General features: G+C 43.8%; 1 pseudogene; it reads left to right on the top strand.

Moving 5' to 3' along the window:
* The first annotated feature begins 81,439 nt into the window (after positions 1-81,439).
* Positions 81,440-82,256, top strand: LOC147732701 (uncharacterized; annotated as a pseudogene).
* Positions 82,257-144,179: the final 61,923 nt, after the last annotated feature.

The raw sequence follows: 144,179 nt of genomic DNA, 5'->3' as shown, positions 1-144,179 counted from the left end.
TCCGGTTCGCGTACTTTTCGCGTAACGGAACTTTGCGCACGGAAAGCTGATTGGCTCTTCGGTGTCTGTCAACATTCTAAACAGTCCGGTGCAGCCGCCATCTTGTCTCTCGGTAGGATCGAGAGACAAGAGGAGGCCAAAACAAAGAGGGAAATTTCCATAAGGGGGCATAGTAGATCCTCCCTGACCCCCTAGGTTTTATGTGGTGTTTTTAAAAGGGCCCAGCAGGGTCCAAAAAAATATATAATTTCTTTTTTTCGCGATGAGCGTCTAGTACGCGAACCGGAAAGCGTTCTGGGCAGCGTACTATAAGGATAATAGAATGATACACTTTTCAAAGACTGTATGTTAATTGTTTGTTTTTTTTTCTTGTTTTTTTTTGTTTTCTTTATTTTTAAAGTTATTTTTGTTATTTTCATTGTTTTTCATAATTTATTAAACTTTCTAACATTTCAGTGTCTGAAATGTCATTATTTTCATGAAATATTGTTTGCAATCTGTGAGGTTGTAAAATGTCCTCATTTGCAAGGAGGGCATCTACTGCTTGGACACATTGCAGCAGTTCATTATCCAAGCTTTGATCCATAAATTCTATGTCAATTTGTTCAATCAATTCCTGGCTGCTCTCTTGCAGGTCCATTTCAAAAGAAACTTGGTTTTCGCCTTCCATTTTGCCTGAAATTTGGATTAAAAAAATATATATTAGTAGAGATAGGGCACTGTTGGGATTAATTTTAGATAGGCAGTTTTTATTAGTGAATTTATCTTTTGGCAGTGTATAGTATCAGAGTGGAAATAGGACTATAAAAAAGTGTATGTGATTTAACCAAGACAAGCCTAACTTCATTCATAACTATAACAGAGAAGTCTATCTAAATACATTACTACTACAGAGGGATAGTGTATATCTAGCAGAAAAATTCTATTATATTAAGTTATAGTGCACAATATATTTCGTTTTTAAAAATTATATCTTACCTTCACAAAGAAGTTGAAGTTTTTGGAAGCTATTAAAAGGTGTTGTACAACAAGAAGTAGTAGTCAAAATGGCTGTGTTTTCTTCTCTTCCTTTATATATATTCAAGTATATAACCAATCAAATGTCAGGTAATAAAATTAGAAAATGAAAGTAACATTTTCATTGGTTGTCAATTCCAACAGTTCAGATGTGTTTTGTGAAGTAATTTACCTCACGGTATTTGGAGAGGTCTAAAGGCTAAATGGCTAAATGAAATTTCAATCAAATTTGTGAGAAAGAAAGGGATTGTTATGTAGTATGAGCTAATTTATATTTGGTGAGAGTGTCTCTAGTCGTTTTTCTGTAAATTACTTTCCCACCTTTTTTTTGGACCGCTTCCCGGATAGCGGTCCGGTCCGCGTACTTGGAGCGTAACGGGAGTCCACCATTTTGTGTTTCGGTCGAATCAAGGTATAAAATGGAGGGTAAATAATGTTCTGAATGGGTAGAAGGGGGCATGGTACAAGTATTTTGCCCCCCTACGTTTTCTGAGGGTGGCTGAGGAGGACTATATTTGCGAAGAGAAAACTTTTTTTTTGAAATTTTGCGCGGTTAGCTTCCAGTTCGCGTACCGGATAGCGCTCTTTAAGCGTAGTTTGTTGAAAATTACAGAAAAAAGTTAGAAAAAAAATAATAAAAGTGTGTGATCAGATGAAGGGTAGCTCTGAGAAGAGCTTTTGGGTTTATGGTACATTTAGGTACTTATAAGTAGGTACCAATGCACAGTCTTAAATTCAGAATGAAAATTCTGTTGCCCTCATCTGAGAAGTGAACTCCATCTCCTCTGTAGATATCTTGCATGTAGTAACGCAAGTTATTGTTGTACAGAGAGCCCATTCCATGGTCTCTCATGAAAGCTGACACAGATTTGTTTACATGCTTCCTCGCTTTCTCAATTTGTGGACAAAATTGGTTGGACCACCTCCATTTCTGTCTTTGGCATATATTGGAATATACCAAGGCAGTTTGAGGAAAAAGTGCCATTAATTGCTCAAAGGTGTCCTTTAAAAGCATTTCCAGACCTACCCCTGTCAAAGTGCCCAAATCATTACCTCCACAGTGCACTATTAACAGGTCAGGTTTTGGCAAATGCATAAAGGTTTTCACCAATGGTATCAATTGGTGACATTTTAATCCTCTTTGGCCCAACCACTTAATTTCCACATCTTGTAAATTGAGGTTAGGTAAATTTCTGTTCTCAGCATACCTTTGAGCCCAGTGGATGTAACTATGTCCAACAATCCAGACGTTAAACATGGTGGGTGAAGGTTGTGCTGCAGTCAGATGAAGTGTGGTAATGAAAGGGCAGTTGAAACAGTGGGAGTTTGTAAAGAAAAAAAACTGTGGATTTCCAATGCTAATGAATCATTAGCAGTGATTGGTGCATTTCCATTTCTGAAAAGAGAAAGTTAGGGTGCATGGATGTGTTCTTTGAAAGATGTAATTTGAATGGTCAAGGAAGAAACATTTTATGAAAGATTGCACTGGATACGCAGGTGCACTGAGAGTTCAGAGTTCAATTGAAACATTGTTGTGTGAATTTGCAAACATGAGAGGTCTTCCAGGAGGTGGTTGCTATGGAAACAAGGCAGAGAGGGCAGAGGGGGGAAGGGTTTCCTGTGTTTGCTACTTCTCTCCTTCCTTTCTCTATTACTTAATTTTTCTACTCCTTCCAGTATTTTTCTCAGTCCCTCTCTTCTCATCCTTCTTCATTATTATTCACTAATTCTGTCTCTATTAATGTTACTGTTTCTGAATGATCTCCAAAAATTTTTAAAACAAGAACAGTAAGTATAAGGATAGGAAAAGACATTTATGTTACAAGAAAGACAACTATAGGAAGTAAACAGAAAAAACTGTTACTCGCAATCCACTGCTGATGATCTCACTGACCATGTCAAAAATTATGTAATATATGACATGATCAGAAGTGAATTGCGGGTAACAGTATCTTTTCTTTACTCCCTATAGCTGTCTTTTTTGTAACATAACTGTCTGTTTCCTTTCCTTATACTTACTATTCCTTTTTTTAAAAAAAAAAATTTTTGGTACGCTCAAAGTACGCGTACCGGAGTGCGAACTGGGAGCGAACTAATAGAAATAGAGCTTGGCAGAGTTCAAAGAATTCTACCAATTTTTTTAATAATGGGGAGGTAGTTCTGAAAAGAACTGTTTTTTTTTGTTTTTGTTGTTTTAAATTTTTTTTTATTAGTTTTCTGAACATTTTTTATATTTTTTTGTTTTTTTCTGAACATTTTGTATTTTTTTTTATTTTTGGGGGGGAGGGGGGAAACAAAAATGATTCATCGAAGACGGCTCAACAGGAGCAACAAAAAAAAAAGAATTTACTTTTTGGGGCGTTTTGGGCACACATGATTGGTGATGGCTCTCATTATAAGGGTAATGCTACTTTCGCGGTAGCAAAGTGTCTGGTTGCACCACACACAGACTTGCTTCACTTCTCCCATGTTGATCTGGATGTTCGGGATCACCTCCCTCGCCTCCGGTCCCGATACCTCCTGAACAACAAATCTTCTTGCCATTTGTGGGGGATTTTGTTGTTGGTCTCGAAGCTGGGCATTACTGTAGTTGTTAGGGTGCCACCGACTCATGTGCCTGTGCATTGTATGATTCCCATAGCTGTACTTTTTGTCTGTGCCCCTTGAAAGACGATAGCCACAAATACGACAAAATACGTATCTAGCATTAACTTTCTTTTGGTCAGCAGGAAATTAAAAAAATTGCCAGATATAATTTTCTTTCCTATTATATCTTCTGGGCTCCTCTGGCAAAAACTCTTGATTTTCTTCCTCTTCTTCCTCTTCTTGATTTTCCTCCTCTTCTATAATTAGTGAAGCAGGTGGTCCTTTCTTCCCATGAGGAGGTGGAGGAGGTGGTGGGGGCACACTGGCTGAAGCAACCATTGAAGCCATTGCTGATGAATCAAAAAGGGTCTTTCTCTCACCAAGTTGAAAGTCAGAGTGAGGAAAGAAGGAGGGGTTTTCATCATTTGGGAGAAGGAAAAATTCTAAACCAATGAAAAGTGTTAATTTTATATCACATGACCAAGTATTACATCATTAGGAAACCAAAAGTGAAATGAACCAATGAAAAGTGTTATTTTCGAGTCACATGACCTGCTGTGTTTACGTTTCGCGCTTTGCTCCGCTTTCCGGTCCACTTCCGGGTACGCTAACTTGGCGCGTCCAATGACGTATTACGCGATAACGCAAAACGTCATGCAAACGTAACAGTTACGCTAAAGGAACGTTGACCGGTTCGTGTACTAAGCCGCGGCTTTAAATTGAGCTAACGGGAAGCAGACCGGTTCGCGGACTGGGAGCGGAACAAAAAAAAATGTTTTAAAAAAATTGTCTAAAGAACATGAAAAATATATTTCAAGATTTAAAGAACAATACATTGTACAGCTACAGATATTAGCTTTTAAAAAACCATTGAAATTCAATGAAAAAACCATAGGTTATAGTCCATATATAGTTAGGAATTTGCATTTACAAAACCTTGAAAATTCACTGAAAAAAAAATTGGTTATAGACCATATATAGTTAGGGATTAGCATTTACAAAACCTTAATTTACTCGCACAAAACCATAGAAATTCCATATATAGTTAGAAGCGCTAACTATATATCGCGCACACGCAATCCACTGCTGATGATGTCACATATTACATCATTCATGACATGGTCAGTGACATCACTGATGACATCACTGATGACATCTCAAATGACATCACTGATGACATCACTGATGACAACATCCAGTGACTGTATGTTTCTGTAAAGTTAAAATATGTCTTATATATTGAAGAATGAGTGGATGTGTAAGTGTCTGGATGAAGGATTTAGTAGGTGCATGACTGACTGTATGAGTGAGTGATTAAATGTGTCTCACTGAGTGCATGGGTTAGTGACTAAACTGTCTTAATTTGTGCATCATTATGTCTGTTGTTCTGTAAACTGTTGCATGTGTTGATAAGTAGCTATATGAGTAACTATATGGGTTATTGATTGGTTGCCCAAGTATTTGTATGGGAGACTGAGTGTGTGTGTGGGTGGCTGGGAGGTGTATGACTCTGTGCATAGATGTGTGAGCAGTTGATTCACTAGATGTATGGTTTCAAAAGTGCATGTGGAAACAGCTGTATGGGCGGTTGACTGTGTGCATGAGTGTATTGGTGAGTGAATGGATATCTCAGTGCTACATGTCAAAGTAAGTACATATGTAAAACACAGTACATGTGAGAGTTGACATATATAAATAACTGTGCATAAGAGCCAGTGAATGTGTGAGTGGCTGTATGGATCATTGTGAACTTGTATCAGGGATTGTATAAGAGAGTAAATATGTGTTAGTATATGTTTGAATAAGTAAAGTTTGTATAACTGTATAGTTGAGGAAATGGAGGTGTGATTGATTCTTTGCATGACTGACTAGGTGTGTGAGTAACTCCATGGATGAGTGACAGTCTGTGAGTGTCTGTTTACACTGATTGTATCTAAGGTTATATTAGAGTCTGAAGAGGTTCATCGTATTATCACATGAATGATTTCATCAGTGATGTGATCAGTAATGTCAAATGAGATGTCAACAGTGATGTCATTTGAGATGGCATCAGTGATGTCATCAGTGATGTCATTTGAGATGTCATCAGTGATGTCATCAGTGATGTCACTGACCATGTCATGAATGATGTAATATGTGACATCATCAGCAGTGGATTGCGTGTGCGCGATATATAGTTAGCGCTTCTAACTATATATGGAATTTCTATGGTTTTGTGAGAGTAAATTAAGGTTTTGTAAATGCTAATCCCTAACTATATATGGTCTATAACCAATGGTTTTTTCAGTGAATATATATATATATATATATATATATATATATATATATATATATATATATATATATATATATATATATTCACTGAAAAAAACATTGGTTATAGACCATATATAGTTAGGGATTAGCATTTACAAAACCTTAATTATATATATATATATATATTAATTACCTACTGGCGGTCGCCAGTAGGTATATATAGTTAAGATTTTTTTCCTATGGGATTTCTGACAATTCTATGTCAAATAACTTTGGCGTTTGTGGACGGAATTGGCTGATATTTTCAGGAAAATGGCTCATTTTGTTTCTGAGCAGCCCCCAAAAATTTGGGGGGGTTTTGTCAAGGGGGGGTCGAGAAAAAAGGGGGGTCCCAAAACGCGTTTTTCCCATTCATTTTTCCATAGGGCGGTTGGAATCACTTTTAGCTCGAACGGCTGAATGGATTTATATGAAACTTGGCAAAATTGTAGATTTGGTTTGCCCGACGTGCCTTTGCTATGTCTCAATATATGTGCTCCAGTGGATTTTGAGAAATTAACATTTGAAAAAACAGATATATCTGTGACAGTGTCCCGGTTAGCGCCCCGGTTCGCGTACCTGACGCGTAACGGAACTTCGCGAGGAGAAGCGGATTGGCTCCCCGGTGACTGTCAACATTCTAAACAGTCCGGAGCGGCCGCCATCTTGTGTCTCGGTAGGATCGAGACACAAGAGGTGGAAAAAACAAAGTGGGAAATGAGCATAAGGGGGCAGAGTACATCCTCCCTGACCCCCTAGATTTGATGAGGGGGCTTTAAAAGGGCCCCGCGGGGCAAAAAAAAAAAATTATTATCGTTTTTTTTTGCGGGGGGAGCGCCCGGTATGCGCACCGGGAAGCGGTCCGGGGAGCGTAATATACGGAAAAAAGAATGAAAGAATGTTCAAATATTGTATGTTTATTGATTGTTCGTTTTGTTGTATTTTTTTTATTTTTTTTTATTTAAGTACCAACATGTAGGTACCAATGCAGTCTAAAAATAAATATACACCGTTTTCTTTGGAGATACCTTGCATGTTGTTTCAGAAGTTATTGTGGTATATGGAATTCATAGCATAGTCTGTGAGGAAAGCAGAAAGAACATGGAGGCAGGAGATGATAAAGAGATGTTAAATACACATTGGAGATAATATAGTGGGAGAAAGGAAGTAACTATGAGCAAACTTACTATGTAACACAAAAAAAGTGGCACAGTATATTTTAAGTCTCAGTTTTTATTTTATCTTTTTGGGTACTATTTCATAATTTTCATATTAAAAAGAATAATGTCTCAAACTATTTTAACTTTTAAAATTTTAATTTATTGTTCTGATTTTTCATAATCTAAGAGAATTTGTAGCATTAAATCATCAGGAATGTCCTCCTTTTCATTCCAAGAATTACATTCAAATTCTTCAGCACATTTAATTAATTCTTCGTCTAATGTGTCATCCAAAAAGTCAATTTCTTCATTTTCTTCCTTTGGATTGTTTTCAATCTTAATTTGAAAGGAAATATTATTTTCTTTCTGTTGTGCTTCCATTTTTTTGCTGTAAATTGCATTAAAAAAATATATCAGTGGAGATAGGGCACTGTTGGGTTTAAGTTCACACAGGTGCTTGTGAGTTGTTAACAGTGAAGTAATCTTTGGGCAGTGCATGGTTTCAGGCAGGAAGCAAAACTATTAAAAAGTGCCTGTGATGAAGCCTAAGTAAATTCATAATTATACCACAGAAGCCTAACTCAATCAATAATTTAAATAATTAAGTCTTTCTCAATGACTAACTCTTATAGAGGGACAGTATGTAACTATCTGAAAACGTTTTCCTTATTTCATTTAAAGTGCATAACATAGTTCTCCTTTCAAATTTTTAAAATTATATCTTACCTTTGAAAAAGAAGTTAAAGTTCACAGTCAAAATGCTCTTGAAATGTACTTCAGGAAGCAGTAGTCAAAATGGCTGTGTTTCTCTCTCTTTCTTTATATATATTCAGGTACATAACTAATCAAATGTCATGAAATAATAGTAGAAAATGAAAGTAACATTTTAATTGGTTGTCAATTCTAACACTTCATATGTGTTTCTGTCATGTAATTTACCTCAGGATATTTAGTCAGTCCTACAGCATAATTTTCTCAATGGAATTACATCAAATTTGGGTAAATGGTAGGGACTGCTATGTAGTAGGGCCTATTCTATATTTGATGAAAGTGTCTTAAGTGGTTTTTCTGTAAATTACTTTCCCACCTTTTTTTAGCAAGCGCTCACCGGTGCCGCACCGGTACGCGAACCGGCAGCGTTACGGGAGTCCTCCATTTTGTGTATCAGTAGAATTGAGACACAAGATGGAGGGTAAACAATGTTCGGAATGAGTAGAAGGGGGCACATAAGTCACTTAGTGACCCTCTAGGTTTTCTGAGGGGGGCTTAGGACGCTCCTATAGGCAAAAAAAATAATAATAATAATAATTTTCGCGGAGGAGCGCCCGGTACGCGCACCGGTAAGCGAACCGGGGAGCGTACTTTGATGAAAAATAGTGAAAAAGTTAGAAAAAGATTAACGTTTAGAATGATCAGAGGTAGGGTAGCTCTGAAAAGAGCTATTGGGTTCTGTGGCTGATTTAGGTACCTACAATTAGGTTCCAATACACAGTTTTAAATTCAGGAGGAATATTCTATTCCCCTCATCTGAGAAGTGGACACCATCTCCTCTGTAGATGTCTTGCATGTTGTAATGCAAGTTATTGTTGTACATTGAACCCATTCTAAAGTCTCTCATGTAAGCAGAAAAAGATTTATTCACATGTTTCCGTGCTTTCTCAAATTGTGGACAAAATTGGTTGGACCAGTTCCATTTCTGTCTTTGGCATATATTGGAATATACCAAGGCAGTTTGGGGAAAAAGTGTCATCAATTGATGAAAGGTGTCCTTTAAAAGCATTTCCAGACCAACCCCAGTCATAGTGCCCAAATCATTTCCACCACAGTGCACTATGAAGAGGTCAGGGTTTGGCAGATGCATAAAACAATTATAATTAAAACATATAAATTATATTTTTCCTTTAAAAGAAGAATACATTTTACAGCTTTTGATATTTGCTATTAAAAAACCATTAAAATTCACTGAAAAAACCATAGGTTATAGACCATGTATAGTTAGGAATTAGCATTTACAAAACCTTGAAAATTCACTGAAAAAACCATAGGTTATAGACCATATATAGTTAGGGATTAGCATTTACAAAACCTTATTTTACTCACACAAAACCATTGAAATTCGCATATATAGTTGGTTGCACTAACTATGTATCGCGCACCCGCAATCCACTGCTGATGATGTCACATATTACATCATTCATGACATGGTCAGTGACATCACTGATGACATCACTGATGACAACTCAAATGACATCACTGACAACATCACAGATGACATCATTCATGTGTTAATACGATGAACCTCTACAGACTCTGATATAACCTTAGATACACTCAGTGAAAACAGACACTCACAGATTGTCACTCATCCATGGAGTTACTCATACACTTAGACAGTCATGCAAAGAATCAATCACACCTCCATTTCCTCAACTATACAGTTATACACACCTTACTTATTCAAACATATTTTAACACATATTTACTCTCTTATACAATCACTGATACACGTTTTCAATGATCCATGCAGCCACTCACACATTCACTAGCTCTTATATACAGTAATTTATATATGTCAACTCTCGCATGTACTGTGTTTTACATATGTACTTACTTTGACATGTAGCACTGAGAAACCAATCACTCACCAATACACTCATGCACACAGTCAACTACCCCTAGAGCTGTTTCCATATGCAGTTTTGAACCCATACATCTAGTGAATCAACTGCTCACACATCTTTGCACATAGTCACACACCTCCCAGCCACCCACACACACACTCACTCTCCCATACAAATACTTGGGCAACCAATCAATAACCCATATAGTTACTCATATAGCTACTGATTAACACATGCAGCAGTTTACAGAACAACAGATATAATGATGCACAAATTAAGACAGTTTAGTCACTAACCCATGCACTCAGTGAGACACATTTAATCACTCTCTCATACAGTCAGTCATGCACCTACTAAATCCTTCATCCAGACACTCATACATCCACTCATTCTTCAATATGTAAGACATATTTTAACTTTACAGAAACATACAGTCACTGGATGTTGTCATCAGTGATGTCATTTGAGTTGTCATCAGTGATGTCATCAGTGATGTCACTGACCATGTCATGAATGATGTAATATGTGACATCATCAGCAGTGGATTGCGGGTGCGCGATATATAGTTAGTGCAACTAACTATATATGCGAATTTCAATGGTTTTGTGTGAGTAAAATAAGGTTTTGTAAATGCTAATCCCTAACTATATATGGTCTATAACCTATGGTTTTTTCAGTGAATTTTCAAGGTTTTGTAAATGCTAATTCCTAACTATATATGGTCTATAACCTATGTTTTTTTCAGTGAATATATATATATATTTACTTCAAAAACTCAAAGGTTAAAGTGAAGTTATAGTTAGATAACAATTTCAGTAACAATGTAATGTTTTAAACTCAAAAACCATTGTGTTTCACCAGTTAGTTATCTCTAGTAACTATAAATTGTGCCAAAAGGTAAATATAACCTGTGCACCAACCATGAAGAGTCTTCTCATCAATTATGTAATTTCAAATGTTGCAGCCGTATTTTCAAGGATGCTATAGAGCATTTCACTAGTGATGTAATATGCAGGATAATCAGATGCGCATGAAAAGGATGCGAGTTATGACTTTAGGACAGAAGTTATATTTTCTAGAGATACATATAACTGGTGCATTTTAGTGTATTTTTTTATGTTACATTGTCACTGAAATTTTCATAAAAATATAACGTCACTTTAACCTATGGTTTTTTCAGTGAATTTCTAGTTTTGCTTTTGATTAACGTAATATTTTATTACCACACCACACATTAAGCCAACCCCCGCTGTGCACAACCTTTGTCTGTGCACATGGGTGTGGGGCAGTTGGCCGCAGGACATGGCATGCAGCCAGACCCCATAGTGAGTCAACCTCCTGTGCAAGATGTGAGGTTGGCCGCATGGCCTAGCCTGCGAGCAGCCAATCCTATACCACGCACAGCCTGCTGCAGCACCAAAATAGAACAAGTAAGCCAATTTGCTTTATTAATGAGTGAGTATATCAATATATATAAAACAGATCTATCATCTTTCTCCAAAAAACACCAATTTCTTTAATCAAATGTATATTTCAATAACTCACACAATGCAATGTTTATTTAATATTGATTATTATAAAATGTTAAATAAAATTTTAATGAAAACATAACTGCAACTCTTTACTTCTGCATAGTTTTTATAAGAGCATTTTATATAAGTTGTTTTAATAGCACAAGGGGCATTAGGAGGTGAGCGCTTCTGGCTTCCTCTGGTTACTGTTACTACGGTGACTCGTAACTTCGACTGAGGGCACTGTGCACTGCTGATATCTTACCTGTAGGCAGGCGCAGGGGCAGAGACATCACGCAGAAGGGCTTGGCTCGTTTCCTCCTTCCCGCCTCGTTCTGACGCCGGTGACTAGCACCATTCGAGCAGAGGGCGGGGAAGGTCAGAGCAAGTCACTTCCGGCAAGGACGGGCAGCGCTCTAGTGTTGCTGATGCTGGGGGGAGATAAAAAGCGGATGCCTACCCGGCAGCGCAGCGGACGAGCACAGCGGGCGCGCCGAAGTCGCGCTTAAGTCAAGCCCGTCTGCGATCGTTTGCGGGCCAGGGCCAGATCCCATGTCCCACCGGGTGGTCTTTTACAATGGAGCAGAATGGAGTTGATGTCTCTCCGCACTGTCACCTCTAGGTCTGCATAGTATGAGGGTGGAGGAGAACGCAGGCTGCAAGCACTGCCCTTTTTCTTATATCTTGGAAAGGGTTGCGGAAAATGAGCACCACGACCTGGTCTTCGGCCTGCTGAATGTTCGCTTTCTGCGGAAATACAAGTAAGATCTGTACGACCTACTCACTGAAAAGCACTGGGATCTTGTGTTTCTCACAGAGACCTGGCTTGATGAGGGTTCAGCCCCTGATGTCTTAGAGTCGTTACCTGAAGGCTACACTATGCTAAGGCAGGTTAGACCCACCGGTAGAGGAGGGGGTATAGCTATTGTAGCCAAGCAATGCTTACGGTGCCAGCTAGATTATTCACCTATTCCGGACAGCGAGGCGGGTAGCTTTACCATTAAGGTAAATGACAGCTACACGATGAAGGGTCTTTTGATCTACAGACCCCCGGGCCCCATGGCCGGGTTCGTTGAGGCTGCGCTGTGCAGGGATGAGTTCCTGGTACTGGGGGACCTTAATATACACTTGGAGAATTCCACAGACAAAGCGGCGATGGACTTCTGCCAAGTATTGGGGGCCCTTCAGTTAAAACAGATAGTAAGAGGCCCCACCCACCAGCATGGTCACCTGCTGGACCCTATATTTGCCAACTGGGGGGAAGTTGTTGCCCTGACCCCGATTCCTATTCCTTGGTCGGACCATTATCTGGTACCCTTTACCATACGTATCCCAGGGTCTAGATAACCAGAGCCAGCGATCATGTACCACTCAAGGCGGAGAAGGGCCACTTTCTCCCAGGCTAAGTTTAGTGCGGCATTGACCAGAGGGGGAAACCCGGGGGGGGGAAATGTGGAAACAGCTAATGTCAACCTTTGCAAGCGTATTACAGAGGCACTTGACTGTACGGCCCCACTCTCCCTTGCAAAATTGGGGGGTCGTGCTCAAAAAACGGCCCGTGGCATAGTAACGAGCTCCGAGTCGCTAAAACTGCAATGAAGCGGGCTGAAAGGCAATGGCGGGGGGCATTTGCCGCCGCTGATGCCAAGGAGGCTTACCTAATTGAGAGAAGCGCTTATCATGGGTTAATTAGGAAAACCAAAGCTGCACACTATGCTACTAGGATTATGAATGCGGGGAACGCCACAAAAGAACTGTTTTTAGTATATAAAACTCTTTTAGGGGGGATGCCCTCCACAACGCCAGAAGATTGCTCAGTGGAGTCCTGCAACAGGATTGCAGACTACTTTGCTGATAAAGTGGCTAAAATGTACTCGGCCTTCCCTAGCCATCCCACTGCAGGATCTGCGTTCGTAGAGTCTGCTAGGGAATGGGGGAACGACACATGTTAACCAACTTCGTTACCCCACCCCGCGGGATTCTCTTGCAGATTTTTGGGTCTGTCAAATCGGGTTCCCCTCGGGACCCCACTACGCCTAAACGATTAGTCGACAGCCTGCCAGTGTTGGAACCATATATTAGACATCTCTTGGATGTCTCTTTCAGGACCAAGACTGTGCCCAGAGACTGGAAACAGGCGGTGGTGCTACCGCTCCAAAAGAAGCCAAACATTAGCTTCGAAAAATTGGAGAACCTCCGGACAATTTCCCTGTTACCTTACATGGCTAAAGTGGCAGAGAAAACGGTAAACATTAAACTGATGGATTTCGTGGAAGAGGCTACCCTCCTACACGAGACCCAGTTTGGTTTCCGTCCCCGCCACTCGACTTATTTCTATTTCTATTTCTATTTAAAATTATTTATACAGGGCACGTACACCAGCGGTTTCATGGCGCTAAACTGACAGAGAGCTGGACATACGGACGGAAGCTAAGTGGGGACAGGAGAGAAAAGTAGAATATTAGTTAAAAAATGTAGAGAAAAGATGTGCCTTAAGCTGTTTCCGGAACAGTAGGTACGAGGTTGAGGCTCTGAGCTCCAAAGGTAGTGAGTTCCAGAAGATCGGAGCAAGGGTCGCAAATTTAGAGCCTCCCCATTTCTTTCTCCGGAACCGTGGGACCGTAAGAAGGGATTGGGTAGAAGACCGCAGTTCCCTAGCGGGAACATAGGGAATAATCTCAGATGAGATGAAAGCAGGAGCCGTGCCCAGTCGTGCCTGAAAAGTGATAGAGGCAAGCTTGAACTGGACACGGGCACAGACAGGAAGCCAGTGTAGGGACTTTAGGAGGGGGGTGGTATGGTGAGATTTAGGAAGTTTGAACATCAGGCGCGCCGCCTGGTTTTGGATCTGCTGCAATCGCCGAAGACTATATGCAGGAATGCCTGCATATAGGGGGTTGCCGTAATCCAGGCGGGACACGACCATGGCGAGGGTAATCAGTTTTAGTGCATCAGATGAGAAAAAACGGGACACCTTGCGTATTGTACGCAGTGCCAGAAAGGAAGAGGAAACCACAGAGCTGACCTGGGAATGAAGGGTGAGTTGGGAATTGAGCTTAATGCCAAGAGTTTTGACTGAGGTAGAGGGGGCAGGTGGGGGACCAAGGGAAGGGGGCCAGAAGATGGGGGACCAGGGGCTGGATGAACCACCCGTCAACACCAGCTCAGTTTTGTCTGGGTTGAGTTTAAGATGATTGTGGTTCATCCAGTCACGGATGTGAATCATGATCGTTTGAAAATTAAGGGCAGAGTCGGGGGAGGAAGAAAGTTTAAAGACAAGCTGGAGGTCGTCCGCATAATTAAATACGGCGACCTCCATTTGTTGCAGTGAAAAAATAAGAGGGGAAATGTATAGGTTAAATAAAAGGGGGGAGAGGGAGGAGCCTTGGGGGACCCCGCACTGAACGCTGCGGAAGTCCGCAGTGAAGTCACCCAGGCGGACAGCCTAGGTGCGGTCCCTCAGGAAGGAGGATAACCAGACCAACGCCGTGCCCCCGATCCCCGCCGCCCTGACACGGGAAAGCAAGATGGAATGGTCCACTGTGTCAAAAGGCCTGAGGTTGGCTGGTATCCATACCCTCCCTGAGGTTGTCAAGGACCGAAAGCACTACGGACTCCGTAGAGTGTGCGGGGCGAAACCCGGCCTGGCGGTGGGCAAGGACCCCATTCTTCTCCACGAAAGAACTCAAGGCGGAGGTAACATGGCGCTCGAGAACTTTTGCCAGAAACGGCAGGAGGGAGATGGGGCGAAAATTGGCTGGGACTGTGGGATCGGCGTCCGGTTTTTTCAATATAGGGACAATGACAGCGGATTTGAGTGAGTTAGGTACCACGCCCTGAGAAAGAGAGCTGTTAAGATCGTGGAGGGGAGGGTCAGGACAGCTGAGGAAGATGTGACGGAGAATATGGGCCGGGCAGGGATCTAGTGGGGAACCAGATTTGACGAGTGGGATTATAGCAGTCAGGGATTCTTTAGTAAGAGGTGGAAGGGCAGTGAGGTGTTCCTTGGGGGGAGGGCACTGAGGGTCCACAAAAGAGGGGGAAGGAAGGGGGATGTTAGCTTTTATAGTAGCGATTTTTTGAATAAAAAAGTAATTGAGGGAGTGACAAAGTTCCTGGGAAGGAGTGGGTTTGAGGGAGGTTCTATCCGAAAACGCCAAATTCTGGACGATCGAAAAGATTTCTTTCGATTTGTTTTCGGCTGCGAGAATTTTGGAGGAAAAATAGATGGTTTTTGCCTCCAAGATGTTTTTTTTGTATAGAGTCAAGATGTTAATGAACTCTAGTCGTAAAGAGGGGCAATAGTTTTTCCTCCAGGCTCGCTCCGCTCAACGAACCGCCAGTTTAGTGGCTTTTAGATCCTGATTAAACCACTGATTGGCATTCTTCTCTCGTTTGGTTGAGACTCGCTTCAGGGGGGCAATAGAGTCACAGCCTGCAGAGAGCCATTGACCAATGGCCGTGACCTGGGAATGAGTAGGCCGGTTTTCCAGGGAGGGAGGAGAAGTGGTAAGTAGGGAAACTAGACTATCCGGGTCCACTCGGCCCCATGCACGCACCCAGATGTTTTTTGGGAGTGAGGGCTTGACCTGGGGGTGGGTAGGGAGAGAGAAGGAAATCATGTGATGGTCAGACCAGGTGCAGGGCGAAACAGAGGGGGACTCTACTGGGCAGTTTAGAGACCAAATCTGGTCGAGAGTATGACCCTTGATGTGAGTGGGAGAGTGAATATGAGAAATGAAATTAAGAGAGTGAAGGGTGTCTGAAAATTCTTTAGAGGATGGACATTCGGCTGGGTCAGAGGGCCAAAAATTAAAATCACCCAAGAGCAAAATGGAAGAATTATTGACTGTGGCAGTGGCTAAAACTTCCAGAAAGTCCGGGAGAAACGATAAAGCGGATTGAGGGGGACGATAGATGAGTATACAGGTAAGAGGGGGCGTGATGGAGGTAGTACGGATGGCTAGATACTCCGTAGTGGCAATATCTGGTAAGGAGAGGGTTTGAAAGGGAAGGTCGGTTTGAGCAATGACCGCCACCCCGCCCCCAGCTCTGCCATTTAAACGATCTGCGCGAATGGCGTAATAAGGCGTTGGAAGAGTAGCCAGTAGGACAGGGAGGGAGTCATCGCAGAACCATGTTTCCGTTAAGAAAAGCAGGCAGGGGCATGGAGATCCAGTAATACCGAAAGCTCGTGGGCGTGGGCTACTGCAGACCTAGTGTTTAAATAGAGAGCCGTAAGGGCTCTAGGGGTAGCAGGAATGACACTACCTCTGGGAGGAGGGGAGGGGGCAGGTTGGGGGAGAGGGGTGGCGGAAGGGATGGGTGAAGAAAGGCCAAGAGACATAATGCGTGAGCGAGTGGAGGCAGGTAATGGGCAAGAGCCCTGGAGGCAACGTAGTTGGGAAGAGGAATAGCTGGTAGGGCGGGCAGAGTGGCGTGCCCCTAGCCCCGGCCGGTCGCGGACGAGCGCAGACGAGCTTGCCTTAAGCGCGACTTCGGCGCGCAATCGTCGCGCCCGCTGCGCTCGCCCGCTGCGCTCGTCCGCTGCGCTTCCTGCCAAGGCACATGATTTATGATGGGTGGAAGGGGCGTTGGAGGGGGTGTGGCCAACAGAGGTGGGCGTGTCTCGCGGCGCACCTCGCCCTCGAGAATGGCGACCAGGAAGTAGGGAATCGTTTACAGCATAGGATCGCTGTTCATGAAGTGCGAGGAAGAGCAAAAAGCTTGGTGAGTTTTTAAAATGCAGAGTATCACAACAAATTTTAAAAAAGCTTTTGCGCTCCCGGCTTCCGCCTCAGGAGTCGCTCGTCAGTATCAGTGTCGTGCCTTAGAGCTGCGCGCACTATTTATACCATTGGTGAGGGGGCGTGGCCAACAGAGGTGGGCGTGTCTCGCGGCGCACCTCGCCCTCGAGAATGGCGACCAGGAAGTAGGGAATCATTTACAGCATAGGATCGCTGTTCACGAAGTGCGAGGAAGAGCAAGAAGCTTGGTGAGTTTTTAAAATGCAGAGTATCACAACAAATTTTAAAAAAGCTTTTGCGCTCCCGGCTTCCGCCTCAGGAGTCGTTCGTCAATATCAGTGTCGCGCCTTAGAGCTGCGCGCACTATTTATACCATTGGTGAGGGGGCGTGGCCAACAGAGGTGGGCGTGTCTCGCGGCGCACCTCGCCCTCGAGAATGGAGACCAGGAAGTAGGGAATCGTTTACAGCATAGGATCGCTGTTCACGAAGTGTGAGGAAGAGCAAGAAGCTTGGTGAGTTTTTAAAATGCAGAGTATCACAACAAATTTAAAAAAAGCTTTTGCGCTCCCGGCTTCCGCCTCAGGAGTCGCTCGTCAATATCAGTGTCGCGCCTTAGAGCTGCGCGCACTATTTATACCATTGGTGAGGGGGCGTGGACAACAGAGGTGGGCGTGTCTCGCGGCGCACCTCGCCCTCGAGAATGGCGACCAGGAAGTAGGGAATCGTTTACAGCATAGGATCGCTGTTCACGAAGTGCGAGGAAGAGCAAGAAGCTTGGTGAGTTTTTAAAATGCAGAGTATCACAACAAATTTTAAAAAAGCTTTTGCGCTCCCGACTTAATCACCGCTATTGACGGCAGTGGAGACCTTAAATCAGGGGGGTGGATAAGGGCCAGACTATGGCTCTCATCCTACTGGATCTAAGTGCAGCATTCAACACTGTAGCTCATACCACCTTGCTACAGTGTCTGAATGATGGAGGAATAACAGGAGCTACACTTGCATGGATCCAGTCTTTCCTGACAGGGAGAGGCTTTCAGGTTCGCCAGGGAGACTGCTACTCTAGGGAGATTGGTTTGGGACAGGGCGTGCCCCAGGGATCGTCCCTGAGCCCAACCTTATTTAATCTTTATGTCTCCCCGGTGGCACGTATCGCTGAAGGTCATGGCCTGCGCATAGTGTCCTATGCCGATGACACGCAGCTGGTCATCTCCCTATCGCGCGTGCCCGGTCTTGCGGTGGACAGGTTCAGGGCCTGCTTGCAGGAACTGGCCACTTGGATGTCCATCAATTGTCTCAAATTAAACGGCAGCAAGACCGAGGTGCTCGTGGTGGGGGGGAGTCCGACTGCTTGGTCATCGGCATGGTGGCCATCCTGTCTAGGGGATGTCCCTACACCCTGCCAAGAAGCAAAAAACCTGGGAGTGTGGTTCGATGCAGAACTCTCTTTTGGACCTCAGATAGGCCGGGTGGTGGGGGTCTGCTTCAGCGTCCTGAAAAGCTTGCGGAAGGTTTTAGATCTCCTCCCTATGACAGCCCGCAGGACGCTGGTGCATGCCCTCATCACATCACGCCTGGATTACGGCAACCTGCTTTATCTAGGATCCACTGTGAAGGCTATTAACCACCTTCAGGTGCTGCAGAATGCAGCGGCTCGCCTGATCCTGAAATTCCCTAAGAGATCGTCGTCTAAGGCAGCCCTCCAGGCCCTTCATTGGCTCCCTGTAAGGAATAGGGTCGAATTTAAGACCCTCTGCACATGCCACCGCATTTTGGGAGGCAAAGCACCCACTCCACTGCGGGGCTTGATCACCCGGTATGTACCTACACGCGCTCTGCACTCTTCCTGCGCAGGGCTACTTCAGGTCCCAAGGATAAAAAAGGCACGCATGGGGGGCAGGTCCTTTAGGTATCTGGCCGCGAAAAGTTGGAACGCGTTGCCATTGGACCTTCGCATGGAGCCATCTGAACCTGGCTTCAGGAAGAAACTAAAAACCCACCTCTACACGCAGTAAGTCGGTCTGTCCTTGCAGCTGTGACTGTTGATTCCACTTACCACAGCGCGGGGACACGACTTCTGTGCGTAACCAGGCGCTATACAAACTTTCCTTATTATTATTATTAATGACATTTTATCGGTGAAAATTGTTGAAATTAATAGTCAGGGTCATATTTTATTTTGTTAAAGCAAATAACACAAACATGTCTCTCAGTCTTTCTTTTAACATTTTTCAACCTAGAAAATGCAATCATATGAACAACCACCAGAGGGTCTTTCACTATAGCTGAAGACCATAATGCTTCAGCTTTAAAGAAATCTAGTGAGTTCTCCTGGGGGTCATGGTTTCAATGACCCAAGAGACTTACTTTGTTTTTAATGGTACTGGGGGTCACCTTGATTCCCTGCAGCCCCCAATACCATAATAAAAGGCTTGGTGTGTGCCCCTCTATATTCTAAGGACACCACCAATCTCAAAACAATACAAAAATAAAACAAGTGAATGGCATTATGGGGTGGTCCTTCAAAGACTAGACTAGTGAGTATTAAATGAGCGGCCCTTGCCACCAATATATTACTCACTATAAATTTAAAAAAAGGTTACTGAGGGTGTCCCGGTGCCAACTGGGGCACCCATATAATATTTTTAGTGGGGGAGGGGGATGCCAACACAGGGGCCATAATTTATTAATAAGGGGAGGGAAGAGTGCAGCCTCATTCCCTGAGCTACTTGTGACCCGGGCCTTTAAAAAAATTGATGGGTGGGGTGCATGCACCATCCTTGAGCAACCAAGGACCTCAGGGATGCCATCCCCGGAGCCTTTTTCATTAAAATAATAAAAAGTTTACGTCCCCTAGGACCTTATCCACCGAGGTCTCTAGTGGGTCACCCACAGACTACTATATTGGTTGTAATGGCTACCTGCAACTTTTTTTTCTTCAGGTTGCAGTCAGCCAATCAGATTGCTTTTGTGTCTACAGCTGGAGCAAATTGGCCCAAGGGGAAAAAAGCCCCCCTGGGCCAATCAGAATTCTCTGTTTGGTAAAATTGGGGCTCAAACTCAACCATCCAGATATACAAATATTTATGATCTTTAATATCTCTAAACCTACTGAACAGATTTGCACCAAATCACAAAAAGCACACTTTCTTGACAAACATCTAGCTTCTTGTCAAATTTGTTGTAATTCTGTCCAGCAGTTTTTGTGGTAGTGCTTCTTTAAAAAGTGTTAGGAAAATGCATGCAGATTTTGTGTTTTAGGACCCCCTTATTTTTCTCAGCCCCCTGTTTACCAGATCACTACAAAACATTCCATTCCCAACCTAGGCTAAAAATAGAAACTTTTTGGTAAGTTTTGTAAAAATTCATCAAATGGTGCCAAACTTATTAGGAAAACAAAAAAGGTATTTCCTGTGGAAATGCTGAAATGACTATGACTACCCAGTGATTACCGTCACTGGGTAATATATATATTGCTTTGCCCCCAGCTACGCGAACCTTTTCGTGGGCTGGTGGGAGAAGCACGTGGCCTGGGGGGGTCCAACGAAAAGTGGCTGGATAACATCATGATCTGGTCGAGATATATAGACGACTTGTTTGTCGTTTGGCGGGGTGACGTCTCCTCGGCTGAGGAGTATGTGGCAAGGCTAAACGACAACGAGTTAAATCTCAAATTTACCAGCACAATGAGCAAGACATCAATATATTATCTCGACCTAGAGGTCTTTGTCAATGAGAAAACCCTGTGTACTAAGCTTTACCGCAAGCCTACGGCTGGCAACACCGTGTTACACGCGGCCAGCCACCACCCGAAGAGTATGGTGAGAAACATCCCCTTTGGAGAATTATTGCGCATCAAAAGGAATTGCTCAGATTCCAATGATTTCAGACAGGCGCAGGAAGGGGCGGTAATTAGATTCAGAGAAAGAGGGTACTCTAGATCATTACTCGATGAAACAACTAAACGAGTAGATATTATTGACAGAAAGGACCTCTTACAGGCTACCACCAGAAAGAAAACAGATGATGGTACCACTAGGATGATCACCAGTTATAACATGAGATCGAACGAACTGGTGCAAATATTCAATAAGAACTGGCACATCCTAGGCACAGATCTAACACTTAAGGGACTGATACCAGATAGACCACCTATTACTTACAGACGCTGCCAATCCTTAAGTGACCATCTTGTGAGAAGCCACTACACTGACCCCCCCAAGAGTATGAGACACAAGCCAATCAATGGTTTCTTTCCTTGCATGCATTGCAAGGCCTGCAAATTCAGCAAGAAAAGAACCAAATATGAAGGGAGGATGAACGACCCAAGGCCAATGAGAGAAATTAAGAAATTTCTGAACTGCAATTCAGAATTTGTAGTCTATTGCCTGGTATGCCCATGTAGGAAAAGATATATTGGCAGCACCATCAACCAAGCCAAAAAACGTATCCTGGAACATATGCGTGCCATCGCCAACAAGGACAAGAACTACCCGGTGGCACGCCATTTCGAGACCCACCATGATAGCAACAGGGATCTACTATCCTTCTATCTTATAGATCAACTTGATAGAAAGGAACGTGGTGGGGACAGGATAAGACTCCTTAGGGCAATGGAGTCCAGGTACATCATTGACCTCCAGAGTATGCAGCCGAAAGGGCTCAACAATGACGAAGAACTTTGGGTACACTTAGAATAAATTTAAAATCCACTCCCAGATTGGTTCAGGAAGAAAAAATCTGAATTGCAATAAGAACAAGTAAGACCTGTAATCTTAAACATGTATTTTTTGAGTCTGCAGCTCAAAAAACTGGTACTATGAATTGACAAATATGGATCCTGGCCCATACAGGGCTCCATAATGTGTGTTGATAAAACAAGGCATACACAGAAACCGTCCACTTAGCCCATTCAGGGCTATATACAATGTGTTAATCCAACAATCACATGAATACCAGAGAAATTTACATCTTCTGGAAATTGCCACAATGAATTCATGCTAAACAAGGTGGACACAAAGATAAAGTAAAACATTTCTTGCATGTGTGTGAATGAATGTTCACTGATAACTTGCCTTGACAATCAACTAAGTGTTTTTAATATTTTTATCATTATATGCACTTTCGCACGGGCACTTTTTCCAAATGTCATTTTACACCCCATGTTAACATGATGATACAATGCTATGAACGAATTGTATTATTGCACGTTTGAATATGGCCGCCAAAACCACCAAGGCGAGCAATAGTCCACTTTCTATGTTTGGGGAAGTGGTAGGGGATTTAATGACTGTGTACACAAAGAATGGCTGACACTGAAGAAGCCAAATCGGTGAAACGCGTATGTCAGGGGGGCAGGGGGGTCTGCCAATAAACCATTGTTGGTGAAAAAACAACAACTTGGAGTGCCGTCCTTTCTTGACCTTCGCAAGGACTACGGAGGTGTGTGCTAAATATATTTATATAGTCAAGACACAAATATGCGTCCCGATCTTAGATGTTCTAGGAATTGGAAAAGACTGTTTGTCTCTTTGAAGGACCTCGATCTCAAAAAGCCGTTATAAAATGGGAAAAATATGAAGGGTTGAAGTTAACAAACAGATGCTGTCTGTTGGCTCCTGCTGCTAGACACTGCGTTTTTGCACACATTTTAAAAACATACCGATTTTAGCTCGTTTTTGATTGTTTTTATTCCTCTGTGTCTGTGGGGAATATTTTGATTATTGGGAATTTTGGAGTGTGAGGGGAACTTGTGAAAACTATATGGAATAGAAATCTGGGCTGATGGGGCAGTCGAGACTTGATCTGGGGTGTGCTTGTCAGAAGACACTCCGGAGCCGCCATTTTTCCTCCAAGTGAGCAGTCTAGTTGCTCACTGGAGGCTTTAAAAGGGATGCTGCACTGCGCGTGGGACCCTTGAGAGGAGCAGATGCTGTCTGTTGGCTCCTGCTGCTAAACACTGCGTTTTTGCACACATTTTAAGAACATACCGATTTTAGCTCGTTTTTTATTGTTTTTATTCTTATGTATCTGTGGGGAATATTTTGATTATTGGGAATGTTGGAGTGTGAGGGGAACTTTTGAAAACTATAGAAATCTGGGCTGACGAGGCAGTCGAGATTTGATATGCGGTGTGCTTGTCAGAAGACACTCCAAAGGTGCGCCAAAGGCAAGCCTGTCTGCGCCCATCAGCGTCCCGGAGGCAGCCGGCTCTGGAAATGCTGCCCAATTATCAGGAGGAAAAGAAGGTAGGAGCGCATGTAGGATTACATACAGTCGCAACGTCCTTCTTCAAATTGGCAATCAGCATAGGTGCAACACTCCCATAAAATTGGGCGTCGATTTGGCACCTCTGAATTGTAGTGTTTGTAAGTGGAAGGCAGTCCCTAAAATAACCGCGGAGTGTGCTTATGTGAGGAATGATCCCACGCATCATACACATGCTATGCAAATAAATAAGTGGGGGGAATACCTCACAGCGGCCTTGATTATTGCAAGATCTATAAGGAAACACGAACTGCAACTCTATGACTCACTTTCTGAAGCGAAGGTGGATATTCTGTTTATTACAGAAACCTGGCTACATGAGGGATCTAATCCCACTCTGGCCAGTGCCATCCCTCCCGACTATAGAATAGTCAAGAAAGATAGACAGGGACAAAGTGGGGGGGAGTAGCTGTTGTTCATAAAATATGCCTCTCTTGTTCGTCCATCTCCATTACAGGCATGGAGGATGCCGAATCTCTTGGTTTCCATTTAGAGATTTCTGCTAACCAGTCGGTAGCAGGGGTGATCATCTATTGACCGCGGGGCGTACTGGACGCTTTTTGGATCCTGTCAGCCATGCTCTAGCACCCATTGCAACTAGGTACAGCCAATTTCTGGTTCTAGGAGACTTTAATATACATCTAGATCACAAGGAGGACCCGGAGACAAGGAAATTGTATGAGTCTCTGGAGATTTTCAGTTTGACCCCTTGTGTGACGTCCCCCACCCATGAAAAGGGCCATATTCTTGACCAGATTTTCGCTATGTGCTATATTGAACTTGATGACCCTATCCCAATGGTATGGTTTGACCATTTTATGTTGACTTTTAAATTAAAAATAGACCAAACGACTAAGTCGAAGCCTTTACCCCAGGCCATTGAGTATCGATCTTTTAAACAGATAACGCCGGATTCTTTGGCTGAAATACTGATCCTTCATACCATCCATGTGAAGGACTCCCTGGCGGAGGGTTCGCTTGCTTTGGAGAATTGGCTCAAAAACTTGGCACTACACCTCCCCCCCCCCCCCAAGGCGCGTATCGCGGACAAGGTGATAACTTCATCTCCGTGGTTTTCAGGGTCACTGAGATACAGCAAAAAGGCGTGTAAACATCTCGAACGATCATGGAGGAAAGATTTTAACCCCATAAAGAAAAATATATATAAACTGGCACTCAAAGAACATTACGCCAAAGTTCGGGAGGAGAAAAAGAGCTTTTTGACTAATAAAATCGAGTTAGCCAGAAATAGAAGCCATGAATTGTTTAAAATTGTGAAGGACTTTGTCTCCCCTAATGTCACTAAGAGCCCTTTTATTCCCTCGCACGAATGGATGAGTCAGGTGGCAAAACTTTTCTGTGCGAAAATAAAATTGATACAAGATTCATTTGTGAATCACACTAATAGATACCATGATATGTCGCCAGCACTGACTGTTGACGTAAAAGAGGAAATATTGACAGATTTTCCCCTATACATATGGAGACTTCTCTTAGTATTATGGAAGCTCTTAAATCGGGGTCACCATCTGATCCATGCCCCGCGAAAATAATGGCGTCAGTTGCGGAGGTTCTGAACCCTGCGGCGAATCAGGTTCTGAATATGTCTTTGTTAGAGGGCAGGGTCCCAGGGAGCTGGAAACAGGGTAAGATCCTCCCTCTCTTAAAGAAACCTTCAGCTGATCCCACAGTAGTAAGTAATTACAGGCCCATAACATTGCTTCATTTTTTTGCTAAAACATTGGAAAAATATGTGAATGTGGTCCTTACTGATTTTATTGAATCTACTAAGGCTCTTCATCCCAGTCAATCGGGTTTTAGAACCAACTACAGTACTGAAACCGCTTTACTGGAGATAACAGAAACTATTAGAGCCACTCTTGATAGAGGCGGTAAGGCAGTTCTGATACTGTTAGACCTCTCGGCAGCGTTTGTTACCATATCCCATGACAGGCTCTTACAGAGGCTGAGGGAATGCAGTATTGGAGGTACTGTTTTCAAGTGGTTCTCTTCCTTTCTCGAGGACCGTCGACAAACTGTGGTGACCTCCTTTCTCTGCGGATATTCCCCAACTGAACGTAGGGGTGCCTCAGGGATCAGGATTGAAACCTACTCTTTTTAATATCTATATGGCCCCTTTGGTACCCCTGGCGGAGGAATATGGAGCAAAAATTATAACCTACGCCGACGACTCACAGCTGCTGTTTACGGCTGAGAAAGATGAGCAGCTAAATGAGCATGCGATCCATTTATGCCTGACCAAGGTATTTGAGTGGTTGCTTCAGAACCAATTATCCTGCAATTCAGCCAAAACAGAAATCATGTTTTTTGGACCTAGGCCTGAAGATAAATGGCAAAATTGGTGGCCTCAGACTCAGCCACCTCCTGCTTTCCCAGTCATTATTGTCAAAAATCTGTGAGTCAGGCTGGGCTCACTTCTTTTCATGAAAGCGCAGGTACAATCTGTGGCAGGCACATGTTTCGGACTACTGAAGATGATGAGAAATTTCCTTCCTCTGCTTCCTCAGTCCCATAGGCAAACCATGGTCCAAGCCCTCATTCTATCTTGGCTGGATTACGCAAATGTTCTGTATTTGGGAATCCCTAATTACCTGCTAAGCCGTCTTCAGGTGGTCCAACATGCGGCAGCCAGAGCTATTATGCTGGTAGGATCTAGAACCCACATGACGTGCCACTTAAAAACTCTCCACTGACTACCAATGAAAAACAGGATACTCTTCAAGGCCCTGGAGCTGGCCTTTAAGGCCCTGCATAATAGTGGGGCCCAGTACATTCAAAAGAGGATCATACCTTATTTGCCGGTGAGGACACTCAGATCATCCACACAACATCTGCTGGTGATACCAACATTTTCTTTGGTCAGAAAGGGTGGTAGGTCATTTCAGGCGGTAGTCGGTATAATATGGAACTCCCTTCCTCTCAGTCTTAGACAGGAGCACAAGCTTCTTAAGTTTAGGCCCCAATTAAAAACCTTGTTGTTCCATCAATAATTTCAGATTTCTAGAGCAGTCCTTCCTCATCTTTTTTCTCTTAGGGGTTTTTTGTTGGTGCAACAGCACCAGGACACTCTTTGGAGTCGCCGTTGCGCTATATAAATATCCCCCATAACATAACATAACATAACATGTAGGATGAAGTTAATATGCTAAATTTCACTGGTTTGAGAGGAGCCCATTAACGTTGAATGCTGTGTTTTTAGTAAATGGTTCATATATAGGACTGCACAATTACTTTCACAAATCAACCCTAGCTTGCAGGATCATTGTTTTAGATGTACATCAAGTGTGGTTGCAAAGTGGTCATATATAATTGGTCTGTGCCCCCTTATTCAGGATTTTTGGACTGGAATTTCCAGTACTTGGAGAATGCCTGGCGGATGAGATTAGCCCCTTGTGATTTGTGAAATTGTTATACGTGGCAATGGCGGTGGCCAGATCTTTACTACTTCAAAAAAGGCGGACACTGTTGATTCACACAATAGGATAATGAATGCAAAAAATGAAACAGGTTCGAAGTAAGAAATGCATATATGCAATGCACAATGGCAGGATGAAGAAATTCAGCAATCTTTGAGGCTGGTTTATGTACGAAGCCTTGGGGTAGGCACTAAACTTGGATAAGCATTTTTTTCGCGTATCTGCTCATTTAGCTCTTATGCACTTTTTTGCCCACATGCATCATTGTTGGTATTTGTGATTCCTAAATTGCGAAAATTAAGGAATCGCAATTTAGAAATCGCAAATACCTATGCATTAAAAATTCGCATTTTTATTTGCGATTCCTTATTGTTCCTTATTTGCGATTCCCAAATTTGCGAATTGTAAATAAGGAATCCCTTTACATTGATTGCTATGGGCCTAGAGGCCCATAGGAATCAATTGGAAGGCATTCACATTTTCCGAATTTCAAATTGCGATTCGCAAAATGTGAATGCTATTTCACGGGTGCAGGGGGGGTCCAAAAAAACCCTCTCTGCACCCCTGAAATTTAACTGTAAGTGCAATTTACACACATACATGACCCAAGGACATGTGTGTGTGTAAATTAAAACTTTCAAATATGCAACTAGTGCATGTTTGAAAGTTTTCGGTAAATTAGCATGAAGTTCAACTTCATGCTAATTTACCCCTCCCAAATTGCGAATTCGCAATTTCAAACTAATCATGCTTTGTATTTATGAAATCGCAAAATTGCGATTTCTTAAATGCTATCGCAATTTAAGAAATCACAAATAAATTGTGATTTCTAAAATTGCGAAAAAGGCCAAAACCTTAATGCATCCCAAAAAAGGGATTTGCATTCGCAAACGGCCGATTTTTGCGATTCGCACCGTTTGTGAATGCAAAAACCCTTGATGCATGTGGGCATTTGTGGCTTAAATTTCCAAGGAAGCTGCTTAGATTTACTTATTGCATTTATTCTATGTGGAGTGTTTCATTTCTGGTTTCCCTCTCGGTTTTATATGCTCCTGGATGAATTATGGGACAAAATATATTTTATATTTGTATTCTGGTGTATAATTGCTTAACATTGATGTATTTTTATCACAATTTGGCGATCTCAATACAAAAAAATTAAAACACTCATATATGCGGAGAACCTTGCCTATACCTTTTCGACTTCAGGATATTTTTGCCACAATATTTCTGTGAACTGATATTTCGACCACACCATTCCTGTAGTACACCCTTTGCCGCACCATCTGCTGGGCAGACCAGCAGGATTTCCCTAAATCCCTTTACTTTGACAGAGACGGTGAAATCAGACAGACCCCTTTATGTTTAACTCTAAATTATACTACATCTGACAATGCATAATGTAAGACAGCAACCCAATAGGATATTTTGGCAAGCATGCTTATTAAATGTTGATGCTCTTTGATCTGCGTTATTTATGTATACGGATATCAAACTACTGTGGGAAAAATATTCATTTACATTCATCGCTTACAGTGTGACTTCAGATGCCTGGCTTGTGCAACCTTTTTGTTTGGGTAGCTGCCTGGTTTATGATTCTAGAGCAAAATGCCAGTTTTAGGGACACTATTGTTTGAGGTTGGCATTTATCCAACAACATTAAACATCATGATTAAAAGAACTCTATTTATTCCCCTGCAGCTATCTACGTTTTATGACCAAGCAGGCTTCGAATTCATATCATCTAATTAGAGGCAGCTTTGCAGCGGCATCTGCCTCGCGGCATTAAACAGTGATTGCCTGCAGCACACACAGCAGAGTAATTGAAGAACATAAGATGGGAAAAAGATAATGAAGGCACATGGTAGAGAGTTAATCCTTGTGTTTCCAAGAAACATTCATGCACTTAACATCTTTAAAGCATGTGCTCCGAGAAAATTTTTGTAAGTAAAATACCGATAAAAAAAAAAATATATATATATATATATATATATATATATATATATATATATATATATATATATATATATATATATATATATATATATATATATATGAAGAAAACGCCATTCTTTTCCGCAAATAAACCAAGAATAACGAGAGTGAGCCCAGATTTGGTGCTAAATTTCCGGTGATTTATTCAGTAATCACACCAGCCATCCGCCATAACGCGTTTCACCTCCCAAACGAGGCTTGATCACATGACTTTATATATATATATTTTATCTATATATTATGTATATCTATCTATCTATATATATATATATATATATATTTATATATATATATATATATATATATATATATATATATATATATATATATATATATATATATGTGTGTGTGTGTGTGTGTGTGTGTGTGTGTGTGTGTGTGTGTTTTCTTTGCTCTAATAGTCCCCATGTTTCATGAGAATGCTTAAAAGCATTGCAGCCACATCTCTCGTCCCCGTCCTAATAAGAAGAGGTGCAAACATTACCTGACAGAGAGGTATACCACTGCCATCGAAAAGGGGTTGAAGACAGGGGCGCCGCTCACATTGGTGCAGCATCTATGGCACCTAGGCCCAGAGGCCTGGGGGACCACTTACCCCTGATTATTGCTGTATTTCCCAGTTAAAACATAGGAGGGGGGGTGGGGGATTTCCTTCCTTGCATCAGGTATATGGACACAATGTTGGGCATCGTTTTTTGAGTGATCTGGGAAATGACATTAGCTCTGGGGTCTTGGTATTTGGCAAGAGACTCACTAGAAATAAGAAATGGAACATAAAGTCAGTACAAAAGGATCTCCCCCTAAGATACCAATATTTCCTGCAGTAGGTGTTTGGCAGAAATTCGAACGATTTACTACAGAAACTCTTGGAAGACCACAACCACGTTCTGCCTTTCAGCTGAAAGGCCATCAGTCTCAAAGAAGGATTTTCTCTTTTTATGTCCAATTCTGGGCTACAGAATGGTTTCGAAGAAAAGGGTAGACTGTAGGGCTGATCTACTGTGAGTTTCTGTCATGCTCACAACCCTCATCTTGCAGGTGTGTAGAGTCTCTTATAAACTGCAGTTGCACTATATAAACAGTTGGGGGAAGAGGCCTCAGACGAAGGGCATTATTATCGCTGTGCCATGCGCTGGAGGACCGGCAAGGCTGTGGTGATCCAGCTTGCCGGATTAGGAGTTTAATCCTGATTGGGCAGGGAGAGCTGCAGCGTGGTTACAGTGGAAGGCTGTTAGGCTCATAGGAGAGCTTAACATACAACCCACCGTCGTGACAAAACCTGCAGCACATTTCTGCGTCGTGCGGCATGCATGCCACACCGTGCAGGTACAGGGGTGTTGAAGATTGTGCACTGGCTGTTGAAGATTGCAATATTAAATTTGAACTGTTTAAAATATTTCAAGACAAAGGTGGTCATTATGATGGCGGGTGGATCGCCATCACAACATGATTTACCCCCAGCCATATTACCATGGGACGGGGTACCTCGCCGAGTACCGCGCCGGGTACCGCGCCGGACGGAAAGTCTGTCTGCCGCTTTTCTGCCGGTCAGCAATCATTACGATTGCTGGCTGGGCGGAGCTGGACCATGATATGGTGGCGGTGCCTGGAAGGCACCACCATCCATATCATGATGCCGGGTGGTTAAGGCCTTTCCATGGTGGCGAGGACACCATAGAAAGGCTGTCGGGAATTGCTTTGGGTGGTGGGGTGGTCTGCACTTGGGGGGTACCTACGCACAAGGTGCCATGCACAAGGTGAAGGCACAGCGCGGTGCCTGTCACGTTGTGCATGGCAATGCTCAACATGCAATTTTGGCATTGCAGCGGGTGCTGCTTACAGCAGCACTCGCCGCAATGTCAAGATAGCAGATTGCGGCCGCCAGGGTGGCAGTCACATCCTAATCAGTGGCGCGGGACCATCGCACGTCTGGACTAAAGTCCGCCCACCATCCTAATGGGCCCCATAGTTAGGGAAGAAGATGAAATCTCAGGTATCCATAATCTACTACACCCACAATGAAGCAAGCAAATTAATGGCTTTTTCACTTGCCTTCTTTACGATGGGCATGGCCTCTGTGCCTGTAATGGTCGAACTGTCTCAGATACTCTATCACAGTCCACTTTTAAGATTGACAGATTGTAAAGTTACTCAGATTACACCTTGTGTGCATGTAAATAGTTTTTATGCTGCTTTAGATTTTGATGTACAAACAAGGCCTAGGAGGGACCATAAACCTGTGTCACATGCAATATATTAACACACATTGTCTGTTGTTATTCCATCACTTTATAACCTTTGATACGATTTTAAAATAACCCAAGTATAGTCAAACAAGACCTGTTTATCTATATGACAGTGACTCCCCTTTCAGAGCTAATCTCGCCAGTGATACAGATGGACTCTTCCCACGTGAAGATGCACTAGTCAATGGATCAGAATCTTGCAGGTAATTGTCCAAAATGTGTAGGGAATGTGAATGGCCAAAAAGTATACGACATCTATGGCTTAAGAGGTATTGCATGGGAGTCAAGAAAGTTCCAATCAATAGCTTTATTTCAAGAGATGAAAGAGAAGCAAAAGTTAACTAGGAAATATTATAAGTTACTACTAAGATTTAATGAAGGGGCAGATAGAGACAAAACACTGGATCAATTTGCTGCCTGTATCCTGAAAATTGTGACAAATTGTCTTTCAAAGGATGTAGCATTCAGACCAGTGCAGACATACATAATACCTAAGAAATTGTTCCAGCATTTCAGTTCATTGTATGATGGTTGGAATCCGGGCCCTTCTGATGATGTGAAAAGTGATGTACTTAAGTTTATGATGGAGACTGTTCCTGAAAATTCTCTTGTCTATTTTTCGCCAGATGAAGCTTTAGTAGCAACTTTGTCTCAGAAAATGGGATAGCACCAGGCCCAGACATGTCGCAGCTGAACTCTGTAATATAAGATGTGGAGTTCATATATCCAAGTTTTCTCAAATCTGATAGAGCAATCATGCCTATTTCACAAGGGTGGCCTGGTGAGGAATGATTCCGATCCATTAAAAGGGTGATCTTTAAGAGGCTGAGACGTGTGCTTTTCTGGAGCATCACTGATTCTGTAACTGCTGTCTGTCTGTGTGAACAAATGAATGACATCTATGTTTAGTATGCGTTCAACTACCCACGAGAACCCTGATGCTTGAAATCTGGGCAAGAAATTAGGTAGAACATATCAATGCTGACTAAACACCGAGGAGGCTATTTGTGACTTGCTGCACTTCCCTGCATCTATGGAAAAGTCAGAAATGCGCTGTATTGATCCAATAGAGCACATTCCTGTCATTTTCCCATGAGCTGATGGCATTTTAGCAGCCTAGTGCCAATGCAGGCACTCTTGCACAATTGTGCAAGAGTGCCTCTGTTGTAGGCAGGATGGTTTTTGGAGTTTGTACAGGAAGGGGAACCATGCAGAATGCAGCACACATAGATCGAGGAAAACATTTGACGAAATAAAGATATTTCTCCTTGTTAGGCCTCTCCTGGGTAGGCGTATCTTTTTGGTGCATTCCCAGGTACTTGTAAATCTGGGTATGAGTGAAAATCCATGGATGTTGCATTGGAACACCTTCGCAATACCCATGGGGACGCCTTCATGGCACAGTGTAATGCAATGCAGTGATTTGCGCACTGTTACATTACTTGAGATTTATGAAACCATGCAGGGCCACTAAAGGTGGACTTGCGTGGCTTCCAAATTCGAATTTTTTCATTTGTGTTGCTCTCGCACCATATTGTGTGATGCAAGAGTGAGACAATGGCGCTCAGAAATATGCCCCCAACATTTTCACAGAAGGATAGGAATTCAATTTCGAACTTTAAAGCAAAAGGTTGGCAGTTCAATACCACAGGGATGAGTAGAGAACACTTTAAGTGCTTGTTGCGTGACACAGCAATGAGCTGGATGTTAGTCGATCTTAGGGAAAGGGCCAAAGAATAATGGGGCAATCTAGTTTGGATGAACAACAGTCCTTTATTATAAAATGCACAATGACTAAAGCACAGTCTTAGGGCCCGATTAGGAGTCTGGTCGTACTGGAGCGGGTCCAGTGGCGTCACTAGGGGGGTGCGGGGGTGCGGACCGCACCGGGTGTCACCCCATCTGGGGGTGACACCAATATAGTTACTGGCTGCTTTACTTAGCTGTCTGCCTGCCTGGCCAAGTGGCACTAGTGTGTTGCTTAGTGCACTGAAACTTGAAGCGCACGCCGCCACCGCAACCGCGCCACGCACGCACCACACCAGATGTATATGGAATGTGATGATCTGGTCACTGGTGGTGGTGCGATGCGGATGCGTGAGGCGCGGCGTACGTACCCAGCAGTTTGGTCCCAGGGCGGTCAATCTTAGCGCTACTACCAATGATGTCCCTGGGACGCCCCCGCGTGCTGTGCGCAGCGCACCTGCTGCTCTGACGCGTCACGGCGCGGTCACCCGCCCTCCAGGGAGTGGAGGCCTGAGTGTGTGCGCGGTGGTGACCGTGAAAGATTTCATCACATCTCAGAGATGACCATCTTCTCTGTGATATCGCGTCGCGATTCGCGAGCGCCGTCGTGGTCTCTCTCCCCTTCAAATTTGGGACGCCAGGGACGGTGAGAGAGAAATAATATATTTACATTTATTTATATGATACTGCATGGACAGGGAAGTAAGTAAAAAATGTGGCAGTGCAGTGGCACAGAAATGAACAAAATCAGATTCAGTGCACAGTACATGCTTTTTTTTTAACTGTAACTGGCTGCTGGCACAAGCCAAACGAAAACACGGCCCGGAAAGAAAGTATTTTTAGAAATTGTTGCACCGCTATAGCAGAGAACAACGAACTATGGGAAGGTAGAGGATTTGAAATCCTGGTCGAAGGAGAGGGAAATGCTCGGCGAAATGGCACCAAACCGAAAGTGAAACACACAATGCGCTATAAGTGCACCATGTATTCTATCGCCTGACCGCACCACCTATATCTTCCTTAATCTACCTATTGCTGGTTTTTGTTTAGATATCCTTTTTCTGGGCTTCTCTCGCAATAAAACGTATAAAAATAAAACATATTCCTCCAAAATATGTTCATTTTATTTGTCGAATGTAAGTATGAGTTTTCCAATACTGTATGCAAGCTCACTTGCAAACTGTTCCCCCCCCCCCCCCCTCAATGCTTTCTGTAAATAGCCCTACTTGCATCCTGCACGCGGCGCCCTCTTTTAAACTATAAATCCCCGTTCACCCCAGCCCGCCTTCCTTTTGCAATCCCACTGCACTTTGAAATTGCAGTGCAAAGTTGTTATGACGAGTAAAGCTACCTAACTCTGGGTCTCCCGTCCGCTCCCACACAACCGAAGCAGCACGGACAGCAGCAGTGCAAAACTCTGTATGGGAAACGCCTTCTCTACCACCCACACGCTGCCTCTTTTGTTTATTAAGTCGATTTTATACTCCCTAGTCTGTCAAAATGATTGGCGCCGCTCTCTCTTGTTCTAATACCGACATCAAGATCCCACAACTTATCACAGCAAACACACGCACTAAAATCTGGAATGGATGCAATTTAATAATGAAATGAAATAGTCCAGAAGAAGCAATCACGTACTGTTATGCAAGCATGCTTATTGTTGACGTTTTCTTGAGTCCACAGAGCATGGACTTCGGCTGCTGGATGTACTGTTTTGTGCAGGCCACGTCTGCCCTTTCTCCTCTGTGTACCCGCGCCGATTCATTGTTGGTTCTTGCATTAATAAGCTGCTTGCCCCACTTTTATTTTCATGTCTGATCTTTACTGTGAGCTGTATTTTATCCTGCTACTTGTTGAAACACGGTCAGTAGTGACATAGCTGCCAAGCTTTTTTAGATTGATATATGTGACATTTTTGTAATATCACCACATTCGTTTGCATCAGTTTTAAGGTCTTTTAGAGTTTTTTTCGTTACTCAAATGGGCCTTGTTTCTGATATTTTTGTTTCCCTGATCTACATTGCTTGATTTTTTTCATCGCAAGAAAGTGTCACTCCTAGTCGTTGAAATGTCACTCATAATTACATTGAAATTATGAAAATGTGACACATAGCAATCTGAAACATTGGCAGCTATGGGCCCTCTTCGGGCGGGTGCACCAGGCAGCTTTAAGTTCCTTCCTTGGGCAGTCAGCACGATAGGCCTGAACTGCGCGGTAATGGCATTTTGTTTGATTAATTGCTTTGATACTTGCACATCATTGCACAAGTGCCACCATTGCTTACGAACGTAACGTTTGTTCTGTTGTGTTTGAGTGACGTGTCCAATGTCCATTGCAGTATTATCCTTTTACCTGCGTTTGGTACTCCTTTGTAACATGCACACGTCACTTTTCTCTTGTTGTAACACACTGTTTCCTACCTCCTACATTTTATACTGCTGCAACAAGTCATCTGAATGTCCATTACTTACTGGACCCAGGTGTATACATGAAAGCAGCTGCAGTACAGGTTCGTTTCATCTTTTATTTTGGATTTAGAAAATATCATGACATGCATTCTACATAAGATATGATGTATAAGAAAGAGAAACGTTGCTGAACAACATTTTACAGTAAACCAGAACCATCTAAAATTAATGATAAAAGAAAACCGGTTCGATTATTTGACTCCTCATTCTTTGAGAAGGATAAAAACAAAGCAAAAAAAGAAGTGGAAAAGGACATATATCAAAAAGATATGCATGAATGAAAGATGATGAAATCTTTCGAGAAGAATAACAATTAAAAATTGACAATTCTAAGCAAAAACACTGAATTGTATTGCATTAGCATAACATGGCAGCGACCATGCAGCTTCCAAAAAGACGCAAGAAATGTTTTTCAGCAAGCAGCAGGGGCCTTCGTAAAATTCCCAACCAACACCTAGAGTTCTTGTGTCCTCATCTGTCCCCTCCAACCAAATGCCTTCTTGTTGAGTGATACAATGGTTTGTTTAAAGGATAGCGTAGTTGCTGTACCTTGGCATTTCTCTGTTAAGTGCATTACAGTTTACCAAAAATACACTTTGGCAGGTTATGCTCAGACGTGAGTCCCTTGCTCACTTTGCCACTGGATTCAAGCAAGTCGGGCTGAAGACGGCTGGAATGCCAGAAACTGGTCATCGGTAGCTTGTTTCGGGTCCAGGGAAGGCATGGCTTGGCAGTTCGGGCTGGACTGTTCCCATGAGGCACAGGGTCAGACTGATTTGCATATGGCAATGTCTGAACTGGGGTGGCAGAGTGGGCTAAAGAACGGTGATGGATTAAACCCAGATCTGTTGACTGGGTTTGAGTGTTTGATTGGTTCAGATGCTCCGTCCATAATCACCCCCTGTTGTACCTCTCTGGGTACACTGGCTGTGCCATTTCTCTTTTGGGTTTCTGGTCTGTTGGAGGTAAAATCGGCGTTATGGGGTTACCAGTTAGAAAATAGAGCATTCATGCTGCGCCTTTCAAGTGCCCACAAAGAAAAGAGAGGAACCAGATTTTAAAGTGAAAGAGACAGTCAATCACGAGATGAAAATATGGTTCTATGATTTCATCATATGCCGCAGTAAAGAGAAACTGTATGAACATATATATATTTGCCTTCTGTGTCCACTGGCGGACACGGAGCGGAGGAGGTCCATGCGGTAAGTCGTGAGGGGGTGACACCATGAGTTACCCGCACCGGGTGACACCAACCCTAGTGACGCCACTGAGCGGGTCGCCACACCAGCGCACCGCTCCAGGGCCACCAAATCTGTTGTCAGACCACCTGCCAGATTAGGGTTTTTTTTTCTGGTCCGGTGGGTGGTCCTTTGGATTTCCATGGGGGTGCCTATTAAAAAAGTGAATCAATGAGAACTCCAAAGTCTGTTCGAGCACGGTTGAACTGTAAAGTCCATGCCATGCTGGTACAGGGGTTGAATCTGCAAAGGGGGGCACCACATGTACCACCCTGCAGCCACCCGATGGCCCTGAGGCAACAGGAAGCTCTGTAGGCCCCCCTTTATTTCCTCACCGCCACAGTTTTCATGGCAGTGAGGAAACTCCAGATATGATTGGCTGTGCCACAGAAGCACCACCAAGCATATTGGAACCTCTGATAGCCATGCCACATCCAGGAATCACGGATCCCTGGCGGTTGCAGTGGTCTTGTGGAGGTTCGACTGCCGCACGCAAAATGCGGCCCTTGAACCGCCAGTGCAGCAGTTTCTGCCACTCCATGGAAAGCCGTATTTGTATTCAGGCCATTAAACAGGACGCGTTTTTGAACGTGTAACCAGTGTAGCTCCTTTAAATAAGATTATTTCTGGCAAATGAGAGGTATTTTAAGAACTACGATAACTGCAGAGTTTTGGATCTGTTGAATGTCCTAGATAGATTTGATTGTTGGAAGGCTAAGATAGAGCACATTGCCATTATCAATGTGCAATATATTGAAAGCACAAACCACTGCCTTCCATACAGTTATAGAAATAAGTGGACAAACCTTTTCTAACAGTTTCAGATGGGATTGATTTGTTAACAAAAGAGAGTGATGTATCCGTTTTGAAACCAGGAATTATAACCACAGCTTTAGGGATGGGAGTGGGGTCAACATTCACAAGCCACTAGTCGTAGGAACAGCGCACTGAGAAGTATATCTGTTTTGTCCTGATTTATTTTAAGTGAGTGACACCTTATCCAGTCTTCCATAACCCACATGCAACTAAAAAACCTTTGCCTGGAACAGGTGTAACAAAAAACTAGTGAGAATTTCATGGCCAGAGTAGACTGATGAGAACCACTCAAAGTAGTCAAACGATTTGCCTAGTTTTAAACCTTTCTAGACACCATTGAACCAAAATATCAGCAAGTATTATTGCTAAAGTTTAGAATTAACACTTTGCCTTTAGCATCAAAAAATAAATGTAAAGTAATTTTTTTAATAAATGTTAATCTTGACTCAATAAAATAAAAAAATGACAGCACCTGAACTCAAAGTGAATAAAATGTTTTTATTCAAATAATGTTATCAATATAACTTATAATATTATAATAAATATATCTTCATTCATGCAATTTTATCACTAGAATATATAAAATACATGTTTAACAAAAATTTTAAAAACGACCCTCCTCAGTAACATTTTCATTTTTTTTAATAGGTAGTGAACTTAGTTAAAACAGTAATGTATGTAATCAATTTAGAATAATTTTATATTTCTAATAATCTAAAAATTACATGTACTTTTAAATTCTGTGTATTATTACATTAAAGAATTACAAAATATATATATATAACTGTACTTGATATTTATCAATAATGCAAATATAAGAACATATTTAATTAATATAAGATGAATTCATAAAGATTTGATTTACTTTATGTAAAGTAATTGCTGTAGGGTGTTAGCCTCCATTGTTTTCTATGGATTGTTGTACCAGTGGTGGTTGGTCATGCATGATGCTTCATTTACTCCAAGGCTGCGCTAAAGTAAATGTAAGACTATTTTAACACCAATATGGCCGTAGTAATGTAAGAAGTACATTTTGTGAATTGCAATGGTCTTACTCATTTGTGGGAGGGTGTTTTATATTATCATGTACCTCCCAACCCAATAATTTAAACTGAACTCTATCCATTATTCATTAATTTTTCTACATTGTCCCACCACTAACATGACCCTTTTCACGTGTATTACAAAATAGTATACTTATTGGTGCGGAAATTGCCACTGCAGAAGAGCTTTTGACCAACAACAGATAGGTGAGAAGGGGTGATGATATCCAACTGGAGGTGCATGAATTGTATTTTGTACTACTTTGGGGTCAATTACGGACCTGGAACAAAATCATCCGTACGGTTTTCATCCAGAGCCATCGCCGTACGATTCGTACCCGTCTGTCCGAGTCTCGTAGAACGTTCCTTATTCCATCAATCCGTCCGAATCGTTGTGATTTGTACGTATTGCAAGGCTGAAACAGTGAACCGTACAACTCGTACACATGCCGTACGACTCGAGAAGTATAATCCGGACCAGGGTATGAGGACGCGATTCGTACGGTCCACGTCAGGTAAGGGCTATTTGTACGGAAAAGCACACAATCACTTACACACGGTACGGTGTGTACGCCCGATGATAGCAGGGGTACGGTGCGTACCCCTGCGATCTTGGGATGTACGCACCGTACCCCGGGATCGCAGGGTGTACGCACCGTACACCCAGCGAACAGGAGTACGGTGCGTACACCCCAAGATCGCGGGGTACGCACCGTACCCCTGCGATCATGGGGTGTATGCACCCTACCCGGGGGGGCCGTTCCGTACCTGTTTCGGGGCCAACTCTGCTTTTACGGCTGTTTTCAGATCCCTAGATAAAAGGGTCGTACGGTGCCTACCTGACACGAGTCGTACTTGCCGGGTCGGAAAAAGCAGCTGCGAACCGTACAGATGTTGCGTACAGCGGGTTCCGAGGGAGATTCATACGGGGATTTGATTCATACGGTCTCTGTACGATTTGTACAGAGTCCAGCTCCTGGTACGAATCGTACTTTGTCGTACGTATGGGGGACGTTGCAGGGTACGATTCGTACGGGAAAAACACTCCAAACGGCTATTCGGAGCGGTTTTTCCCGAATCGGAATCGACCCCTTTATGTGCTAAGAAAATGCAGCTTGTGAATCCTGCTACGAGATGCTGGGTGACATCTACCATTTGGGTTGTATGAAATAATATCAACCGCAAAAATTTCAAAATATTGGCAACTTAAAGTACAAAATTATCAAGTACCAATATATAATTATCGGACATTACAACATTACAATGGTAAATATATGTACTTCCTTACAATTAACATTATTTAATTTAAGACAAAAATGTCATAATTTTTTTAAACTGCAATATTCAAAGCAATACATATAATATAAAAGTATAATAAAGATTAATATTGTTGCAGTACTTACAAAATACATATACAAGTAAAACAAACGTCAAAAAATAATTGTTTGAATTAAATTATAAATTATATTAAATTAATTATACAAATAAAATGAATTCTCAAATATAAAATATATCACAAACTCATAATAAAGAGTATATGACACATGAAAATGTAATTATTCCATATTTTAAAAAATAAAAGTATATATTCCATTTATTTAACCATTATACCTAATATTTTAAAATATGTAAGGACCGCCAAACTCGACCGCTGGCCACCCACTAGATTACTAGTAATGTTGTGGTCTGGTGGGCGGTCCTTTGGCATTTCCTCGACGGTGCCTAATAAAAAGCACCTCAGCGGGAATGCCTAAGCCTGTTCCTGCATGGCATGAACTGTAAAGCCCATGCCATGCAAGAACTGTGGTAAACTGAGGTACAATGCATACAGAGGGGCACAACATGTGCCCCCTGCATGGGTTCACTGATAAAATATCGATGGTAAAAACATTGATGGTAAAAATATCGGAAAAAAGTACAAAAATATTGAATCAAAAATATAGACATTAAAAATATAGATGTACAAAATATTGGTTAAAAATATGAATAAAATAAAATAATATATACTACAAATATGAAATATTAATATTATCTTTAACAAAATATAAAAATCTAAACACACAAACTCAATATTTTATACATATACATATATTTACTTTAAAATAATGTATTAACTATTATCTTTACTTGATTTTTCAACTTTTGAATGAAATAAAAATAAAATATATACATATGTCAATAATAAAAAAAATTATATAATTAATTAAAACAATAAACTATTAAAACAAAATGAAAATGTAAATTTCGCAACACAATAAATACAACAGTAGGGAAAATGTTGCACAGCCATCATCATCCTCTCAGACCTATCAGCAGAATTTGACACTGTGAATCATACGGTGTTGGTACGGTAGCTGAAGGCATTGGGGATTTGGGTTATATTGCCCTGTCCCTTCTCTCCTCGTTTCTGGTCTCCAGGGAACAGACCGTACATTGAGAAAATCTGCAATCTGAATCATTCTTTCTCCGGTGTGGAGTGCCGCAGAGATCTGCACTGTTGCCAACTCTGTTTAATATATATGTTACCCCACTCGACAGACTCATCAGAGAGTATGGCTTCTCACTGGTCTCATACCCGAACGACTCACAGATTTTCATCTCGGTATCTAAACAGTCTGGTCCATTGCCGCTACCTTCTATGCTTGTCTGACTAACATCATGAGCTGGATGAGCCCAAACTATCTTAAGATCAATTCGGAAAAGACCGCGGTGATGGAGTTTGGCATTGGTCCATCCCTGTGGAATCAAACCTGGTGGCCGACAGAGGCTGGTGAATGTCCTGTGCCATCTGACAAGGTTAAGAATCTGGGGGTCATCTTCGATGGCCAGCTCAATTTTGCGGCCCAGATCAACCTTGCAACCTCCTCCTGCTTCTTCTTATTGAAGCTTCTTCAGACGTTCTTTCCCTTCATTCCCCAGGAACGAAGGAAAATAGTGGTAGTGGCTCTTATTCTCTCCAGGTTAGATTATTGTAATGCACTTTATATAGGCATTGATAAGGCTCAGAGGACAAAATAACAATCTATACAAAATGCTGCTGCTCGTTTATTATTAAACATTCCTAAAGCCCATTCTACCTCCGCTGCCATCAGGTCACTACATTGGCTCCTGATTCAGCAATGGATGGGATTCAAAGCCCTATGCCTGGTTCATAAGGCATTATATGGCGGAGGGGCAGCTGATTTCTGGAAACTCTTCTCTTGCTACACTCCCATGAGAAACCTCAGATCCACAAATGCGTGTGGAAGTTGTGGAACCAGCTGCCTATCACCATGAGATTACTATTGAATAGGCAGCTTTTTAGGAAATTGCTAAAAACTCGGCTGTTCCCCGCGATCTATGGTCTGGTATAGCTGTTTGCAGTCCCTCTATCTCACCTCTCAGCGCCTAAACGCCGCGGCATTCGAACGCTTTAAAAAACTCCATCGTATCCTATAGCAAAACAATTTAATTTACTATTCCAACTGCAATAAGTGCAACAGTGGGGAAAGTGTTGGATAGCAGAGGGGTAAAAACTACTATTCCTACTCCAAAGAGAGCAACAGTAGGGAAAGTGTTAGATAGCGTAGGGGTAAAATTGACTATTCCCACTCCATTGAGTGCAAAAGTAGGGTAAATGTTGGATAGTAGAAGAATGAAATTTACTATTCCAACTCCAGTGATTGCAACAGTAGGGAAAAGGTTGGATAGCGGAGAGGTAAAAATTACTATTCCCCCTCCAGTGAGTGCAACAGTAGGGAAAGTATTGGATTGTGGAGTGGTAAAAATTACTATACCCACTCCAGTGAGTGCAACAGTAGGGAAAGTGTTGAATAGTGAAGCGGTAAAAATTACCATTCCCCCTCCATTGAGTGTAACAGTAGGGAAAGTATTGAATAGCGGAGGGGGGAAAATACTATTCCCACTCCAGTTAGTGCAACAGTAGGGAAAGTATTGGATAGGGGAGGGGTAGAAATGACTATTCCCACTCCAGTGAGTGCAACAGTAGGGAAAGTATTGAAATAATCTTAAAAATAAATAAACTCTGTTTTAAAAATATACAATTAAATATATTAAACACATAAAAAGAACACATATTATAATGTTAATTACATATAACAAAGCCTACAATATGATATAAAAACATTATAAATACATTTATAAACAATATTTATTTGAAAGGAACAAATACTCACAAACAAACAAATTATTTAAAACATAAATGTGTTTATTTTATTTCCTACACTATAACATCAAACCAATAAAAAATAATCTATATTTTTATTGAAATGTATTTCCATAATTAACATAATTAATAATACATTTAAAATATATTAAAAATAAAAAAATAAACATTTAATGAGTACACATACTTTAATAGTATATATACAGAGCACACACCTAAAATTAATTACACAATTACAATTATTATTTACTAATTAATTAAATGAAATTAATTAAGAAATAATTAATAATTAATCAATAAAAAATAAATTACTGCACACCCTTCCCACCCTTTACACCTATAAACACCACAACAGACACCTAAAATGTATGACACAATTACCATAATTAATTACTAATTAGCTAATTTAAATTAATTAACAAATAATTAATAATTCATCAATGAAAAAAATGTCTTCCAACCCTTCCCACCATTTACACCTATAAACACAATACACACCTACAATTAAATACAACAATACAATAATTAATTACTAATTAACTAATTTAAAGTAATTAACAACTAATTAATAATTCATCAATTAAAAATAAATTACTTCCCACCCTGCACACTATTTAAACATATAAACACCACAAAACAGACCCAAAATTAATTAAACAATTACCATAATTAATGGCTAATTAATTAATTGAAATCATTTAACAACTAATTATTAAACAATTAGTAATACATGAATGTACACATTTAACACCATAACATTTCAATTAAACAAATATTAATAAATAGAAATTATTCAAAACATTTTATATATAAAATTACTTCCCTCCCTATTGCCCTTTGAAACCCATAACCCGCTACTGAACTAAAAACGTAACATTGAATTACATAGGCTATATACCATAAAAAAATATACTGTAGAAGGTCAAAGTACGTTCTTTCAGAAAGTAGTCCCTTGGAAGTAGCGCCATGTCTGGGGTGGGCGTGTGCGTTTTATGCGTGCTGACATCACAATCACGGGTACGCCATTTTAGTAAAGTAGTAAAGTGCTCGGAGAGCGGACAGGAGCGTGGCCAGAAGCAGGCAGGACAGGAGCGCCGAACCGACAGACCCCGAGTCCGACATGCCAAGAGCGGACAGTAGCATGGGCAGAAGCGGGCAGGAGCGCCAATCCGACAGCCTCCGGAGTCCGGACAGGAGTGTGGCCAGAAGCGTGGCCAGAAGCGGGCAGGACAGGAGCGCCGAACCAACATACTCCGGAGTCTGACATGCCAAGAGCGGACAGGAACGTGGGCAGAATCGGGCAGGAGCGCCAAACCGACAGCCTCTGGAGTCCGGACAGGAGCGTGGGCAGAAGCGGCCAGGAGCAAGGAAACGGGGGCAAGGAAACAACACCCTGCGCACGTGATGCTGGTAAGTACGCTCTGCTGCTCCCGCTGCTGGACGCTATGCTGCGCGTCTCCTGCAGCGGTGCTGCCCCCAGCCCCCTTCTGCCCCGGACAACGTCGGGGGTGGGCTGCTAGTAATATGTAAATTGTATACTTTTATGGTTGTAACAAACCAAATAAAGTTGTATTGACTGACTAATTGACTGACTGACTCACCCAAAATCGATATTCTTAACCACAAGGGTTTTACTGTTGATATTCCTGACCGACAATATTTTTACCATGATATTTGAGGAATTCGATGTTTTCACCTTGATATGCTTTCTGTGCCCCTGCATGCACTCCAAGGCCCTGAGGGAACAAGGGGCCCTGTAGGGCCCTCTTTGTTTCCCACCACAGTTTTCATAGCAGGCTCACTGCCATGAAAGCCGTGGTGTAGAGAAAACTCATAATATGCTTTGGCCTCAAGACTGCAGGAACACCATGTTGCAGCGGTCCAATGGTGGTCCAACTGCCCAACTTGTAATTGGGTGGTGGACCACAGGTGCGGCAGTGCCCGCACTGCCACTGTGGACCCCGGTAGTAATAATTAGGCCCTAAAACATATAATACAAATAGGACATAATTCTAAAGAGCAAAACATAATAAATAATAATTACAATATATAAAATAATAAAAAATGTATACATTTATAATAAATATGATTTGCATATCTTACAAACACTTCCAGTTTAATGTAACATTTAGTATCCTGACTCGTTAACATTGAAATACACTATTCTACCTGTAAACCTACAAGCACTGTGGATAATGCATACATTGTGGGGTAGCAGTGAAATATACTACTCTAACTTCAGTCGAAACAAATAATGGGGAACATGCCTACAATGGCAGGGTCAGACATGCTATTCTAACTTCAGTCTATCAAATATTGACATAAAAGTATATTTGGTGGGAAAGGTCGGAACAACGTGGTCTCAGCCACTCATGTCCGACCAACACAAGTGTAACCACGCTTGCTTTAACCACGCATAAGCCTTAACAACCCATATGCTTGCTTAAGGCCATGTGCGGTCTAGTTGCTGAGCAGATGGGCGGGAGAGGAAGAAAGGAAGAGGAAAGGCGATCAGGAGAGGACGTGGTGAGGTAAGTGGGGGCTGGGGCCGGGTCTTAGGGGAGTACTTTTTTGGGGTGGGGTAGGTTTTAAGACTCAGGAGGGATTTGGGGTTATTTGTAGGGCAGGGAGCAGTGTTAGGGCTAAGGGCAGGGGGGGCTGGGTAGTTAACAGTTGTCGGAATGTCCACCTTTCTTTCCTCACTTTCTGCTGAGCACTTGATCTTGGGTGGGGACTGTAACCAACTTATGGACCCATTCCTTGATCGGAAATCCCAGACCAGATATATCCCAAATAGGATGCAGAAAGGCTCTCTTAAAACCATTACCAATAGGGGACTAATAGACACCTTGTGCACTTCTCTTGATGTTCTAGAATTTTCATTCTTCTCTCCTGTTCATAAGTCACATTCATGGATTAACTACATTTTTCTTACACAACCTGCCTTACAATTTATGAACAAGGTCGAAATTGGCTCTATATTTATATCTGACCAAGCCCCTGTTATTCTTGATATGGACTATCCCTTGCCTTCTCCTACTTCCAAAAGATGGCGCTTCAATAATCCCCTCCTTCTAGATCCACAATTTTCTGAACAGTTTCTCTCATTTACCCAGGATTTCTTTCATCATAATCTTTCCTCTATTTCTCAATTTCACTTTGTCTGGGATGCTTTCAAAGCTTCTGCTAGGGGATTTATCATTGACTTTGTGTCCCGGAAAAAAAGAAGACTCTCTCACATTCATTACTACTTCTAAAACAAATCAAAGCTTTGGAACATAAATACTTTACCACTAACTGTTCTGATACGTTGCCTCTCTTATTCAAGCCCAAATGCAATATAATAAACTTTCTTGGGCCTCGGCCGGCAACTCCCTTCTCTAATTTAACGCTAAAATGTATGGTGATCGCAATAAAGCAGGTAGATCTTTAGCAAATTACCTCAAGATTAAGAAACAAAAGTCTAAAATCATAGCCATTAAGGATGAATCAGGAACTTTACACTTTTCAGATTCTAACATGCTTGACTGCTTCACTAAATATTATTCCTCTCTCTATACACCCAAGACTTATCCTTCTTCAGATAACATTGACTCCTTTTTTCAAAACATAGCTAAATCTTTTGAAAATGGCCCCGATTTTATATCCCTTGACGCCCGGTATCTGCTATGGAACTTATAGAGGCAATGGCCCTATTACCCAAAGACAAAACACCAGGGCCGGATGGCTTTACTGTTCGAATTTTTCTACATTATAAAACATTTTTGACCCCCCATCTCTTGTCGCTGATAAACTCCTTTCAGCTCGCTGGCGAGTTACAGGGTTCTTTTACGCAAGCAATGCTTTGTCTAATTCCCAAAAAGGACAAAGATCCCTCTTTGTGCAAGAATTTTAGACCAATCTCCTTAATAAACACTGATTGTAAAATGTATGCAAAACTACTCGCTCTCCGCATTAACAAGGTTATGCCCAACTTAGTTAACATATACCAATCTGGATTCGTGAAGGGTCACTCAATTACAAATAATTCATGCACCTTTCTTAACATCATACATTTAGCCTCGAAATCCGATTCCCCTATCGCAGCTATCACTTTAGCTGCTGAAAAAGCATTTGATAGGGTTGGATGGGACTTCATATTCGGTTCTTTGAAATGGCACAGTTTCAGTCCCACTTTCATTAAATTGATAAGACTCTTATACTCAGCACCAACTACATCTGTATGGGTAAATGGTTCTCAATCCAGATACTTCCCTCATCTCAGAGGTACTAGACGGGTTGTCCTCTTTCTCCCCTTCTTTTTATCCTCGCCCTTGAACCTTTCCTAGAGACTATTAGACGTTCAAAACACTATACGGGGTTACATTTTGAAAATGTTGACATTAAATTTAGAGCTTATGCCGATGACATCCTACTCTTCATTTCCAACCCATCTGTCTCCCTACCAGCCTTTTTTTCCCTATTACACAATTACTCTAGTGTCTCGAGATATAAATTAAATGTTGACAAATCAGAAATCCTAACCTTAAATACATTTTGTCTCCCCTCTATGTTTACTGATTCAGGTTTTGAATGGACCTCTTCTCATATTAAGGGCTCCATTAGGATGGCGGGCGGGCTTTGCCCGCCCGCCACCCTATCGATAAACAGGACCGCCAGCCTTAAGGGCGGGGGTCCCGACGCCAGCATTAGGATGTGTCCGCCACAGTGGCGGGCACATCCTGCATTTCTAGCATTGTGGCGGGCGGTGCTCTCAGCACCGCCCGCCACAATGCTAGAAATGCATTTCTGCATTTGCATTAACAAAGTGGCAGGCACCGCGCGGTGCCTGCCGCTTTGTTAATACAAATGAAGGGGGGTACCACAGGTCCCCTCCCATGTGCAATCCCCCCCTCCTTCACTCTGGGGGCCCGCAGGGGCCCCCCAGAGTGAAGACCGCATGCCTTTCCGTGGCGGCATCGCCACCACGGAAAGGCATCACCCTCAGCCCATCATAATATGGCTGGCGGTGTCTGCTTGACACGCTACCATATTAATCATTTTCCGCCCCGGCCGCAATGCGACCGGGGCGGAAAAGTGGCGGGCGATGTTTTGCTCCGCCATGGTCCCTCCCGCCATTCTAATATGGCAGGGGGGAATACAGGGAAGGATGGCAGGCGGATTGCCCCCGCCAGGCTGGCGGTGGCTACCACGAGCCTGGCGGGGGCAATTCGCCCACCATTCTAATGGACCCCTAAATGTCTTGGTATTTTAAACCGTAATAATCTTAAAGATCTTGTTAAAATCAACCATACTGAAATTCTTTAGAAACTTTCGGCTCTCATCGACAGTTGGTCTCCTCTTTTCCTTTCATGGTGGGGTAGATTAGCTACGATTAAGATGATGCTTCTTCCAATTATTAACTTCTATCTCTCTATGCTTCCTATTTCCCTCCCTAATACTTTTTTCGCACCAATAATAGTTCACTCATCAAATTTGTTTGGAATAAACGCAAACCTAGAGTCTCATTGGCTCGTCTTTAACTCCCTAAAGAATTAGGCGGAGTTAATTTTCCTAATCTTAGACTATACCCTTTGGCTTTTACCTTGAAACAAATTTGGAGTTTTCTGTCTGATTCCACTACCTCGTCATGTACGGCATGGAGTGCTTAGAACAGGCCAGATATTTTCCATTTTCTCTTCTCTCTGCTATTCAGGTCACTTTACCTCCGAAACGCATGTCCTTCCCCACTCTCACTCAGTCCAAGGCTTTAGTTGTATCCTCGCTTGGTACGCACTTTTCTATTAACAATCGTTCCCTAGACCTCCCTCTTTGGTACAACAAAAGTTTTTAAGATTAATACCCCGCCTTATTTTGGAAGGAGTCGATTGATAAAGGTATCATTACTCCCCAACAACTGATAATAGATGGAACTTTTTTGCCATTTTCTGAACTTCAATCTATATACAGCATCTCCCCGCAACATGCCTCATTATAGTATACTCAAAGACGCCTTTACTTGTTACTATTTCCCTGCAAACTCTAGTCCTACCACTTTACCCGAACACTCATCTCCTCCCTCTAACCCTTTTGATTTCTCCACTCAATTTACAGCAGCCACCACTTATCAGTTACTATCCCAATCTCCTGCAATCAGAATCAAGTCCCCCTTGGAACTGTTATGAGAAAAAGATTTAGGCTTTGACCTCCCTGTGCGCACCTGGGATCTTCTTTGGTCCAAGGTTCACACCACTTCACGCTCAGCCAGCACTACGCAGACCTTATACTATTCCTACAACAGATTATTCTGGTCCTGCGCTCATAACAAGGGTGATCTCCTTCATATGTTTTTCCAATGTCCCTTAGTTGAAACCTTATGGTCTGGTATTTGGACTAACCTAAATTATATTCTCCAGTCTGACATTCCCTTCCACATTGAATATGTTTTCCTGGATAACCTTACACCTGTGTTAGTTAATTATAATAACGAAAGTAATTTTATCAATTTACTTTTAGCTTTTACTTTTCAGACTATTACTGTTAATTGGAAGGACACTTCAAAAATGTCCTACCAAGCATGGTGGAATATATTATGTCATCATCATAGAATGGACAGAGCATACGCCACTTCCACCTCCTTGATGATTAAAAGGGATTTATTATGGTTACCTTTAACTAACTTTTTATCTAGTCAACTTAATTATCTTTGTTACATTTTGCAATGTTGTTTTTTGAATTTCAAATATGGCTCTTACTATGTTTAATTCTCTCTCTCATTTTCTCTTTTAGGACTCCTCTCTCTTTCTTCTTCTCCTTTTCTTTCTTTCCCTCCTCTTTTTCTTCCTCTTCTTTTCTTTTCTCTCTATCCTTTCTCCTCACGTTAAATTCTTCTAAAAATGCACCTTCACTTAGTACAGTTATATTTCATAAGGATACTGCGTAATAATGATTTTATTTCACGCTCCACATTTTCAAATTTCCTGTTATTATTAGAATCTGTACTGATGTTTTACATAGTTTATAATCTTAATAAAGCATTCTAAACTCCGAAAAAATCGTTGTTGGGGATGGTTTTTAGGGCACCAGGTAGGGGGCTGGGGTTGGGGTAGTTTTTAGGATGGGAGGGCAGTTTGTAGGGCTAAGAGCAGGGTGGGTGATAAGGGACAGTTTACAGAGCAGGGGGCACCTTTAGACCTCAGGGTGGTAAGGGCTGAGATGTGGTGCTTCAGGGATGTAGGAACCAGTTTTTAGGGCTCAGGGTGGGGGGCTAGGGTCAGGGTAGTTGTTGGGGAATGGGGTTAATATTAGGGACCAGGTCAGGGGGGAAAAGGGACAGTTTACAGGGTATGGGGAAGTTTTAGATCTCAGATTGGGAGGAGGCAGGGTCGCTGTAGTTTAGGGATTTAGGGGACAGTTTTTAGGGCTGAGGACAGGGGGTCTGGGGTCACTTTAGTTTTTGGGGCATGGGTTTAATTTCTTAGGGCTCAGGGCAGGGGGAAAGGGACAGTTTGCAAGGCGGGAGCAAGAGTATGATCTTTAGCACACATTTCCCTTTACCCACCATGTCTTTACCATGAAGTTGCATGGTAAAGGCATGCGTGGTAAAGGCATGCATGGTAAAAAGGCGGTTGTTGTAGAGACCACGTGGTACAGGCATGCGTTGTTCAGGCATGTGTTTTACCATCATACAACCATATTTGGTAGCTTGGGGGCACATTTTCTAATCGAACTCCTGTCTAACAAACTTTGGGGAAAGTGAATACATTGGACAGGGAGTTGGCATCGGATTTACTAATGTAACTCCAGTCCAGTTCAAGTACATTCCAACAAGCATTAAGAAAAATGCATAACTTGTGGTGTTCAGATTCACTACCCCAAAAAATATGGTTCTAGTGTATTGTCTGCCATTAAAAATAATATGCCTGCTGAATAGTGTCTTTATTAAAATTACACTTGAGTTTTTCCAAGTCTGAAGCTTTTTTTCTGCTCAGGTACATCCTTGCAATTATGGACGAGGAAGGTGAATAAAGAGGTATCATCTGGATTACTTAACAGTAATTCCATTACTAGAATTTCCTAGGGTTTACTCCTGCCTTTCTGCCCTTTTTGGTGTACAGCTTCGACCTTGGCATTGGATATTGCTACCAGGAAGTGGATTATGATAGCAGTGTTTTCATGGAGCATGATGTGAGTGGTACACAGTCAAAATATCGAATTTTTAATTTCGACTTACACTTATATCGAGTTGCTAATATCGATGGGACAGAATATCGATGTCCAGAATATCGATGGCCAGAATATCGACCCTAAGGTAAGTAATATCGAAATTACTTATATCGATAGCATATATATCGATGTAAGTAATTTCGATTTACTAATATGTGTTAGAAATTTTAGTTAAGTATTTAAATTAATTGTTATAATATGTGTTTAATATGTTTTTATAAATAAAAAATATATAAAAGTAAATAATATGTTTTACTACCAGAGCGGGTTATGGGTTTTTAGGGGAATAGGGTGGGAAGTAATTTATTTGTAATTAAATAATTATTTTTTAATGATTAATTTATTTTGCAATTAAATAATAATTGGCAATGAATTATTTTCATGATTAATTGATTAATTAATTGATAATGTATGTATATTTTTAAGTAAATTATATGTTTTACTACTGGAGCGGGTTGTGGGTTTATAGGGGAATAGGGTGGGAAGTAATTTATTTGTAATTAAATAATTATTTTTTAATGATTAATTTATTTTGCTATTAAATAATAATTGGCAATGAATTATTTTAATTTATTAATTGAATAATTAATTGATAATTTATGTATATTTTTAACTAAATTATATGTTTTACTACTGGAGCGGGTTGTGGGTTTATAGGGGAATAGGGTGGGAAGTAATTTATTTGTAATTAAATAATTATTTGTAATGCTTAATTTATTTTGCTATTAAATATTAATTGGCAATGAATTATTTTAATTTATTAATTGAATAATTAATTGATAATTTATGTATATTTTTAACTAAATTATATGTTTTACTACTGGAGCGGGTTGTGGGTTTATAGGGGAATAGGGTGGGAAGTAATTTAATTGTAATATTAATTAATTTTGGGTAAAGGAGTATTTTTAGTGTTCAGGGTCAGTTTTGGGTTTTTGGGTAAAGGGGTATTTTTAGGGTTCTGGGTCAGTTTTGGTTTTTGGGGTTAAGGGGTATTTTCAGGATTCAGGGTCAGTTTTCAGTTTTTGGGTGAAGGGGTATTTTTAGGGTCAGTTTTCAGTTTTTGGGTAAAGGGGTATTTTTAGGGTTCAGGGTCAGTTTTCAGTTTTTGGGTAAAGGGGTATTTTTTGGGTTCAGGGTCAGTTTTCAGTTTTTGGGTAAAGGGGTATTTTTAGGGTTCAGGGTCAGTTTTCAGTTTTTGGGTAAAAGGGTATTTTTAGGGTTCAGGGTCAGTTTTCAGTTTTTGGGTAAAGGGGTATTTTTAGGGTTCAGGGTCAGTTTTCAGTTTTTGGGTAAAGGGGTATTTTTAGGGTTCAGGGTCAGTTTTCAGTTTTTGGGTAAAGGGGTATTTTTAGGGTTCAGGGTCAGTTTTCAGTTCTTGGGTAAAGGGGTATTTTTTGGGTTCAGGGTCAGTGTTCAGTTTTTGGGTAAAGGGGTATTTTTAGGGTTCAGGGTCAGTTTTAGGTTTTTGGGTAAAGGGATATTTTTAGTGTTCAGGGTCAGTTTTCCCTACTGTTTCACCCACTGGAGTGGGAATAGTAATTATTGTTAAGTAAGTATATATTATATATGATTTTTAAATATTATTTATTTTATTAAATATGTATTATTATTTTTTTTACCATTATTACATATATTTAAATATGTTTAAGTAATTAATAAGTATTATTTACAGTATTTTTTATGTTATTTTAAATCCAAAAAAAATCGATATATTTGACAACGATATTTTTGACATCGATATTATTTTTTCGATATTTTGGTACTTACCATGTTGTACATAGGGCGTCGATATTTTTGCTATCGATATATTTACGCCGATATTTGTGTAGGTCGAAATTCTGTCTGTCGAAATTCTGTCATAGATCCGATGTGAGTATGGTGTGTAAAAGAATATTATGCTGGAAAGGTGCTCATTCTGGAACCCTGAGCCTCATCAGAAGGAAAGGCTGGGGAGAGGAAGGGGAAGTCAGACTAAATGGATTACTGTATTCTAGACATTACTTTCCTGTTGTTTTCAATTGTTATCCAGTTTCCATATTACTGTGTTTGTGTTTTCAGTAGTATGTAGTGCAAGTTGCTTTTACACTTTGTGGCCAAAAAGCAGAACATAGTATTATAAACATGTGTGAAAGAAAAGGCACAGCTGCTGTTGATAGTTTCTCTGTTAACTGTCCTGTGGGGTTTAATTTTATTAATGCAAGCTGTGGGTTGCATCATATCCACAGAGTTACATTACTGAAAATAATAATTTCATTCTAAAACAAATGTCGGCCATACATTTAGTATGAAGAGAACTAATAATATACATATCTCGTATCTCCTGTAACAATTTTAACACAAACCCTGATATGGAACATTCAATATAAATTACCCTTTTCAAAAAACCTAAAAACATAAGCTTTCCAAAAACTCTTATTTTCTCAATTCGCTAATTGTAGTGCACATTTTCTGGCTTAAAACAAAAGCACCTGTCTTTTGCAAACTCAAACTGGGTTTTAAAGATAAGGATCCATTTCAAATGCACAGTCCAAAACCACGTCGTTTAGTAGGGTGGGCGTAATATTCGGTTTCGGTGGTGGAGTTCATGGAGTTTGCCCACTCAGTGCTTTGCTTCAAGGGAGGGGTTCCGGCAGAACTCTGGCAACCACCGTATGGTGGAGTTTTTCCTAGCCTGTGACTCGCCAATGTGGAAAGTCATAACCGTCTGCATTGAGAAAGCTGTGATTCATGTAGAAAATCTACTTGAGCGGCAGAAAGAAGCAGTGCCCCCTGGCATGCCGCATGGTGCGGAACAAGCTCCTGCTGCTAACAATCAGCACAAGCAGGGCGATGTGCCAAAATTCCATCGCTCAGGGAACCTTGCAAAGTTTTTGGGTAACTAAGCTGAATTCCGTAGAGTGAAATACCATTACTTTGCTCACCCCATTCCTTACTCACTTCCCTAGAGAAATCCTCTCTCTCTCGCGCTCACACAGAAGCCTCTGTCTGCCAAACTCTGAAGACACACTCAGCTCAAGCCTATCTAGATGCATGCAGATGAGTTTCCTATTGACCTCGTCATGCAAATTAAAGTTCATGGTCTCAATGCTGACGGGGGGCTCTTTTGTGTTTTCTTTTTGAACAACTTTCATGCTCATGAAAATTAGATGCAGTTATCTCAGGCATAACCTTTCATAAACCTTAGTTTGAGTAAAGAAAGGCACTTGCGAATATTACACATCGTTTGCCACCAAAAATGCCTAGAGTTTGATCTGAACCCTTGAGGTAGATTCTTAGGTGTTCCAGACTGCTTTCCATGGAAGCTTTGCCTAACTGTCCAGAAATAGGAATGTAAGCTGGATATCCCCTTGAGCCGAATATCACCATGGACCTATGCTGACAGTTTTGTGGATGGTGCATTATGGGGATAGTGTACTAGTTTTACATCAGAAACTTGAGTGTTATGTATTGAAAAGCAAAACTATTGTTGTGGTTAGAATACCTACAACTAAAATATCACATAGTTGCTATGTTTACCAAGTCCATGTGTGATATGCTGCCACAGTCCAGGTCTTTTCTTGGAAATTTGGGACTTAGTGTCCTGTTGTATAGTAAAAATATAATAGACTACAAGTCCCAGAACTCAAAGAAAAAAACCTGGACTGGAGCATCGTATCATAGGAGTTTGAACAAAATATTGAGTCAAAAAGTGGTATGAGTAAGAAATATCATAAATTAAATATCCTGACACACAAAGATTGTGATGAACAAATATTGTTGACAAGAATATCATTTTTTGAGGTACGTAATAATATTTTAAGTGATATCAATGTTTTGAATATAATTTTTACTAATATAGTGATTAAAATTATAGTTTTTACCGTTTTTAATGTGTTTTAGTTGATATATGATTATATGTGTTCCTATTTTTTATATAAATGTTATTCATTGTTTTAAAAATATAGCTTGTAATTTTAAGTGATTGTTGGTTTTATAATGGGATAGGGTAGGAAGATAAGTAATAATTAATGACAAATAATGTAATACATTTTATTTAATGATATGATTGATATTTATTATGTAAATTATGCATTACTGATTAATTTTTGTACTATATTATTTGCAAGATGCTAGGTCGGTACGGGTATAGTACCTTGTAGATTTCATTGAGACACTTCTACGAGGCCTTCCCATGTGGGAACGCCCACAGTGCTAACATTACACCTGACGCAGGGCTTTACAACGTGACACATCTACCTGGATGTGTCACATTGTAAATGGGCTGCAATGTGGCGCATTGTTTATGCCACCGCTGCTTCACAAAAGGTGAGGCAGCGGTGGCGCAAGTATTGCAAGGACTTGTAAATCTTCCCCTCTGCATGTTAGAAAGGCCCTGAATGATATCCCCAAGTGGATACCATTCCAGGTCACTAATGGCCTCTGAGAATGAGGTGTTATGTGTATCAGGCATTCAAGATTTAAAATATATTATTTTTGTGCTCAAGATTAGAATTACTTTGAACAGAATGGTGATATCCGATAATAAACAATATGAGGTCTGTGGAGGATGCACATGCATATATATTGTCTTCAATTTAGCAGTGGAGAAGCAAGGGGAGGGGCTCTAATGCAAGGAAGGAAAATTGGCCCTCTGCTCCCTTGCTTGTGAGGAAGTAGGAAACAGTCAAAATGTGGGGCGTAGTGGGCCCGAAACGTACCTGGGCCCAGTGTCCGGGTTCCTCATGCATTAGAGATGGGCACATCCTTGTGTAGCAGTATGAAAGATTCACCCTTCTACCTTTATTCAATTTAAAATAAAATAAATCCCAACCCTTTGTGCCCCTAATCAATGGAGTTGACCGAGAAACCATTTTCTCCTAGTCTCTGGTGGTCGACTCCGTAAGTTGTTGTTTTGCTGAATCACATACATAGCATAAAATTATAGATGGGTAAAAAGTAAACTACTGGTATGTTCGGGGCTCTGAGTGAGATCATAGACAACTTGAGCTTCACTCTTGTTGTCTATTTGATTTCACTGAGAGCCCCTCAGTGAATAATTACCCTGCTATTCACTGTTAGCCATCTAAATTTCCATACGTGTACACTATAGTGAGTTGAAACGTTCCTAGTAGAAAGGATGCATCAATTAATAGAATATGCATTTGCAGTGAGCTCTCAATTTCCATTCTAGATCATCCGAGGAGATCTGCACTGTGGACTGGCTGTAATCACTTGGTGGAATGCACCACCAGGTTTGCTTGCCTTTCTAGAAAGAACTATTGGATTCTGCTGTGACTTATTAGAAAAATGGTGGATTATGACACAGTCTCTTGTCTGAAATGACCTGGCAGATGAAAAACTGGGAGGAGGCTTGTCTGGAATTGCCTTTATGTTTCCATTCTTCCCTATATGGAATGATTGTGTGTGGACACTCAGCGAGCTGGCATAGGTGTGTTATGGCCTGCCACCTGGGACTTCTTCAGCCAAAACTGTTATTGGCTCTTGTTACCAAACATTGTACTACTTGTAATGCTGTTGTAGTTAGTGATAATGAGTCGATATAAGGGATTTCCGGGACGGACACCATGTATCATATTTCTGGGCCTATTATGAACCAAATTCAGCCATGTGAAGAACCGGGAGGAGACCTGTCCAGAGAGACAGAACAGGAAAGGATAGCTAAAATCATCCCAATGACCATCAGAATCCTCCATCCCCAAGTGGATATCAATCCCCAGAACCATCCCATCAACGACCAATCCCTTTGTCTAAATGGACAGAATCGGAGATCTTATGTAGCTTGGAAATGGCCTGAAAAACTGACGGAGCGTTGTCTGGAATGAAAACGCAGCAGCTCGATTGAATCAGTTTACATACTCCACCTCGGTCTGCAAGTATGACATCAAGAGCAACTCTATTCTGAAGTGTCATAAGTCGAACCGACTGGAGCTCAGCAGTCAAGTTGCTAAGGGCACCAGCAGTTTCAACTATGGTGGACTCAACCACTCTCGTCAACTGGTGAATGTTCCTGCTGTTTGCCATCGGTCCCCAGAACGGCAGAAAACCCTTAAAGAAATCTCCCAACTCTTGCCCTGCGGTATCTTCCTGACTGAAGACACCTCTAGCAACTCTCATCTTATGGTAATCTGCCGCAGCTGTAAAAGTGGGAGGCAACAGGAACGAAACAAAACATGTGCCCGAAAAGTCAGGGGGCAACCATGTATATGTTTTATCGTAGCAAACAAAATAAGTACCCTTAGCTGGTAGAAATGCTGGGGTAGTCTGAGACGTAAATACGTAAGTCTCAGTGCAGATACTCTTCCTTAACTGAGCTTTCGGATTCTTGCCATTACCCTGCAGACAATAGCGACCCTGATGGGGCACTATCCAAATCGGTGGAGAACTTTTCGCTCGCTGGTTTACACTCAGACTAACTCCATATCCAGTAACGTCCCAACCGCTATATGGTTGTCTCTCATCCTTCGGAATAGTCTCAATTGCATTAGTCCCTTTAACCATGTCGACTATGCCTCTAGCTAAAGCACTATTCTTCGGATTATCCTTCGGTGAACGTAGGGGATAGACACTGTAGGAATAAATGAACATCGTTCTATATGCCCAAATAGAACCGTTAAGGCTGAAAGGCAAAACCAAGTATGGAATACCTTTTCCAGTCGTATGGGGCTTTAGACCACAAATCCAACAATTTGTCGTGTTCATGACTAACTGGTGTTGGTGCAAAAGTTGAATAAAGGAATTATTGCTAAATTCCAATCTTCTAACTACTTCATGTTCAGATAAAGGGTGAAAAGAATGAGAAGAAATAGTGGGTGGAGGTGTAGGTTGCACAGTGGGAATAAACTTCACTTTAAAAGAGAATGTCACATAACAAATTATAAATATCATTAAACTCAATAACATAAATAAGCACAATATTAAAAATCATTTCCGGATGATCAGTTTGTGTATCTTGCTTTTAAAGTTCATTGTCCCTACAGGTCTCTCCAACTCGAAGAAATCCATCCTCACTAAATATGCTGCTCGCAGTGGTAGGGTGTTCTATGCTAAGGAATGCCTCTGTCAACCCAGGGCAACTCCCTTAGGCCAACCAGAACCTTCGACCTAGTGTCTCAGGGTTGCACTCCAAAGACTTCGGCAACCGTGACCCTACAGCTGAACCCGGATGTCCAGCGGGGCTGCTCGTTCTTGCTCCGCTGAAAGTTCTTCACAAGAATCCAGTCACCGGGTTTAATGGCGTGACCTGGATCTTCGGAAGGCTGTGGCAGACTATCGTAAACCTGTTGATGTAAAACACGCAGTTTAGCCGTCAGTTCGTGCAAGTAATCAAGTAACACAGGGTATTCGAGTTCACTGAACTTTGTTGGTCTTGGTACGCCCCAAATGTTCGTCGGGCGACCAAACACAACCTCATAAGGACTCAAACCCATTTGTGAATGCACAGTCATTCTTGTGGACAAAAGGGCTAAAGGCAAAGCGTCTGGCCATTGCAAACCAGAGCTCACTTGAATTTTGGCTAATTTTAATTTCGAAGTGCCATTATAGCACTCAACTAAACCAGCTGATTGGGGTGATTTGCGGCATGGAACTTCTGCCTTATTCCTAAACCCTTGCATACTCTCTTCATCACTTGACCCACAAATTCACTCCCATTGTCACTCCAAACAATTCTTGGCAAACCGAATCTAGGGAAAAACTCTTTGATTAGGGCGTTCGCTGTGGACAAGGCAGTATTGTCCTTCAAAGGATAAGCTTCCACCCATCTAGAAAAGGAGCAAACAACCACCAAAACATATTTCAGGTTGTTGCACCTCTCCATGTGGATGAAATCTAGCTGCAAAGCCTCGAACGGATACGTTGGAGGAGCAAAATGACCAGCTGGAGTTGGAGTTCCCTTACCAGGATTATACATCAAACACACCATGCAGTTCTTAACCAAATTCTCTGCACATTTAGGAATATTAATATTTTGCCAAACCGGAGCCAACAACTTGCAAATCCCTTTCACGCTGATATGAGCCATTCCATGTGCCATTGTAACTACTGGAAGCACATACGCATTGGGTAACAACCATCTCCGATGCTCAGACAAATCAGTCCAACAACCATTCAAATCCAGTCTACCCTTACTTTCTCTCCATTCATTCAACTCTTTCTCTGTAGCTTCAGCGTGGATGGATTTCACACTCTCAATCGTATCTTCACACATACTTCTATCTGGGACCCATCTCGCTGGGCCTGCAACATACATTCGACTCTTCACATCTCTTGCAGTTTCTTTCGCGACCTCATCTGCAAATGCATTACCACGACCAACGTTATCAGTAACTTTCTTATGCTCACTGCATTTCACAATCGCTATTTGCAGTGGCAAAGTAAGTGATTCAAGAAGTTCATTCACCAATTGACCATGCAGGATCTTCGTTCCATGCGAAGTCAAAAACCCACATTCACGCCACAAACGTCCAAAACTATGAGCCACACCAAACGCATACTGGCTGTCAGTATACACAGTCACTAGTTTTCCTTTCGCCAACACACACGCTCACGTTAATGCAATCAACTCTGCTGCTTGCGCTGAATTATGTGGGATACGTGCAGCTTTAACAATCGTATGCAAAGTCCTAACAGCATATGCCGCAGTCGTATCACCATTCAGCAGCTTAAAACACGAACCATCAACCCACAAAATACCATCACATTCTGAAAGAGGAGTATCCCTAAGGTCTATCCTCCCTTTCGTTTCTTCCTCCGTTCTAAGGAAACAGTCATGCTGTTCTTCAACATTATCTGTCTCGGCTGAAATCGGCAACAACGTGGCTGGTTTCAACGTGTTGCATCTTTTAATGTGCACATGACTCGCTAACAAGGTCAACTCGTAACCCAACAACCGAGCACTAGTTAAGTGCTGTGTCTTGGTACGATTCAATAAGGTATCCACTGCATGTGGAACCATTAAAATCAGTGTATTGTCCATTACCATACCAGCAGACTGTCGAATCGAAACAGCCGCTGCTGCTGTCGCTCTCAGACAACTCGGCAACGCTCTAGCTACCGAATCCAAAGTCGACGAAAAATAATCACATGGACGCTGCTTATCTCCAAATAATTGAGTCAAAACTGACAATGCACATTCCTCTCTCTCGTGGACATACAATGTGAAAGGCTTACTGTAGTCGGGAGTACCTAACACAGGAGCCAAACAAAACGCATTGTGTAATTCTGAAAAACCCTTTTGACATTCATCAGTCCAAGGAATAGGATTTGGAGTATCCTTAACAGTAAGAGCTATCAAAGGCTTCGCTAACAACGAGAAATTCGGAATCCACTGTCTACAGTAAGACGTAATACCCAAAAACGCACGTACTTCTCTCTGTGTCGTAGGCACACTCATTTTCGCAATAGCTTGAATTCTTTCTGGGGTCAGTTTCCTTCCCTCCTTCGATAAGAGGTGACCTAAGTAGGTTACTTCTTGTCGACAATATTGCAACTTCGAGAGAGAAACTTTGTGATGAAAATCGGACAAATGGCGTAACAACGACAAGGTAGCTTCTCTACAAATCTCTTCACTGTCGGCAGCAACTAACAAGTCGTCAACATATTGAATAAGAGCAGCACCATCAGGTAAAACCAACAAATCAAGTTGCGTCTTCAAAGCTTGGCTATAGATCGATGGACTCTCACAATAGCCTTGAGGAGCGCGCTTAAAGCGAAAACTTCGTCCTCCTAAAGAGAATCCAAAGATATCTCTACTCTCCACGGCAATCGGGATGCTGAAGAAAGCATTCTTCAAGTCAATCACCGAAAACCACGTGGCTGTAGCCGGGGTCAAAGTCAGTAAAGCGGTGATATCAGGCACAACAGGGAACTGTGGAACTACGATCTTGTTTACTTCGCGAAGATCGATTACAAACCGATATACAGGAGGCTGTGAAGAATCAGTACGTTTCAGAACAGGCAAAACCGGACTATTGCACACATTACCTCTTGTTTCCTCAATCACGCCTTTATCAATGAGATCATAAATAATCGCCAAAAGTGCTCTTTCACCATCACTAGAAATGCAGTACTGTGGAATGCGTGGTAATCTGGAGTTCGCTTTCAACGTCACAACATATGGCGGAATCTCTAAAAGACCTACATCGTTCGGACCAGTAGCCCAAAGAGAATCAGGGAGAGAAGACAATTCAGGTGGAAGTCGATCTTTAGACAAATGCATCGGAGAGATCACTCTCTCACCCAATGTAAGCTGTACTCCTGAAGGAGAACAATACAGTGTCGCATACAATCTCTTCAGTAAATCTAATCCCAACAAGTTCTCACCACAACCGGTAGTCAAAATGAGGGATGCTTCAAATCTACGAGGTCCAACAGAAATAGACAAAGGACTAGAAATCGGATTTGTAACCGGGGCTCCAGAAAAACCTACTGAAACATTCTTTAAGCCAGACAAAGGTGCGCTAGGGAGTTTAGAGTGCATATTAGAACTCTTCGCAGCACCAGTATCCAACAGAAAAGGCTCTGACACACCTGATGCAATTACTTCAACATAAGGTCCACTCTGATCTACTGGAACTGAAACAACTCCCTCTCTTTGTCCATGGCTGTCCTAGCAATCATTATTAGCCACATCCTCCCTGTCCACATAATAATCGTCTGCATAATACTGTGGCGTCCTACCAGACGCAACATTCTGCTGATCAAAAATATTCATAGAATTCTGTGAAGGCAAAGAACGCGCGTTCTGACCACGACCTCAACCTCTAGGCGCCTGTTGAGCACCTCGACCTCTCACACCAGAAACACCATTCGTGCGCTTTAACAATTACTCTTGAAGTGACCCTCTGCTTTGCAATATGCACACTGATTAGGCCCATACGGAAAACGTTGTTGAGAAAACTCGTTCCTTTGCGAGTTTCTCGAATATTGCTGATTCTGCTGATAATCACGTTGATTATTAGTACGGGGTGGATAAGCTTGTTGTAGAAGAACTTTAGTCTTCAATTCCTTAGTTTTCTTATCCGCTTTCTCTAACTCATCTTTGTGCCTATTTTCATAGTACTGGGCTGTAGCTAAAATCTGCGCTGACGTCAAAGCAGCCCAAGCACTCTCAGAATCTTTCAACTTATTACACAACTCGGGAAGCAAATTATGTACGAATTTATCGACGAACAATCTCTGGCCACCCTCAGTAGCCATGTCCTGACCACTATGATCTACAAAGGTCTCTTCAAACCGCGTGAAAAAGTCGGACACCGTTTCATCTTTCTTCTGCTTACACGCAGACAACTTATCCCAATTGACACGCACTTCAGGCATCAAAGTCTTCATATAATCAATAATCTTACCAGGGAGTTCTGTAATCAAATCCTCGGGCTTAGCGCCTCCTACTTGTCTATTATCGGCATCTCTAAGGTGAGCCCATGTGTCACCTAATTCCTGTGCATGATCTGTATGACGAATCCTACCCCAAATAGGTTGTGGAACAACATTCCCAAACAACATGTCTATATCTGCCAGATTCATAATACACAAACTCACAGTCTGAGTCAGCTCTTTATAGCATCCTGCCGGGTTTTTTTGTGGATCAGGCAAAGACTGCTTGATAGCTAAAACTTCAACACGCTTCCAAGGAACATGTACCCAAACACGCTGGAAGTGTGCGGCAACATTTCCATCAGCAGGTCTCCAAACTGGAGGAACCTCACGCATCGGATACTGACGCGCTTTTCTCCCTACTGACGAATCAAGCTCAAACAGTCGCTCAGAAGGAGTATCACTACGAAATGACAATAAAGTCTCAACTGCTTTCTCAACCTGAAGAGGACCCACAATGGTCCCTTTCACAAACTCGGCACGTATTCGATACAACTCAGAAGGAGCTTGTCCCACTTCGTCAATCCACTGTTCATGAAGAAACACACACATCATCTCAAAAACGTACCGCTGCTTTGGTGCTTCCCATTGATGGAAAACATCCATAATACCCTCAAGGTCATATTGCGTAGCATACGTAACCCATTTACGTGCCATGCAATCCAGAACTGTACGTTCATTAGCATCAGGCAACTGGCTACGTGATTGTCTACGCTCATTAACAGGAGACATACCCAATGATCCCAACAAAGGAGAAAAGATACTAGAAACTGCAGCAGTCACTCTTTGTCTAGCAGTAGGAGAAGGTGACAAAATAAGAGAAGACGTAGCAATGTTAGATGAATCCAAAGTCAGAACGGAAGAAGTATTACAGATAGGCGTAGGAGTAGTAGATGAAGGAGAAGGCAAAGTTGGCGGCCCCTGAGGAGGCTGCGTCAAAGGAATAGGAGCCAACGGAAGAGGAGCTGGCTGTAGAGGAATCGCAGGTAGCGCTGCAACCGGAGGTTGCACAACTCTAACTGGTGGCGGTGGTGCCGTAGCATCCTGTGCATAAGGGGGTGGCGAACTCAATAGATGCGACATTAAAGGATCTTTCACAAGATCTTTCTTTTCTTCCTGCTCTTTAAGCGGCAAAACTCGGTAGCACTTATCTACCGCTAACTTCCTAACCCTAAGCATATGTTCGCTCTCTTGCTCTTCCTCATTATCTCTAAATGCTATAGCAGCTTGCACCATTGACATACCTCGTTCTCTTTTATTCTTCTTCGCTAATTTAATTTCTTTCTGTTTGGCTTCCTTTCGCCATAAGCGGAAAGAGTCAAAAATCGCCGGCGGGGCTTTCTTCTTAAACAGTTTAACTTCGAGATTGTCTAAAATCTCGGTTTCAAAACTACCATAACGGGCCACTGTAGGACACCGTCTCTCTTGGTATATTTAACCCAGATGTCATAATATGCGATGGGGCCCACTCCATGTTTTACCTAAAGTTCATATGTTGGAGTTCCAATCGGAGGAACCGGACACGAATCCTCCAATCGGGAATCCCTAGTACAACCAAAACCAAATAACTTTCCAAGTCTGCTAAGACTAGGATCTTCGCTCACTAGTCTAGCTTCAAACTTCAAGGGAAATCTCAAACCATAGCCTCGTGAATACACGAGTCCCTCGGCTTTGAGGCCTGCAGGTACCAAAGCAATCCTCGAAGGGATACCAAAACAAACTAAGAACTGGGAGACGCTCCACTCATACTTACCTGAAATGTCGATGGCGTCACCAGACCCGTCTATCGTCTCGCTTTGCAAATCATCAAATGGCTCCAAGACAGGGCGACAGTCAGGGCAGTAGTCCTTCATAGCCGTTGGAAAGCGGGGAACCTCGCAGCAAAAACTTTCGGACCACGACGACATACAGGGGTCGATGAAGTGGCAGGCCTTCCTCCAGAATTTCCGCACGGAGCTCCTCACGATCTTCGGGCTTGGACCGGTACCGCTGAAGTCGCCCCACGTTGGGTGCCAACTGAAGAACCGGATTTTAGAACCCAGCGGCGCCAGGGGACAACGCCCGATGTCTTCGGATTCACCTGTCTTAGAGTACAGAGACACGGGACACTTCTCGATGACGTCAAGGATCAAATGTATTGGCTGCAACCAGGAACAGAGGTCTACGAAGCACACACGGTTGGTTCGCTAGAGACTGCACAAATTCAATGAGCGAAACATGGTCTTTTATGCCAAAGATCACATTCCTGGCTAGCATCAATTACATTCAAACTGACCAATGGAAACGTGACATTTCAAACATATCACATAACGACAATCCCACTTTCAGTTGTCCAGCCCACCAGAAATGACCAAGCATATTCCATTATTCCTGTTCGATCAGGCCGGACAAACCCATCATAAAACCTCAACTCAAATCAGTGATTATGTCGTAAAGGAAGGAACAGAAACAGATTGGGAACAAGATAAAGGGTGGGTGCAGTGTACTATAAACCAAGGAATGGCCTTCTCTTTGATCTTTATCTGACCAGCTGTTTAACAAGGAACTGGCTCAGCGAAGTTGGCCTCAGGCAAGGAAGTCAGTTCGGCCAGGTCATTCAGAAGTCAGCTAAGGTGTACGTGTCCCAAAGACTCATTCGGCCATAGTCATCGGCCTATGTGAGGGCAACCACACAAAATGGCTGCCATTCACAAAATGGAACCCGAAGGTTCAAACGAAATTCCTGGATACATAGTGTTCACATTAATCGATTCTAACGAAAACACTCGTACATACCGCACTCGTCATTTGCGGTCCACTGATACCAAAATCGTCTATATCCGACAACCTTCATTTTACGGGTTCGGAATCTACGAACCAGGGACCCTAAAACCACGGAACCACACATGTGGCGCTAGCACCATTACTTTGCCCACCCCATCCCTTACTCAATTCCCTAGAGAAATCCTCTCTCTCTCGTGCTCACACAGAAGACTCTGTCTACCAAACTCTGAAGACGCACTCAGCTCGAGCCTATCTAGATGCATGCAGATGAGTTTCCTACTGGCCTTGTCATGCAAATTAAAGTTCATGGTCTCAATGATGACGGGGGGCTCTTTGTGTTTTATTTTTGAACAACTTTCATGCTCATGAAAATTAGACGCAGTTATCTCAGGCATAACCTTTCATAAACCTTAGTTTGAGTATAGAAAGGGACCTACGAATATTACACATGGTTTGCCACCAAAAATGCCTAGAGTTTTATCTGAACCCTTGAGGTAGATTCTTAGGTATTCCAGACTGCATTCCATGGAAGCTTTGCCCAACTGTCCAGAAGTAGGAATGTAAGTTGGATCTCCCCTTGAGCCGAATGTCACCATGGACCTATGCTGATCGCTTTCTGGATGGTGCATTATGGAGATAGTGTACTAGTTTTACATTTGAAACTTGAGTATTATGTATCAAAAAGCAAAACTATTGTTGTGGTTAGAATACCTACAACTAAAATATCACATCGTTGCTACGTTTACCAAGTCCATGTGTGATATACCGCCCCAGTCCAGGTCTTTTCTTGGAAATTTGGGACTTATTGTCCTGTTGTATAATGAAAATATAATAGACTACAAGTCCCAGAACTCAAAGAAAAAAACCTGGACTGGAGCATCGTATCATAGGAGTTTTAACAAAATATTGAGTCAAAAATATTATGAGTAAGAAATATCATAAATTAAATATCCTGACACACAAAGATTGTGATGCACAAATATTGTTGACAAGAATATAATGTTTTGTGGTACATAATATTATTTTAAGTGATATCAATGTTTTGAATATCATTTTTACTAATATAATGAATAAAAGGATCGTTTTTACTGTTTTAATGTGTTTTAGTTGATATATGAATTAATTGTGTTCCTATTTTTTATATAAATGTTATTCATTGTTTTAAAAATATAGCTTGTAATTTTAAGTGATTGTTGGTTTTATAATGGGAAAAGGTAGGAAGATAAGTACTAATTAATGACAAATAAGGTAATACATTTTATTTAATTATATGATTGATATGTATTATGTAAATTATGCAATACTGATTATTTTTTTAAATATATTATTTGCAAGATGCTAGGTTGGTATGGGTATAGTACCTTGTAGATTTCATTGAGACACTTCTACGAGGCCTTCCTGTGTGGGAACGCCCACAGTGCTAACATTACACCTGGTGCAGGGCTTTAAAACGTGACACGTCTACCTAGATGTGTCACATTGTAAATGGGCTGCAATGTGGTACATTGTTTATGCCACCGCTGTTTCACAAAAGGTGAGGCAGCGGTGGCGCAAAAGTGTTGCAAGGGCTTGTAAATCTGCCCCTCTGCATGTTGGAAAGGCCCTAAATGATATCCCCCAGTGGATACCATTCCAGGTCACTAATGGCTCTGAGAATGAGGTGTTATGTGTATCAGGCATTCAAGATATAAAATATAATTTTTTTGTTCTCAAGATTAGAATTACTTTGAACAGAATGGTCACATCCGATAATAAACAATATGAGGTCTGTGGAGGATGCACATGCATATATATTGTCTTCAATTTAGCAGTGGAGAAGCAAGGGGAGGGACTCTAATGCAAGGAAGGAAAAATGGGCCCTCTGCTCCCTTGGTTTTAAGGAGGTAGTAAATAGTCAAAATGTGGGGCGTAGTGGGCCCGAAACGTACCTGGGCCCAGTGTCTTGGTTCCTCATGCATTAGAGATGGGCACATCCTTGTGTGGCAGTATGAAAGATCCACCCTTCTACCTTTATTCAATTTAAAATAAAATAAATCCCAACCCTTTGTGCCCCTAATCAATGGAGTTGACCGAGAAGCCATTTTCTCCTAGTCTCTGGTGGTCGACGCCGTAAATTGTTGTTTTTCTGAAGCACATACATAGCATAAAATTATAGATGGGTAAAAAGTAAACTACTGGTATGTTCGGGGCTCTGATTGAGATCATAGACAACTTGAGCTTCACTCTTGTTGTCTATTTGATTTCACTCAGAGCCCCTCAGTGAATAATGACCCTGCTATTCACTGTTAACCATCTAAATTTCCATATGTGTACACTAAATTGAGTTGAAACGTTCCTAGTGGTAAGGATGCATCAATTAATAGAATATGCATTTGCAGTGAGATCTCAATTTCCGTTCTAGATCATCCGAGGAGATCTGCACTGTGGACTGGCTGTAATCACTTGGTGGAATGCACCACCAGGTTTGCTTGCCTTTCTAGAAAGAACTATTGGATTCTGCTGTGACCTATTAGAAATATGGTGGATTATGACACAGTCTCTTGTCTGAAATGACCTGGCAGATGAAAAACTGGGAGGAGGCTTGTCTGGAGTTGCCTTTATGTTTCCATTCTTGTCTATATGGAATGATTGTGTGTGGACACTCAGCGAGCTGGCATAGGTGTGTTATGGCCTGCCACCTGGGACTTCTTCAGCCAAAACTGTTATTGGCTCTAGTTACCAAGCATTGTACTACTTGTAATGCTGTTGTAGTTAATGATAATGAGTCCATATAGGGGATTTCCGGGACGGACACCATGTGTCATATTTCTGGGCCTATTGTGAACCAAATTCAAACATGTGGCGCTAACGTCTGAGAGTTTGAGCAAGAAAAAATCTAAAGTAAAGCTAAATTTAAAATGGTAGGTCGCTGGGATTGTAAAAAGTATATTCAGAAAATGCATTCGCTGGCAACAACAAAGCAGCTGTGCTCCAACAAAAAGGGAGTTTTCCTCATAAGGCAGCCAAATCCCCCAATAAACTGCTTCCTGTCTGATATGTAGCAGTATGACTCAAACATATCACATGTCAGGTTGTGAAAACCTATTATTTACTGTGAAGAAATTGCTATGGCTAACAGTGCTAAGGAAAGATGGAGTATTTTTTTTAAAATTAATTCAGGATGAATAATATGGGGTGAACATAGTGAGCATAAGAAAAAAAGAAAAACAACCTTCTTCTCTGTCACATGGCTAACACCAACACTAAATAAACATTTCTGAAAGGGTTGAACACATATTCTGTGCTATTCTAGACTATTTATGGAGCGCATGGCTACCAAAGTGGGCCTCCCACCTCTATGAACACCCAAACCAACTTTCAAAAGAAGGCTAGTGACGGCGTTCCGTCCATCATCTCCTTGTGTTTGCTTTGTTCGCCCTAAGTTGGCAGGGTTCCCAGACGTGGTTCACTTGCTCACTTTGCCACTGGATTCAAGCTAGACTGGCTGATGAGGAGAGTTACCCCGAAACCGGACCCAGGATGCTTGTTTCCGGTTCCGGGAAGACATTGGCTTGGCAGTTTGGGCTCGATTGTTCCCATGGGAAACAGGGTCAAAATTGATTTGCATATGGCTGGCCTGAACTGGAGTGGCGAAGTGAGCTAAAGAAAGATGATGGATTCTATCCAGATCTGTGACTAGCGATGAGTATATGAAAAGTTTCAGCGCTCCGTCCATCATCTCCTTGTGTTTGCGTTAGTGGAATCTTCAAAATGGATATTCAAGTCTCCCAATCAGGTGAAATTGGCTTTGTTGAGAGCCAGATTGGCCATAACATCAGGGAGAGCATGGAGAAAGTGTGCAGTTGGACCAGGCGATCAATAGATCACTGCCCCTAGAACGTAAAAGTGGGGGTGTAATTTATTGAGAATGAGGTTCTTTCACAGTCTAGTAACGTTAGTGGACCATATGTACATGTCGTTGTTTCTTTATAAACAATAGCAATCCCTCCTCCAATTTTATCTTTCTGATAATGTGGATATTTCTTTCATCATTCTTGAGACAATCAGAAGTCAGGCTTTTACTTCCTTTTCTCATCACTCTCTGAGGAGATTCTCAGTCCAGTGAATTAGCACATGTGTAGCCCACGCTGTTCCATTAGCTCATCATGACCATTCGTATATGAGCCAAAAGTGTGTGTTGCTTTGCTGAAGTGATCCAATAAATGGTGAAAGGCTGCTTAAAATTGGAGTGAGTTTTGAGACTGGAGGAGACTTGTCATTCAAGGCGCTGTTCTTCTGGCATCATAAGGTTTGGAGAGGTGGAGGTAACCATAATTGATTTTTTGAGTTTCATTCTGAAGGCCAGGTGATTTACTCTCTTGTGGGTGTTGCCAAGGAGTTGAGTTCAAAGACTTCGGTGGGCGTATAGAGTTTTTTTGTTCAATCACCTTACTTCATTGATTTGTTGTGTTTGTAAGTCAAAATGCTTTTCAGTGGATGAACCAGGGGCAAGTAAGAGGTTCTTGAAGGTTGCTTGACATTTTTAGGGAGGGATAGTGAACAAATGTTTTCGCGGGGTTAATGGACACCAATTTTATTGCTTTTTCAACCATATTCCTGCAGAATTACAGGCAACATGAACGACCAAGAGGGTATATTTGCCTACCTAAAATAGTGTAAATTAGAATAGTATGTACCAATAAATTATTCAAGATGAGTAAACGGACCAAGCGTAGCAGAAGACTGAAGTTAATAAGGGAGGTGTTTCCCACTGATGGTAATGTGTAGAAGATGGTATAGCATAATCTAGGCTGAATCCTATGCTTTTGCTTTTCGTAGTCAGAATGACGGTGTGCTGGCCAAGGTTTTAAAATATTTCGGAATGTGATTTGTTGTCATTTCCATTCCAACAAAGCAATATTAGGGATACAATTATCCTTCGTGATTTTGTTTAAACATGGTATAATTGTGTGCATTTTAGATTAATCATTTTGATGAAATCTTGTATGTAAATTATTTTAAGATCAGGAGAGTAAAAAAGAGCAATGCCAGCCTCTGCACAACAATGATTTAAAAATAAATAACTGTCATAATCCCTGATGTGGATGTCCCACTTCTGGTCATGATTCCTTTTAGAACTGTCATCTTATTGGGCTTGAGCCCAATCCATTCAAAATCCCCTGGCCTTACGAACACCTACAGCAACACCCATGGAACTCCCCTTTCATGCAAAGTGCTGCGTTTAAAAGGGTCGTATTTACAAGGTCAGGAAAAGCCACGCAGGGTGGCTTTTTCTGTCCTTGTAAATATGGGGTACAAAATACACCATCGGTGTGTCATAAAAAGTGACGCACCGTTGGGCAAGGGGCTTGTAAATAAGCCCCTATGTTCTCAGTGGGCCATACAAGAGTGATGGGAATGCCATGCCCAACATTGCCTTAAAAAACGGGCCAAATCTGACCTATGCATTTTGGGACCATATAATGAAGAAAGTTTTGCTTTTTGTTATCTTTCCATCCAAGCTTCATGAATTGAAAGCACGAAAGGATACATTGAACACCTATATAGGAACTTGAATTCATCATCCTGCAAGCCTAGGTACCTATTACTTTTAAGTGTAGTCAGCTATGTTGAGATGGCTATGTTGAGAGCCAACCACAGCACTGAGACCGCCCTCATTGCAGCCATCGATGACATCCGAGCCCTGCTCGACAACGGGGAAACAGCGGCACTCATCCTCCTGGACCTCTCTTCAGCGTTCGACACTGTCTGCCACCGCACCCTAGTCCAACGCCTCAGCAACACCGGCATCCAATAGAAGGCACTGGAGTGGATCATCTCGTTGCTCGCCGGAAGAACACAGAGAGTCCGCCTCCCCACGTTTCGATACGAGGCCACCAAAGTCATCTGCGGCGTCCCGCAAGGATCATCACTCAGCCCCACCCTCTTCAACGTCTACATGAGACCTCTTGCTGCCATCGCATGCCAACACAACCACAACATCATCTCCTACGCCGACGACACCCAGCTGATCCTCTCCCTCACCAGAGACCCCGACACCGCCAGAACCAGCCTACACGAAGGGATGAAAGACGTCGCCGAGTGGATGAAGAACAGCCGCCTGAAACTGAACTCAGACAAGACGGAAGTCCTCATCCTGGGACCATCACCCTCCGCCTGGGACGACTCCTGGTGGTCCCCAGCCCTGGGCACCGCCCGCAAGCCAACAGACCACGAACGCAATCTGGGCTTCATCCTGGACTCCTCCCTCTCGATGACCAGACAAGTCAATGCCGTCTCCTCATCATGCTTTCACACCCTTCGCATGCTTCGCAAGATCTTCCGATGGATCCCGACCGAAACCAGGAAGACGGTCACCCAGGCCCTCGTCACCAGCCGACTGGACTACAGAAACACCCTCTACGCCGGAACCACAGCCAAGCTACAGAAAAGACTCCAACGCATCCAGAACACCTCCACCCGACTCATCCTGGACATCCCCCAACGCAGCCACATCTCCGGCCACCTGAGGGACCTGCACTGGCTCCCCGTCAACAAGAGGATCACGTGCAGGCTCCTCACCCACGCACACAAGTCTCTCCACGACCTGGGCCCCAAGTACCTCAACGACCGCCTGACCTTCTATACGCCCACCCGCCAGCTACGATCTACTAGCCTCGCCCTCGCCGCCGTACCACGTATCCGAAGAGCCACCGCCGGAGGCAGATCCTTCTCCTACCTGGCGGCCAAGACATGGAACTCCCTCCCCATCCACCTTCGGATGGCACAGGACCACCTGGCTTTCTGGAGACAACTCAAGACCTGGCTGTTCGAGCAGTAGCAGACCCCTTCCCCCAAGCGCCTTGAGACCCTTCCGGGTGAGTAGCGCGCTATACAAGTGTTATGATTGATTGATTGATTGATTGACTCCTACGGGTAAGTTAGCAGCAAACGGACTGTCTCATTGATTTACCATTTAGGCATTGTACATGCATGATTATTGATTTCACAAAAATGTACTTCAAAAACTGCTGTGCACTAATTGACTAGACACACTTTGTAAACTCTCTCTCTGCTTGTTGTTAATCACAATGGTCTGTTTGGTTTATGATACTCAGTGTCTCACACCACTTTGGTGGTATACTCACTTAAGTAAATGTGTATTGTTACATTCCTAGTTTCATGCCACGTTAAAGGAAACATTATTTGCTGTTGTGAAGGGACCTTCATGGGACTTACTGAAGTCATCTAAAATTGTGAAATGTTTTTGGAAATTACTTTTACTGTTCAATTTATATACCTGAATTCCCAAGGGGTTACTAAGTCATCACAAGCTCCTTTTTCTGTAAACTTTGGACTGTCCCGGCTGAATCATGGTTTGCCATCTTTCTGTGCCTCTCAAAAAGCTGGGCTACCATCCATTGGTAGCTGTTCTGACAAAGAACCTTCCATGGCAGTTGGTCTAAAGTAAGATACCCCATAAATTGGAAGGGTGTGGCATGCCTGAAGCAGCCATGATGGAGTACACGTCTTAATGACTCGCCTAAGACCTCTTCCGCCATCTAGCTACATCTATACTCCTAGGTCCTTTTGTGCATAACAGCCTCTCTTGAACTCCCTGGGGGCGTGTCCTGTGGAGACAGGCTCGATCTCCCCCCGATTGCAGTCCAGCTGTTGGGAAGAGTGGTACAGGCTTTGTCTGAGTTGCTGGTTTAGCGCTCGCTCCATGATGTCAGACTGCAGCGGTATCTGGCTTGAGCTGCCGAGGGTCCCCCAGCTGCTGCTTGTGGCGCTTGAATAGAAAGGCCGCTGTTGAGCGGGATTGTGGGATTAAGTGGGCCTGGGATCCAGTCTCTTAGGCCCTGAGAAATGTCTGGTGTTTCCCCAGCCTCCTGAATGGCCCATAGAGCATGGCAGAGGCCTGCACTCCATGTTTTGCTTCACTGTGGCAGCCTGGACTCCTGCCCTCCTTTTTTCCCCCTCTCCAAATTGTCTCCCGTCCACATTGTGAGCCTTGGAGCTGAGAGGGGGCAGCAAGGGGGTGGTGTGGTCCCCGGGGACCCTAATGCCACAGCTTGGAGCGGCCCCAGCCCCACTGTAATTGCTAGCTCTAAAATTACCTGAATGCTGCTGGCAGTCTCCCATCCTCACTGTTGCTCTACTGGCCTACACGGGGCCCCGCATTTTCACTGCTTGATGTCTGCCATTCTCCAACTATTTAGCCTCCTCTATATCTATTTTTCATTGGCACCCTGGTAGCCCTTTTTGGGGATTGAGCACAACTGTTGGGGCGCCTGGCTGCTCATGCTGCCTCTCATGGGTTTGTGAGGTAAGTGAGCTGAATATGATCTCCTACGAGGCCCCCCTTCCTCCCTCTTACATACCTACCTGGAACCTTGGCAGTAGCAGTGTCCCCCTTTGTAAAAAGACTCCAGAGGTCTGGCACAACTATAATCTACGCACCATCCTGGTAGTTGAAATCCTGCAAGGGTCGTTCTCTTTGGCGGCTGCTCTGTATCTCAGCTGATCATGCTGCCGTGACTGAGCCTATTGGCAAGCAGGACGAGAGCTGTACATGCTGACCCTTCCTTATCGTGATTGTGTGCTCACTGCCTGTTCAAGAGTGCGCCTGACCCACTTTGCCTTCCTTGGCCTACTTGCATTCACCTACTCTCCATCTCCATTCTGATGTGGGATGATGGTCCCCCACCATACCACAGGTGGTGACAATTGGGAAAGACAAAGGCCCAGTGACGGGGGCTCAATTGAAGATCAATAAGTATACAATCTGCCCCTTTGACTCTACTAAACAGCAGATGTCTGAAGGCCGGGGCCCGGACACCCTGTACCTGCAGACGTGGCCCAAATCCTACAAGCCATCAGACCCTGAGAGGCTCTCGATTCCAGAATTTGTTGGGCAGGGTCTGATGTTGTGCCTCTCTGTCAAAATCTTCACATTGCTGCTAGGGGGTCACCAAGGTGGAGGGATGGGTGTCCACTTTCGAGGATGGCTCATCGGACCTCAAGGCTAAGGGGAACTCACTCCTTTCCACCGTTCCTACCCTTGAGACCTAAGTGGAAGATGAGGAAAAACGCTGTCGGAATAGCAACCTGCAGTTCATGGACTTCCCTGAGGGAGTTAAAGCCCCTCATCTGGAGACTTTCACTGAGACTTGGATCAGATATAGATCTCTGAGGGGGCTCTGTGGCCCTGGTTTGTCGTAGAGCAGGTGCACCGGGCCCTGAAGCAGAGTCCCCCTCCTAGAGCACCGCTGAACACTGTCATTGCTGAAATTCAAAACCTTTGAGACCGATATACTATTCTTCAACAAGCACATAATCAAGATAAACTCCACTTCGAGTCCACCCACATTATGATTTTCACAGACCACACTAAAACCACTCAGAAATAATGCAAGTCATTCGACGCTGTTAAGCAGAAACTCAGGGCAATGTCCTTCTAATACATGTTGCTCTTCCCAGTGCAGCTGAAAGTCTTTTATGGGTCTCACTCCCACTTCTTCGACCCTCCAGAGGAGGTATAGGAATGGGTCACTGAGCAGAAATCTCTACGACCTCTCCTTCCACCTGATTGAGATGTGGAGCCGGGCCTGGGCTCACCAATCCTGCCTAATGCTCACTCCCAACTTCATCGCCGCCCCAAATCTAAAGGGAGATGTGGCCGGCAGAGATGTTCCCCTAACTCCTCGGACATGTAGCCTGGCTGCTCTGAAGAATTGCTCTCTGCTCCTCTGGTGCTGAACAGAACCTTTGGGCCCATCTGGGATGGCACTTTTGATGAGTCCGCTGGGGGTCGGCTGTAAATTTTCACTTTTTTCCTTTCTTTTCATGGCCCTGGGCCCAGGGCGTAATCTATTCTTGATTTCCTCTGGTGCTGAACAGAGCCTATGGACCCATCTGGGATGATACTTTTGATGATGGAGGCTCCACTGGGGGTCGGCTGTAAATTTTCAATTTTTTCCCTTTTTTTCATGGCCCTGGGCCCAAGGCGTAATATACTCTTGATGATCAGATCTTATCAAGGAGGAGGTCCAACTTGAATACCGCATTATGTATTTCACCTATCTTGTTAAATAGTGTTGGGCGACAGATTCTTTGGGGTGCAAGTGTGAAGCTGGGTTGTTGTTGTTGGGGGTGTTTTTGTTTTTGGGGTGTTTGTTCTTTGCGTTTAATTACTTTTTGTAACGATTGCTTCCAAGTGTGCCTTGCGCTCTCTGCCACAACCTATATGGTTGACCCAATCACCAAATCCTGACCCCACACACTTACCTTATGACAAATTTTAGTCTTCTTTCATTGGAACGTAAATGGCCTCTTGGATCATATTAAATGAACCGTGGCCCTCAAGTGCCGTAGGAGCCACCAACCGAGTGTTTCTCTGCTGCAGGAGACCCACCTCTTGGGAACTCAAGGTCCCTTTCTGCGTAGATTTAGGTATGATCAGCATTATTACTACACTTTTGGTCAGGGATCTCGAGGGGTGGCGATATTAATTCACAAACACTTCCCCCTTGTAGTCGCCCATATTATTCATGGCACCCATGGCTGATATGTTGGGGTGGTTGGCACCCTGGAAGGGAAACCTTATAATATTTTAAGTTTGTACATTCCACCACAACTCCATGGACAAACATTTCATGATCTTACAGAGGTAGTTGCTGTGCTGTAATATGGGGCACTGATAGTAGGGGGGGACTTTAATGCTTCTCCAGATCGTGATGTGGGCACTTCTTGCCTCCCCTCATGTGGCCACTGCAAGCTATCCAGGACACTAGTCTCTGGGATGAGCATGTGCAACATTGTCGGGTATGGTTTCCCCGGGAACAGGCACATACTCACACTTCTGCATCCATAAAAGCCCTATCATGAATTGACCATTCCTCTCTGCCACAGACATACTCTCTGCTTTAGCTCTTAGGGTATTGCCACATCAAATCTCGGACCCTTCTCCCATACTGCTCAGGGGTTGGGGTGGCTGCCCAGTGTCAATGTCCTGTGTAGCGTCTCAATGCCTGGTTCCTCACAGATGATGGCTTTCTTGACCACTTGGCAGAGGAGCTGCATTCCTACTTTGATAGTAATACTGGTACCATCCAGAAGGCGAGTACCCTATGGGTGGTGAGCAAGGCCATGCTTTGAGGGGTGACTAAGACATATCTCAAACATGCAGATAGAGACCGCCACCGAAAGTAGGCAGAACTTGAATCTCGCATACTTTCTTTAGAAAAGAGAGTGGTGTCCAACACCACTGATTCCTTAAACCAACAGCTAGAATTAGATCGGGCTTCCTTACACCAGCTAGCCCTTCATGAGGCCCGACAATGCTGGTGTAAAATAATTCAGTGTGTTTACAAACATGCAGGCAAAAGTGGTACTCTCCTATATAGACTTGCCACCAGTGATGCTGGATCCCAGTTCATGCCCTCTAGTGATGACTTGACTGCTTACCCGGTCACCGCCCAAGCGGCAATTGCACAACCGTTTGTGGTTTATTATGAGGGACTATATACTCAGCGACCGCGGACTCCCTGCAAAATCATGCAGCCTTTGTTGTCTGATATCCCCTTTCCTGTCTAATTTAAACCCACCGGGTGGCGTTGAACTCTACCATTACTAAAGATGAAGTCCTCGTGGCCATTCATGATCTGATGCCTAGAAAGTCACTGGGTCCAAATGGCTTTTCCAACTAATATTACTCAAAGCGCTGAGACACGCTCCACATTTCCTATGGCTACAATAATTTGTGACCTAGCCACTATTGTGGTTATTCATAAGTTGGACCATCCAGCCTCAGGGTGCACCTCCTGTCGCCCTATAACCCAGATGAACACCGACATTAGAATCTATGCCAAGATTCTATGAAACAGACTACAACCAGTACTTGGCACGCTGATCCGCCTGGATCAGTGTGGCTTTATGCCCATTTGCAGCAAACAACACTGTATCTGTCGAATGCATGCAGCCCTGGCCAGTGTCCATTGCATAGGGGAAGCAACAGCTTTACTGCTGGTCAACTTCGGAAAAGCTTTCAACACTGTGGATTGAGCTATCTTGATGAGGTGTTGCAATGCATAGGTTTCAGTGCTAGGTTCCGTCGATTGGTTGGCATCCTTTACTCGTGGACCTCAGCACAAGTCCTTATAAATGGTGTGATATCCGTGAATTCCAGATTAGGCGCATGGCTAAGCAATGCTGCCCTCTCCTCTCTCCTGTTCGCGCTGGCTATAGAGCCCGTGCCCATGTGATTTGCTATGATGTTCAGCTGTGGGGATGCAGATGGAGTGAAACAATGCAGGACAGAATCACCCTCTACACGGATGAAGTCGTTTTTTTCTGATCAACCCCTCGATGTCAGGCCCCCACATATTAGAAATCCTGCACCTTTTTGGGAATGCCCTGGGGCTCCAGGTGAACCGATGTACATCACTCCTAGTTCCTTTACAAGGTAACAGTGCTGGGCTGGCACTATGGTATTCTGATCAGTTGCCTTATTTTTAAGGTACAAGAGCTTACGCATTTTCTTAATCTTGTCCCCCTTCTTCGGACGACTAAGACTCGTCTTTCTATCTGGGCCGAGTCACTTTCATGAGAATGATGATACTCCTGTGCTTCTTATACAACCATCAAATTATCTGCTGCATATCCCCATTGTCTGGTTTACAAAGGTCGTGGCCCGGCTTCACTCCCTCCTTTGGAGGGGTCAACCCTCATGCAGTGCCCTCCTCAAGTGTCGCCGTTCTGTATATGATGGTGGTCTAGGAGCAGTGGGCTTCCATCTATATTACTGGGCATCCCAACTTCTGGTCATGAGCGATTGGAACACTGTATGTTTGGAGCGACCCAGCATACCAGCTTGAGCTCACCCGTCTTGGTTTGGATGGGAAGGTGCACTTTCTTTATGGTAAGCCCGTTCCTCTTCACACTTCCGAACTTACGAGAATGATTTTTCTTGTGTGGCGAGTTGCCGATAGATTCCTTGGCTGTGGGAGGAAATAGACCCAGAAGATCCCCCGTCTCCCATGGAGAGGGCGATGGCTGGACCACACAGCACAACTAGAGGAATATCGGCAGTGGGAACTGATTGGGATTACAGGGTTGGGAGACATTTGGATGGGTTCTCACATGCGCTCCTTTATTGACATGCAAACCTCACTTCAAGCTTTCTCATACCCAATTTCATCTGCAATTGAGGTGTGCGTTACAAGTCACGCCTGACAGACTTAACTGACTATAGCCCTTTGGAGGCTAGACTATTGATTGGTAGCTTGAATAGAGCGGGACCTCTCAGCTTTACCGTTCCTTGGTTTGCAATGCTCCTGAGACACTGGCCCAGCTCCGGCAAAGATGGGAATGTTGGATTGGTAATTTGGATGATGTGAAATGGTGGGTGGCATGCATGTCTCTGGGAGCATGTTATCTCTGCCTAATTCAGCTACACTAAGTACACCTTACGTATATGACACCACAAAGGCCCTGCGATGCTGGTCTCCAGCCCTACCTTGGCTACTCACTATGCCCCTCTCCTGGGGCAGATTTCTTTAAAGTTGTGTGGCATTGTCTGCTGATCACCCGGTATTGGAATCAAATAGGTAGATCCCTCTCTAAGGTCTTAGATAAGCCTGTTACACTGACACCCAAAATGGCTTTTCTTGATGAATTTGGTGGCACTACGAGTGACCGAACGCAGGCCGACCTAGCAATGCTAGTAGCTAAAAAGAGACATTGTAAGACTCTGGATGTTGCTGCAGCCACCTAGCCTGGCACTGTGGAGATCCAGCATGGACTGATACGCTAACAGGATGAACCGATATGTGTTAAAAGAGGCTGCACGCAGAAATGTTATAAGATATGTTAGAATGGGGGGACTAATATAGTTTGTTCTGGTTTTGTTGTAACTGCTGGGGATTGTGGCAGGTGGGACAGTGGGGACTGACTGAAAAACAATTCCTTACATTTTGTTGTTATGACTAGCCATTTCAAATCAATAGAATAGGTCTATAAAAAAATGAGGAAGGTGCAGAACATCTTAACTTGGAGCCAACAAGATGTTGGAAAACAGGGGCCAGCATATCACTTATCAAGGGAATAAATGTCAGGAGCTGTGTTTTCATATGTTTTAAGTGTACTGCCTGTAATATCCAAAACTTAGGTGAACAAAGAAAGAGCTTGTGTTATTTAGGGACATTCCACCTCCCATTCAGTGCCAACATCATATTCTTATGCAGGGGCAGAATGCAATCTTTCACCACCCTCACCTTGAAGCAGCAGCAGGAATAGATTCATATTGTGAACTTCTACCAAAATTGGGGGAGATGGTTTGGGAAGAGGCCTCCAGGGAAAAGATCTTCAGGAAACAAGGGTTATTTACTATATTGGTGCTCTTTATCATTGACAATTCATGCACCAATTATCCCGAAATTACTCCTACCTGCATTTAGAATCTGCATTGTGTCTGTGGCTGAGAGGTTTGCTCAATTTTGAAAGCAACGGCATTTGGAATATGAGAAGTATGGAGAGATAAGAGATAAATGACCAAAAGGCAAAGCAATTCATTACTTTTCAACTACCAGTATTTAATGAGCATCAAAAGTCTCCCCTGACTCATGGAAGACTCTTTACCAATCTATACTACTATTATAAAGAGAGAAGTGTGTCCTTTCAGTCAGGTAAACTAGAAAACTACACCACCAATCCAAACACCCAATACATCTTTGAAAACGTTAGAGCAAGCAGATGGACATAGGCTGTAATAAAAAAACAAATATATGTTATTTAAAAAATGTAATATAAAAAAAAGTAGTCCTTTGGAAGAAGCGCCGGCCGCGACATGCGTGCTGACATCAGAGGAGCGTGGGGAGGAGCGGCATACACACTCGCGGTCTCTTTCTTACTTCAGCAATAGTGGCTACAGAACAGTTTAAAGAATTCCTTTTTCCCTCGGGTAGCCTGTTCCAGGGTCCTTGTATGCACCTTAAAAAGGCTCATGAAGGTAGACGTGCACGAGTGCGAGTTAATCTGTGCTCAGTGGGTGTGTCAATAACAGGCATTTCTTTACAGAACAAGGTTTTTTAGGATTGTGAACTTTGAACACGAGCGTGTCATTTACCGGCATTTACAGCGGAGGTCGACCCTGAGCCATGCAGGTGGCATCAGGGTAATGACGTCCCCGACCCGTATTTCAATTCCAAACAGACGTCATCACAGGAGCATGCTGATTGCCCATTGTCGATGTTTGTTAGCCATGCAAACCTGAGCAAAGAGACCCCTCTCTGTTCCTCGGACGGCCCCCTGAATGGAGGGTTAATTAGACAGGGCATTTCCCAGAGCAAGGGGTGTTACCCTGAGAAACAGGCATTGTCTCAGACGTCATGAAAGACGCTTTTCCCATATGGAAGGACACCGCTGTGGGGTGATGACAGCGAGCGGGGATTTTCCTGTGAAGGGTAAATTCCCGAAAGAAGGGGCTTTGTGCAGAGGAACACAGATTAGCTAAGGCATGCCGAGACTCTTTTTTTTCACAACAGCAACCGGCAGCCAGACATCTCCGTGCCAGGCCTGAGTGAGTTTGTTCACTTTGATTGCTCAACGTCACGTGAACCGGGATGACTCCTCCCAGAGTTGATTAGGTTGTGAAAATTTTAGGACAGGAGAACAGCGTCCTTGGTGCAATGAATAATAATAATACAAATTGGTATTTGTAAAGTGCTTACATCTTACCAGTCAAAGGTTTCAAGGCGCTGGGAACTGTGGGGGAGATTACGTGAGCTTGGCAACAGAAAATCTTAAGCAGCCTTTACGTCAGGGTGGGCGGGGGCCCAGAAGCAGCCTTTTGCTCCCGGACAACGTCGGGGCGGGCTGCTAGTATTTAATAATCTGGAGTGCTAATACTTACTTGTACTCCTTCTTGAATGGCACAAGAAATCTCTTTCTAGCTTCCTTTTTTAGGTCTCGCCTACGCACACGTATGTGCTACATAGAAAAAAGACCTTTAGCCATTGAGTCGGTTTTGAGGCCAAAAACGTGCACGCGTTGCATCGCTTTCAATGCCAACGTGTGCAAGTTTGGAGATTCCTTTGTGGGAGCGAGCTGTGGCGCCATATGTTATCAATTATCGTGCCTTGCTGCTCGCTTCCGCAAGGGAATCGCATAGGCCCCCTTCTCTCTCCCCTCCCCCTACTGCCGCACGAGACACGCACGCTTGTTTAAAATGCGTTCGCCCCTTAACAATACGGAGAGTCCCTTAATGATTTGTAGATGTGTCATATGGCTGGAACTACCGAGCTTGGCACTGGGGAAACAGGCTTCATATCTGGCTCAAAATCCGGTCATTCGGGATAAAAATTAGTCCTCCCCATGCCAGGAAAATTGTGTAATATGTTCTAGCGCTTATGTAAATTGCTTTAATGCCCTCGGGCCACCTGCGCTATATCGCATAGCAACAAAAAAAAGAGCAGAAGCGAAAGAACGTTGTCACACTAGGTGACGTCATCTTCCAGTCCTTCTCTATGGCGGACGCGTTGTTAAAAGATCTTCTTACCAGCTGTGCTGCTGACATTTATTTCACTTAGCGTGACGTTTCAGAATAATGTCTAGCATTTTCCATTATGGTTGGCTCGCGCGGCATTTCTTTCTTACCTCACCATGATTGGCTGTTGCTGGAGACCGTGTGTTTCCTGTTTGTTACTCGCTCTGTGATTGGCGGGCGTAGCCGGTGTTGCATGCCGGCTGCTCAAGAATAATGAAGGAGGTCAGTCGGAGGTTGTTGTTGGTCCTGGCGCCTTGGAACCAAGTTGTCTGCATAAAGGGGGCCTGAGAACACCACAGGGGAGTATTAGGGTTGAAGAAGGTGCCGCCTGGGAACTGGGGAGGAGTCTTATGCAAAGACCTGTCAGTGGCGAAAGAGGTAGGGCAGAAGGAGAATCTTTTATTGGGGTTGCTAAGAGAATTGCAAGAGCTGCAGTCTGGGGCTGCCAACCGGAAAAAGATCACTCTTCATCTAGTCGGATGTGAAGTCATTAGGGCAGACAACAGGCTATATATGAGATTGGGTTGAGGGAGCGGCTCGTAAGCACCAGCAAGTGGCACTGAGCCTTAAAGTAGGGGGAAGTGACTCAAGACATTGGAATGGGGAGGAGGGAGTCATTGGTCATAAGTTAGATGCACTGAGGGTACTCTATTTGCAACTTCTTAATCGTGCTGCCTCAGCCGATCACTGGCCTTTGTCATCCTCATTTCCAAGCTTCAGCACAGCCAAAATGAACAGCGTGACCAGCGACTCCACAGAGACAGTTGGGGGCACTGCTGTCCACCCAACACACCATGGGTTCCTGTCAGTTGCTTTCAGGGAGTGTACCATTGCGCCCCTCATGATTTACAGGCTTTCAGCAAGCACCAGGGGGCGGCTCTCTGCTGTTGTCCCCCAGAACACTTTTACCAGGGTCTACTCTACGGCTAACGGAGCTGGAAGGAACAATGGCTCCCTGATGCTCCGGGCTTCGGTATCTGGGAGCACCACAAGAAAGCATGGGGTTGCCTGGTGTCTCCTGGGCGTCTGAGAGCTTGGTCTGGGTGTTTTATGGTCTAAATGTACTCTATATTTTCTTGGGGTTTGTCCCTATGCGCTTTATCTCTTCTGCTCTTTCCGCCTCGGCATCCATACTCTCGGCCACACCCTTCGCTTTACCCTGCTCCCCTGCGGACATCGCTCTCTTCTCTGCAATTCTCCCTTCTAACGCTTTGCCTAACCCTCCTTTCTCTTCACCCCATCCGCCTCTGTCTTAGCTGCGGCTTTCTGTCTGTCTCTGACCCACCCCCATTTTTCCCTCATCTCACCCTCCTTTTATGCTTCACCTTGTCATCCTCTGAAAGTGCATCATGCATCAACCTCCTACAGAGCTGCACTCCTTCTCTCTGCGTCACCTTCTCCTCTCCACCTCACCGTTGGCTCTCCGAGCCGCACAAGTGGCGTAATGAAATTTGAGGGGGCCCCTTTGTAAGGTACAAGAGTGCCCTCTCCCCTGCACTCAGTCACACCATCTTATATCTTCGTATCACCCTCCTCTCTCCCCACCTCACCCTCCTCTCACCCCACCTCATCCTCCTCTCTCCACACCTCACCCTCCTCTCACCCCACCTCATCCTCCTCTCTCCCCACCTCACCCTCCTCTCTCCAACCCTCACCCTCCTCTCTCCCTACCACGGCTCCCTCTCTCTGCTGCACACTCACCTTTCTCTTGCTTCACCCTCCTTTCTTCACCTCGTCATTCTCTCACTTTGTATCAACCTCCTTTCTCTAAACCTCACTCTTGCCTACCTCTCCATTCTCTCTCCACCTCACCCTCCTCGCTCTGCCTCACCAACTTACCATCTTTCTTCTCTTCACCTCCTCATGCTCTATCTCTCTCTTCCTCACTATCCTTCCTCTCTCTACCTCACCCTGATCCCTCTCCCCGAACTCTCCTTTCTATTAGACTCCCTATTACACTCCCCTCTCTCTTCTTCACCGTCTTCTCTCACCAAAACACCCTCCTCTCTCTCCACCCTACCCTCCTCTCTCCCCACCACCACCTCACCCTCCTCACCCTCTCTCCACGTCACCCTCCTCTCTCTCCACCTCACCCCTGACTCTCCATATTACCCTCTTATCTTAGACTCACTTTACTGATGCTGCAAATGGGGTCCTGTTTTGTGTATGTAAAGGAAATGTTGGGACCTTATAAGTGTTTAGCCATGCAACAAATGATGTTGTTGCACCAAGGACATTCTGCTGGATAACTAAACACTTATAAGATCCCAAAGGCGAGACCTATTGGCTATGCCAATGCTTGTTTGTTTAGTACTCAGTTCACGTTTAGTTAAACAATAGATTTGGAAGGCTTGAGTTTTGAAACCGAACACTTGAGAGACCTTCCTTCCATTCACTTTCTTACGATTTGTTGGAAACATATTGTTGTTCTAAACTCTATTGCTTGAAAACTAAGTTCTCCAGTTCTTTTCATCCCTTGCTGGATGAGTATTACTTATTTTCCAAGAATTTAAACTTCAGACATGCCTTTAAGATTGTCACAACACAAAAACTCTTGCGACTTCAGCCACTGCTGTGCGGTTTTTATATCAACACTGTCCTCGTGTCCATTGAGCAAAGCATCACAGTAGCCTCAAGACTATCTCACCCTTACCAACCCACACGCTGTCTCTACAGTCGGTGAAGGCAGGGCCGGCTTTCGCACCGGTGGCGCCCTGTGTGACAATGTTTGTTGGCGCCCCCCGCGGACTCCCTCAATACCACCCTTCAACAGTGCCCCCTCAAGTCTCCATAACCACTCTCTCAGATGTATTTGATTAGTTATATAGCGCCACCTACACCAGTTTAGGTTGTCAGAGCACTCTACATCACGCACACATTACACAGAGACAATCAATCATATGTGTGTAAATCAGTGTATAGGAAATGTTACATAGGCCAGAAAACTACAAGGTGAGTCACGTCATCCATATTGGTAGACAGTATAGTTTAAGATGCTTGGTCTTTAGGAGCACAGACTCAGAATATAAAAGATAACCCCATGGTTCAGGGTTACAGTAAATAAGAATTTAAATTCTTACCGAAATGAATCCTTTTAGAAACATTCGAATAATGAAAGACGGAGAAGAAAAAAAACGCTCTAATCTATACCTTGCAGTTTGCATGGAGCTCTTTGATGACAGTTATTAGTTCACTGTTCTATGTTAGGATTTTAACATCCACAGTGCTAGCAACTAAAGGATCTCTCTGACAAAAGCACTGATATATTTAAACCATATGCACGTTCTGATCTGCATGGTACACATTCTTTGCAGCAGGGATATTAACCCTCTGTCTTATCATAAAATGAGTTAAAACTTTCCACTAGACAATACTCCTTCTCTCTCCCGAAAGAACATCAATCACCGGAGTTATCTACACTTTTTTATTTTTGTTTGAAAATTGCTGGAAGCCGGCAATGCAGCAGCCGGTGCTTTTAAAACCATGAAATACTTCCAAACGTGGCGCCCCCTCGAAGAGTCAGCACCCGGTGCGGTAGCACCGGTCGCACCGCCCTAGAGCCGGCCCTGGGTGAAGACCGCACGCAAATGGCCTCAAAGCGCTGGCATAACTTATGTTTGTTTTCATTATGGCTTTTACATTTACAATAGCCGGTATTTTCACTTTGAATGCTTCCAACTGAATTTCTATCTAGCTTGTTTGCTCTGATTAGATAGTACCGTTTTCTCATCCTGTGCGGGTCGAGATATTATTGTTTCCGTCTATCCCCAGGCCTAATTACAGGGCGTACCACAGTAAATCTTGTTTTTAAAACGTTTCTGCGCAGCATCGTCCTGCTGTCAAAACAGCAGTGCACAGACTGATACTTTTCTGCTGCATACTTTATCATTAAACAACCATGCCCCTGACAGTTTATGACCCATGTGTTCCTGCTAAGTTTATGTCAGTCCTGGAAAGAATTCTAGCTCGTTCACAACTCCTCATTTCTTGGAATTTATTTCAAAACACTTTGGTACTTTACCAGAGATTGTCAGGATAGGTCAAAGTGATTTTTTTCTTCTTGAGTTGCTTAAGCTCAGCTCGTTCATAATTTTTTTGGGAACATATCTTCCAATCATAAATTGGAGAGATAAAAAAATAGTTGAAGAGTTTTGAAATACATGTCATTCACACACAATCAAGCTTTAAGTACCCTCTTAATTCGGATGGCCCGATCGGAATTAGAAATTCTTTACTTTCACACACAGATGTGCAAACAGACGGAATTTCTGTGCGAAAACATGAGGGGAAATGAGAAATCACCCATGGAATCAGAGACAGAATTATTGATTCATCCAATAATTCCTTATTTTTTAGTAGAGCCTCAAGGTACAACTCGTAATAGGCTGGATTTTCCGGACCCTGAGAATTACTGCTACCCCTGGAGGGCGAGCCTATTAAATCTTGGGTGATTACATTTTTGGGGGGGATGATTCATTTTTCTGGGTGGGTGGATGGGCCCGCTAAAGCCAATGGGATGCTTTTACCATGGGTTCAAGCCAAATAAGGCCGAGTTAGGAGGTCAGTAGTCATCAAAGGTTGTAAGTAAAAAGGCTGTTAGAGAAACTGGAGGCACAAGACTCGATATGAAAAACCCTAGGTCTGATTCACAAAGAAAGTATTACATTTACGATAGTAGATTTATTTATACCTATGGCTGAGTGTAGATTTGCTTCTTTGTGGGATCTACAACATTATCCAGGAACACAAAAAGTAAAGTGGCACATTGTGGATTCCTGAAAATGGCTTGTGATATTTGTGGGATCCTATTCCCATTGTGCGGATTCTTATATGGTGGTGAACTCGTCACTGGGGTAGTAGGAAATATGATCTCCTATGCAAATGCAGAGTTCTGTCCGGACGAGCAGAATTAGGTATTTTGTTAAAATTGACTAATGCCACAGTCTTGTTAAAATAGTACTATTACCAAATTAGACATGAAATTTGAATTTTGTAAACAATTCTGAGTTGCAATTTTTATAATAATAGGTACAGCTACTACCAAGATAATTTTAATATATCAAACTGATGAAATTCATGTAAAACCATCATTATGGTGTTTCACCTGCAGTCATTCTCCTTTTCATATAAAGAAGACTGCATGTGGTGCAGTTTATGACAGGCCTATTTACACAAGACATCATCATTCAATGTACCTGTGCAAACACCACAATGGTGAAAGTGTACCTTTTAAAGTGAAACATATTGCATTAGATCATAATTATAGCATACGTTAACAAAGAAAAAATAAACTACAAAACAATCAAGAATGTTCTCCTTTATATGACCCACCCGTCCTCCAGCCAAAAGATAGTGGAAGAATCCTGGAATAACCTAACCACCTCATCTAGACCCCAGAAAGTTCATGGTTGGCTACATAGAATTGACCTCCTGTCTCCTTTGGTTGCTCATCGACAGTCAAGAGATTAAGGGGTGAAAGAAATACTATTTCTTACCGAAAATGCACCTTCCTCTCCTTAAGCAAGAAGAAAAAATCCAGAATGGCCCACTCAGCCTCTGGTCAGTGAGGACTATAGGGCTGATTTAGAGTTTGGTTGACGGATTACTCTGTCACAAACATGATGGATATCCCATCCACCATATCACAAGTGCCATTGGATATAGTGGACTTGTAAAATGGTGGATGGGATATTCATCATGTTTCCGACTACTTCATCTATCCACCTAACTCTTAATCAGGGCCTACGTTCCTCATAGATGCAATGCCACCCCAAATTCAGGGGTAGGTATGCTAAGATTTTGTTCCATGTTTGCATCACAAAAGTGACACAAATTGATGCAAACTCTATTTCCAATATACTTTCCATTACAAGACTTGTTTTGTGCTGGGAATTCACTTGAAACTGTGCAAAGCAGCACCAAGGGGACACTTCCAGTACAAAACTTATACTAGATTCACTATGGTGCAGACGTGTGTGCATGGCGCTCAGCAGCCTCATTGTGAACCGGCGCTAGTGAGAGAGGAGGGCTGTGTGATATCTCTGTAGAAATTGTGCTATCCTGCTCTCTCCCTCCGCAATACAGCACTGCATTTTCGGTTGCTTGCCTGTGTTGGGTGGCAATTTAGAAAATAGACCTGTCAGTTTTGGCGAGCAAGAATGATTAGGTACCCCTGGCTGGTGCAAAGGTGTGTGCGTAGGTGCTCAGCAGCCTGATTGTCAACCGGCTATAGGGAGAGAGGAGGACAGTGTGATATCTCTGCAGAAATTGCGCTGTCCTGCTCTCACTTTTTCCCGCAATGCAGCACAACATTTTTGATTGCTTGCCACCGTTGGGTGGCAATTTTGTAAAATGACCTCTCAGTTTGGCAAGCAAGAATGCTTAGGCACCCATGGCTGTTGTGAAGACAAAAAAGAATTTTGTAGTCATTCCTGGCTATTGACCAAACTCATTAGAGCTTCACATTAATCACAGTAGGAGGAAATGTCGTCCCATTTTGAAGACTTGTTGGTCAGTGTGACTGTACGCAAAAGGTGACCCAATCTTCATTTCAGGGAGGATGGGTCTTATTTCCCCACTCTTTTAAAAAGGTGACATGTCTAAAGAGTAGATTTTAACTTTTCCATGCAAGATTGTGTGTCTAGATGGACACAGCTGACAAAGCACACAAAAAAGCCTGTCTCTCGGGCATGGCTTGGCAAGCCATCATGGCGCACGTGTGCTTAGCGAGCTCCGTTCAGCCCGCAACAAATCCTTCATTTATCCTGACTCTCAGATACCTAATAGACCGCCACAGAGAACCTTCAGACCTACGACATCCGAGACATTGCCCAGAGAAGTTTTGCGGCATCTGAGGGGACTCGAGGTGGCGAAGCGGAGCTTCGGTCGAGACAGGGCCTTCTGAGGGCGCGGCCTAGTGCCCGAGGTGAGACCGGGGCATTGCGTCCAAGAACGCCGGAACCCGCAGACAGGCTGTGAGAGGCCGCCCAGGTGCAGCACCACTGTGGCGGAGAGGAGAGGCACACCCTGAGACGGGCCGGCTGACAGGAACAACAGGAGGGGAGTCAGCCACCGCTCCGCAGCACAGACTGAGGCAGAGGATGGCTGGGCGGCTCGGCGACTGGATCGGGACATGGAGGTGAGGTGCAGCGCCTGGGAACGGGGGACTCTACATTGTGAGTGGGCTGACGGCCCCCGGGCCCTTAGGGCGGGCGCTCCACGCATTGCAATTGCGGGGTCCCTCCTTGGTGGCAGTTGAGGCCTGAGGTGAGCACCGCCCTCGGGCCTGGTGTGGCCTGGTCTGCAATCCAGGATATCTCCCCCCCGGATCCACATAGCAGAGAGGGTTTGGCGGCAATATCGAGCTGTGAGAGAGGTTGACGGACAGGCGGTGGAGGGCTGTGGTGATCATCAGCGAATTCCCGGGGTCTGCCTGGGGCCCCTCCTTGGGTGCAGGCCTTCTTCTTCCACAGCCCCCTGGGCCATAGGGGGCGCTTCTATCAGCAGTCAGTCGGACCGCAAGGGTGCCATATGAGACTCTGTTGCTGGCGAAAGCACAGGCATGCCGGGGGGAGTGTGTGGACTGAAGGTGTGTGACGTGGGAGGCTGGGGGGCCACGAGAGGCTTGAGTAAACGTGAGCAATTGTGTGCCCCTTGTGCTAGATTCAGGGTGCCTTGTCATCGGCGGTCAGTCGGGCCGTGCGTGTGCCGCTGGGAGCCCCTGGACGGGTCCGCTGCTGGTTGGACCTCCGGACTGCTCGTCGGCCTCAGTCCTGGGGAGGTTGCATACAGGCCCCATTTGGTGGCTGGATCGAGCTGCGGGGACCCGCAGTTGGGTCCTCTTCATTTTTGCCCCACCCGCTCTTCTCTTTGGGCTTGTGTGGAGTGCCCTGAAGGCGGCCATGACGAGAGATAGGGGTGGCAGCGGCCCACTCAAGCAAGGCCCCATTGACAAATTTACTGGTCCGGGAGCGACAGTTAGGGCATCCGGAGGACACCAAGGGACTATGCCAGATAACATAGCACTCATGGAGGCAATCACCCAATCCAGAGACATGTTATATGCCAAAATCGGAACGGTCGGCTCAAACGTCATGCTCCTGTGACAGGACTTGCGTAACGTGGTATCATGCATTACGGAGGCTGAGACCCAAATCTTCGGAGTGGAGGATGATGTTACTACGCTAAAGAAAAAGGTGACTGCTATGGAGACTGTCCAGAAGGGGCTCGCTTTATGAGTAGAGGATGCTGAGGAACGGGCCCAAAGCAATAATCTTCGCTTTGTTGGGTTTCCAGAGGGCTGCGAGATGGGCAACATGGAACGCTTCCTCACGCAGTGGCTGGAGAGTTGGCTCCCTCCGGAGGCCTTGTCCAGTTGTTTTGTGGTGGAGCGGGCCCACAAGGGCACTCATGCAGAAGCCCCTACTGGGGTCTCGCCCACGGCCGGTCATAGCAAAACTAATGAACTATCTTGATCGTGATGTGATCTTGAAACAGGCCCAGATCAAGGAACCACTGCTTTCCGACAAAGTACGCATCCTTATTTTCCCTGATTACACGCGTCTGGTGCAGCAACAGCGTCAATTGTTCATGGCAGCGAAGGCCCACTTGAGGGATCTCAAGCTTCCATTTGCTCTTCAGTTCCATGCCTGCCTGCGGGTTGCATACCGCTCCTGTACGCACTTCTCCAATACTCCGGAAGAGGTCTTCAAATGGACTGATGAGACAGTACAGGTGAGAGCGCACACGCCGCCTCTGAGAGAATCTGACTCATCATCGAGCGAAGTGGCCCGGAAGGGACCCCAGTGGCAGCAGAATGGTAACAGACGGTCACTATCCCGGCGCCACTCTTAGTCCTGTGGTGCTTCCTTCTGGAGGGGTTCCACCTCTGGGCGACAGACATTGGCAGATTGATTATTGGGTTCGCGAGGAGCTGCAGGGTTCTAAACTACCAAATATTAATCGGAGAGACTCTGACATGGGCCCTATCTCTGCCAGGTCCTTGCTGGCAGGGGACATGCCCAGGAGACATTGCCTGTAAGTTGGGGATCCATTGGTCGGGGTGGCTCCCCTCCCCCATTGGGGGTCGAGGATCAACCTCGCCACAACAGATGCTTCAGTGTTTATGAAGTGTAGGGTGGGGGGTTTGTTGGGTGGTGGTTGCTTCTGTTTGCAGATTGCACTTATATTGATGGTCCGTTAATCTTCACACTTGCAACAAAAAGCCCTCCTTATTGCAATAGTTGTAGATAAAATCCCAGATGGCCAACGTACCCACTAGGGAGCAAGTGACCCCAGGTACTCTCCACATCATTGGTTGGAATGAGCGTGGTGCCCTGGGCAAGATTAAGCATGGGGCAATACTCCAGCAGGCCAAGCGGGTTGGGGCTGATATTCTAATGTTACAGGAAATGCATCCTATGGGCATGAAGGTCCTCTGCTTCCAGCCATATGGGTTTCAACAGGTCTTCCACTCAAGCTTTACGAGGGGGTTATGGGGGTGGCAGTCTTGATACACCACAGGATCCCATATACCCATATCAAACAATGGACAGACACGTAAGGGCACTGTATATTTCTCCGGGGCAAGATGGGAGAGGACCCTCTAGTGTTGGGAAGCGTCTATGCTCCCCCCGCTGCAATGGAACTTGGTGGAGCGGCTTATGACCCTTCGGGCAGACATGCTAGATGCGCTATCTGTGATCGGAGGGCACTGGAATGGTGTCATGGATCTGGCCAAGGATCGATAGAGGGGTGGGGGTGGTCCGGAGAGTGGTCACCCCACGAAGTTGCATTCCTTAGTGACGGGCCTTGACTGGGTTGATGTATGGCGACGCTTCTACGGAGATGGCCGGAAATTCACCTACCTCTTGGCGGTTCACAAATCATATTCCAGAATTGACTATCTCTTTGTTTCCCGGGTGGCGGTCGGTAGGGTGGTGTCGACAGAGATTCTCCCACGGGGCCTATCGGACCACTCCCTGGTAGACCTCACTCTCCAAATAGGACGGAGGAAACAACCGTTCAGATGGTGCCTATTGGTGATGACTTGATCAATACCTGGCGGCTAATGTGGGGTCTGTTACTAGAGCCGAGACACTATGGGAGGCATTGGAACCCACACTCAAGGGGACAGACATTTCCTGGTGTACAGCAGTGCATAGGGAGCATAAAGAAGAGCTGCTGCAAGCGGAGGCAGGCATAGAAGCACTCGAGTGTAGAAGTCGGGAGGCAGAAGGAGGCCAGGTTAGGAGACAATTGCTGATGGCTCAACAGAACTATGCCGCCCTCCTGATGGATGAAGCCCGCCAAGCCTGGCTGGTGACGGGTAGGAGAGTGTACCAATGGGGAGACAAGTCCAGCAAGATGCTGCATTGACTCTGTCAGAGAAAATTCCATTCCCAAGCCCTGCCGGGAGTCCTGGGCCGGCCGTGTGAGCTGCTCACGGATCCCCTGGCCCTTGTGGAAAGCTTTGCCACATATTATGCTGAACTATACGCCCCTAAGGAATGCTTACCATAGTTAAATTCATAGCTGATCTACCACCCAAAACAGCATCGGATGAGGTTAGGGACCTGTTGGAGCTACCACTGATGGAGGAAGAGCTAGGCACGGCCTTGGGGGAACTTAATCCCGGGAAGGCGCCAGGGCCCAACGTGTTCCCTAGTGAATTCTTTAGGCACTATTTCTTGAAGTTGGCCCCGAACTACAGCACCGTAGTGGAGGAAGCTCGGGATCGGGGCTCATTCCCCCCGGATTGGAGACATGCGGAGGTGGTGGTGTTCCATAAGCCGGGCAGGCCCCCGGAGCAGCATGCTTCGTATCGCCCCATTTCCCTCTTGAATGTGGAGGCAAAAATCTTGGCCAAAGCCTTGGCCAATAGCCTTTTGCCTCACATATCCACCCATGTCCACCCTGACCAGGCTGGGTTCATGCCACAGAGGGCGACCAGACATGACATCAGGTGGGCGCATGTGGCGATGGCTGCTATCCGGCAGTTGGGGGAACCGGCGGCGCTTCTATTGGCTGATATGGACAGGGCGTTTGACTCCCTGAGCTGGGTATATTTATTTGCATTATTGCGAAGACTCAACCTTGGACCGCGCCTCCTCTCCTATTTAACGCTCTTATACACGGACCTGACAGCATTGTGCAGGAGGCTGGGGCGATCTCATCCACCTTTTCCATCAAGCGGGGCATGCGGCAGGGTTGTCCCCTGTCTCCTTATTTATTTGCCCTGGCTATGGAGCCATTGGCTGCTTGGGTGCGCATTGATGCTCAGGTACGGGGATTTGAATTAGCCCCGGGACTGTCAGATAGGATCACATTATATGCCGACAACATTCTTTTCTTTCTCACGCCCGTGGATAGGACAGGGCCGCGATTACTGCGTATCATGCAGATTTTTGGGGAAACCTCTGGACTATATATGAATCCCCATAAGTCCACGTTATGGGGGATCGGACGGGAGAGGGCGCGTGGGTTTCCTCGGTTCAGCTGGCGGTGGGGGACAGAAATATCTAGGCATGTTCCTGTCTGATGTGCCAGCAGTCTCCTGGGAGCGTAACCTGGTTCCGATATGGGAACGGATACGTGAAGATCTCAAGTCCTGGTCCCGTATGCCTCTTTCATTATATGGCAGGTCGGCTATATTTAAGATGGTGGCACTTCCCCGACTCCTTTACCAGCTGCAGAATTACCCATATCATATCACGCCCCGATGGTTCTGACAGCTGAATGTAGCGCTAGGGCAGTTTCTGTGGGAAGGGGAAAGGTGCGGGTGGCTCTGCGGACATGCTTCCTGTCCACCTATTGGGGGCTAGCAACGTCTGACATTTACTCGTACTCTCAAGCCTCGCATCTGCTGGTCCTCAATGAGTGGTGGTACGGCGAAAGGGAAGTACCAGCATACGCAATGGAGTGGCAACTTATAGGACACCACTCGCTACACACAATTCTTTATTCTGCGCCTCTGCGTGGTTCATTGCCACCAGCTACACGGGTGGTATTCCAGATTAGGAGGCAGGCGCTGAGACAAATGTGGTGGTGGAACACACTGACCATGGAAATTCCCGTCTGAAATAATGGGCGCCTACCTCCGAGGGTGGGATAACATAGGCATCTCAGTTCTGGGCGATGTTATGAGGGGTCTGACACTCAAATCCTTTCAAGACCTGCAGAAAGAATTCCTTATGCCACAGTTCCAGTTCTATTGATACCTTCAATTTAGACATGCCTTGTCCCCTAGCTTAGATGGGTTGGAGTCCTTGCCAGAATTTAGCCCGCTGGAAGTGAAAATTTTAATGGGAGACCTAAAAGACCGGAAAATCTCCCAGATTTATAAATCCCTAGTTACGCACTACTCCCCTACACTACAGAAGCTCCGGGGGGACTGGGAGGTTGATGAGTGCCTGATGGAGGAGGAGGACTGGACCGAGGCCTTGGCGGCCCCGCGGGGGGCTGCCATATTAATGCGACTCCACCTCGTCCCTTCAAATACCTGCACAGGGTCTATTTCACCCGAGTGCATCTGTGGAAGGCAGGGCTGATAATCTCTCCTATGTCTCTTCAATACAGCCGAGAGGAGGGTACATTCATCCACACAGTCTGGCATTGTCCTTCCCCAGACCGCTTCTGGAGGGGGGGGTGAGAAGTTGGCCTGGTATATGATGTCCACTATTCTAGTGGGCACCTTGCATCAGTCCAAACAACCCTTATTGATGGTAGGTTGTAAAGTCAACCTTATAGAAAGCTATCCTAACGGTAGCTGTGGAGAGCAGCCTTCAGGCTAAGACTTAGAGGTGAGTTAAGCTAGTTTTTTTACTAATTATAATCTCTTGAATGATCAAATGAAAGCCCACCACACAAGGTATATATCAAATATATATGTATTTATTCTAAACAGAACCCCTCTGGACTCTTTAGGTCAGAGGTAAAAGTACAATACAAGGAACTTAATTAGCATACGATAAGTTGCACAGTATATGTTATGCCCTAGGGGCTTCACAAACCATATACTAAAATAGTGGTATAAGAACCACGTGAGAGATAGAAAGCAGGCCTAGGGCCTGTAGAACCCCCGTGGCTACCTATAACCACCTAAGGTTAGAATGCAGGAGCCCGCGTGTCTAAACACAGCCGCGGATCACCATTGACTTTCAATGGAGAACGAACAAGTTACAATTTTAAAGATTAAGGGCACTTCTTGGTGAACTACGATGGAACCCTTTTAAACTAGGACACTTCGAGAGTCAAGACCCACTGGAGCACCAGTGTTACCTCACCCAGGGAAGCCGGGTGCATAGGTGTCTTTTGGTGTCTTTTGGTGTCTTTTGGTGTCGGGTTTTGTCGTCGATTCCCATGGAGAGCTGCGAAGAAATGCTGCAGGCGACCAGAGAAAAGTGTCCGGGTGGATCCAAGGGTGGATCGGAGATGTGAAGAACCTGAAAGCAGAGGAGACAGAGTCTGGGTCACTTGCCAGTGACCAGGATAGCGAGGAGCAGATGCCAGCCAATGTCGGGTGATTTCAGGTGAAAGAGGTGAAGCTTGACTCTTCAGCCACGAGGTCCAGGGGGCATTGATGACAACCAGGAGCTGGATTCAAGCTGTCCCCTAAAGGATCTAGTTGACTGCAGTATCAGAATCCGGATTGAACCCAAAAAGCCTTGGCAACAGCAACCCACGCAAGATGACAAGATTGGCTTCGGTGTAGACCAGCAAGGTCTGAGCGACTCTTCCTTTGGAGAGGAGTGGGAGCATATTTGGAGCAAACAGAAAAGCTCACTAAATCAAAGATGGCCCTTTGTGGGGGCTCGCTAGCCAATGGACTAGGAACCGAAAAGGGTCCTCAAGCGGAAATGCACAAAGCAGGCCCACAGAACACTCATGGAGTGTAGGCCTCTGACCTTCAGTGCAAAAGATGCTCAGGGCAGGGGCTTCAAATACCCCAATGCACAACTTCAGGATACCTCGGGAAGTAGGTGCAGTTGCAAAGATGCAGGATGTCCAGGAGTTCTGGTCCCATGTCTCTCGTGTCCGCTACAGGTCTCAGCTTTGCTGGGAATGCAGGTCAGCTTCAGAGATGTCTGGAAGTCCTTGTCCTGTGTTGCAGATTCTTCGGGATCCGATGGGAGCCTCGAAAATGCAGACTGGCAAAGATGCAGTTGGTGCCTGTTTGAACAGAGTGGTCACTCCTTGACCACAAGGGAGATTTCTTCCGTCTTCCAGTTGAAATGGAATGCAACCCACCCTGCCCCAATACACTAAAGCCTGTCTGGGGAGGTTGGACAGGAAACCTATTGTCCAGGCCTCCCCTGCCGGAGTTTCGTCCAGCAGCAGGAGGGCAGACTCGTGTCTGTGGCAGCAGCATCCATTTTGTGATGCTGGGGCTCTGTTTAACTTTAACCGGGATTACCAGTACCTACATGTCTTCTCCCTCTAGAAGGGTGTAATGCTACCCCCGCCGCCAGAACTGGCAGGGGGGGTAGTATTCCAAAGTGATTGACACCTTACATAACATGTTTTGATAAAGCCAAACCAAAGTTAGCATTAACTGCGAGGATTATAATTCACTTAAGAGTATATGGTATGGCTATATCATAGAACAGCTATAAGGACATGGTTCCGAAAGCTGCTAGGGCACCCTCTCACACAAAACCAAGCACTCTGCTTCCAGGAGTGTCAAGGCCTGCCATAGGAGTGACTTATAGGTTAATATGTGTCTATATATGTATATAGATATAGGTATACTATATCTAAGTAAGGGGTGATTACACCACCTTACCCAGGCTGCAAGTACAGACCTGTGGTGTCAATTTGGAAGTCTAACCAGGGGTGGCACAATACATGCTGCAGCCCCTGGTAGGCCTCTGGGGTCCCTATGCCCTGGGTACCTAAGGTACCATATATAGGAGCTCACAAGGGTGCCTCAGTAACCAATCTAGTATGTACGTAAAGTTCATGGTATCAATTTAGAGAGAGAACAGCTAGGCTGTGGGCCCGATTAGCAGGGCCACAGCCATACTAAAGTAAAAAAACCACTGAAGTACAGCAAAAAGTGGGGGTAACCATAGGAAGCAGACCCAACTCTCATACCTGTCTATCAGAGGTCCTGGGGTGGGAACTCCCCTGACACCACAGCTGGGCTTGCTACACATTATTGAGGGAATAGTAGGTAATATTTACAAGCTGCACGTCATACAATTGGGCTTCACTCTAGCGAAGAGGGACATAGCCAAAGCATGGAAGGCGCCAAGGACCACCTCAGTGGCCGCATGGAAGAATGGGCTAGACTTTTGTATGAGGCTGGAACAACCAGCCTTTGTCGCTAGGGTGGTGCCCACACAACCACTACAAGAATTGGAAATGATGGGCAGACTACCGGATCCTGCATTTGGAATCGACGTCAGTAGCAGAGGCTCACTCCTTGGGATGACTCATATGTACATGCTTGGAGGGCGTGGGTTCTAGATGGGGAGGGCCGGAGGGGCAAATCCTCACTAAAATATTCACAATCTGTGGCTAAGTTTATGTAGACCTTGCATGATCAGGGGGGGGAGGGACGGGGAGGGAGGGAGTTGGGGCAATCTTTATTTTATAATCTATGCTTTTCTATATTCAATTTGAAAAAGTCAAAGTCATTATTTAGATATGGTTTGATTGTGCAGTTGTCTCTGGTGTGCAGAGCCCTGCAATATATATGCATCTTGACAAATAAAATTTGTTTAAAAAAAAGCCTGTCTGTTATATGGTTGCATTCGCATTACCTCTCTACACCTTACACTTGGTATTACTTGTCCACAAATGATAGCATGTGGAAAGACTCGAACAAGTCTGGCCTTCTAGCTTCCTAGGCATGACCTCATCATCAACATCTCCTAAATGCCAATAGATAGCCTGGCTTCCCCCACCAAAGTCAGAGGCAATCCTGCTGAAAATTCCTAATTCTCCAGCTTTGGTTAAAAATCTTTCTGACATTATTGTATACAAAGTGGCCAATATGTTTGAAATGATTATTTTCTATCACTTCTCCTGCCATTATGGTGTCAGGTTCTTGGAATCTGCTTGGCATAGATTCCTTAGCACTTATTTACTTTTAACAAATGCTGTAACAGAATTTCAGCTTAGTATTGACCTGGTGGATGCTTGAATATTCAAGGTCCTTAGTGGCCATGCTCACTGTGACTTGTGATATATGTTCAGGCTGCACCCTATTAAGGGGGCCCAAAGCAGCCAAAACTGGCATCTGTTCCCATTCACAGGGGACCTGATCTGGCAATGACCGGTTCTTGTCTGAGATCGTATGGCAAACAAATAATGGAATAGAATGTGACACAAAATACCTACCATTGGATGAGATTTCAGGCATTTCACCCATTGCAGCTGGGTCTTGCTTGACAGCGAAGCTGTTGCTTGACCTTGTGTTATCTACAGAATAAGAGCTTTAGGAAACACTGCAGTGAAAAGGGCTTTGGCTCGGCCCAGTTGTTGGTTCCATTAAGTACAGATTTTGACAGGCCCAGTTGTTGGTTCCTTTAAGTACAGATTTTGACAGGGCAGAAGTTGTGTCCTTCTGCTAATAAAGAGTAATTGTATTACCCTTTTTGTCTTGTTGGAAAGATTATTCTCAACACAGCAAAGAAGAGTTGGTTATGATGAAAAACCATTCATCAAGGCTATAGGCCTGAACTGTTTATTATTTAAAGTTACAATATAGACATTAGGACTAACTTTTTTATTGTGAATAACACACAATAAAGCTAATAGGCCTTTAAGGGTGCATTGTAATTTTACTCCATTAAAACTTGTAAAGACGCAGGAATTGTCAGTTTACTGCAGTGAGCAAGAATTGTGGTGTTTGTTACTACCTTTGAAAATGCTAGGGGGTAGAAGATTTGCACTGTGCAAATCCATGCTAGACCCTCTTGGGACTGGAGGCATGTTAGACTTGCCATCTTTTGGCATATTGTCTCTCAGTCTTTGATTTCTGAACTCCAGGTTTTGACTCTGTTTTTGCTGGTGTCATAATTCTGCACACTTTCCGTGTAAGTGCTCCTGTACAAAAATGTGTATGGAATGGTGTTTCCATGATTGGCCTATTTTATTTATGTATCAGTCTCTAGTAAAGTGCACTGCGAGTGCCAGGGCCTATAAATCAAATGCTGTTGGTGGGCTGCAGCACTGGATTGTGCCACCCACGCAAATAGCCCATAAAGTGTAACTCCGGTCTGCCATTGCAAAGCCGGTGCGTAGCCTGGGGCTGCCATGCCGACTTGACAAGTCCCTAAGCCTTCCCTTTTCTACATGTGAGTCGCCCCTAAGGTAGGCCCAAGGTACCCCCATGGACAGGGTGCATAGTATGTGAAAGGTAGGACATGCCCTGGTGTGTGTGGCATGTCTGATAGTGAGTTACAGCCTACTTAATTTTTCACTATTGCAAGGCTCCCTGTTCCCCATAGGCCAGAATGGGCAGTTTGATTATAACATCCTATAATCCTAACTGACTCAGGGAAGATGGTAGAAATTCGAGTTTAGTATGCCTGAACTCAGAATGATAAAATACAACTTTTAGTGAAGTTGGTTTTAACAATCTGTGTTTGAAAATACCAGTTTTAGAAAGTAGGTATTTTCTGACCTAACTATCCAGCCTGCCTCTGCTAGCTTGTGTATTGTCTGTCTGGTTTGTGAGCGACAGGGGCTAGGGGAGACTCCAGGAGACAGAGTGAGTCAGCACAGGGCTGAATAGACACATCTATACATAGATGGGTGGGAGGAGTAGCACCTGGGTATGAATAGGTCTGGGCTTGCCTTCCACAATGCTGGCTCCACCTCCTGTGGTGTGTCTGAGGACCCTGGCCCACACTTACAAAGGAAGACGGTTCACCCTGGCAGAATGCAGCCCAAACTGGTTTGAACTGGGTCCACGGCCCTCTGCCTTCAGTGGACAAAGGAATTGCTGTTATAAATATTGGGGCCCAGACCCCAAGACTTTAGAACTCTTTTGGATCAAGAAGACTGCCAAGAAGAACAGCTGGAAAAGCTGTGAGGAGGAGCTACCACTTTGCTGTGGGCTTTGCTGTGTTAACCTGCAGGGTATTCTTCTGTCTTGGGCAGTGAAAGGACTGGACTGAACTTTCGCAATCTACTTTTGTGAGTTTCTCCTAGGGTTTGAGGTAGAGCTTGCCCCCTGTTCAAGAAGTCTCAGGAACAGTAAAGACTTCAAGCTCGTCGCCGTCTACGATGCCGCTGCCGACTTCGTGTCCTGAAGGCACCGCCGAAACGCGACCCGGGTCTCAACGATTACACCTGCTGATGCGGCCACCGAGCCACTGCTCGCACCACTACCTGTGGCCACCGCACCGCCTCGCTTCACGACGAAGCCTTGGTATCTCCGACGACACGCTCCACGCCAGAAAAAACACTGCTGCTTGCACCATGGTTCGAGGGCACCGCTCGTAAAGTTACATGACTCAACGCCCTCATCCCGCAACGCAGCTTTGGCCTACCGACGCGGGTGCCATCGACTCCAGTTCGTCAGCCGACAATAGCGCTTCAGCAATGACGCCGCCGCTGCTTGCACCGTGACCTGCCAGCACCGTGACGAGCACCGCCTTCATCTTACACCGCGACCCTGGTCTCACTGATAACGCCATCTGATGCCACCACTGAGCCGCTACTTGCACCGTGATCTGAGGGCACTGCACTGCTGCACTTCGCACCGCTGCACCCGACGCCTGCTGACCCCAGCACTCCTGACTACACCAGAGAGGAGTTTGATCTGTAACACGTGTGACTTCGAGGGCCCCAACTACTCCTGCACCGACCTCTGGAAGCGACACCTGTGGACGCCGTGTTTTCGGAAGCTCAAAGAGAGGTCATTGACGCCCTGCATTTCTGAAATGTACTGTTTGCCGGTCTTCCCGACACCGTAGTTGGCCCGCGACGTCGCGGTCCTCCAGAACTGTTTGGATTTGTTCGGTCGTGACATCAAGGAACTGTGTTTCAACGTTATTTTGACAACTGACGAATTTTAAGTACTGTATTGTGGATTTTTATCATATTTGGTCTTGTTTTAAGTACATAAAAATATTGGATATTTTTCTAAACTGGTGTTGTGTCCTTTTGTAGTGCTTACACTGTATTACTGTTGGTTATGTGCAAATTCTTTACACCCTGCCTCTAAGATAAGCCTAACTGCTCGTGCCAAGCTACCAAGGGGGTGAGCAGGGCTTATTTTAGGAGTGTAACTCCCTTATCCTGACTAGGAAGAAGGGTCCCTAATTGGACAAAGGTGCAAGCCCTTGCCAACTAGAGACCCCCATTTCTAACAAGGCCCTTGTAACAAAACAACCAAGTTACTTATGTTCGGTAATACATTATCTGGTAGAGACAGGATTTAGCCACAGATTCCTTACTTTAGAATCCTCTGCCAGGCATTAGACTGTATTCTGACATTTTTTCCACAGGACGTCTGTGCTGCAGAAAAGGGTGCTGCGCAACTCCACATCAATGTCACTACATGATGTGCCATCAACGGAGTCCATATAACCCCCTCACCAATGGGCTGACGTCAGTTTCTTCCATGACTATTTTCCATGCTGAAAATGTGGAGCCACATATCGAAACTGCCTATTGAAACAGTGCGCTAAAATAATCCTTATAGAATTGCACTGTTACAGAGGAAAGTTAGGATGAAGTCCTCCTTTACTCCTCAGTCTCTGGGTATAAACTCAATTTATCTAAAACTGAAGTACTACCTTTAAACTCTACTTGTTACCAATACATGTTTTCCTCCACTGACTTTGCATGGTGTCCCTCCAAAACCAAATACCTGGGCATTTGGTTCTCACCCTCCCTTATTGACACTCTTAAAGCCACATTCGCATCCCTCACTCAGAAAATTCAATCCCTCCTTCAAAGTTGGTCCCCTTTATTTTTATCATGGTGGGGTAGACTTGATACCATCAAAATGATGATTATGCCTCACATATTATATACTGTATCAATGCTCCCCATGAAAATTCCAAACATTTATTTTACCCGTTTAAACTCCATTTGCTCCAAATTCCTGTGGAACAACAAGCACCCTCGTATTGCCTTACATAAACTCATACGCCCTAAATTGGAAGGCGGGGTTCATTTTCCTCATTTCAAGCTTTATCACTCAGCATTTCTCATTAAGCAATCCTTTTCTTTAGCATTTGACTTTCACGACTCCCCGATTCCTAAATGGATTACCTTCGAGCGGTCATTGTTACATGGTTTTTCTTTTCAACATACTGTTTTTATGTCTAACTGCTCGTTTTTATCTAAGCATTCAGTTTTAAAATACTCACAAACTCTACTGCATGATATATTTGCTAAAGACTTATCTCCACTCCAATGTTTTTTGTCATCTTGTGTCTGGTATAACAAATTCCTCAAATATAAGGGCAGATCTTTCTATTACAAATACTGGAAAGAAAAGGATATTGTCTTTGTACATCAGTTCTTCGCCAATAATGCCATTATTTCTTTTTCTGAACTGCAAGTTTTGTATAATCTACCCATGTCTTTTCTCAAGGAATATATGATTATTACTAACGCTATAACTTCATACTTATCAACCTTTCCTTCCTCTGATATTCTACCATCATTCTCTCCTTCCTCCCCCCTTTATCCTTTATTTTCCCTACGTCAACCTAAAGCTGCTCTTGTTTATAAATTATTGTCCTCAAATGCTTTGGAACATTCCAAGTCAGCAACAGAGCTTGCTTGGGAATCTGATTTGTCAGTATCTCTCTCTGTTGATGAATGGAATTGTATATGGAACAAATTGTTTAAGACTTCTGTTGCAGCCTGCATTACTCAATCATTATATTTTATTTATCATAGATCCATTCTCACCCCTCTTAGTATTGCTAAGTTCTCTCCTTCTTCTACTACTTTATGTTGGTCATGTTCTTCACTCATTGGTACACTCAAACATCAACTATATGAATGTCTCTCTGTTTTAGCTTTTTGGAACTCTGTTTGGGGTATTTGCATGCGTATATTTCATTGTTCTGTTCCCTTATCATTCTTGAATGTGTTTTTAGGATCTGCTTCAGTTAATATTGATATTGCTCCTTCTAGTGTTAGATTATTGGATCTTTTTATTGCTATTGCGTTTAAAGTAATTTTATCTTGTTGGAAGGATAACTCCAAATTATCTGTTCTTACTTGGTGGAACTTTGTATGTGATGAACATAGGATTTATATTGCTTCCTCTTCTTCTGTCTCCTCTAAAGTTAAGTCTGATCTTCTTTGGCTCCCCTTCTCCAACTATCTTTCATCACCCCCTTCTCTCTGATTACTGGGCCTGTATATCTACTGTTTTTCTTCCTCCCCTCTTCTTTCTTACCCTTTCTTCTTTCCTCTTCTCTCTTTCCCCTCTCTTTTCTTACTCTCCTTCTATCTCGTCTATCTCTCTATCCTTTCATTTTTTCTTTTACAAATGAACCGTTATTTTGTAGCTTTTTCTTTGCATCACATGTGTATCACTTGGTTCTACTGTACTATTATATTATCTTTGTATTGTACTTTCTTTAAACAAATAAAAATGTCTTAAACTGAAAAGAATTGCACTGTCAAAAAACCCTCAGCTTTGAATGTTGTATCATCTGGCTTGAGTGGCTGTTGACTGCAACTCAGAAATGTAATTCCTGATTGATTTGAGCTTATTAAAAGTTTAATAAGTAAGATCGGAAAAATTTGGACGTTATATTCTCTGCCATTGCAGAACTATTATCTGTAGAATGTTCCACTTTGGACATACAAACTTTCACCATCACACACTGGTGTGCACACAACCATCAAATATTACTACCCAAGCTTCAACCTTGCTTTCTAGTCCTACAATCTTCGCAATGTAAATGTATTCATGTTTTTATTCCCTTGGACTTCTCTCAAAATTTGTGCCGACTTACATTGCAACAAGTTAGACGACCTAGATCTGGAGGTTTCAATTGCCATCATCTGAAGGGTCCTTGTTTCCCAATGCACTAGAAGTTTCCGCATTCATGGGCTCTCTGTGGTCTTCGTTTTGTATTCTTATTGAGAACTGCTATGTAGAATCCACTAAAGTAAACCTGCTTGCAGGCAGTTGATGTTAGATCTTCAGAAATGCAACTGTTACTTTCTTTTCTCGTGCTGGTTCAATCAAGTGCTATTTTACGTACCTTGTGAAGTCCATGCACTGAGGCCCACATAACAAAAAGGCCAGTTGTGCCTACTTGAGAGTTGGTGAACTAGGTTTGAGTCTTGGCGCTGGTTCAACATCCTGTGATTCTGGGCAAATCACTTAATCTGCCCGTACTTACAAGTCAAGTCAAAAGTGCTTTATTCGAGTAATTACTCATAAAAGCAGACAAACAAACACATAATAAAAATACAATTAAATTACAAGGTCAACATGGCCTTGAGCACAAACACATTAAAAAGGAAATATTTCCTGGTTTTAAAAAAACAGATTTCATCAAGTTGTAAACATCAAGGTGCAAAGTTCATATTATAAAAACGTACATGATTAAAAATTAATTTAAATAAGTTTTCGGCAGAAAGACTCCAGGCATGGGAACAGAGAATAGATAAACTAGCAGTCCCTGAACAACTAGGCAGAGAGTAGTCACTCTACTAGCAGTCTCTGCCTAATTACCCATGCCCACCCCAAATACTTTGCAGTTGCTATGACAATCCAATTTAAAGGCGTAGTTTTAATGATTCGTAAGGCTACCATAGAGCTTTTAGTGCCCAAATTCCTGCACATGGGAGCCAGCCAGACACGTCTCGGAACAGAGTATGCTTGACAGACAAACAAGAAATGCCCCAGAGTCTCATTCCCATCCCCGCAAGCTAAACAAGTTGCTGGGCCTCTATTTCTCCATTTAGATGTTAAATAACCAAGAGGTAGTGAGCCAGCCCTCAGTTGGAAAAACAGTTTCCTATCCAGGGATTTAGATATAATATCCCAGTACATCTCAAACATTGGAAACAATTTAGCTTCGAGGAAGGCAGTCGTCATAGACCCGTTACTATTACTAAGAAGGCTCTTGTTTGCAACATGTTCCCAGTAGAGATTTTTTATAAACAACTTTGGTGGAAAGGAGGACCCGGTAGGATCCGACCACAGTTCGCTCAGCCCTAGTTCAATTAATGCAGTTCTCAGAGATCTAAACCATTTAATTTCATGAAATCGATCTGCCTTGATAACATCAGCAAATCCTTCTGCATATTGTGACAATTCAGGGGTGGTCCAGATTCTACGCCAATATAATATTGGTCGAAGTTTACACATTGCAGAAATTTCCTTTCTACCAAGTTCATATCTGAGTGGCAAGAGGGGTGTACTCTGTGGGGTACCAGTTAATTTACGGAGAAAGCTATTCTCTGACCTCTGTAACTCATGGAGGTTTTCTTGCCCCCACAGTTCTGCCCCGTATAGTGCAGACCCTATTGCTTTAGCCTCATAAATGATCAGTGGCGGTTTGATTGGCTTAGTTAGGGATTTCGCGTGCTCCTTAATGATGGTACCAGCAAGCTGTTTATGCCTTAATGTGGCTAAATCTAAGTGGTGGTTCCATCTATTGTTGTTTGAGATATGTATCCCCAAATATGTAAAGGAGTTCACGACTTCAAGGCAGCGCCCACTCAAGGTAATTTTGGGTTTAAATTTCCTACTAGGATTAAAAACCATGAGCTTTGTCTTAGCTGCATTTACCTCCAAGCCATGATCACAACAAAATGTATCAAAGATTATCAATGCCTTTTGCAGACCACTTGGGGATTTTGATAAAATTAGGGTGTCGTCTGCAAACATTAAAATTGGAACTTTTGCACCAGCAAGAGAGGGAGCATCTACAGGCTCAGCTTGCATAAGAGGAACGATTCCATTTATAAAAAGAGTAAACAGTGTTGGAGCCATTGAACAACCCTGCCGAACCCCCCGCTCGACAGGGAAGTCAATAGTATCATTGCCATAGCCTCCCCATTGAATCTTTGCATAAGTGCCCTCATGGAGTCTCATAATCAAAGTTAGGATAATCATCGGGACCCCTAGGGCAGCCAGCACCTCCCACAATTTTGCCCTCGGCACCAGGTCGAAAGCAGCCCGCAAGTCAACAAAAGCTGCATACAGGCTGCATCCGCCCAGTACCACTGTCCGCCATTGTATTAGTTGAAAGCGAAAGACCTGATCTACAGTACTTGTTGCTTTGCGAAAGCCAGCCTGAAAAGGGGATAAAATGTTCTGCTCCTCAGCCCAGTCAAGCAGATTGTTGATAATAACACGTCCTACCACCTTTTGGACTGTGTCTATTAGGCTGATTGGGCGATAGTTGCAGGGTTGCACACGATCCCCCTTTTTGTATACTGGTATAATGACGGCGCCCCTCCAAGAAACCGGGATTTCAGCGCCTCTTGCTAAGAGGTTTAATAAAAGGCAGATGTACTTACTCCACCGGTCGGTGTCATCTAAGAAGACATCTGCCGGGACACCATCATTACCCGGTGCTCTCCCCCTATGGACGGATTTCAAAGCAGACAGGATTTCGCCTAACATGAAAACATCTTCCTCTGCGAACACATAAGTGGGGTTATTATTACTATCAGGCTGACCCCTAGAAGAATACTGCTCTTTGAAAAACGTAACCCAGGCGTCATGAGGGACATTATTATTAGGAGGCTCTGGAGGTCTATCATGTCCCCATTTGACGATGTGCCAGAATTGTCTAGAGTTTTTACTTTCACTAGCACATCTCAATTTCTGCCAATGGTCTTCGTCCCAATCTTTTTTTGCCCTGGCGATACAATTTTTATAATGTTTTCTAGCAGACCGGGTCTCAGACAGATTGTTATTTTTAATTGCAGCTCCTAGTTTCAATCTTGCTTTCCTGCAATCTTGGTTATACCACTTTGCTGTTTTAAATGGACAAGCCTTGATATTTCTTGCGGGCTTTAAAAAGATTTTTTTAACTTCATCAAAAAGACATGTATGAACATTTTTAGCCTCATCCTGTCCATTTTCTAAATCAGTGATATTTTCCAGTGCCCGAATGGCCTTGTCTGCAGCTGTACCTATCTTTTCCAGGGCCTGCTGGTCCGTCTTGACACCAGACCATCTTAACCTACGCATATTATTGGATTGCGTAATCATTGGCGGCACAAGTAAATGACAATTAGTTGAAAGGTTTACATTAGATGTCCACCAAGTATGTGAGACGCATAGCGGGTCATGGTCACTTTCTATTCTGGCAGTGACTACCATGTCAATAAGGGATGGCCATAGCGATGTACTACAAATAACGTAGTCAATACGACTTTTGCTTCGACCATTATTAAATGTCATGGCAGGTACACGGTCTGATTGGGTTCGGCCGTTCAGGGCGCGTAACCCATGCTCCAAGCACATGGCATTTAGACCTAAGATGTCAGCTGTCCATCTAGTTATCGGGGGGGACTCAAGTGTTGGAATGTCCCAAAGTTTGTCTTCCTCTGATCCCAGGGGAGAATCACCAGTGATTAAAGGTTCAAATGTCCTATTCAAATCACCTGCAATTAAGATATTTTTTCCTGCAGATTCAATCTCAAGAATATTAGAAAGGCTCATAAGAACCTCAGATCTACCTTTACTACCACCCCTGGCATAGATATTATATACGTCCATGGAGAGGGGTAGGTCACTGGACAGTCGTATAAGCTGAATATCTTTTTGGTCAAGTTCCACACTCTGTACAGCAATCTTTAAGGACTGCCTAATCCATATGGTAAGGCCCCCCATAGGTCGCCCTTTGGGACCCTTGGTGGCCGGAACATAAAAGTTTAGATACCCCAAAGCAAAAGTAGGCTCACATGCCCAAGTCTCTTGGAAAATACAGAGGTCATACCTATTTATGAATTCAAACCATTCTGCACTTTCCATTTTAGAAGATATACCTGCTACATTCCATGACAGGATATTCCCTGAAATTGGAGTCGTAGGTATATCATTAGTTGTAGAATGCATGTTTGACACGTTACCCCCTGTGCCCTGATCTACAATCGTAAAATTCAGTGCCCTGGTTTCAGCGATCAGAGGCCCCAACGGGCTAGTTACTATAGGGTAATGAGCTATACATGATAAATTTATGGCATCAACAGGTGCAGACACAGCATTGCAAATAGGTGGTTGTCAATCACAGTCACTTAAATTGGATAATGAAGAAAAGCGATTTTCTAGCCCCAGACCCCAATCAACTGAGGCAACATCCTTCCTCCCTCTCTTAGTCACAATGTTCCATTTAGTTCTTAGAATACTTGAATTTGGTCCGCTTCCCTTTCTTGGGTAAAAGAAGTCCAAAGTCAAAGGAACAATTGAAGTTGTTCGTCTTTGTGGTGGCAAGATATTTGGTAGGATGTTGGGCAAAACCCCAGGGTCAGAGAAGTGAAGAACAACACACTCCCCTTTAAACTTTTTTACCCTATCCCCTATCCACTGGACCCTTCGTGCTTTGACAAGCTCTTCAGAAAGTTGCTGCTTTCCCCAAGGAGTAATTACCATGTTGGTGGTTAACCATGATAAAGATTTATTTCTTAGAGAGGATGCTGTTTCCCTCTCACCTTGAGCCAAAGCTGGAACATTGGCAAGGACAAGTACCAATGGAGAAGCTTCAACCACAAGTTCAAAAGTCCCGTGTTCAGTAAACGTGTCATCAACAGCAGGAGCAGGGATGGGGGCAGTATGAGAATCACCTGGGAGAGTGTTATTGCTTGCCATTAGGGTGTTCGTTACCGGGGCAGTGACAGTGTTAAGACCACCAACAGCTGCTATTACAGATTTATCAACAGATTCCTCTATCTTTGCAAGAATACTTCCTGATGCTTTCCCAGTGTCATCTATTGTTTTTTGTAGTAGACCTTCCAAACGGTTGACCTCAGAAGTTAGCTTGTCTATTTTGCTAACTAAGGGCTTCAACGCGCCTTTGATTTTTGAGTCCATTAGGGTGATCAGTTTATTAAATTGAGCGTTCGAAAGTGTAATATACGCTTCACTTGTCAAATCATGCTCCTCTTCCTCAGAATATTTCCTCGGGGGGTTTGCTACTCGATTCTTGGCTGACCTAAGGCATTCCCGTTTACCCAGGACCGGTGCTGGAGGAGAGATAGTTGGATCCTGGCTAATAGTAATATCAGCCAGTACCTCGTTGGCACTCAAATCTTCAGCTCCAGCAACAGTACCACTTGGCTGTATAGTAATAGTATCTGGGAACAAATCAGGAGTGGCACTATTGGTGCTATTATTTATTAAAAGGCCAAAAGGGTCATCAGCCTCGATATCGGTAAATGGAGATTGAGCAGATAAGTCTATTCCCAAAGAGGCTCTTCTATCAAGGTTGATTTTTTCTACTACTTGCACCAGATAATTTTCCATAGTGTTAGTAGACGTGGTTAGCTTTTTAGGGGGCATGATAAACTATATGAGCAACCAGTGTCAATGTAACTTACGTTTCAGGCTGGTCAGCAGTATTCACAGCTCAGCAACAGCAGATCCAGGGCAGCGAGCCAAGAGTCCAGGCCCAACCCAACCTTGGACAACCTCGGACGGCCTCAGACGGCCCGCCCTTTGCCCGGGCTTCGTCCGGGCGTCCCGCTCGCGTCCCGCGAAGCTGGGAGAGTGCGCAATTTCAAGCGCCTCCGGTGTCGGCCGATGACGTGGGGCTCCGCTATGCCCCTTGGGAAGTGTAGTTTTGCCGCTCCTCCACTCGGCGGCCAGATGTCGTTTTTGGCGGCGGGAGGGCGGGTGGTCAGTTTTACGGCGTGTCCTTAGGCTTCTCCCCTCACAGGCACAACAGGAGCAATCCAAATATGGCAGGTATGCATATACAAAAAATATGAATGTGTCCTTGCGTAGTGTAACAGGTGTTCATGTAAAGTGCTCAAATACCTTGGGACAAGTTTGTGCTCTATAAAACTGCAAAAAAGGAAAATCCACCCATATTAGTGTTACAAATCGAACAGTAATACAACCAGCCGAATCATCTCAGGTGACCCAAATCAATTCTACCAGGTAAAAACCCTTGCTCTGTTTTCTTCCCAAAAAAGTCTTAGAGTTTGGTAAAATCATGAAGACAACACTGTGATATGAAATCTTTTGACGTGTTAGTTCCCATTCCATCGTGGACCTATATACCTACATGGCATTACTTGAAAACCAAAGCTACTATCACATTGTGGAAATACTGATCTCATAGTACCACTAATAGAGGGTGGGGCATCTCCCCAAACATCTCAATGAGGATCACAGAGGCCTTAATATTGGCTGCGAATAGACCCACACCGTGCCCAATCATTGCCTACTGCCTACTGGGAGTCACTGGTTCGAATGCTATCCAGTGGTTATCTGTTGACAGCAGTGCTTAATTTGAGCCAGTAGTTTCTGATGTTCAGCACCGGTACTTAATTGTCAACACTGCCCTTCAGACAGGCTGCCACATGGTGGTGCTGCTCATAATATTTAGAGATGAGCAGAATAATAGTTGTTTATGAATACAATCTACATACAAAAAATTACTAATGTTGGCCTCCCCAGCCATTCCTTTAGCTTTGGGGATCTGTATAATCTGTACTGTCCCCCTTGCAGGTGAAAGAGGGGATTAGTAGTTGCTTTGGCACCGATGACAGGGGTGATGGGTGGTACAAGCTGCAGTGCCTTCTAGGTCAGTGCCCTGGCACTTATTATTTTACAAATTAAGCACTGGAGGATAGCGGCATTTCCCCTTTGCCTTTTTGAGCGCGCTACTGCTAAAAACCGACGGTGCATTCAATTGAAGCAACATTTACTTTTTTGCCCTTATTTGTTTTTCTTCATTAAATATCATAGGCAGCTTGCCAGAAAAAGTGCCAATAGCGTAAGAAACCCTGCTCAAAATGTACATTGTATCCATTTGTACAGGAGGAGGATCGGAGTTCCAGGTAAGAAATCCTTTATCTTTGAATACTTCGCATGACGAAATCATCTCAAGGACACATACTTTACTTTAACTTTCTGAAATAACTATATGGGTAGAGGAGGAGGAAACGACCCTTGCAAGTTAGGACAGTGAGTGCCAGAACATCTCAAGAGATGAATTCATTCATTTCTTCTGCAAACGGGAGAGTGAGTACAGAATAAATCTCTGCCTATGACAAATGCTCCTCCCTGGTATAATGTATTCTACTTCCAAAATGTGAATAAAGCCAATTAGCTCTGTAAGTGCTCCGTGTCGTCTTTGGGGAGTTGGGTAAATTAAGAAGAGGATCTATTTGATAAAGTGGCTTCCCTCCTTATGTGCCCTGCACATTTTTATAGAGATTTTAGAAAAAAATGTGACAGATAAGGTCAACTGTGCCTGCGACATATATCAAGGTATATGTAGTGTCACGAACTAGGTGGGTCGCATGATTTCTGTATTTTTAAGCCATTCATTTCTCTTTTAATTGTGTTCCATTCCTGTTTATAGAGCGGTTGCTACAGAATACACCAATAAATACAAAAGACCATACTATACATGAACACTTGAGATCTACGTAAACTGTGAAACAATTTAATTGAGACTGATGAAGACTATGGGACATGACATTATCTCGCAAATGTGGTGGATATCCTGTCTCCCTTATTACAAGTGCCTATAGCAAGTTCCTACAGCCTATGGCACTCATGATACTGCAGTTGTAACACAGTGGTTGGAATATATGCCTTATTTTGACAGAGAGGATCATATGTACAAGCCCCTATCGCCACAGGAACGTCACTTTTTGTGACGTTCCTGTGTCAATAGGGGCCTTGCCTTGTGTACAAGGCAGCGTTAAGTCTCTTAACTTGGCTTAACACTGCCTTGCACAGAAGCCATCCTTTCATGCTATGTTTAGCGTGAAAGAGGCGTGCAGTGGGTGTTGTGCTGGCCGTTCCACTGCAACACCCATTGTATTTGACGCTGCCCCCTATGTTCAAGGGTGGCGTACATAGGAGGCAGTGCCAAAATTATGACCCGGAAAACCCTGGTCTTAAGGTGGCAAAACAAGGAGAAATGCATTATTTCTCTTCTTCTCTTCGTCTTTGCTTTTTCCATGTGTGCTGCCTTGTGCAGCACACATGGAAAAAGCAAAGTTCCATGGGTTGTTTATGTACAGGAAGGTGTCCCTTCCTGTACATAAACAAACCTTTTTAAAAATGCCATTTTGTAACTTTCATGTGTGCTGCATGAAGCAGCACACATGAAAGTTACAAAATGTACTGTTTTCCAAACTCCACGCCACCGTTATTTAGGTCCCGCTCCCCCATAATAAAAAAATATATAACAAACAAGCATTAGAACGGGCAGGAAGAAGTTGCCAGCAGTGCAAGTACAAAAAAACTGAAAGTCATTATTTATGTTAAAATCTTTTTTATCAGATTTTTCAGTTGTATATAATGTTGTTTCCGTTTGTATAAAGGTAACAAAAATGCTTAAAACCTTTTATTATTACTTTTCAACATAATGCACAGCAGCCACAATGCTCTACAACATAGCCAAAAGTTCTGGCTAAACACATAAGGTCCCAAAGGCGAGACCTATTGGCTATGCCACTGCTTGTTCTATGTGTGCGGAATTCTGCAGCACACATAGAAAGAGAAAAAACAAGATTAATTATTGTTTATGTGCAGGAAGAACCTAATGACGATTTGCTACTTCTTGGTGTGCTGCAGAATGCAGTGTACATAGAAGTACCAAATCGCTATTATTGATTGTTTATGTGCAGGAAGGTGTCCCTTCTTGCACATAAACAATCACCCCTGCAACACATGCACCCCCTACTTTGGCACTAGGTAGCTAATTTTAGCGCTAGGGAACAAAGGGGTACGGCCTATTTTTGGAAATATGGTGAATCCCTGTGTTTTGGACATTTCAGAGTGTGGCATTTCCAAATTTGGCACAGCTCAGCACTCTGAAATGTTCCTGTATATATTCTCTTCTGTCTTGTAAGTACCAGCATACCAGGTCCTGCAAAAATGAGGAAACAGCCTCTGTTAAATTTGCAGTGGTTCACAAAGCACCAAAAAATGTTGGGCTTGTGTGCCAGCAGACATTAACAATAGTCGTAATATATGGCTTTTTTCTGATTGGCAGAGAGGGTCCATGTGTTACTACCATTCTCATTGGCTGCTGAAAGATAAACAGATTGACTCAGGACAGCCCACATTTTTTCTCTGGTTGCCGATGCAATCTTTTTAAATTTTATAGTATGTCTGTGGAAAGCATATTGACAAATCTTTCTCCCAATTTCGTTCTGTGACTGAGCTAAAATATCATGCATATTTCATATGATTCAGTGTTCAGTGAAACAGGCCTAGTCTTGCACTGTGGCAAGAAAATACTATGACTGGATTTTAATGAAACAAACGAGATTGCCAACACAAACTCTCAGCAAATTAAAAAGCTGATGAAAGACATTTAAAAGAACACATTTGCTTTTCAAAAGTGCAGGCATGTAGGCGCTGGTAAGAGAAAGGACACTGTAAATAGCAACGCAAAACTCAAAAGTAACTGCACGGGCTGCTCCTCCGTTATGGTGGAGGATCATTACTGCACTGAAAAATAAAATGATAATAAAACCATTTTATTATCATTTTAGTTTTCATTACTGCCAACCGAGGTTAGGGCAGGGCCATCCTGCCGCGCATCAGGCTTTAGGGAGGAATGTTGGGCACTTATAACTGCGCATGTCATTTTGGCCGGCCGTCTTAGGCCTGCCAAACAGACATGCACACTCATTTTTCTCCATCCCGACTGTGTTACAACAGCCGGGTTGGAGAAAAGCCCCAGGCTCTCTGGGCCTGAGCGAGTGTCAAGTCAGCCTGCTCAGGCCAATCACGGAACTGCTCTCATGCTGTTATTATCAGCATGAGAGCTGCGCCATGATTGCCCCCTGACAGCCTGTGCAGCATGACCAACATCGGGAGAGCAGTACAGAGGCGGCGGGCGAAGGGGCAGGTAAGTGATTTATTTTCCCCTCACCTCTGCACTCCCCCAACGTTCGCGCTGCCTCACCACCCCAAATTTGGAGCAGCCGCCACTGAGAAGCTATCATGGAACAGAAGAGGAGACTCCTACACTGCCTGCTCCCTAGATACCTGGATCAATGAACATTATGCACAATTGCCTTTATCTTAAGGTCAAATGTAAAGTGTTAAAAAACAAGCACATCTTAATGAAGCCATTACAAGCTTAAGGCAAACTAAGACCACAAAATCTAACAGCTTACAAGAAGAACTTGGGGCCTCATTTATGAAAAGTGACGCATCGCTGCGTGAAAACAGCGATGCGTCACTTTTCACTGCGCACTCCTTACGACATTCCTGATGCGTCATATTTAATGTATGACGCATCATGTAACAAGGAGTTACAGATACGTCAGTATTTCTGACGTACCTGTAAGCGCAAAAGTGACGCATTGCTGGAGTGTGTCACAAAAGTGACGCAACTCCAGCAATGCGTCCTTTCACATGGGGAAAGCCCCATGTGAAAGGGCTTGCGTCAGTCTTACGCCTGCTGTGAGGCAGGCGCTAGATTTTGACGCAACAGCGTCCTAAAAGTGACGCAGTGAAATCTCATAGATTTCACTGCGTCACTATTACGAGGCTTTTTGCGGGGGAACGCCCCCTCTGCATACATTATACCTGACGCAGGTATAATGTGGCGCAGGGGTTTAAAAAGTGACGCATCTACCTAGATGCGTCACTTTTTAAATATGGCTCAACGAGGCGCATTTTTTACACCGCTGGTGCGTCTCAAAAAGTGACGCACCGGCGGCGCAAAACTGACGCAAGGCCTTCATAAATAAGACCCTAAGACTGCAAGGAGGTACACGCTGAAGAGTTCAGAAATACACTCTCTGAAAAGAAAGAGACCAACAAGCAGTCATCCAGGAGTCAATACATTACTAAAAATGAAAAAACACCTTAGCTTTATATACATTTGTACTCCACAGTTAATAAGCTTGACCCGTGACATTTGAAATTTAACAATTAGGATGGCTTATTAAACTGTCATTAATAACATTTGGTTGATTCACAATATTTCTGAACAGTCCAATATAGATTTAGGCACTCCAGTTTTGTCCATAGTAAATAGAAGTGTTTTTGATAGGTGCAATCAGCATTGAAGTTAAAACAATTTAATCTAAACTGATAGGACTATACTTTCTGTAGTATATGAAAATACACTACATTTAAATTGCCTTGTCAATAAATGCAATCAATTAATAATTTAGGAATCTAACTTTCAAAACGAACATTTTTATTTGCTGTGTAAAAACGTCCAAATACATAAACACATATCCAAGTTATGTTCGAAGACTGTCAACTGTAAATGCAAGAGAAAAAATATGGAATATTGCCAGATCTTCAAGCATTTCGCATTATGCGGTTTCTTTAAAAGCAGTGATTTCCGACAGAACTAATGACAACTAATTATAAAATCTGGGACAGATCGTCATCTGAATAGTTGTCCAGTTAGCTCTATGAATATTTAACACAGTCTCACGTTTTAAGCCGTGCTCTTTTGAGGCTTATGCTTGCAAAGATTTTGACATGGCTAAAAATATGCTCCATCCTGACAATGCTTTTCCGACATCAGTTTAAGGTGATTTCCTGGGGATGAGGCACCTTTGACGTAGATCTCCGTAGCGTTTCCGAGAATTTTGACACCAAGTTAATAGGCTGGCGCTAAGGGGAAGAACAAACGTGTCTCGAGTGCAACCTGTGATCGGCAAAGGAAGAGGATGATAAAGTTGTGTGTACAGGATATGCGCCCGTGGAACGATGAGTCTGGAATAGTTTACAAAAAAGATTACAAACTTAAAAACATGAATGTAAGCAAATGCTTCAGTTTAGAGGAAACGGATGGAATACTCGATTATGCTAAAAATATCTCATTTGTTCACTGACGTGTTTACTGTGTTGTAAAATACTACAGGAGAAAGACCCGTCAACCACGTTGGGATTGGGGTAGATAATCAGAGTAAACATACAATATCCTAACTGGTATTATTGAAAAGACAAATAAAATAGATATGTAAAAAGCATTATGAGAACAGAAATAAGGAGACTCAATAAATTTTTCAAATGTGCTCATGGCATCATGTAATAGGTAGAAGTAGTTAGGCATTAACAGTTGTAACAGCACTGTACGTGTCCAAATAAAAACACAACCCAAATTGTACTTGGTGCTCAAGGTGTGCAAGTAATAAACAGGGTGGCGACGCAAGTGACAATTGTGATCAGCATAAACGCCGCATAGTGAATGGTGCTTGGATGGTGGATAGTAGCAGTTACTATCCCAGTAAAATTCTCAAATCATAGGTCACCCACTTAGGTCACCCACTAACCACAGATTATGCATTAATTTGTAAATATGCAACATGCCTACGTTATTATTGACCATACTTTTTTTGAGATACAAAACATTCATTATGATTCCAACTACACTTGGTACCAGTTGAGATATTTCTATATGGAAAATGTAACAACATTAAACATGAAAAATATCTTATCACTACAGTTACAACACAAATGATGGCCAACATGTATTCACTAGACTTTAAAAGAAAAAGAAAAAATGCTGACGTTCTTACTACTGATATATAAATGAATAATTATTCTTTCGATTTGAGTAAATCGTTGTAATCTATGTAGTCCCATTTGAGGGTATGCTTGAATCACCAGCAATGTCACATAAATGTCCATTACCTTAATCTACCTAATCGGATCTGAGGGAGCAAGTAGCTACTGAAGGCAGTCCGCTTCAGTAGACAAAGGGCACTACCTCGTGCAGAGGGTTCTTACATACTGTTTTACCTAGTTTTGAACTTGATTATCCGGAGCACAATGCTCAGTGCATGCTATACACTCAGGGACCAATAATTTCAATAGTCTCAGTGGTCTTGAATGTCTCAATTCGAGGCCTATAGAAAATCAAACAGCTGATCCACACTGATAGTCTCACCCGCTTTGTATTCTAGCAGTCACTGAGATCCCTCTCACACCACTCACATTTTAATTTAGTATGTATTTGTATTATTTATTTACTTGCAGTGCTAATCCCAAGAAGGGCATCGCCCCTCAAGATTCAGGCCTCCAGCACCCTCCAAGGACCAGTCATGCTGAAGGGTGTGCTGAAAAATGGTCTGCGAAAACTTCCTCCTCGCTCGTTCACAGAATGACAACAAAGTCAGCAAAAGTCCGAGGAACAGGCAAAGGAGCCAAGAAGCATAGGCTAGGGGTGAAGAGCCCAACTGGCCACTGCACAATCCGACAAGTGGCAAACTCTGGTGCTTTGCAGGACCCCATGAATCCCAACTCCTCTTCGCCCTGCTCCGTTCGGCATCTGAAGTCAGGCATAGTTCAATCCAATAAGCTGCAATAACTTCTAAACCCAGGAAACCATGATACCGGTTTTTCATCCCGATGGTTCAGAGAATTCTCCTCACTATTTGAACATAGACAGTATCAAGGAGTTTTGTAACTCGTAATGCATTAATTTTCAAATGTCTGATAAGGAAAACAAGCCATCTTCTGCGGCTTTGATCCATTGGATAAGAACGGCTACTGTTCAGTAGGCCTGGGTGAAATTTTAATTATGCCGGAGTAATCAAAGTAATTTCAGTAATTACACATTACTCTTTTGATATGAAATTACTGAAATTACGCAATTACTACTACTTGAGTAATTAATAGTAATTTGGGGCAAACATCATACCGCAGCAGCACAGGAGTAACAAACTAAAAAAGAGGTAGAAGCTTCTGCTGTTCATGTCCTGTGGCATTTAATGCTATTTTCATAGAGCAAAATTCATCCTCAGGCCCATTTCAGACACAAGGGTGCATTTTGTGCTAAGAAAACAGCGCTAAATTCTGAAATATGCTTCTCACACAATTATGAATAATTATGAGTAATTTTGTGGTAATTACGAGTAATTACACTAGAAAGAATCATGCCAGTTATGCCTATTCCTACTGTTCAGGCCTGTTCATCACTGGGGAAGGTTCCTCCAGTGGGGCTTCAAAGTCGCTCAACTAGAGTTATGACTGCCTCTTGAGCAGAAGCTAAAGGGATTCTTCACAATATTTGTAGGGCAGCTATATAAGTGCATTCTAACACTCACTTTCTCACTGCCGCCTGCATATTTTGCGTTCAGGTAGTGACTGCTTTGGGTCTGGGATTAAGGGTGCCACTTCTATTTAAGAGACTAACTTGCCTCATTCTTATACAAATTACTGCATTACATCACAGTTTTTTTATTATTATTTATGTTCTCTGTTCATGTGCTTTATACATCAACAGGTATGTCATGACTGAGACAAGGAAACCAAATGAGGAGGTAATGTTCGGATTACCTACCGATAATCTTTTTACTTGGAGTTCTATTCTTCCTTCTCCCAATTATTTTTGGCCTCTCTTCCAGTCTGCCTTTTTTCTGCCTTTTGTATTCCTAACTCCATTATGTTGGTTAATGCGTACGAGGGAGGGAAGGGGCTTGAATAACCATAGAAAGGGAAGAAAGTCAATCTTTGAAGATATGTAAGAGTCTTTCTTCTCAGTTACATGACAATAGGTAATTTTCTCAGGGGAGGCATGCCGTATCAAGTATGTCAGAACTTGATGAAGTCTTTTTTGAAGGCGTTGGGGACCAATTTTATTATGCTGTGATGTGCCAACGATGGAGTGATAGAATTATTAGAATTTACGGCTACATTGTATTATTCTAAAAATCAATAAAATGTTAAAAAACATATTTTTATATGCTGTTTGAGGGTGCTTTATCTGCTGCTTGTAATTACCACCCAGGCTGTTTTAAAGCATATGCATCTTGTATTTTTGTATTGTTTTTTTTCATACATATGACTTTTTGAAATATATCTCTTTCAATGATTCTCTGAATGTTTTTCAAGGGTTTTTTCACCCAAAAAACATAATTGACAGATATCACTGTTGTTATTCATCTAGCAAATTGGCTACCAATTGCGATCAAGAAATACTCCATAGGTCTGTACAATTTTCACAGTGTATTTTGTATTACAGATCCTGCTCCCCCACAATATAACATGACAAATTCTCAAAAATACAAGATCCTTCAGTTGTGCAACATATTTTTTCTTTGGAATCCTTGAAAATGTTAATAGAGAGATTCAGGTTATATGACTGCATAAGTGAGAAGCATACCACTAGAACACGCTAGCGGCAATCTTAGCCAAAAATTATTCTTCTGTCAATTAGCTTTGCAGCTAAAAAAATATAGACACACACACATTCGTCCCTTTATGACAAGGTAAACATTGCATATATTTCCATTAAACTTAGCTTATACAAGTGCAAAGAAGTTACCTATCCTGATTCTTGAAACTACCGTAATTTGTACTTTTCGTTTTATTGATTTTGAATTTATGTGGATACATTGTAAGGAGGATTGTTTTTGTGCAGGAATGGAAACCATTTTGCACAAAAACAATTCTGAGAGGCATTTTCCTTTTTCTAGTGTGTAGCAGAATGAGCAGGCATAGAAAGAGGAAAAAATGAGGAGAAATAAAGTTACTTCTTCTTGTTATGCCTACTCTGGGAGACGGAGCATTTTCATGCATTCCCAGATCTACAACTAATGTTAAATCTGGGAATGCGCCAAAACCCATGGGTGGATGCGTAGGAACACCTATGCTCCACCCATGGAATACCTTCCTGGGGCAGAGTAATGCAAGGCAGCGATTTGTGCTACTTTGCGTTACTCTAGATGTATCATTCCGTGCAGGGCCATGCGGGGTGGCCTTGCATGGCTTGATAAATTTGACTTAAGTGTTGCATTGCCCTTGCAACCCCTTACGTGGCACAAGGGCTACACACCACTTGATTTTAATATGATCCGCTTTTATTAACTTTTGTTACAGAATTTGATTTGTGATGTTTTCAAATTCGAAATAAGCGAAAAAATAAATGTTTTTTAAATCCCTTCATTTTACATGAATTTTATGGTGTTCTCCTTGGCACTTTGCATTGCAGGTTATTGTCTATTTATTTTAACAGCTGTAATGATTTTATCACTGAATTGTTTGTTTCTGCGCTGTGTTTCGTTTATGTTTTTTCATATTTACTACTGACTAAAAGCTCTTTATCAATACCAAAGAAAAATGAATGAAGAAGTAAACAGGGTAACTAGGATCTTATATGTAACCGGAAAAATAACTCATCTATTAAATTCATTGCTAATTATATTTGTATAGATTCTGGAGGTGGTGGTTGGCGTAAAAATAAAGACTGATGCCCAGATTCCCGAAAAAGTTATGCAACGCAATATAGCAAGACAACTTGCTGCGCTGCACTGCATGACAGGGAGCAAGCAGGAATGCGCACTGATGCTGCCTAGTGCCAGCGCAGGCCCCCTTGCACCATTGTGCAAGAGGGCCTGCGTTGCAGGCAGACTTGCTTTTGTGCAGGAAAGGACACCCTCCTGCACAAAAACAATCCTCAGAGGCATTTCCTTTATATGTCCTGCAGAATGTAGGACTTCCTGAACTGGGGCCAAGGCCAGGTTCCCTCCTGCCCCACCCCGCTGTTTTGCAATCCTGTTCTGCTCCTGAACTTAACTCGACTCTCTCCTCCCACTCTTCCTCCGCCTTGGTCTCTACAGCCTCCAATGTATTTTTAGAACTTTGTGAATGTAAGCTGCATATAAAACACCCTCTGTAATGGGGTATAAGCCAAGGGCCGAGATGCAGTTGATTTATGGATTCCAAAGACTATGGAGAGGTTGCAATGTTATATATTGAGAGCGCATATTCACGTATCTACGTTGTTTGCTATGCATATGTCGAGTCTGCTGAGACATCACAACATTGTACCAATTCATAATCGCAGTTATTGCCACATGGCAAATATGCGGTAGGTGTCTTGATCCTTTAATCAACCCAACTGCAACAAGGCCCCACTATTAAACGAGGGACAGCATTTTCAATACGTCTATCAAAGATTCTGGTTATTGTCCTATCAGTAGTTCGCAGAGTTTTCCACTTTTTCCAACATCAACAAGCTTGCATATTTTCCCTTAAAACTGGCAATATTTCAACACGAGTGCTAGTAAGTACAAAACATGTATGTGGATCCTTGTTTTATTTACAAGAGATTTTGCAAGCACACAGTGCAAGCGCTGTGCAGGCAAAACCTAAAAATGATCAAGATGAAAAGTCAGTCAGATATAGAGAAATGTATACCTGCCTTCCTGACTGTGGGACACTACCCACAATTGCAAATAGATAAAACAGAAAGCTGAAAGTATGCGTTACACACATTAGATACAGTGATACATGAACCAGAGACCAATGTAGTAGAAGTAAAAACTCAATATCTTAAAGAATGATATTTGAGATATTATTGATTACGAAAACCTATAAAAGATATTAGACATATATATTTTTTTAAACGTGCATTTATATGAATAAAGTGAAACATTTCTGGTAGTAGGATATTTCTAACAGTCATTTCCATGCAATGATCTACTTTGAAAGTTTACACATTCTTTATGTGAATTGATTTACATTCATTATATTCAATGTAGAGGTAAAGGGTTATTTCATTTAACTGTTTAACTGTTTGATGCTAACTTAAAGTCCTTCTTATCAAGATGCTTTTCCTCTGGTGTTGATCCTTCTTCTGATTTCATACAATTAATCGTTTTCATTTTTTCAATTTTTTTTTAAGCAGAATGACTCATAGTTTTGCCATGAACCTCTTGGTCTATATAGGCAGAAACATGTTGACCAGATTGTAGTAAAGGGTCATATCCATATCCCCATCTTACTTAGCTTGGTTTTAAGTCTATCCCTTGGGGGCATACCAGAATAAAGGTTTTCACCCACCAAGAGATAGTTTCAAACTCACAGTTAGTCATTTGTTTTGTTTTCTGTCCCTCTCTCCCCTAAAAAATAAAGAAAACCCATAGTTTGGATGACCATAAACCTCCCGCTCCTCTTCTATGGGAGAGTTGTAGCCCACGCTGGGTACTTTGCAGTCCCAGTGTGAAGAAGGGACCCCAGGATGAAGCATGTCACCCTATGATGAGTGAGGGTTCTCGTCTTAACACAGAAGTGCTTTCAGGTTTCACCCTTTTTTCTTTTTGTCACGTTCTCTTTCCATGGTTACCATTCTTGTACATAAATGTGAGAAAGATTGTATGGAGTAATACATTGGGTGGTGATAAATACTCCAATGAAATCCTTTTTTGAGAGATGCCACTATAGAATTTTAATTCAGAAAAGGGGGTGGTGATGGACAGAGTATCTGAATTAAACAGAACACTCATACCCAGTCAACAGATCAGGGCTTGATCCATCACCATTTTTTAGCTCACTGCACCATCCCAGCTCAGAACCTGGCTACATGTAAATTAGTCTGTCCCTGGCCCAGTGCATCATGGGAACAGGGAAGACCAAACTACCAAGCCAATTCTTTTACTGGGAAGGAAACAAGCTTCCGGGGACCGGTTTCTGGCATTACAGCCATCTTCGGCCCGGCTTGCTTGAATCCTGATGGTGCAATGAGCAAGGGACTCACATCTGAGTATACCCTTCCACGCTTATGGTGGACAAAACAATTCAGAAAAGGGGGTGGTGATGGACAGAGTATCTGAATTAAACAGAACACTCATACCCAGTCAACAGATCAGGGCTTGATCCATCACAGTTTTTTAGCTCACTGCACCATCCCAGCTCAGAACCTGGCTACATGCAAATTAGTCTGTCCCTGGCCCAGTGCATCATGGGAACAGGGCAGACCAAACTACCAAGCCAATTCTTTAACTGGAAAGGAAACAAGCTTCCGGGGACCTGATCTGTTGACTGGGTACGAGTGTTCTGCTTAATTCAGATACTCTGTCCATCACCACCCCCTTTTCTGAACTATAGAATTTTAGCCATGACCATAAGCTGCAACTTTGCCTTTCTTTTCTAGCAACGTTATGCCTGTGTGGACTCTCAACGCTTCGTTTCTCAAGACAAGGAAAGGAAACCAGCTCGATGTTTCATTCATTTCAGATGGCATGATGTAACCATAGCCATGTGATGGTCTTTCGATGTCGGTGTGATGCCACACCACAAGGACTGTACCAAAGAACTTATAAAAAAACAAACCCCAAAGGAGGGGCAATGCAACACGCACATCACAAACACAGATCCAGAAACACATCAATCTCTCAGCTCTTCAACGCACACAGCTTGCAGATACTTTTCAGCAATCTCTTACTCTTGAGATGCTTTTTGAAACCACACATTGCATTGCAGACTTGGATGCTATTTGATTTTTAAATCTTTTCTAACCTTGGGATGCTTGGGCTATGCTACAATCGGTAGTATACGGACTAAGCCTCTCCACCAAAATTTCCTTAATTTCTTATTCTGGTTATGCTAATTGACTCACTTTGAATGGACTCTAATTGAACTTTCCATCCCCTTAGAATCTGAGCTGTTAGTATAAGAACTATCCTTCTGGTTATTTAGCAGTTGGACTCTCATTCTGTGGCTATTGTTAATTTGAATGCCTGTTTAAAAGCTTGCCACTATTATTAAAGTTGTCATATTTATGACTGAGCTTCTTAAGCAAATGCGTGTTATAATGAATTTTGCATCGCTGATACAATAACCAATTTACTGAACTCTTGTCTGTCTATTTGAGTCCTGTTGATTCACCCATTTGACTGTGATGAATGTTTAAATGCATTGTGTAGGAAGAATCAAAAGTACTGACAGAACATCAGGTTTTACTTCTCTTATTTTGTGTAGAAACTGCAAAGCTTTTGGTATGTAGAATCCTTATTCGTCTTTACTTCATTAATAGGTTGGGAACTCTCGCTGCCATTCTCTATATCTGTAGAATGGTCTTGAGAGTGGCGTATCTTACTCCAATTTCTAACCTGTGAGCTGATTGTCAATTAATGGTCCTCAATGGACAGCTAATACAAAGTTTTAGTCATCCTAATTTCCACCCCTCCAATCGGCGGAGAAACATTCATCAGAGGATCATTGCTTCTGTGATAAATTAATTTGATTTGGTCGTCTCTCTTAAAGGGCCCACTACGGTTAAAGGATAAATATGAGAGTAGATTAAGAAAAAGAAAAAATACAAATGCAAATTCGGTAAACACGATTATGTTGCATCAAGGCTCAAGTCAATATTATATTGAATGCATGTCTTTTTTGTCCCTCCTACTTTATTCTCATGTTCACTCTTCTTGCCCCCTTGCACTCTTCTCACTGAAGAACAGATTGCTTAATTTATTTTAAAGATAAAATCTGGATCTCAATGTACTTAAACCCAGTGCCACCTTTCTCTCTGTATAGCATTGTCTAAGCTCTCTAATTGGTTTCTTAAGTCTGAAACCGGGCTCATTTGTTTTATGTATGCAGGGATTACCACAATTCTAACACCACTTTAATGCATACTGTGTATTTGCTTCTGTTTGCTAACAAGGCACTGGGGTCCTGTGTCTCTTTGCAGCAGAAAGAGTACCTTGCATCTAATGAACTTTGTTCTAGTAGGTTACAGGTACAGTAAAACCACTGAGTCAGCCTTATTGCCTGCTGGGCACGACCAAAGGATAGTGGCACAAGGCATAGGAGTAAGCGCACTGATTCTCCTAGACATTTCAACTATTGATCATCCACTATACCATGCTTGGTGATTGATCTGTAACCCTTACCATCAGAAATCCATTTCTCATTTGCTTAAAGTTCTTTCTAACTGATAGGAATCAGTTCATCTCTCTCTCCTCTTCACCTCTTCACCCAGGAAAATGTTGCAAGGTGACCCACGTGTCCTGGCACACAGTATGTTTAGCTTTTAAGTTGAGTCTCTGGTCGGCTCTGATCATCCTGTGATGTTCCTTCACTGTAAAAATGCTTCTGAAACCTGGATTCTCCTATGTACAGACAGAGATTGAGAGGTCATGGAGGCACCTGTCCAACAGTGCATGGCTTGGGTGCTAGGTGGGATAGAATGCAACTATCATTGGCAAGAAAATGTGCAGCATCTCTCCTTTTGGCCTGTCAAATGATCTACTTGCCAGAGACAGTGAAAATGTTGAAAAACCATGGGGTGAAGAAAGATGCTGATCTGTCTTCAGGTCTTCTTAATGGTATAATGTTCAACTTATTTATGGATGGATCCTCCGTGCCTCACAACTTCCTTTTGTATTTTATCTGATATTGCAGTGCTATGATCCAGTCTTGAATGTAGGTGGAATTGCCCAAGTGCCCGCTCAATCACCTTCATTGCAGAACATGGCTGTCTGCTTGATTCACTGCACTGCATGATTTCATGTGCTGCATCCACAACTTGGTGCCTGGCAGTAGACTCTTGGTGGTCTGGGGGTGCCCAGGAGTGGACGCCTCACAGGGAAAGCCAGGACGGGTTCCACAGCGGTATTCATACAAGCGCCTTGAGACCCTTGCGGGTGAGTAGTGCACTATACAAGTATCAATCAATTTACATTTACAACTAAGAGCAAGTTTAATTCAATATGCATCAACGATTGTGTTTGGACTCTGCCCTCCGTTTTTGACAGAAAGCATTTCCTTTAAAGTATTTGACCATGCACTTCCATCTATCAACCTGTGCTTAATGGATGTTCCTTGATCCTGGTACAGCTAATGAACAGCCAGTTGCTACCTTGATATTGTACCTGTAAAATTGCATTTCACTCATCTTCTAGGAAACTGTTGTAAAGGTCCCTGTTCTCCGCCTTCACTCATCACATCCTCGCTCTACAGTGATGTTTTTTTTTCAGCAGCACCAACCATTCTTAGCATATGTCTGTAATTTTCAAACGTTGTGGAAGCTATGTAAGATAGTCACAGACACAGGTGAATTTCAAAGGCAGCTTTATTTGTATATACGAGGGCAGATGGCATGGAAACCAAATGTTCGCATTGCAGAAGTTCAAAACAGTCTTTTATGCCCCTAGACCCCAAAAGGTGTTTCATTATATGTCACAAGAATAAAGAGAGTTTCTCAGCAGCAATGGACTAATACATCACATGTTTATGCTACAGACAGTCCAGGTTATACAATTATTAGATACAGATCCAATCAGAAGAAGCTAATATTGCGTGCTACCTGCATGTTACAAGGTGATAGTGTTCGCATCCTTCCCACGTGTCCATATTGGAACAGGGGGGTTCTACTAAGCTTAAGCAATGCAGTAACCAATCAGAGGTAGACGCATTGTCTCATCCACAAATAGTGAGCTAACAGTTCCCAATGGTGTTATTGCTGGGTTAATATGCAATTGCAAGTCACAAGATATGTCCTTGAGCAAATTCTGTGTTACATTGCATTAGGAGCTATTTACTTTCAGCAGAGTACATCAACTCACGAAAGTTCAAAATATAGGCTGTGCACGTTCTACTGGTCTTATCATAATTGAATATCACAGAACTCAGCAAGCAAAATGAATTCAGCGCATGACAGAAAAACATGATTCCACAAAGTTGCACTATTCTGAAAGAAGCATTTAACACGGTTTCTCGTGGGATTCTGTTACAGCTTCTGGAGGCAGCGGGTGTTGTGGGCCTAGCATGGAATGGTTCAAATCGTTCTTGACTGAGAGATCATTCCGAGTGTCGGCCCCCGTTTCTTTCCCAGGCCCATTCCATCAGTCAGGGTGTGCCCCAGGGTTCTGCATTGAGCCCCTTTCTGTTTAATTTATATGTGCAACCTTTTGCGACGGTGGCTAGGAATTTGGGCCTCACCATGGTTTTGTATGCAGATGATACACAATTGGTGGTGGCCCTCTCTGATGATTCTGCGCAGGATGCTGCTAGGTTTAGGAGCGGCCTGGCTGTCGTTGCAGAGTGGATGACCACTAACTGCCTTCAGTTGAATGCTAACAAAACAGAGGTATTGTTGGTGGGGATGGACAGGAGTCTTTGGAGTGAGCTATGGTGGCCATCTGCTCTTGGTAGTGCTCCCACACCTAAGTTGGTGGTCAAGAACCTGGGGATATGGATGGACTCCTCCCTCAGTTTCCAAGGACACACTAAAAAAGTTGCTGTCACCTGTTTTGGGCTCTTCGGGACTTAGGCCGTTATTGAGTTTCTTTGATCCTCCTACGCGCCAGCTGATTGTTCAATCTGCTATTTTATCCAGACTAGATTAGGCTAGCTCGCTCCTTTTGGGGGCTAATCAGGCTGAGGTTATGCGTTTGCAGCGTTTTCAAAACGCTGCAGCTAGAGGCCTATTTGGGCTCCCGCGCAAGTGCCCCTCTACGGATGCCATCCGGAAATTACACGGCTACCTGTGGCCAAACGGATCCTATTCAAGGCTCGTTGCCTGTCTTTTAAGAACTTGAAACTTGCATCGCCTATCCTTCTAGCTAATTTCCTAGACCTGTATGTCCCGATTCGCCAGCTGCGCTCTTTGGAACAGCCCCTGGTTAGAGTCCCACGAGTGAAGTGCCTTCGGATTGGGGGTCGATCTTTTCGTTGCTTAGCAGCTAAGCTATGGAATTCATTGCCTCCTCAGATTTGCAGCCTGGAACGCCTGTTGGATTTCAGGAAAGCTATCAAAACTTTTCTTTTCCCCTCTGCTAAGCTTTTTACTATCCTGCTGTTGGTTGTGTGCCTACCGGTTTGGTTTCTTGCCTCTTGGTTTTTTCTAATGCTGGCAGCGCTGAGCCGCCTCTTTGCTGATGCAGCTGGGCACTATATAAATTTAGGCAACATTAACATATTTTGCTTGGAATTCATTTCATTTATTTTGTTTTTTTAATTACTTAACTTTTAGACATTTAAATAAATCCTACCACAAGACGAAACACATATAAAAAACATGTCAAACCACTGTATGATCAAAATAGTCTACATGTCTGTTAAGATTTCCTACAGGGGTGAACTACATTAAAGGGAAGAACATGACAACATATTCATATGGCAGCCATCCATAATGGAATGAGGAGGTTCTGCTGGTTAAGTACATGAAATTACAAATCCACATAAAACTTAAGACCTTGGTATGTCATGCAGTCACAGCAGCTATATTAAGCAAAACAAAGAATAAGTATGTCAGGTATACATTCTCACATGCAGCAGAAAATCAGCAGTAATGTTGGATGGTCAGAGACTTGCATAATAAAGAAAACATTACACCAAAGTAATACAACTACTCTAAAACAAGAACTAAGAGGCCTAGTTATCAGTCGCTCTTGCACCAGGCAACATGGTGCAAGAGCGACGGTAATGAAAAATACAATTTTTGAAGCCAAGCAAGGCCACCTTGTGTGACCCTGCGTGGGATCATAAATCATGAATAATGTAACACAGTGCAAACCACTAAGTTCCATTACTTTGCGCCAGCGAGGCGTTTCCATGGGTGTTCCCACGCAGCATCCATGTATTTTGATGCATTCCCAGAATTCCAAGAACAAGTAATTCTGTGAATGCGCCAAAATGATATGCCTCCACAGGAGAGGCATAACGAGGAGAAATATTTAAATTTGTCCTTCTGTGCATTATTGCATAATAAGGACAACATTGCATTCTGCAGCACACATAGAAGGAGGAAACACCTCTCAGGATTGTTTTTATGTTGCAAGGAGCCCCTTCCTGCACAAAAGCATTCCTGCATGCAACGCAGGCACAATAGAACCATGGTGCAAGGAGGCCTGTGTTGGCGCTAGGCAGCCCATTGTGCGTAAGTGAAAAGGAAAGGTAAGGAATACACTGTATTGCATTAAATATGATGCATTCCTGCCCTTTCCCAGTGGTGCAGCAAGGTGATTTGCTGTGCTGCACTGTGTCACTTTTTCATAACTATGGCCCTAAGTCCTTTGAATTAATGCCCTAGGATCAAATTCCACTCTGGTCAATTTAATTTTGAGGGAATGGCGGTTTACATAGCTTTGTTATCAGAAAATCAAGATTCAAAGAAAGACTGGGGGGCATATTATCAAGGGGGTTTATCTCCGCTTTTTTGGCTTTAAAAGCCAAGAAAGCGGAGATAAAATTATCTCCCTATTACCTAGCTGCCGCTAACACCAGTTAGCGACAGCTAGTAGGAGATAGCGACCATCTTGGGCCCCACTTTGCATGTCAGTGCTATTTATCACTAATGAGATGCAAAGTGGGCGTGCCAAGATGTTATCGACTGAAAACAGTCGCTAACATCGCTATCTCCTATTACCAACGTTTGGAGATATTCGCGCTAAGCGGGAATATCTCCAAAAGCTAACACCTGCCCTGAGCAGTTCTTAGCCATGTTATCCAATGGGAGGTGGATAACATGGCTAAGAGCATTAGCTCGCTAATGCATGAATATCGCTGACTTTTCAGCGATATTCATGCTTTGCAGCGATTTTTACCGCATTTGCGTTAAACCTTAGTAATACCAAGGTTTATTTGCGGTAAAAATCGCCGCAGCGCTGCGGTAAAGTTTTGTCTCTAACCAAGCAATAGCGATAATTATCGCTATTGCTTGGTAATATGCCCCTGGAGGTGTTATTTTTATATGCATTACCTTTACTACAACTCATCAAATAGCAGCGGTTAAAAGGTTGCCTACACAGTACAATAGGCATAACCCTGATATCTCTGCTATTACCAAAACTCCTCTTTATTTGTTCTAAATGCATCCAAAGTAAAAACACGCAAACATCTATTTTAATACCATCAGTACTCCCAACAGTTCAATTTCTTGAATATTTAGAAAAAGCCTTTGGGTGTGTATGTACCATTGGAAAAAACAAATACAAAAACATCAGAGTATACATTCAATATACATCTTCTAAAATAGAAAAGATATTACAAAATAGGACATTGTTCAAAACAACACAGCCTACAAGGCAAAAATACCTGACCTTGTTCGAAAACAAAAAACATACAAGGTCTGAAATTATTTACATTAGAGAAATACAATATTTAAAATATGTGTCATAATATCCTCTACAAACATCTCCCTTAGTTGAAAAACAATATATGGGTTGGGAAAGAGGTCAATAAATAATTAAACGTTATGTATTCCCACAACTTTAGGAACATCTCCATTTTCTATTAAAACCAGAAGCGTGTACTATTTGCACATTTGAAGCTTCTCAACTAAATGCTCATAGCCAACAAGTTTGAAACAGAATCAAATAAAAAATATTATTCATTTGATAAAGCCTTCGATTTTCTAGTGTCCGAACAAGAAGATTCAGCTCTCCTTATATTCCTTTTTTCGTTTCTAATCGTTTCCTCATGCTCTTATTAATATTCTCTGCTACATTACCAATGGGCCACCAAACAAATTAACTTCAAGTGACGAACCCCATTAGCCATTTTTTGTCTTTTGGATCCCTAACCTATGGATAAGTACGACCCAACATCACATCAGCATCTACATACCAATAATCGATGACATCTGAATATCTAATGACATTCGGAAAATACTAATCACTCACATTAAAATAAAATTAATCTCCGAAATCCACATAGTCATCCAGCATTTCGTTTTTTGTCCACCTCTGGAACAGAGGTGCTTTGCTTGATACCAGCTACCTTTCCCATCCTTTCCATTTATGTTATGTGAGAATGAATAAACTATATTTGTACAGCGAAAAACAGCTGCTCCATAAAGGAGCGTCCCAGTGCTAGGTGAACACAAGACGCAGCTACGAAGAGTGAACAGAAGGACTGGCAGGCACCAAGGAACACATGTAAGGCCGTTTTTAGCAATTGCAAATGGAGAATCGGGCCATTTATAACAGCTAAAACGCCTTTTAGCATGTACTAACCCTATTTTCTGAGTCGGTGACCGATTACAGACTCGCAAAATTGGGTTTGCGAGTCTTTATTTGAAAGCTATGTTCCAAGCTCGTCCCTTCCTAATTGGGAGTCGCAGGGAAATGTACGATTGTTTTGCAACCAGAATCCGGTTGCAAAACAATTGCAGTTCACCGCCTACTTCAAGTAGGTGGTAAGCCAGTCGCAAATGGGAAGGGGTCCTCATGGGACCTCCCCCTTTTTGTAATTGTCAGCAGAAACATTTTTCAAGAGCAGACAGTGGTTTCACGGACCACTACCTACTCCTAAAACAAGCATTTACAATGCAACGGTCTCGCCTTTGCAAAAGTTAGAGCTATTGGCATTGTAAAGGACAACATTTTTATTTATGTGTTGCTTTTGAAAACAGATAAATAAATGGCATTGTCATTTACAATGCCAATTGCTTAATCGCTCGCAAATGCCACACACAAACACACAGACCCACACCCACACACACAGAGCCCCACACACAGACACAAAAGCCCCACACAGAAGGGCGGGGTTAACCTCGCTACTCAAAGTCATTAAATCTTGCGAGCTCAAGTGCGCATCCGACACCACGCGAGACCTAAAATCATAAAATGGAAAACAAGAGGCTCATCCCATCAGTAAGCTCAAACAGAGGTGAAGTTACATCTCAAGCCAAAAGAAAACCTACCTTCCTTTTGACATCGGCGTATTTATGAACTTACAGCAACACTGAATAATCACTTTACATATTGCGTCAGATCCCTGGAAGTTACACCTCAAAGACTCCTCCTCTGGGCCGCGAAACTCCAATGGTCTAATTAAAGGTGTTGTTCTATGATCAAGTTCAACCAGAAGAACCTATAATAACAACTTGCAACCAGACTATCTTTGCATGGGAGAACACAAGATGCTCAAAGTTTAGCTCCACCCACTTCCTGTTCTGCATGGAATCAAAAGACCGCTGCAGTAATGTTTCTTGACTTAGGTAAATCATTGTGCTTTAACTAAAACGTTGATTAACACCTGCCTTTGTCCATATCTCCTGCCTTTGTCCATATCTCAACTCACGAAAAAGAAATCCCAGCTAAATGCACAATACCATAACTAGACATTATTATTTAATTTCTCTTTATCCCTCGGAGCAGGACACGTATAGGTAATAACAAATGCCTTTGACGGTGGGTCCTGTTCTGGATCTCTGCTTCCCCAGCAGCAGGGCCTTCCTGGGCTTCAGAATTAGAGTGTACCTGAACAGGGCAGACCATTAGAACATATCAATATTTCCTCAAAAGCAGACCTTTTCAGTTGAGGCACAGCACACCCCAATTAAACAGATGGTCATCTAGGGTACAGCTACTGCATTACAAGAACAGCAAGGCTTTTTGGTAGCATTGGTGGTAATCCTACGACAGGGGTGTGCTATGCAAACATAACTTCACTACCTCGACACTGCGTCAAAAGTTAACCCGCAGTTTCCTCCGAGGCAGACTAGTACAAGTTGTACAATAAAATGCACCTAATTGCCAAATAGATTCTGCAGGAGGCCATTGAATAACCAAGTCATTCACATTATTGGACTGTTCAGCGAGTCGACCGTGTATCATCACCTTACAAAATACCTTCACTCACAACCTACTCATATCGCTAAATCCTATTTTAAGGTATAGATTACCGACGCCTATAACGTGTATCGGCGCACATTGTGTTCAGCTAATACATTTAGCCCAGAGACTATCACCTTGTTCCAAAGAGCATTTAGCAGTCAAACACCAACACAACAGCGCCTCTTGGGACCTCGCAGATCTTGCCACACCTTTGTTTTAATACCACAACGCACACGAGATGACACACCAAAATCAATGATGCAAAGGCAGACCGTAGAAACGCAGGAAAACAAGTCACCACATTTAAACTGACCGAAGGCTCTCCAAGAACACAATGTTCAAGTCAAAACGTAAAATCAGCTGATCTGGGCCTATTTTGCAGAGCGTCTTTCATATAAAGCTACAAATGGCGCTGAATTCTTCAAACCTGCGAGAATTACGGAGCTGCAGTGATTTACAGCGTACAGGTTTTCAAGGACCACACTGAAACACGTTCCATCCGTAAATGGGTCAGCAATAGGGGTGGAGGTAGCCTCGGAATCTCGCATGCTGTAACGCTCACATTCCGGGCTTCCATCGGGTAGTCACCCTGTAAAATGATCGTTGAATGAGCGAATCTCCTCCCCCGCCCCACCCCCCCCCCCATTGCTCGAAGCATGAAATCAATGAATGACTTCTGCTCGCTGGCTGTTCATTCAGAAGACCACAAGAGCAAACGCAATGCCGACCTGTTATTAAAAACGGAATAAAAAGACGAAATGTAAGAGTAAGAGCCCCTACCACTGCCTCGCAATCTGAACATTCTCATACAGCCAACACAGGAGCTTCTACTCCCACACAGCTGTACTTAGCATGCCCACAGGTTCTCCGCCAGCTCAGCCCCGAGCATCCTGGGATTGGTAGTTTGCCTGCGTGAGTTGTGTGCGTTTAACCTGCTCTAGAAGACTACAGCTCCCAGGCTGGCAAATCATTTTCGAAACGATGCTTGCATTAGTCACCAGTAAATAAAATACAAGGAAGAGCATCCCCGATCCAAGGACAGCTGTGGTGGCAGAAGAATATTATAAAATTGGTTGATATGATGCCCCCGCTCTCCTACCGTCTTCTGTACACACTCTCTAATTCATTTAAATCTAATTTTAAAGCCAACAAGCATTCACCCGAGGCAGTGGTCGAAGAGCTGGGGGGCGTGTTTTTCGCGCTCTACTCTTCCCATTGGCTGGAAGGTAAAATTCCAGCCAATGGGAAGAGGAGAGGGCGGGACTTAAAAAAAGACCCATAAACGCCCCCAATTCGCATTCCGACGGGGAAAGAGTGACTGACAGCCAATCTCTTCCAATGTCCAGCCTCCATTTATGGAGCTAGCCAATGGAAGACAGAGGCAGGACTCAGCTCCACACTGTAGGAACATAAGATTTCGCCTGGGCGGAGCACTAGTGCTCCGGCCCAGGCGAAACCTAAAAAGTTATACAGAAATGTTTCATTTTTCCTTTTGAAACGCATCCGATTTTCTGTTAAGGAAAATGGACAGCATTTTTTTAAAAAAAGTTTCTTTATTTAAAAGCAAACACAGACATAGTGGTCTGCTGTCCCCATCACCCTGTGTTTTTAGCGACTCCCAATGGGTCGCAACTGAGACCTACCTCATGAATATTGATGAGGTAGGTCAATTGCGACCCCCTTATGAAATGCAAAATGTGTCTGAGACACATTAGTACATCACATTTTACGACTTCATAATTGCGAGTCCCAAAAAGTCACAATTAGGAAGTCGCAAAATGCTTTGGTTGTACATGTGGCTGGCCCTAAATCTCCCTGAAAAGGTGGGACTTCAGAGAGCTCTTGAATGCAATCTCTGATGTGGCGCATCCGATATACTCACGTAGCTGATTCCAGAGTTTCAAGGCCAGAAAGAGTAGGAGCACCCCCCAGCTCTAGTCTAGTGTAGCAGGTTATGGTTAGCAGAGTGATACTCTCTGCAAGGAAAGTATCTTTTAATTTTGTCACAAATGTATGTTGGACATTTCAATTGAATGGCCCTAAATGTTGTCAGGGCTTTAAATTCTCTTCTTTGCTTAGCAGGGAGCCAGTGTAGGCTTTTCAAGACATTAAGAATAGATTGCCTTTTAGGAATGTTCAGCACCAGTCTGGTTGCAGTATTCTGAACCCGTTGAAGTCTGTTTAACAAAGCTTGGGGAGATTCTAAAAGCAGTATGTTGGCATAATCAAGCCTAGATGTGATCAGTAAATGAACAATGATCTTTCTGGTGAGTTCCACCAGGAATTTGAGAGTCTTTCTTTGAGTTTTCAATAGGGAGAAACAGACTCCTGCAGTAGGATTAATGCATTAATAAAAGATTTAAATGTAAGGGCATTATCTAGCTTGACCCCCAGATTTTTTGCAGAGGTGGCTGGCAATGAGGGAATACCATTTCAGAGGGCCACAGATTATGAGAGAATGTCTTGTTAATTGAAACTAAAGGTTTCTCTTTTTAATCTTTTTACTAGTGGGTTTTAAACATTTACCTTCTGCATCCTTACCCCTCTTTTCCACCCTCTTTTCACAACGGCATACTTCATCTGACCCCATAAAAGTCCTATACTTAGTGAAAGCATCCATATCAATAATTAGGGGTGGGTGGTGAACTCCGCTCCGCCGGCCGAATTAGCGGAGTTCTTGTCGCTCTGCAAAATCTCCACCTATCGCCGGCGGAGCAGAGTCTGCCGGCGCGCACGGCTCACCCGTAGTAAAATTATGAGTTTGTAATAGCTTACTAGTGTGGAATTATATTGTTATAAATGGAACAGTTGTCTCCTTCATGCCCAGTGACTCCAATTTTGGCTGTCTGTTAGTACCAACCACAGGTGTCATAATTTCCCTGACAGCACCACTTCCTTAGCTGCCATAATTTGATCATCTCTTTACAGTTTGCCTGTAGTATAATGTGTAAAATGATATGACAATGCAACCACTTACCTTTTAGCGGGTCATCAGAAACGTAATCAGGAAGCAAACCATGCAGTGCAGGTTGTGAGAGCAGTCTTCAGCAACTCGTAATTCAGCATTTTGTGCTATAAATTAAGGTGAAACGGGTGGCAATGGAGTTTCCTTCTGCCTTTGTGTGCCTTTGTTGTGCAATTACTATGACGAAATAACCTGGCGCATTGCGACTAGAAAAGTAGCATCCATGGTTATACTTCCACCCAGAACTTGAAGCCAAGAGGCTGTATATGAATAAGATCTCCAACTGCAGCCATAGTGCCCTGAACCTACTGGCTGGGTGTCTGAACGAAAGCTGCATCCACTGGACTCCCGGGGGAGGTGTAAGGGGAATCTTCACTGTAATTTTTTAGCGCCTAGAACACATCCGCTAAGAGTGGAGAAATAGGAACAACTTTGATTTTTGGTCCCTGGCGCCACAGTTTATCTGCCTGTGAAGGAAATTGAGCTAGGAAGTGGTAATGCGTTGATGCAGTTTATACTAAAATAATACTTTAAACTACCGCACGTTTCTCTCAAATGTTTCTATCTAAACAAAGCTGTGTGAACGAAGCTGCAAAAATATTGTGTAAGCAAGTATCCTACCAGCTACAAGAAAAGAGACATGATGCTTGACAGAGTGCCAACCAGCTGTTCATGTGGGAGAGGTGTCTGTGCACATGCACCACATGTGATTTATGGCGTTATGTTATGTAACGTTCTCCAGCCAACGCAGCCCACCCAATTGTGGGAGTTTAACACCAATCACAGTAACACAAATGCCTTTCAGGTGTCATGGATGCTTATCGTTATTATCCAGATGAGCGCCATATCAGTAGCGGACGGTGACCCTCCACAATGGGGGCGCTTCGGGAGCACCGAGAGACAAACCCAGTGGAGGGCAAAAAGATAATACTTTTTTTTTTAACATACTTACCTGTTTCGCTCTCCTTTCTTCTTTCATCTCGTATCAGCACGCCGTCGAGCACCTCAAGGAGCCTCAGGCAAACCCCTTCTGCAAATCTCGATGCTGCAGATGAGCAGCATGAGAGCAGTGCCAGGATTGGCTCGAGCGAGCTGCCTCGATGCTGCAGCAGGCACAGGAGGCCTGTGCCTGCTCTCCACCCAGTCCAAGACAACTAGGTGGAGAGGTTTACACTGTGCATGTCAGGCTGGCGGTCGCAAGACAGCCAGCCAAAGTAACTTGCGCAGTGCAAACTGAATGAGTGAGCACCACTCCCATTCTACCAGACAGCAGAAGCCCCGCCCGCAAATACTGCTCAGGTTAGGTGCAGTGCAAAATAAAATGGTAGTTCATTTTATTACTGTTTTATTTTTTACTTTTGCTGCTCTGGTAGCAGGGGGGCAAGTTCAAGTTCAAGTTCAAGAATTTATATAGCGCCCTACTCACCCAGAGGGTCTCAAAGCGCTTGGGGATGGGGTTCATTATTTATCGAATAGCCAGGTTTTAAGTTCTTTTCTGAAGGAGATGTGGTTCTTTGTAAGGCGGAGGTGGGTGGGGAGTGAGTTCCAGGTCTTGGCCGCCAAGTAGGAGAAGGATCTACCTCCCATGGTGGATCTTTGGATGCGCGGAATTGCGGCGAGGCCTTGATCGGAGGATCTTAATTGGCGGGTGGGTGTGTAGAAGGATAGTCGAGTGTTGAGGCATTCGGGCCCTAGCTTGTAGAGGGCCTTGTGTGCGTGGGTGAGGAGACGGAATGTTATTCTCTTGTTGACGGGGAGCCAGTGGAGGTCTTTCAGGTGGCCGGTAATGTGATTTTGGCGAGGGATGTCCAAAATGAATCTCGCTGATGCGTTTTGGATACGTTGGAGTTTTTTCAGTAATTTGGTTGTAATTCCGGCGTAGAGGGTGTTTCCGTAGTCCAGTCGACTCGTGACTAGTGCGTGGGTGACAGTTTTTCTTGTCTCGGAGGGGATTCAACGGAAGATTTTTTTGAGCATTTGAAGTACGTTGAAGCAGTAGGATGAGACGGCGTTGACTTGTCTGGTCATCGAGAGTGAGGAATCTAGGATGAAGCCCAGGTTGCGTGCGTGATCTGTGCGTGTGGGTGCTGTGCCCAGAGCCGAAGGCCACCATGAGTCGTCCCAGGCAGAGGGGGATGATCCTAGGATGAGCACCTCCGTTTTGTCTGAGTTAAGTTTGAGGCGGCTGGTTTTCATCCATTCGGCAACTTCTTTCATACCTTCGTGAAGATTGGTTTTGGCGGAGTTAGGGTCTTTGGTGAGGGAAAGGATCAGCTGGGTGTCGTCAACGTAGGAGATGATGTTAAGGTTGTGTTGACGCGCAATGAATGCGAGTGGACTCATGTAAACGTTGAAGAGGGTGGGACTGAGTGATGATCCTTGTGGTACACCGCAAATGACTTCGGTAGCCTCTGATTTGAATGGGGGAAGTCGTACTCTCTGGGTTCTTCCGGCGAGGAAGGAGACGATCCAGTCCAACGCTTTTCCTTGTATTCCGATATTGTTGAGGCGTTGTATGAGGGTGCTATGACAGACTGTGTCGAAGGCGGCGGAGAGGTCGAGTAGAATGAGGGCCACTGTTTCTCCGTTGTCCAGTAGTGTTCGGATGTCATCTGTGGCTGCGATGAGGGCGGTTTCGGTGCTGTGTTTGGCTCGAAAGCCGTTCTGTGAGGGATCGAGGGAGTTGTTGGCTTCGAGGAAGGCAGCGAGTTGGCTATTGACGGCTTTCTCGATGACTTTCGCCGGGAATGGGAGGAGGGATATGGGGCGGTAGTTTTTGAGTTCAGAGGGGTATGCTGTGGGTTTCTTAAGGAGGGCGCTGACTTCGGCATGTTTCCAGCTTTCTGGGAAGGTAGCAGAGTTGAAGGAACAGTTGATAACATCACGGAGGTGGGGTGCGATAATGGAGTCTGCTTTGTTGAATATGTGGTGTGGACATGGGTCGGTTGGCGAGCCAGAGTGGATGGAAGTCATAAGGCGGATGGTGTCTTCGGTGGTGATTGGGTTCCAGGCGTTGAGATTGTTGGAGGGCGGTATAGGTTCTGAGGGGGGTGGGTAGGATTGTTCGTTGGTATTGTTTTCAAAGCTGTTATGTATGTCGGCGATTTTGTTGTAGAAGAAAGAGGATAACGAATCGCAGAGGTCTTGGGGGGGGGTGATGTCGTTTGAGGCTGCGGTGGGGTTGGTAAATTCTTTGACAATATTGAATAGTTCCTTGCTGTTATGGGCATTGTTGTCAAGTCGATTCTTGAGAGCTGATTTCTTGGTGGATCGAATCAGCTGGTGGTGTTTGCGGGTGGCTGCCTTGAAGGTGGTCATGTTGTCGGTGGGTGGGTTTTTTCTCCATGTTTTCTCGAGAGTACGGCAAAGTTTCTTGGATTTTTTAAGGTCATCTTTGAACCAGGGGGCCTTTTTGCTGTCTTGTTTGGTGTGATGGATTTTCAAGGGTGCTAATTCGTCAGCGCTGTGAGTGATCCATTGTTTGAATTTAATGGCAGCTTGGTTAGGGTCAGATGAGAGGGCGGTGGGTTTTGGTTGAGCGATGTGAGGAGTTGGTCGGTGGTAATTTTGTTCCATTTTCTTCGGGGAATAGGTTGTGGGGGGTTGTGGGTCGAGGTGGTTTTGTAGCTGAAGTGAACACAACTGTGGTCCATCCAATGGAGAGCTGTGGTGCGATCGAAGGAGATGTGTTTGCTGGAAGTGAAGATTGGGTCTAGCGTATGTCCGGCTATGTGGGTGGGGGTGTCGACAAGTTGTTTGAGTCCGAGATTGGCTAGGTTATCCAGTAGGGTGGTGGTGTTGCTGTTGTTATTCTTTTCCATGTGGAAGTTGAGGTCTCCTAGTAGGATGTAGTTCTCGGAGGCGAGGGCATGTGGACTGATGAAGTCAGTGATGTCCTCGCTGAATTGTTTACATGTTCCTGGAGGCCTGTAGATGAGGGTGCCTCTGAGTGTGGTTCTGGGGTCAGTGTGGACCTGGAAGTGGAGGTGTTCGGCGGTGGAAAGGTTAGCGTCGGAGCTGGTCGTGATTTTGACGGTGTTTTTATGGACGATGGCGATGCCTCCTCCTGTTTGGACGGGGCGGTCTTTACGGATGATCTTGTAATTGTCCGGGATGGCTATGGCGATGTCGGGTGTTGATGATGCATTCATCCATGTTTCAGTGAGGAAGGCGACGTCTGGTGATATAACGTCAAGTAGATCCCAGAGTTCGGTGGCGTGTCTGTGGACCGAGCGGGTGTTCAGCAGGATGCACTTCAGGTGGTTAGGGTCGGAGCTGTGTTTGGGGTTAGTGGTTGTGGTAAGGGTCTTGACGCTGGTGAATTTGCAGGAGTGGCATGCGAAGGGCCCATGAGTACGTCCTGGGGCAGCTTCGAAGCATTGGGGAGTACGTCCGGGGTTAAGGGCTAGGAGGGTGGCTGCATCATACTTAATGCGGCCAGAGTGCGGTTTGCGGGGTCCAGGGGGTCTGGCGCTGGGCGTGGTCCAGGCGCGGACGGGCGTAGACAGGCTTACCTTTGGCGCACCTTCGGCGCGGCCGCAGCGCGTGGACGCTGCACGTAGGTCCATCTGTCTTAAATGGATAGTGGATTGGGCGGAGCGTGGGACGGTCAGCTGGGAGGCGGGAGCGAGGTGCAGGGAGGGTCTGGGACGGGTCAAAAGAGCAAACACAAAATGGCGGTAAAGTAAACAATGCTGCGAAGGGTCCCCAACAACAAGAGCCACACTAGCAATGGAGCGCTATGGGGGAAAGAGCACCTCAGGTCAGCAGGGGCAAAGCGCCACACCAAGTAGAACCACAAAGCGCTATGCAAAGCAGATCACGAAGCGCACCACTATCAGAGCACAAGCGCAGCCAAAAGCAAGGCACAGAGGCGGTATTTAAATATTAGAAATGCGAGGCAGTAATCACCACTATCAGAGCACAAGCGCAGTCAAAAGCAAGGCACAGAAGCGGTATTTAAATATTAGAAATGCGAGGCAGTAATCACCACTATCAGAGCACAAGCGCAGTCAAAAGCAAGGCACAGAAGCGGTATTGAAATATTAGAAATGCGAGGCAGTAATCAGCTGAAAGGTACGATACCAGGAGAGGAGGTGAGGGGAGCGACCGCTTCTGGAAGGAACAGGACGGTCACAGCTCTCCACGAGGGCGAGCGCAGCCTCTATCTCTGTGGGTGGGAGGGTCAGCTGGGAGGCGGGAGCGAGGTGCAGGGAGGGTCTGGGACGGGTCAAAAGAGCAAACATTAGGATGTTCTAGGCATGGGCGGAAAATCCGTTTCGCTCGCGGATTTTGCGGATTTTCGGTAAATTCGCAATCCGCGAGATTCGCGAATCTCCTGCAAAATCCGCAAATCCGCGAGCAGCGGATTTTGCTCGCACTGCTCGCACTGTTCGCGTGAGTTCGCGGCTTCCCAGTACAACTTCGCGCCCCGCGAATAAGTGCCAAATTGCAGAAATACGATCTAATCAAAACTGAAACTACTTACCAGGTTCAAAAGTTCAGGCTCATCATTAGTAGCCATTTCCTGTAGTGCTTGCTGAGGGGCCCCTCCAGAGTTCAGTTGCCAGTTGCAACTATTATGTGACCCTGCTCTGAACCTCAGAATAGTTACACATATGCCACAAAGGTCCTGAATTACAGCTAAGGGAGACAAGCAGGAGCCAGGCTGGCAGTTCAAATCCATTAATCAGCCCCTAATTCATTATTGTCAGTTGGGGCAGGGCAGGTGTTGTAACTAATTTTGCAACAATGAAAGCACTTAGCAAGTGCAAAAGTTCACTAATCAGGAAGCACTAAGGAAGCAGGTGCCAGCTAAAAAAATATTCTGTGACACATTAATCAGCCCCAAATTAATTCAGGTCACTTGAGGCAGGGAAGGTGTGCTTGCGTTGCCACAATAATGTACACTGATTGGACAACCAGAGGGTGCTGTGATGAAACAGAGGGTGGCATGGGTGGGCCAGAGGGTGGCATGAGTAGTCAGAGAGTGGCAGTGGTGACAGAGAGTGGCAGTGATGAAGAAGAGTGTCCCAAACAGGCTGGACACGTAGAAACAACAAGTTCGCGAAACTTGCGACCCGACAGGTAAGTTCGCAAATTGCGAAATTGTAAAAACCCTCGCGAACTGGCAGAAACACGGGCGAACACAAAAAAAAAAAATCCGCAAATTCGCGGGAATTCGCGGATTTTGCGGATTGCGAGTTCGCAAATCCGCAAAATTCGCGAACGCGAGATCCGCAAAATTCGCCCATGCTTAGGATGTTCAGGTTTGTCCCGCGTTTGTCAGTACAAGCTGAAATTAATGAGGAGACATCATCTGCTCTTTCACCTCAACCCCTTTGCCGTGGCGCGAATTATGCCATGGTGCGAGGGTGGGGGGTTGGGCATGGCGTTGCAATACTCATGATGGCTCCTGACCATCATAAATCAAGGTGGGCGTGTGCTCATGACGGCCAGGAGCCGTCAGAACTCCGCCCACTGATTAATTCTCCCGCACAGATGGAGAATTAACAGCGCACGGGTGGAGCGGCAATGTTCTGACGGCTCCTGGTCGTCATGAGCACAAGTTTACCGTGACTCATGAGGGCCGGGGGCCGTCATCAGCACCGAAAAGGTTAAGCTGAAGCTTCGGGAAACAATGGGAGTCTCTGTGGCGTTAAACACTGAAACCCCACTCTCAGTGACAAGTAAAAGGTGGCATGCAACAGGTCGTGTCTTCATGAAGCCCAACACCCGGTCAGGGACGACATTAGGTTTCTAGTTCACCAGTTATTGAACCCCGCAGCCAAAGTGATATCACACTGGACAATAAATGTCAGAAAAAGGTGGGAAATTCATGAACCTCAACCAATTTAAATAGAGCTTTAGTCACTGACAGCAACAAACAAACGGCCAATGGCCGAGCGATGTAGGTGGGCTTGGTATTTCTCTCCTTCTGTGCCTCGTCCTGCTCTCACTATGTCTGTCCGCACCACCCGTGTGTACAAGACAATCACCCGTCTAACACCTCTGCCTTCACCCTGGTCTCCGGCTATGGTGATTTCAAGTTCAGCCATGGTTACCAGTCAGGCTACAGGCAGGTATTTCAGAAAGCACTGGAGGGGAAACCAAAGCTGTCAGCATCAAGCAGAGCCTGGTGGTCCCTTTGAAGCTCAAGATCGACCCCAACATCCAACAAGTTTGCATCCTTCATTGACAAGGTGAGCCGGTGGGGTGGTTGGGGTGAGATGGTGGTATTTGCACGGGTTTGGGGGCACTCCGATGCAGGGCACCTGCCTGGGCCCAGCCTGGCAGTGTTTGAAACACACATGATGAAACTAAAGAAAACTCCATCAGGGCACCAAGACTGGAGGCTTGCCTCAACTCCATTGAACTTCCCTCAGACATGTTTCCTGCCTATGGAGGCCAACTGGCATGGGCGCAAATTCAGGATGGTGAGTGTAAAAATTCAAGACAAGGGGTCAAAATTCACGACAAAAATTCATTACAGGAGGTCAAAATTCAGGACAAAAATTTGGGGCAAGAGGTATGCTTTGCAGACACATCAGTGGATGTCATGGGATACTATATAAATAAATAGGCAAGGAACATAATGACAAGCCATTTCTCCTGCCCTGTCACTTTCTCCTGCCCGGTCACTTCTCCTACCCCATCACCACTCCTTCCCTGTCATTTCTCCTGCCCCGTCACTGCTCCTGCCCGTTCACTACTCCTGCCCCGTCACTGCTCCTGCCCATTCACTGCTCCTGCCCATTATCTCCTCCTGCCCGTTCACTGCTCCCACCCGTTCACCCCTCCTGCCCATGTGTAACCACTGATCCTGTCCCATCTCTTCTCCTGCCCGGTCTCTTCTCCTGCCCATCACTTCTTCTGCCCCATCACCGCTCCTGCCCGTTCACTGCTCCTGCCCTTTCACTGCTCCTATTCAGTCAGTACTCCTGCTCATGCTCGAGCACGGCTCCTGCCTCGTCACTTCCCCTGCCCCCTCACTTCTCCTGCCCCGTCACTTCTCCTGCCCCATCACATCTCCTTCCATGTCAGTTCTCCTGCCCTGTTCACGGCTCCTGTCCATTCACCGCCTCTGTTTGTTCACCGCTCGTGTCCGTTCACAGCTCCTGTCTGTTCACCGCTCGTGTCCGTTCACCGCTCCTGTCTGTTCACCGCTCCTGTCCGTTGACTGCTCCTGTCCGTTCACCACTCCTGCCTGGTCGCTGCTCTTGCTCATGCCTAATCACTGCTTCTGCCCCATCAGCTCTCCGGCCCCATCACCACTCCTGCCCATCACTTCTCCTGCCCATCACTTCTCCTGCCCATCACTTCTCCTGCCCCTCACTTTTCCTGCCCAGTCGCCTCTCCTTCCCTGTCACCTCTCCTTCCCTGTCACCGCTCCTTCCCTGTCACCTCTCCTTCCATGTCCCTTCTCCTGCCCTGTCCCTTCTCATGTCACGTCACTTCACCTGTCCCGTCACTTCTCCTGCTTGTCACTTCTCCTCTCCCGTCACTTCTCCTGTCTCGTCACTTCACCTGTCCCGTCACTTCTCCTGCTTGTCACTTCTCCTGCCCCGTTACTTCTGCCCCGTTCGCAGCTCTTGCCCCGTTCACTGCTCCTACCCCGTTCACTGCTCCTGTTCGGTTACCGCTCCTGCTCATGCCTAATCACCGCTCCTGCCCCATCACTTCTCTTGCTTTGTCACTTCTCTTGCCCCATCACCTCTCCTGCCCCGTCACCTCTCCTGCCCGTCACATCATCTGCCCATCACAACACCGCCTGGTCACCTCATCTGCCCCTAACTTCTCCTGCCCGTCACTTCTCATGCCCAGTCACTTCTCCTGCCCCATAACCTCTCCTGCCCTGTTGCCTCTTCTTACCTGTCACTTTTCCTGCCCGTCACTTCTCCTGCCCTGTCACTTCTCCGGCCCCAGTCACTTCTCTTGCTCCATTTACTGTTCCTGCCCCGTTCACTGCTCCTGCCCCAGTCACCACTCCTGCCCGTTCACTGCTCCGGCTCCATTCACTGCTCCTGTCCTTTCATCGCTCCCGCCCGGTTACCTCTCCTACTTATGCCTAATCACCGCTCCTGCCCCGTCACTTCTCCTGCTTCATCACTTCTCCTGCCCCATCACCTTTCCTGCCCCATCACTTCTCCTGCCCCGTCACTTTTCCTGCTGTGTCACTTCTCCTGCCCCATCACTTCTCCTGCCCGTCACTTCTTTTGTCCGGTCACCACTCCTGCCCTTCACTTCTCCTGCCCAGTCACCACTCCTGCGCGGTCACCACTCCTGTGTGGTCACCTCTCCTTTCCTGTTGCCTCTCCTGCCCCATCACTGCTTCTGCCCTGTTAATTTTCCTACCCATCACTTTTCCTGCCCCGTCACTTTTCCTGCCCCGTCACCGCTCCTGCCGGTTGACTGTTCCTGCCGTCACTGCTCCTGTCCGGTCAGCACTCCTGCTCATGCCCAATCACCGCTCCAGCCCCATCACTTCTCCTGTCCCATCACTTCTTCCGCCCCGTCACCTCTCCTTTCCTGTCGCCTCTCCTGTCCTGTCACTGCTACTGACCCGTCACCTCA

Source organism: Lissotriton vulgaris, chromosome 2_1 (genome assembly GCF_964263255.1).
Source record: "Lissotriton vulgaris chromosome 2_1, aLisVul1.2, whole genome shotgun sequence".
NCBI lineage: Eukaryota > Metazoa > Chordata > Amphibia > Caudata > Salamandridae > Lissotriton > Lissotriton vulgaris.
The sequence above is the reverse complement of the archived record's forward strand: the minus strand, read 5'-3'. Positions and strand labels throughout refer to the sequence as shown.